General features: G+C 47.4%; 6 protein-coding genes across 12 annotated transcripts in view; 2 read left to right on the top strand and 4 right to left on the bottom strand.

Moving 5' to 3' along the window:
• The window catches only part of LOC117192389 (TGF-beta receptor type-1-like), a 14,593-nt gene extending 9,682 nt beyond the window's left edge, over nucleotides 1-4,911 (top strand). For 4 of the 5 annotated variants that reach the window (XM_033397061.1, XM_033397064.1, XM_033397060.1 and 1 more), the window contains exons 2-5: nucleotides 1,119-1,349; nucleotides 1,426-1,659; nucleotides 1,721-2,244; nucleotides 2,308-4,911. In XM_033397061.1, the coding sequence (XP_033252952.1) occupies nucleotides 1,119-1,349; nucleotides 1,426-1,659; nucleotides 1,721-2,244; nucleotides 2,308-2,490 (1,172 nt within the window). In that variant the 3' untranslated portion in view covers nucleotides 2,491-4,911. The remainder of the gene's footprint in view (nucleotides 1-1,118; nucleotides 1,350-1,425; nucleotides 1,660-1,720; nucleotides 2,245-2,307) is intronic. The other variant, XM_033397062.1, reaches the window with a different exon arrangement.
• Nucleotides 4,912-5,908: 997 nt separating this feature from the next.
• LOC117193034 lies at nucleotides 5,909-7,391 on the bottom strand. The gene is made up of 4 exons (XM_033397768.1): nucleotides 7,211-7,391; nucleotides 6,300-6,546; nucleotides 6,134-6,239; nucleotides 5,909-6,073 (listed from the first exon to the last, which is right to left on the bottom strand). The coding sequence occupies exons 1-4, from the start codon at nucleotides 7,389-7,391 to the stop codon at nucleotides 6,050-6,052; spliced, it is 558 nt and encodes a 185-aa protein (XP_033253659.1). The 3' UTR covers nucleotides 5,909-6,049.
• An 8,530-nt stretch (nucleotides 7,392-15,921) lies between these two features.
• Nucleotides 15,922-58,160, bottom strand: LOC108158229 (serine protease filzig). The gene is made up of 8 exons (XM_033398208.1): nucleotides 57,956-58,160; nucleotides 18,836-21,561; nucleotides 17,437-18,781; nucleotides 16,811-16,997; nucleotides 16,541-16,725; nucleotides 16,350-16,465; nucleotides 16,161-16,280; nucleotides 15,922-16,086 (listed from the first exon to the last, which is right to left on the bottom strand). The coding sequence occupies exons 1-8, from the start codon at nucleotides 58,158-58,160 to the stop codon at nucleotides 15,922-15,924; spliced, it is 5,049 nt and encodes a 1,682-aa protein (XP_033254099.1).
• LOC117193453 (inner centromere protein-like) lies at nucleotides 29,023-29,454 on the top strand. Its single transcript, XM_033398209.1, has 2 exons — nucleotides 29,023-29,183; nucleotides 29,247-29,454. Exons 1-2 carry the CDS (start codon nucleotides 29,105-29,107, stop codon nucleotides 29,438-29,440), a joined length of 273 nt encoding a protein of 90 aa, XP_033254100.1. The 5' UTR covers nucleotides 29,023-29,104; the 3' UTR covers nucleotides 29,441-29,454.
• A 19,678-nt stretch (nucleotides 58,161-77,838) lies between the features above and the next one.
• LOC108160804 (serine proteinase stubble) lies at nucleotides 77,839-96,645 on the bottom strand. 3 transcript variants are annotated; one of them, XM_017295027.2, is made up of 9 exons: nucleotides 96,528-96,645; nucleotides 88,370-88,619; nucleotides 82,339-82,496; nucleotides 80,711-82,280; nucleotides 80,196-80,633; nucleotides 79,303-79,480; nucleotides 79,076-79,228; nucleotides 78,736-79,007; nucleotides 77,839-78,670 (listed from the first exon to the last, which is right to left on the bottom strand). In XM_017295027.2, exons 2-9 carry the CDS (start codon nucleotides 88,617-88,619, stop codon nucleotides 78,507-78,509), a joined length of 3,183 nt encoding a protein of 1,060 aa, XP_017150516.2. In that variant the 5' UTR covers nucleotides 96,528-96,645; the 3' UTR covers nucleotides 77,839-78,506. The 3 variants fall into 3 exon arrangements, with proteins under 3 accessions (XP_017150516.2, XP_017150514.2, XP_017150517.2); XM_017295025.2 differs by lacking the exon at nucleotides 96,528-96,645 and adding an exon at nucleotides 95,203-95,402; XM_017295028.2 differs by lacking the exon at nucleotides 96,528-96,645 and adding an exon at nucleotides 95,203-95,402 and having other exon boundaries at nucleotides 80,196-80,630.
• A 7,044-nt stretch (nucleotides 96,646-103,689) lies between these two features.
• On the bottom strand, nucleotides 103,690-142,869 carry LOC117192671 (serine proteinase stubble-like). Its single transcript, XM_033397391.1, has 5 exons — nucleotides 142,691-142,869; nucleotides 142,381-142,560; nucleotides 104,724-104,915; nucleotides 104,300-104,667; nucleotides 103,690-104,241 (listed from the first exon to the last, which is right to left on the bottom strand). Exons 1-5 carry the CDS (start codon nucleotides 142,770-142,772, stop codon nucleotides 104,053-104,055), a joined length of 1,011 nt encoding a protein of 336 aa, XP_033253282.1. The 5' UTR covers nucleotides 142,773-142,869; the 3' UTR covers nucleotides 103,690-104,052.
• Between the last annotated feature and the right edge of the window lie 644 nt (nucleotides 142,870-143,513).

Genomic DNA, 143,513 nt, shown 5'->3' with positions numbered 1-143,513 from the left:
AGGAAGTCGTCGCAGTTGCGAGCTTTATCTACCCGTCTCTTTCTCGTCCACCCACCCACTGTCTGTGCCTGTGTCGATGTTCATATGTGTGTGTGTGTGTGAGTGTGTCGACTGTCTGTCTAGGTGTTCTCTTTTCGCAGTTTGCTCATTCATTCATTCATGTGCATTGCAGCTCCGACAAAGCTGCAGTTGCAGTCGGCGTCGTCGTTGCCGTCGCCGTCGCAGTCGAAGTCAAAGCTCGCTCATTTAATTCATTAATGACCGCATTTTTGTCTCGTCTGCAGTTTTTTGTCTGTCTTTATATTTATACCCTTAAATAAGTTGTTCCTTAGTTGTGACTTTTGTAATTATACAAATCTTAATTAATGTAAAAAAATGATAAATCCAACAAAATTGGCTCAACACAAATGTATTAATATTAGTTTTCTTAATATTTTAATGTACATACATATGTATATAGTACCATCTTGATCAACGAATATGTACTTCCATTGCGTTATTTTTCTCGTTCATCATATCGTTCCGTTCTTCGTTGTTTATTTTTATCATTTACATCGCACTTTTGTGAATGTTCGGTGGGGCTTGTGTGCTCGTTTTTGTCTGTAGAGTACACATCTCGATTTGGGTTCAGCTTCGGGTTCGGCTTTAGACTGATTCTCTTTTGTATTCATTTCTGTGGAAAGCCGGAAAATACGAAGCGTTATCTTCGCTATTTTACTTGTGTAATTTTTGTGTGTTGGAGTAGACATTAAAACTGCGCCGAAAAGAGTACGGTGTTTGTACATAACTCGTGAAATTCATGTGCAGGTATTTATGTATGTATGTATATCGTATGACTAATATTAGTTCTACTACTAATCACTAACAAAGTTACGCTAATCAATGCCCGCACTTCGACTTGCCGCTTGGTTTCTTTCGTTCTGTTTCGTTTCGTTTTGCACCCCGTTTTACTGTTACGTTTATCATGCACATCTAACGGTCAATGGCTTTTTGCATGCCCTCCCTTTAATCTGCATTCTATTCGTATCCGTATTTAATTTTTCATTGATTTCATACACCTATCGCTATGTACGTTCGTCTGATTCCCCTAACACTCAACTGCATTTGATTCCGATTAGACTTTATGCCGGAACGCACTCTCAACAGCTGGGAACTGGTCGGGATCATTGTGTGTGCGACCCTCATCATTTGTGTGACGGGAACGACCTTCTGGTACTGCTGCCAGCGACGCAAGCGCTTGGCCAGCGGCAGACCCTTCGCCAAGGAAGACTCCGTCTACGATCCCATACTGAATGGCAAGACCACCATACACGACATCATTGAGATGACCACATCTGGTTCCGGTTCGGGTGAGTTCCAATAGTATAGCACTCTACGCTCTATCGCGCTGCATACTAATTTCTTGAATCTTGAACCTTCCATCAGCTGGTCTGCCGCTTTTGGTACAACGCTCCATCGCACGCCAGGTGCAGCTCTGTCACGTGATTGGCAAGGGACGCTTCGGAGAGGTCTGGCGTGGGCGTTGGCGCGGTGAGAATGTGGCCGTAAAGATCTTTTCCAGTCGCGAGGAGTGCTCTTGGTTCCGCGAGGCCGAAATCTATCAGACGGTAATGCTCCGACACGAGAACATTCTGGGCTTCATTGCAGCGGACAACAAGGGTGAGCCTTCGAGCAAGAGTCATGGGAAATGATAATCCTCCTTCCACATTTCCCCTCGCAGACAACGGCACTTGGACCCAGCTATGGCTAGTCACGGACTACCATGAGAACGGATCGCTATTCGACTATCTGACTACGCACACGGTGGACACCAACACAATGCTGAACATGTCGCTGAGTATCGCCACTGGCTTGGCGCATCTGCACATGGACATTGTGGGCACCCGCGGCAAGCCCGCCATCGCCCATCGCGATCTCAAGTCCAAGAACATACTGGTCAAATCGAATCTAAGCTGCGCCATCGGTGACCTGGGACTTGCGGTGCGCCATGTGGAGAAGGACGATTCGGTGGATATACCATCTACACATCGGGTTGGAACTAAGCGCTACATGGCCCCGGAGGTGCTGGACGAGAGCATGAATGCCCAGCACTTTGACTCGTACAAGCGGGCGGACGTGTATGCCTTTGGCCTGATCCTCTGGGAGATTGCACGGCGCTGCAACATGGGTATGATCTACGATGAGTACCAGTTGCCGTACTATGATGCCGTGCAGCCGGATCCCAGCATTGAGGAGATGAAGAAGGTGACCATTTCGCTTTAACATATCTAAATTAAAAATTAATCGAATATATTTACCCCTATGCAGGTCGTTTGCATTGAGAAGAGTCGCCCCAATATACCGAATCGTTGGCACGCCTCCGATGTGCTCCACAACATGGCCAAGGTCATGAAGGAGTGCTGGTATCCGAATCCTGTGGCGCGTCTCACTGCACTGCGAATCAAGAAGACCCTCGCAAGTATCAGTGTGGAGGACAAGGTAAAGAAATGATTGTGGCTTTAGTTCCAGTAGCTTCAGTGCCCGCCCAGTGGAAAGAGAGTGTCTGTACATACGAGTGCGTGTGTGTGTGTGTGTGTGTATGTGTGTGTGTACGTGTGTCTACTCCATGCAGCAGTAACCTGTAACCTGTAACCTGGCCCCGCGTGACCTTAAATGTCGTGACAGCGCCTGCGAAGCAGATCCAGCAACCCGTTAAGAGAACAGAAATACAAAGAAAGCTGTAAATATTAAGTGCTAATTGATCCTGCGGGATTTCATTGCTTTGCTTTGCTTTGTTTTTTGCCGTTTTGAGTTTTCCCACCCACCATCCCCGACCGACCCGACAATTGTACATAGCTTTCGTTGACATTTCCGCTGAGATTTACTTATATTGGGGCTGCGTGAGCAAAGCGGCGCTCCAGAGGAAACTGCCGCACTGCCATTAGTGCCACCAATTAGGGCCTAGATATACATACATACCCACTATACCCACAAAAGATACCAACATCGTAAATATATTTTTTATAAACCTTGTTTCAAAAACGAGACGATACAACAAACGAACGAAAAAATACAGTAAAAGACTTTGCCAAGACTGAACAGCAGTGGAAATCAGTGAGAGATACATAATTGCGTATATTATCAAAGTAAATTGAATACAGAAAATACAGTAGATCCGAACTGCATGCACTTTTCGACTTCACATTATGAAATATATATGGAATCGACAAAGATAACAGGAACAGCGATGGGGGGGCGGGAATCAACCAATTTAGGCGTAGACCAACAGAATTGTTGACCAAACGCAGGAAATCTTCAAGTAAAAGTAAAATTTAAACATACAAATCGTAAAGGTGCGCCACCTGCTCACGCTAAGCCTGCCGCGCCCCAAAGCTATTGCTTTGCTGTGTGCGCCTCCCAAGCTAAATGTATCACACAAACATATGCATATATCGCTTGGTGTATCCAAAATCCTGGATCAGAGCTTCAATGGTTTGCTTCTTCATTCACGCCTCATGGTCATTAGTTTTGTTACATCACCTCTACATCCCAGTTGCATCAGATCCATTAACGTAGCCGTTTAACTATAATCTATTTGATTTCTTTTTCTGTTATAACCAAAGCTTGTTTTCCTATTTTTTTGTAGTCATAAAAAGAGAAAGCAAAGTAAACGAAACTAATTGAACATTACAAAAGTATATAGTCATACGTATTTGTATATTAAATGTGAACTATTTTTGCTTCAATTGCAAATTGTAAGGAACTCGATGTTTCATGGAATCACCTAAGCCCATAGTCTAAGTCTGTAAACAGAGTTTTGCGTGTTCTAGAATATGTTTAACATAGCCGAGCGTTTTATTTCCCCCATAATGCCATAAAGCTGAAAGAGTCCATAACCAAATCTCTACGAGAATGCAATAGTAGTTTCTATATACGAAATGATTCCTGAAACCCCCGCATACAATCCACACAGACACCAACACAAGCTGAGAGATTAACGTAATCATTAATTTAAACATTAAATAATTTCGATGTAAGCTATGTACCACTAAGCATTTGTACGGATCTTGCATGCAAGATTGTAACTAGAATTATGATTCTATTTTAGAAACTACTCGTATATATTAAACTTTTGTTACATTTTTGGCCTGCTAAATTTTATTTCCTACATATATTAATTTCCTGTACGAACCATCCAGTCCGGTCTAAACAAAACCACATATTTCTAGCCTTTATACAAAACACGTGCATACATTATAAAATACGATGCATACATATATTTAGTTTTTAAAACTCTAATTCCTGTAATTGTAAAATCTGTAAATAGTCCGTGGAGTCTGTGCGTGCGAGTCAAACACATAAAACGAGAAACAATTTAATGGATCGTGTTAAATGCTAAATGTTTAACTGTGTTCTAGGCTAAGTTTAGGCCGAGAGTTTTTTTCAAGAGACAAATCCATAAGATAAACAACCTCCGATGGGTGTTCTTCCTACCGTTCCACCCCAACCTTTGATCCAAACCAAAAACAATTTCCATTGAAAACGAAAAGAAACCTACACAAAAAACTTGAACCATGCGCAAAAATGTGAAACGAAAAGGAGAAATAAAACTAACAAAAAAATCCTATTTTTCTTGCAAACAAACATTAATTTTTGGTAAAAACGGAGAACCTTGACGTTATACGACTTTATATTAGGCTCAAGTAATCGAAAATTGTCTCGGCCATAAGTGAATGAGCGGAAGCGTTTGTAATGTGTATTTATCGTAATTGAACTGGATCGTGAGAGATATAGAAAGAGAGAAGAGAGGAGGATGGATTTACTTGGGTGTAATGTTAAAAACAAAAGCGTTGAAAGTGTAAACAGAGTCTAACTTTTAGCTTTAAGCTGCGTTTTTACTGGCACTTTAAATAAAATACAAAAATAAAACAATCTGAAAATATTTGTAAAAGAACGCCAAACGTTTTTCACTCATTCGCAATTTTTCCCCAAAGTACTTTTACTTAATTAATTGTATTATTATTATTTGTGTTTTGCCATGTGCGCTCCCCAGTATGGTCTTTGGGCCCCTCGGTTTCTGTGAGTGATTTGCATATGAAAACATCTGAACGAAAAGGAGAGAATTTCGTGGAGGGCTGCCTGCATTATTCATACTTTGCCACTCGGGTGGAAACATTTTATTTAAATTTCAGCCTGGATTGTCGCTCTGAAGCGATCCCATGGAACCAGAATTAATGGTCGCTCCGCGTTGAGTCGAGTCGGGTCGATGAATGAAACAACCCCCGAACTCCAATAGCTAGTAAGCTTCCAAGTCAAGGGTATACCATAGTCTTAACTATTGGCAGGAGCCCTGTTTATAAGAATAAGAATAAGACATGCTTCATTTGACAGAATAAATGGACAATTTGTTCATAAATATTATTTAAAACAATTCCAATTCCATACGTATTCCACGTACATATGTATGTTTCTTACCTGTGGATATTAATTTGGTCTTCAGTTTAGTTCTGGAATCGTTAAATAACATGCCAGAATTGGAAACAGAATTATCACGTCTATGCTTATGGACTTTGCGTTATTAATTAAGTGTTCTATTTACATTTAGACTTGAAACGATTTAATAATTAATTGCTGGTTAAATAATGTAAACTTGTATTGCAATAATTTTGGGGCTAATAACATTGAATGCCTGTCAGTATATTTTAGGGAGTCTACGAAAAACACATTTAGATTTCTAAAACCATTTCGAGTAACTGGATTATGGTTCCCGAGTTTCAAAGTGACCGAAGGGAATAAGTATTCATTATTATATGTATATATATACGCAGAAATTTTGCTCTAAACTTCGCAAACTTACAGAATTATAGTATATGTATTTGTTTAAAAATTTGATATGTTTCAGTAATGTACATATATATATAGGTACTTCTTTGTGTATTGTATATCCATCATATACTCGTATCGGTAGTCGTGTTTTCCGTCATTTAGCTGGGTCTTCTTCGTCACTTGAATTAATATTTCTATGCCGTGCCTGTGCGCCTGCAGCTTCACTTCCAGCTGCCGGAGATCTTTAATAGCGACGATGCTGTGGGTGCTGTTGGTTGGCAAATATTTAAGGGGATTAATCTTAACGCGATCTCCGCCGACCCCTCACCTCTGCTCCAACCATGTCCACACAGTCGAAGGCGTCGCGGAAGTAGCCGCAGATCCGCTTGATGCTAGCCCGATGATTCAGTCGCTGCTGCTGGCAGCACATCCCGCTGAAAGATGGACAGAAGACAGATGATACCCAGCCCTGAGGCAAGTTCTCCTGGACTAACTTGACCATCTGGCAATCGCTGCTGCTATTGCAATCACTGCCTAGCGGCTGCTTCCGCCTCACCCCGAACATCTCCTCCAGCAGCGACGGAGCAGCGCTGGACTCCGACTCGATCTCGCACCGCCAGATGCCCTCTTCGCTGACCAGGCAGGGGCGGTCGCGCGACCCGTTGATTAATTTGAGTATCGGCCTGAACTTTGAACTTTCCCCTTTATTGCGGTCAACATAACAGAACACTTGCCACCAGTTTCAATTAGCCGGGAACACAGCTCCGACGCCCTGCGGCATGCTGCAGTTTTTCATTGTTAAATATGAGAGCACAGTACTGAATTATTTTTAAAGGTTCTCCAAACATATGAACTCTGATGCTGTGGACAACAAAATTCGCGAATAAGAAAAAAAGAATCTTTCTATGCTTCCATACAAAAATATCCCAGAAATTACTACTTAAATTTAATATACTTCATATTTAGTTCAATAAATTTCCTCCATATTGAATAGATTTTTATTTTTTTTAAATACACTCAGATTGAAATCAGAGAGAATTGTATATATTTTCGCCATGTTTGTATTTCAAAAACCGAATATTTATTCAAAATATGGGTGTGAATTTTTGCTCTGCCATTTTACTCTGAGTGTGTGGGGGTATATGTACATATGGAAATGTATATTCCAGACGACTTAACTCGAGAGATTCAAGGGAAGGTCAATACAAATAAGCTATTCAAACACAAATAACGAATTTTAGCAGGAAGTTTCGACTGAAAGTTTAGGGGAACGCAAAAAGTTGAACCACAAATTCGATGGTCAATTACACGTATAAAACTTTTAAATGTTTTTACAAACATTTTACAATCCATCCACAGTAAGCGCTTCAATTGTCTGCAATCTGCGGCATCCGCCCACACTCACCTGTTGGGGATGCGCCTCCCGCGGCTCCTGCTCGCATCAAATTGCGAGTCGAATCGCGACCGAAGAGGGTTCGCTGCCAGGCCGTGCCGCATGCGAACGCGGACGAGGCGATCGACGGGTGTAGCTGCATGCCCATGCCGAGGAGCAGCAGAAGGGCTGCCCTCAGCGGAATGTTTCTCATTTTGGCCATTTTGGCCACGTTAGTACATCATTGTCCAAGTCAGAATTGCTGTTGCTGCTGAGCTGTGGAGATATACAATTTGATTTAAATTTACGCTATGCACGCACATTTGCTACCGAAATTGGCTTCAATCTGGCTTGTCGCAAATAAGGCCACCATCGGGACCTGGATTCAACATGCGCCGCCTGCCACAGGCAATATCTGTGCCACCTCCTGTCATGCAGCTCATTAAAATTGTCGGCTCGCTTTTAGTGTTATTACCAGCTCTGACTTAATTTATGTGTAACGCATTCCCAGAGACCCATTCTCGCCCTGAGCTCCGTTTTTATTGCCGGATGAAAGGTGCATATAAATCGTAATATACCCGACTCTATATACTCGTATGTATACATTCGTTTGTGTGTATGCATGCGTAGGTGTGGCAAATCGCTTGTTGCTCGGTTAACACTGGTTCATTCATCAACTCCCGACAATGCCGCCCACTTCGAAATGCTGAGCGGCAATTGAAAGAGTTCCAATTAAGCCCCAAGCTCCCACAGGACATCTTGTTTATTTATTAATCATGCATAGGCTATGTGGCCTGCAAACTTAAATCTCAAAATAAACTTCAACTCGAATAACATTTTTGTGAAGAGTCCTTGAGAGCCTTTTCTCTCTGCCTGTTGTTCCATCTGCCAGCTTCTCAAGACCCTTCAGCGTAACATCAAAGTTCTTACTACCTTTGATTCAAATGACTGAAATCGAGACAGGTCCACCAAGCCGCGATAATTTGGCCATTTTCTCATTTCTCTGCTTGGAAATAAAGGCAAAGCCGAGGTGGGTGGAAACTCGCCAGAAAGCAACAAAATCTTTGGGATGGCCAGTGACAGCCCGAGGAAATTAAAAGCCTTGTGGAGATAATGTTTTTTATCCCCAATCGGCCGACTAATTATTTCGAATTAAATAAAACTCGGCGCAGAAATAAAATTACGATATGTTCTTTAATGCGTGACATCCAAATTGCAAGTGTGGCTTAGGACGTTCCAGATGCAAGGCAAGCCATGGACCGAGTTTCGGAAGGAGTTCTTGGAGTTCTTCCTACCCCCGCGATACTTTCAGCGCTTGGAAGATACGATCCGCTCCCGTCGCCAACGACCCCGAGAAGCCTTTCACACACGCCGGGCCTGCCGGAATTGCGGGGAGGGGAACCGATCGGAGACATACCTCCAGGGCCCCAGGAGTAACTCATCCCTTAAGTTTGGAAGGAGGCTGGATCGCCGCGCTAGTAACCATCGAAGGAGTACCGCTCACAGCTACCCTCGACACGGGAGCAACGCGGTCGTTCGTCAGTCAACGCATCGCTCATGAAGTAAGTACCGGAGGGAACGCACGGAATATAAGGACTACCGTCCGCCTGGCGGACGGTACAGCAAAGGAGGTGACGCAAGCAGTTTCGGTCAAGGGGCGTCTGGATCAACAGGAAACGCGGGTGATTCTATTAGTCCTACCCATGGTAGTGGACGACATCATACTGGGGCTCGATTTCCTTTGCGGCGTCCAGGCCATAATACAATGCGGACGAGCGTACTTGCAGTTGACCCAGCGGGCGATCCGGGAAACCATCAACGTAACCATGACAACGCACCAGAATCTCGACCACGCCAGACCCAGCAACGTACCAGTGACAACGCACCAGAACCCCGACCACGCCAGACCCATCAACGTAACCATGACAACGCACCAGAATCTCGACCACGCCAGACCCAGCAACGTAACCATGACAACGCTCCAAGATCTCGAACACGCCAGACCCAGCAACGCCACCCGAACCCGACCCGCAATTCGATACGACCACGCCAGAACCATCAACGAAGATTCGACGGAGACGACTGCGACACCGCTGGACACACCAAGGGCCAGTCCGTCCGCCTCGAAGAACACCCAGAGCAACGAAGATTCGACGGAGACGACTGCGACACCGCTGGACACACCCAGGGCCAGTCCGTCCGCCTCGAAGAACACCCAGAGCAACGAAGATTCGACGGAGACGACTACGACACCGCTGGACACACCCAGGGCCAGTCCGTCCGCCTCGAAGACCACCCAGAGCAACGAAGATTCGACGGAGACGACTGCGACACCGCTGGACACACCCAGGGCCAGTCCGTCTGCCTCGAAAACCACCCAGAGTATCCCTACCAAGACAACGGAGCTAAGCCACGACCACGCCAGAACCAGCAGTAACATCAGGACAACGTTTCTAAGTTTCGACCACGCCAGACTCAGCAGCAATACAAGGACAACGCATCGAAGCCTCGACCACGCCTGACCCAGCAGCAATACAAGGACCACGCATCTAAGCCCCGACCGAGATGGACCCGGCGGCGCTAAAAATATAACACGATCGACGCGAGCCAAATCAGAAATGCACAGCAGTGCGGCTCAATCAGAGCGAACGACCCCACGGGAAACCAGCATCGCTCTACACCACGACCCGCTACGCCTGGAAGACCACGGCCTCGAAGGACATGGGCGGGTCAAGGTAGACCAACTCGCACCTCACCCCCAACGAATTATCAACTCGCCCCGTTAGCCGATGCCGCGGCCGGTCGACAACGCAACCCTTTTCGAAGATCAGACTCGACTAACCCAGTTACCGTGAACCTCGACTACAGGTTCATCAAGGCAAACGAAGGAAAACTGCGAGTTTAGCCGACTTAAAGGCGTTCCACGGAGTGGACCACCCCGAGGAGAACCCAACGACGTTGCAGAGACCTGAATGACCTGCCGACTTCGCAAGGGCCACTTGCGGTAGCGCGCTACCGTCACGTCCTCGCCCCGTAAGGGCCGCGACCCACGAAACCGTAAACTACGTATACATCCCCTTATGGGATTAGATAAGTACTACACCCAATGTTAACATCTTCTTACTCGCACCACTCAAGCAGGATAGGGGGAGGGTATTAATACTTCTAGTTAAGACAGGCAGGTTCTAACCGACAGGCATTTTCTCCCTAGAATCGACTGAAGACATGAAGGACACCCTAGCGGAGACCAGCTGCCTGAAGTCCCGGCACCTGCCGACGAACCAACGACAAACCGGGCTCGCGGCTGGATCGTCGACCGCAATGAGCCATCCGCCTCCCGTCAAGCCCAGCTGAGGCGGGTCGGATAGGCGACACTTCGACAACAGGACAGGATGCCATGGGGCCAGCGCGCGGCAGCCATCCAAGGGTGGATCGACCAACAAACCCAGGACCCGGGGACCGACGCCGAAGAGGAAGTAGAGCCCGATGGCCGCTTCGCAGCCGCAGGTGTCCGCTCGGCGCCCAATCACGACGTCGCCGCCCTGAATCGCCGTTGGTTCGGGAGTTATGGGGCTGCCATCGACGACGACAACGCGACAACGGACACCGACGAGCACGAGACGATAATACGCGACGCTCAAAGCCTGGCGTCCACGCTGCAGGACGAAGGGAACAGACACCCACTGGCTCGCGGGAACGAATGGGACTCGCCCCTTTGGGCCGAGTGGAACCTGGAACCTGGCGCTGGACCACACTACTCCGACGTGTCCCACGCAAGCGATACAGGGGGGGAAGTAGGACCCCAACGCGACGACGGAGGGTCCGATTCCGGGTCCCTCATGAGCCTGGGCATCGCGCCCCAGGCGAACCAGCAGTGGGCACCAGCCAACCCGTCGGGGTCAGAAGACGTCCCGCCTCCCCTCGTAGCCGCCCACGCCGGACTACCCCCACAATGTCCCGATGAGGGAGTCGTTGACTTCGACTCCGAAGAGAGCCTCCCGCTGGAGTATGGCGAGATGGCCGACCTGCTGCGGATCCTCCGACTCCACCCTACGGTAGCCGCGGTGCAGGACGACCCGGAATGGGCAGAGGCTCCCCCGAATGGCGGACCAACGCGCCAGGTCGGCGGTTGCCCCGGGACCTCATATCCAACATCACCGTATTCTTACGCGATCGCGCCTACCGACTGGGAGTCCGGCGACTGGAAGTCCATGACGGCACTTGCTTTCGCATCAAAATTACCCGCAGCCGGGCCGTCACCGTCACTCTTCGGCATCCCCGAAGTATGGAGGGGGTGTGAGGGAGCGTTAGAATTAAGATTTTTGACTTTTCTTTATTGACTTTTCAGTTTTATGTTACGGGGGGGGGGGGGGGGGGGGGGGGGGGGGGGGGGGGGGGGGGGGGGGGGGGGGAAGGCCACGAAGGCTACATGACATTAATTTTATATATTATACGGCCCGAGGGGTCTCTAAGCCCCACGTAGCTTATTATCTTCTTTAAAGGGGGGAAAGTCGCGATCACGGCGGACGCCACTGGCTTTTCAGAACCAAAACCCAACAACAACGACGCAGCAGCAGCCAAAACGAGAGAGGAATACCCCGAGGACCGAAAACCAACGGCATCGACGCAGCAACGGCGTGAATACACCGAGAAAGCAGAAACCCAACGACAACGACGCAGCAGCAGCCAAAGAGGGAGAGGGATACACCAAGAATCGAAATCCAACGGCACCGACACAGCAACGGCAAGGAATACACCGAGAACCGAAACCTAACGGCACCAACGCCAAAACGGGGAGGAAAGAAAAGAAAGAAAAGAGAGACGAGGTATACGCCGAGAACCAAACGCAACAAAAACGACGCAGCAGCGGCCAAAGAGAGATGAGGAAAACACCGGGATCCAGCGAGCCGCCGGCATCGACGCGGCAGCGGCAGAAGAGAAACGCCGAGAACAGCGAGCCGCCCGCATCGACGCAGCAACGGCAGAGGAGAAGCGCTGAAAAGATAAGATAACAGCATCAACGCAGCAACGGCAGAAGAGGACCGCTGAGAACAGCAATCAAATCCAGCAACGAAGCGCCAGCAGCGGAAAAGAGAGGCGAAAGTCACCGGCGCAGCTACTGACGCCGAAAGAGATGGGAAACGACGGCGCCGGCCCTCTGCCGCCGCGGAAGATGACGACGCTAGCCGCCCACGCTGACGCTGGATCGGAGAGCCGGCAGAACGCCGGCTCTGAGCTGGGAAAACGTGGAAGGAGAAAAGAGTCGTAGGAGTCGGACGTGTTTGCGGATAAAATTCGAGTGGCTTGGAAAAAGTAAAAAAAAAACAGGTGGCGGCCCGGATCCACGCCAACGCTATCAGTGACACGGGGAAGATCCGGCATCGACGCTGCGCTTACGGGGAGAAGACCCTGCATCGATACTACACTTACGGAGAGGAGATCCTGCATCTACGCTGCACCCACGGGGAAGAGGAGGCTCTCGACGAATACAAGCGTGGGAGTTCAGGGGTAAGCGAGTCTCTGGACGTGCATACGGGCTAATGAGCCTGGAGCCTGGAGGCCCGAGGCTTCATCTTCCCTGCCCTTCCTCCCGCCTCTTGCCCGAGTCTGTGTGATTCCATCCAGTAGTCCGTAGACCGACCGGATCCTGAGGCCGCTGTCCGGCGATTACCTAGGCGTTCTCGGTGATACCTGTCCTTGTTCCCTCCGCATGATCCCATCCCGTAGTTTGTGACCCCGCAGGGTCCCGAGGCCGCTATCCGACGATCATCTAACTTTTGCGAAAGAATTAAGTTCGAATCGAATCGAATCATGGGGAATCATGGAAAGAAGAGATCCAGTGCCGAGAAAAAATTCTTTTCAGCTAAATAAAATACGAAGATTCCATTTCAATTTTCCGTTTCATGAATCGTGCTACGGGCTATCCTTCGTTTCTGACCACAGTCGTCGCGCTACCTATTTGGCTTCCTCTGTTCGTCAATAAAGAAAATATTCCTCTTTATGCTCAAGACATGTAATTAATTATTGTATTATTGGGCATACCGTTTAGAACAAGCGAATCGGGCAGAAATTTACTGTGTCATGTCTCAGCAACATGTTTTGTTTTTGCTTTCTTGGTACCGACTTCTGCGCGTCGCCAGACTGTGTCTACTGTTCTTGGATTTTGGGACCGACTCAGCTGCACGAGGCTTTGACAAACAGACGACGCATAGGTGAAAAGACCACGTCCGCTCTCAGTCTACGGGGGTCCCACGAAAAAGCCCGCGATGGAACAGCTTTTTGGTCCTTCATGCAACATCCTGGTATTGCATAGTCTTTGATAAATAGTTTCCAATCCCATAAAAAACATGCATATATGAATGCATACCAATAATTGGCAGTTGAAAAATTACAAACAACTTTGCTACTCTACTTATTCACATTTAAAAAGGTATGGTATAAGTTGTCTGATCAGGTTGCAGAATACGAGCCTTTCATGAATGATTATTTCAGCCACAATCTCACCCTGACTGTTCTCCGTTTACTGGTGAACTGTGATCCAATTGGGTCGTGTAATGGACATAATTTCAACAGCTCTGTAGCCCAATCTCCCGTCCCTAATTATAAATCCGAAACAGTTCAGCTATCTACTTTCACACTGTCAAAGGTCACTGTTAATTATAACACCCAACACACACACACACATACCCTGAAACACTGGGAAGAGGGTATTTTGAATTTAAATGCATTTCCATTTCGATTATTTTCATCAACAGCCGCACCTTTCACCTATTGAAATATTAAATTTGTAGAACACCGACCTTACACACGTGTCGAGGAGGCGCTTCACTTGGAACACTCGCAGCCGGGATTTAAGGAAAATGCACAATACCTGCTGGCTGCTCGTCCTTTCAGCGACTAATGCCTGCGAACGGCAACGGCGGAGGCAACACCTGTCGGCTGGCTGCCGCGGAAAAGCTTTCCATCCGACAAGCTTTCCTTGGAATTTATGAATTAAGTGTGTTTGTTTTTTGTGGCAGATCCAAGTGTGTGCGTGTGGATAAGTCCTAGGAATCAATATCAATGGAGACGATGAATGCATCTTTTGTGGGGAATACAGGCTGGATGTATCTGTGAATGGGTGTATTTTTGGAAACTGATTTACCAGCAATCCCTGACCGGCGTCACTGAACAAATTTTGACAACTGCTATCCTTGCATCATTGTAAATTTAACGCGCATGTAAATGTTGCCACACAAGGACCTGCCCCTCCTTTCCTGCAGCAAAAATTGTTCAACGAAGAAAACCCACAATTTTTCGGTTAAATAAGATGAAAAGTGCCATCCGGGGCCGTAAGACCTTCCGCACATTGTGTGCATTAGAATAATGATTATGTTCACCCTCTCCACCATCCTCCTGTTGGTGGTGCCCTTCGAAGAAAAACATTTTTTAAATGAGAAGTAACAGCCCAATCACTTAGCGCATTTCTGACCATCCGCAAAGATGCGACAGGGGAACGATAATTTATTCAGAGACAGAATAAATATTTTTTCATACTAAAAGCTTCAAGATATTACTGGATAGTTTTATTTCAGATCTGCCTGGTTGGACTTTGATTTGACTGATTTTTTTCTACTTATATTTCGAGCTTTTCTTTTTGAGGGCACACGTGCCGCGACGCTATGATATCTGGTACTCAGTCTCTATATATCTAAAATTTTCGGTTAATTCTGGTTATAATTATGCTCCAATCGCGGATTTGCGAGGGGGATTTGTTAACAAAATCCATTTAAATATTTAGTTTTCCGAAGTATGCTTGTGACAGTTAGTGAGTTCCTTTTTAGCTGGCTTTTGACAACAAACGGCACAGCTACAAATGGATGCTGTGCTGCCTTGGACGGTATTAAAATAAGTTTCCAGGGGCTTCGGACTGACATAAATTGCAGCACACTCAGGCATCCGGTCATCCACCCCCTGCCCCCATTTCTATTGACTGTGGATGCTTTTGGATTTGCTGCTGGATTTTTATTGGAACCGAGGGGAGTGCAAAGTAGAAAAGAAGATTACTTGGGGATTTCGAGGACACGTAACTTCAACTGCAGAAATATTTCTACTAATAATTATTTGTTGTTTTTTGGGTTTTGTGGGTGTTCTTTTCGCATCGCTTTGTTCGTTCGCTTAACAATTAACATAAAACGTAAAAAAATAAAATGTTAATCGTATAATTAGATAAATTAGTAAATTCAATTGAACTAAAAACATTTGCTCTTTTGCTCTCTCTTCGCTTTCGCTGGAACATAACAACAATTTGCCTATGAAAATTAACAATTTTTTTTAGTTGAATCAAACTGCAGCGATAATAGGTTTACAAATAAATAAATAAATAGGCTTAGAACTAGAATAAATATTTCTTAGCGTACTTCTTAGCGTGCAACTACTAAAATATACGAGTAATTCTCATTCAGACTCTACAAGTGTTAGGCACGCGAATTCGAACAGGCACAGAACCGGCAACACGCTCCTCAAAGTATCTGAATCTTTGAATCTACATATCTGTCGAGTATTTCGCTTTCGCTTTCGCTTTCGTTAAACTAATGGAATGAGGATAGATGCTTGGGCGGGGGGGCTTGGAGGGACACGGAGAAGGAGGAGAGAATGGGAAATGCGACGTGGATGCTTAACAGTCTGGGTCACGCCTTTATCCGCAACTCTTTAAACTATGCTTTCTATTTACACTTGCTGATGCTGCCCCTTAATGTTGCTTATTATTTGACTCCTGTTATGCTGCGCAACCAGGGCTTGTAGAAGGTGGTGCGCATGTAGACACCGGGCAGGTATGGCGCCGCACACTTGATGCCATGCGAAACGGTTCCGACTAGCTCGTAGCGCCCGTCGGGACGCTGCAACACCAACGGACCGCCACTGTCACCCTGTCAGCAAAAGTAGAAAAAGGTTTTAGCACACGCTCTTGATGGTCCCCCTATCAAATCTCCTGATATCTCACCTCGCACGAGTCCTTCTGGCCATTGGCATAGCCAGCGCACAGGAACGAGTTGAGAATCTTCTTGTTGTGGCCAGCGGTGTGGAACATCTCCTGGCACACGCTGTTCTCGATAACCGGCACCTGTTGTCGTGTCATTAAAAGATGCATTCAAGGGACGGTTTATTGGTTGGTTTGGTAAAAGGCACTCACCTGCACTGCCTGCAAGACGGAGGGCACACCGCCGCCATACTTGAGACGCCCCCAGCCGGTCACTGTAGCCATGCGTCCAGTGAAGTCCGCCGCATCATTGGGCATGCAAATGGGAACTGGAAAGTTATACATAGATGTTGAAAACGTTCAAACGGCTGGGGATGGAAATTTGTGTGCTGTGATCCACTCACCTATATGGGTATCGAACTGCACAGGACTGTCCATCTCCAGGAGAGCCAAATCGTTCTCGAACGTGGCCGGATCGTATTGACGGTGGACGATGACGCGCTTCACGTTCTTGGTAACAGAACGTTTGCTCTCCAAATCGCCGGAGATATCGAACTCGCCCATGACGGCCACCAAAGAGGCCAGAAAGCTGCAGAGATCAAGTGAGGCAATGAGATCGTGGTGGATGGATGGTGGATGGATGAGGAGCCTGGAGATTTTGGGAGGAAACTTACCCAGGCTGACAATGGGCAGCGGTGACGACATAGCGACTGTTGATCAGGACACCGCCGCACTTGTTCTTTGTGAACAGGCCCAGCCAGGTGGACTCGCGGACCAGCACCTGCCAGGGAAAGGCGCCAAAGGATGAGCCCTTGCCGCCCACAATGCGGCCGGACTTGACGTGGGGTCGGACGCCGCATTCTGTAGATGGGGAGTGAAATGCGAGGTTAGGAGTGGGGATAGTTCAGAGCAAGACAGACAGCGAGAGAGAGAGCGATCGATCGAGAGATGGATTGTGATTCAGATTGAGAGATGGAGTGTTAAAGAGAAAGCATAGAACAACGTGTATTGCTATATAGGAAGAATACATGGATCGGGAACGGATGGGGGCATAGAACTGGGTGGGGTTTGTTTGGGTTTGGGTTCTTGGGATCTAAGCGGGTTTTGGGTTTCTTCTTTTGTTCTTGCGACGCGCTAAAATTGGGAACAATTGTAAATGCCATGGGGGAGAAGGATCGGGAGTATCGGGTATGGGTTCGGATTGGAAGCGATGGTTATAGGCATGAGCGAGAGAAAACAAGAAAGAGAGAGAGAAAGAGACAGTTGTTTCGGGTCCATGCTTCATTCACTCAACACTTACGGATCTTGCGGCCATTCGTTCCGCCGTAGGAGCTGAGCGTCGATCCCTGATCGATTTCGTTGTCGCTGGGATTCGGATTGACATCCTCCTCGTCCTCCTCGTCCACGATCTCATCGTCGGCGGGCCGGGCCGAGCTCACGGTCGTCGTCTTCACGGTGCTGCTCACGCGTTTTGTGGGCTTCTTCGGGGCGCCCGGTTTTCTGGTGCTGACGGTCGTCTTGGGGGCCAGGGTGGTGCGCCGAGTTCCGCCTGGCTTGCGGGTGGTGCTGCTAGCCGATGCCTTCTTGTTGGGGGCTTTGGTGGAGACTCGAGTCACGGGTTTCTTGGTGGTGGCCTTAGGCTTGGCAGTGGAGGCCACTCTCACGGGCTTTCGCGTGGGCTTGCGGGTGGCAGTGGTTGCTCCTCCAGCCCCAGCTCCCGCCTGATACGTGGCGGCGGAGTTGTTGCCCGTAGGCTCGTCAATCATGTCGGCCAGAGCCTCGGAGTTGCCCTGGAGCGAGGCCACCAGCTTGTGGACCAGCGTGTGCATCTTGTCCTTCAGCACCACATCCTCGACGAAGGCGGGCGTGGAGAGATCCAGGTCACTGGTCACGGCGCTGGAGGCGGCGGACATGTTCAGATTCGGGTTGCGCACCGGCGGGAAGTTGACAAAATCGTTCGGCGAGGTGTAGGTCTCCTCCATCACATTCTGGCCCACCTTCTCTCCGGGCACCGAGAAGGCCGGATACGAAGGCGTTGGCCCGAAGTATCCTGGGAAAGCGGGCTTGTCGTCTGAGGGCACGGCGTAAGACGATTCCGTTGAGGACTGCGTGAAGGACACGTGCGCGGGGCTGCCGCCAAAGTAGCCCGGATCCTCGAAGTCGTTGGAGCTAACCGGTGCACCTCCTGGTCGTCGGGTCACTATCTGGTTGTACACAAACGAGCCCCCTGTGGTGGAGGCCAGGTTGTTGATAGCCATGGGCTTGGGCGTGATCAGCACCGTCGGACGCGGCGGTCTCGGTGAGCCATTGATCTGGACGAAACCAGGCTTCTTGTGGCCTCCGTAGGTGCCACTGCTGCTTGTGGGTCGCTGTGCGTAGGCTGGCGTCGATGCAGTTGCCACCAGCGGCGGCCGATAGTTGCCCGGTGTGGAGCCCACAATATTCTCCACCGTGCTCTGGATGAACGCGTCCAACTTGTCGTCGGCCATGAACAGGGGCGGAACGTTGTCGTAGTGGTAGTCCACGGTGGCAGGCGGACGGGGAGTGCTGGGTCCGGTCACATAGCTGGTGGCAATCGGCTTCGATGTGGAGGGCTGGCGACCCGGAGAACTGGCCACCGACAGCTCATTGTAGCTCAGGGATGGCTGAAGCTCCGGATGGGGCTGTGGCGCTGGTTGATCATATTGTGCGAGTGGAGCCGCTGGTTGGCCTTGCCCGTAGCTGGAGGTTGGAGCCTCTGGCTGATCGTAGCCGGAGCCGGAGGCTGGAGCCGAGGGTGGATCTGGCTGATCATAGTTGATGCCCGGACGTGCTGGCTCATCGTAGCTGGTCACTGTCGTCGATGCTGTGGTCTGATCGTAGCCCGCTCCGACTGCTGGCCTGGGATAGCCAGACTGTTGCGTCTCCTGGTCCTTGTTGTAGCTGGACGAGGGTTTCTTGATCTGGATGTGCGTGATGGGTGATTCTCCGGAATCGTAGCTGCTGCTGGCCTGGGGATGTGGCTTCTTTTTGGGGTTCTCCTGGCTGATGGGTCGCTTCACGCCCGGCCGCTTTGTGCTAGGCTTGGGCCGGGGTCTGGGACTGGCCGTGATCAGCACGGGACGCTCCGAGGATGCAGTATCTTCCAGGACACTGTCGCACTGCGGACGCTGCGGCAGGGAGGCCAACTGGGCTGCCAGTTGGGTGGAGGAGGCATAACCAGGCGTGGTCGTCTGCGGCTGATAGCCGTGCGAGGTCTCGTCGTACTGCTCCTGCACTTTTGTGGTGTGCGAGGACACAGACACCTCCGCGGGCAGCTGGGATTGGTATTGGTCGCCTCCCGATGGCTGTTGGTGCTGCTGCTGCTGGTTGTAGTTCTGCATCGTGACCATGCCGATGTACGAGGCAACGGGACGATTGGGCTTGTTGGCATTGGTCGTGGGGCGCACGTAGGTGGGGACGGGCTGGGGCTGCTCCGTTTGGACAGTGGACAGCTTCTGATAGTTGGACTCGGTGTTCGCCTCGTAGGAGCCGCTGCTCAGCTGGCCGTAGCCGCCTGCTGCCGCTGCCTCGTTCTCTTCCTCCTCCATGTAGGACATGTCCACGGGATAGGCAACGCCCATGACCGGCACGGGCATCTTGTTGAACTCTGAGGTCTGGGGAGCAGCATCAGCCAAGGCATCGTGGTAGCTATTGGCGGGCATGGTGTGATCCTCGAACACTGCGGAGGTGTTCTCCCCGTAGCCGGGACGCTCTGTTTGCGACTCAGCCGACTGGCTGGCTGCTGCGAATGCATCCAGCTCCTCGGACACCTTGTCGTAGATGGCATCGTAGTTGATTGTAGTCGTGTAGCCGTAGTCCTGGACCTTTTCTGCCTCACTGGCTGCGCTCTCCTGGTAGTAGCTGGGAGGCGGTGGTTGGGCAGTGATCGCCTCTGCTGGAGCCTCGCTATGAGCCGCAGTCTGGCCTCCATAGCCATACGTGGACGTCTGCTGGCTGACGACATTGTAGCTGAGTCCATGGCTGGTGTTGTTCAGCTGCAGGATGATCGACTCGATGGAGTCCACGTAGGTGGTGATCGAGGAAACTGTGGTGCCTGCTGCTGGCCGCTTGGAAATGTAGCTCTGTTCTGCCGGCTGCTGCTGTTTCACCTGTTGTGGCGGATCCGCGTATAGAGGCTGAGGTCCGTAGCCGGTGGAGAACTGCAGATCCTCGACGAGATCGGCATCGGCTCCCGGATGGGTGATGTCGCTGTGGGTGAACTCTCCTCCGTCCAGTATGAGATGATTGTGATGGTGCACATTCGTAGGCTTCGGCTGAGGATGAGGTTTCGCTGTCTGCTGCTGCTGTTGTTGCTGCTGTTGCTGCTGCTGTTGCTGCTGCTGTTGCTGCTGCTGGTGGATGGGTCGCTTCATGGTCTCCGCCAACTGAGGCACGGGCTTCGGCTTGGGCTTTGGCTTTGGCTTCACTGTGGGTTTTTTTGTGGCTGGCGTCGTGGCCGGGGCCTCCTCGAAGGAGCTGGACTCGGAGCTGGTCTGCTCCTGCAAGCCGCTGGCTATCTTCATGGGCACTTCCGTGGTGAAGAAGATGCGATGATCGTCGGCATGCTCCGGGGGCAAGGTGCTGAGTACCTGCATCACAAAGTCATCGTTTTGCGGCGGCGACGAGGGCGAGTTAATGGTCACCGAGTGCTTGTGCACATGGACAGTGGGTGGCAGAATGGTCTGCTGCTGCTGCTGCTGCTGTTGCTGAACCTTCTGCACATTGAGATCAGTTTGAATGATCACCTCGTTGGCCGACTGCTGAGCAGGTGGCTCCTGCTCGAACTCAATGCTAGAGGACGATGACTGCGACTGTGTGGATACCTCTGTGGAGGTGCTGCTGCCATACACAAGCTCGTTCTTGGGGTGCTCGGGCTTTGGCTCTGGCTGGGGCTCCGGTTCCGGTTCCGGCTCCTGCTCCTGCTCCACGCTGTAGTTGTTGCTGGGAGGGCTGCTGCTGCTGCTGCTGGGACTGGCGCTGATGCTGCTCAACTGCTGGTAGACCTTGTTCAGGTTCTGTTGATCGTAGATATTCTGAGGGGGCTGCGGCGCCGTCTGCTCAGCTCTGTTCAGCGTCTGCTGGTGCTGCTCGTAGGAGGACTCCGCCGCCTGCTGCAACTTCTGGTGCTGGTGCTGCTGCTGCTGTTGGTGCTGCTGGAGGTAGGCGTTCTGTGCCTCATTGATCAGAGTGCTGGCCAGCTCGTGAGTGGGTGGGATCTGGCAGCAGGCCCCGAACAGGAAGCCATCCATGCAGGCACCCACCACCTCGCCGCCCCGTTGGGCGCACTCGTGATTGAACATGCAGATTGTGTGGCCATTCGCGCGGGGATCGGAGCTGGGCAGCGTCTTCGTGGCCCGGCAGTGCTTGGGGGTGATGCGGTAGCCGCCAAACAGTTTGCGTCCAGCTGCAAAGAGCCACCAAATGGTTAGGTTAGGATTAGTTAAGGAATCCAGAAATACAGAGAAATGTTTTCAGTTTCATGTAATGAAATCAAGATTTCGTGTATTGCCAATAATCTTCAAGCCGAATTTCATTCGCCCCTGGCCAAAGCTTAATTAAGATGTCACTCAGCTCAGGTCTGGCCAGTCAACTGTAGTTGATTGGATTATAACTGGCGTCCATAGTCGAAATGCTGCGAATGTGCAGTTGCCTCAATAAAAGTGACAATCTTAATTATTTTCTATTGGTTTATAGCATGCATATTTCTAGGTATCTAACTGCTTCTTTCGGTGCTAATTAAGACGAAGCGGCAACAGCCGCCTCGGGTAGCAAAAACTAATAAACTCAATTTACAGCGGGGCAGCGTTTTCCCTGTTCTGTGGGCTGCTGAAGCTACCCGAAATCCAGCAATCACCACAGAAAGCTCCACTCGGAACGGGCCGCAGCCAAGTGAAAGTGGCTGGAACTCCGGTGGCTGGCAGAAAGTTGCGAGTACGAGTGCCAACTGGTAGTTCATTCCAGGCCCAGGTGCTAGGTGTGGGCCGGTGCAATGCACTTCACAGTTTTTCCAACTCATTTGGCAAATGACGAGAGGTCCGCCAGTGCTGGAGAGTGCAGGAGAATGCAGGTCGAAGCTTCGAATACCCTTTAAGCACTACTTTGGGTTGTTCGATAATCATCCTTTCCATAATCCACATGGTGTAGCAGTTCCCTGACAAAGTAAAGGGTATTTGCCGTAGTTGGCCATTCTCTTGGCTCTTGACATTTGGGCCGAAATTCATTTTGACAGCAATTAAACGCAGATGTGGGAAAGCAGCCGAGCCGTGCTCCACTTGTGACGGGTTTATGCTGACAAATTAACACCTCGCGGACGGATTGTGGACAATCGCAATGCGCGCCGCGGACTGTGTCAATGTTTGGTCGTTAAACTGGAGCAAAGTCCTCAATGGCGGGATAGGTTCTGGGGCTTTAGCATCAATTAGTTCTGTGCTAATTAAAAGAAAATCACCAGGTAACGGAAACGAAATCGCAGGAAGCAGCACTACTCGTACACTATGAGGCATTTGAAGGTTTTTAAGCCATGAAGTCCGACTCATGGATGCCGAATATGCGGGGCACGTAACGCCATCGTAGCATCGTGTCGTGTTGTACCGAACTCGAATGAAAGTAAAGACAAGTGGAGGTACTATCTGGCAAAAAGTAGTGCAAAAACGTCCATTAGAATAACAGTCAAAATATGTACATGCATAATTGAGAAAAAGTGATAGTGTTTCTGCTTCTGTTCCGTTTCTTTCTTTTTTGGCTTTTTCTTTTCTTTTCCTCTGCTTTTCATTCATATCTCAAAATGATTTCGTTTTTGTGCGTTTTTTTTTTTTGCTCCAAGGCGCGCGCCGCGTCTACTAATAAAATAATAATCATCTTTCTTGCAGCTTTATTATTTGCAGACATTTAGCATTTTTATGATTAGACACTCAAGTGCTCTTAAGTATTCTTCCGCAAATCGTTAAGGCCGAGCGGGAGGGCCTGGCAGAAGAGAAGAGACGTGGGAAACAGCCACGGGCGGGGACGGAGTCCGCAAACAAAAGCTCTACGAGCTAGACCCATTAACAGAGGGATCTGTAACTAACAGAGCTAACAGAGCCACCGTTAGAGCTGACTGAGCCGCAGCCGCAGAGCAGACTTAATTATAGCTCTGATTTAATGAAGGATGGGATGGATAGATGTGAACACAGGCACGATAAAAGAGCGATAATTATGCAATTTAGCATAGTTTATTTGATCTACTCGCAAGTGAAACAAATTGAAAAGTACACTCAGAGAAAAAAGCAATGAAATTTAAATAGATTTTAGCCGAGAGTGGAAATTGTAAAAAGCAAAGGTGATATGAAAATATTCCACTTAAAATATATACATATATTTTAAATATTTATATTCAATATATTTCCTACCAATTTAAGGTAGTTAATTTTTAAGTATTTAATATTTATATAAAGTATTAAGTGGCAACAAAAGACTTTTTAAGGCATTTATCTTGAAATGAAAGTGAATTTTATTTAATTTCACTATTTTTCTATTTATTCTCTGAGTGTATAAATAAGAAAGAACATCACTTACTGGGAATATAGGAGGGAAACACTCAGCTCTACTCAAATATGCAAAGAATGCTAATGGGTATCCAGGCACGATGCCCGAAAACCAGAGAGGGCGGGGCCCACGCACCTGGCTACCCTGTGGATACGGAATGTACGTGCCAGCCGGGACCCACAGACTACTTAACGCCTTCTTATGCTGAGCGATCGATCCCTGGGATGCTGCCTCTGACCCTAATTGGTGCGTCATGAAAAGCAATAATGTAATAACCGCGAACGATGCATGCAAAATAGGTTACAGCATCGATGGCATGCCTCGTTTGCCACACCTGAGAGCCGGTCCCACACACACACACACACACACACATTGCTATTGGCCGGGAGAACGAAAGTGTGTCAAACGCCTGAATAATTTTGCGCCGCTTAGAGACATTTTTCGGTGCTTAAAAGCGAATGAAGGAAGCAGCTGCAAAATGAGATAACAAGTTTGTCTTCCCATCACCAACGCCGGGAAACAAGAGAAGAGAGGAGAGTGGAGAGTGGAGCGACCCGACTTGGTGGCAATGTCATTAATCATGCAAGGAAATTGGCCCAATAGCCGAAATTTGTTGCATGCATCAGGCGAGCAAGAGACACTTGCTGAGTGTGTCACAACCGATGGTGCCCTGGGGCATGACCAACGGAGCAGTCCGCCGTCCGTTCCCTGTTTGGATGCACTAAAAATTTATGCACAGAGCCGAATGGAAATTAATTAAATCATGAATATGTTGCTGCACACACTGTAACGCACCTGCTTCTTGGTTCGCTTGAGTTTGCTGGGCTCGCTCAGCGGTCGGCCGATTCGTCGCAACGTATTTTTATACCCGATACTCAAAATGAGTATTGGGGTATATTAGATTTGTAGTAAAAGTGGATGTGTGTAACGTTCAGAAGGAATCGTTTCCGACCCCATAAAGTATATATATTCTGGATCAGCATCAATAGCCGAGTCGATTAAGCCCTGTCTGTCTGTCTGTCGGTCCGTCTGTCCGTCTGTCCGTCCGTCCGTCTGTCCGTCCCCTTCAGCGCCTAGTGCTCAAAGACTATAAGAGCTAGAGCAACGATGTTTTGGATCCAGACTTCTGTAATATGTCACTGCTACAAAAATATTTCAAAACTTCGCCCCGCCCACTTCCGCCCCAGAAAGGACGAAAATCTGTGGCATCCACAATTTTAACGTAGAATTGTAGAGAATGATCTTGTCTTCAAGACTGCGGAATCTGAATTGGATCGTATTATTATTATAGCCAGCATCTAGAAAAAAATTTCATTTTTTCTCGCCCTGTCTCTCTGTAACACACACGTAGCATAGCCGGCTTTGCTTAGAGTAAAACATTAGCGCCTAGATCTCAGAGACTACTAAAGCTAGAGCAACAAAATTTGGTATCCACACTCCTAATATATCGGACCGAGACGAGTTTGTTTCAAAATTTCGCCACACCCCCTTCCGCCACCGCAAAGGACGAAAATCTGGGGATATTCAAAAATCTCAGAGACTATTAAGGCTAGAGTAACTAAATTTGTTATCCGCACTCCTGTTAGATCTCACTATAAAACGTGTATCTCAAAATTTCGCCCCACCCCTTTCCGCCCACACAAAGGACGTAAATCTGTTCCATCCACAATATTGCACATTCAAGAAAACTAAAGACGTAGAATCATAGGTAACGACCATATCCATCAGATTGCTGAATGTGGATCAGATCGGATAATTTTTATAGCCAAAAGGAACAAATCAAATTGCAGTGGCTACGCAGCGCCCGACGTCACGCTCAGACTGATTTTCTATCTCTCTCGCACGCAGTCTTTGTCGTGTCGTTTAATATTCGCGGCGTCTGCCGGAGGAGAGCCATACTGACTAAGTATCGGGTATAAATGTAGAGTTGCGGTCTCCGCAGCAACTCACAACGTTCCCTCTCGTTATACCCGATACTCAAAATGAGTATTGGGGTATATTAGATTTGTGGTAAAAGTGGATGTGTGTAACGTCCAGAAGGAATCGTTTCCGACCCCATAAAGTATATATATTCTGGATCAGCATCAATAGCCGAGTCGATTGAGCCCTGTCTGTCTGTCTGTCTGTGCGTCTGTCCGTCTGTCCGTCTGTCCGTCCGTCCGTCTGTCCATCCCCTTCAGCGCCTAGTGCTCAAAGACTATAAGAGCTAGAGCAACGATGTTTTGGATCTAGACTTCTGTGATATGTCACTGCTACAAAAATATTTCAAAACTTCCGCCCACTTCCGCCCCCATAAAGAACGAAAATCTGTGGCATCCACAATTTTAAAGATATGAGAGAACCAAAAACGAAGAATCGTAGAGAATGACCATATCTTTTAGACTGCAGAATCTGAATTAGAACGTATTATTATTATAGCCAGCATCAAGAAAACAATTTCATTTTTTCTCGCCCTGTCTCTCTGTAACACACACGTAGCATAGGCGGCTTTGCTTAGAGTAAAACATTAGCGCCTAGATCTCAGAGACTACAAAAGCTAGAGCAACAAAATTTGTTATCCACACTCCTAATATATCGGACCGAGACGAGTTTGTTTCAAAATTTCGCCACACCCCCTTCCGCCCCCGCAAAGGACGAAAATCTGGGGATATTCACAAATTTCAGAGACTATTAAGGCTAGAGTAACCAAATTTGGTATCCGCACTTCTGTTAGATCTCACTATAAAACGTTTATCTCAAAATTTCGCCCCACCCCCTTCCGCACCACAAAAGACGAAAATCTGTTGCATCCACAATATTGCACATTCGAGAAAACTAAAAACGCGGAATCATAGATAACGACCATATCTATCAGATTGCTGAATCTGGATCAGATCGGATTATTTTTGTAGCCAAAAGCAAGAAATCAATTTGCAGTGGCCGCGCAGCGCCCGACGTCACGCTCAGACTGATTTTTTGTCTCTCTCGCACGCACTCTTTGTCGTGTCGTTTAATATTAGCGGCGTTTGCCGGAGGGGAGCCATACTGACTTAGTATCGGGTATAACTGTAGAGTTACGGTGTCCGCAGCAACTCACAACGTTCCCCTCGTTCGTCTTCTCTTTATTCATTTTCTTCCCGCGTGTTTCGACCTTGTTTTTTCCTTTTTATACCCGATACTCAAAATGAGTATTGGGGTATATTAGATTTGTGGTAAAAGTGGATGTGTGTAAAGTCCAGAAGGAATCGTTTCCGACCCCATAAAGTATATATATTCTTGATCAGCATCAATAGCCGAGTCGATTGAGCCATGTCTGTCTGTCCGTCTGTCTGTCTGTCCGTCTGTCCGTCCGTCCGTCTGTCCGTCTGTCCGTCCCTATAAGTGCCTAGTGCTCAAAGACTATAAGAGCTAGAGCAACGATGTTTTGGATCCAGACTTCTGTGATATGTCACTGCTACAAAAATATTTCAAAACTTCGCCCCGCCCACTTCCGCCCCCACAAAAAACGAAAATCTGTGGCATCCACAATTTTAAAGAAACGAGAAAACCAAAAACGCAGAATCGTAGAGAATGACCATATCTTTTAGACTGCAGAATTTGAATATGATCGTATTATTATTATAGCCAGCATCAAGAAAATTTAATTTTTTCTCGCCCTGTCTCTCTCTAACACACACGTAGCATAGGCGGCTTTGCTTAGAGTAAAACATTAGCGGCCTAGATCTCAGAGACTACAAAAGCTAGAGCAACCAAATTTGGTACCCACACTCCTAAGATATCGGACCGAGACGAGTTTGTTTCAAAATTTCGCCACACCCCCTTCCGCCCCCGCAAAGGACGAAAATCTGGGGATATTCACAAATCTCAGAGACTATTAACGCTAGAGTAACCAAATTTGGTATCCGCACTCCTGTTAGATCTTACTATAAAACGTATATCTCAAAATATCGCCCCACCCCCTTCCGCCCACACAAAGAACGAAAATCTGTTGCATCCACAATATTGCACATTCGAGAAAACTAAAAACGCAGAATCATAGATAATGACCATATCTATCAGATTGCTGAATCTGGATCAGATCAGATCATTTTTATAGCCAATAGGAACAAATCAATTTGCAGTGGCTACGCAGCGCCCGACGTCACGCTCAGACTGATTTTCTGTCTCTCTCGCACGCACTCTTTGTCGTGTCGTTTAATATTAGCGGCGTCTGCCGGAGTGGCTCTCTCTCCTACTGACTTAGTATCGGGTATAACTGTAGAGTTGCGGTGTCCGCTGCAACTCACAACGTTCCCCCTTCTTTTTTTTTGCCTCTTTTGCTCTTTTTTTCCTTTCCCCTTTTTATAACCGATACACAAAATGAGTATTGGGGTATATTAGATTTGTGGTAAAAGTTGATGTGTGTAAAGTCCAGAAGGAATCGTTTCCGACCCCATAAAGTATATATATTCTTGATCAGCATCAATAGCCGAGTCGATTGAGCCCTGTCTGTCTGTTTGTCTGTCCGTCTGTCCGTCCGTCCGTCTGTCCGTCCCTATCAGCGCCTAGTGCTCAAAGACTATAAAAGCTAGAGCAACGACGTTTTATATCCGGTCTTCTGTGATATGTCACTGCTACAAGTATATTTCAAAACTTTGCCCCGCCCCCTTGTTGCATCCACAAATTCAAAGATACGAGAAAACAGAAAACGCAGAATCGTAGGAGATGTCCATATCTTCTAGAGAGCAAAATCTGAACCAGATCGTATTATTATTATAGCCATAATCAAGAAAACAATTTCATTCTTTCTCGCTCTGTCTCTCTCTAACACACAGGTTTCATGGTCGGTTTTGCCAATTGCAAAATATGAGTTCAGGGATCTCAGAACCTATAAAAGCCAGAGCAACCAAATTTGGTATCCACACTCCTGTGATATCGGACCTTGACCGTTTTGTTTCAAAATTTCGCCACACCCCCTTCCGCCACCGCAAAGGACGAAAATCTTTGGCATCCACAAATCTCAGAGACTATTAAGGCTAGAGTAACCAAATTTGGTACACACACTCCTTTAAGATGTCACTATAAAACGTATATCTCAAAATTTCGCCCCACCCCTTTCCGCCCACACAAAGGACGTAAATCTGTTGCATCCACAATATTGCAGATTCGAGAAAACTAAAAACGCAGAATCATAGATAATCATAGATCATAGATCTATCAGATTGCTGAATCTGGATCAGATCAGATCATTATTATAGCCAAAAGGAACAAATCAATTTGCAGTGGCTAAGCAGCGCCCGACGTCACGCTAAGACTGATTTTCTGTCTCTCTCGCACGCACTCTTTGTCGTGTCGTTCAATATTAGCGGCGTCTGCCAGAGGAGAGCCATACTGACTAAGAAGCTGGTACAGTTGACCGGGGCCAAGAAGAAGATTCTGCCACCGCCGCCGAAGACAAAATACACATGGGACATGCTGCACGAGCCACCGATGACGAGGGCAAGGTCACCCACAAGCGTCCGCCAGCACCCAGCTGGAGTCGCAGTAAGTTAGCGTTTTCTTTAGCCAGTGTCTGATCTAATCTGAAATTTTGTGACCCATTTTCAGGCCATGTACGCGGCGAAGCGATTGCCATGCAGAGCCACTGTCCCACCGATGTCATCGACAGCTTCTTCTCGGTGGCCCCCGCCACTCCGGACCTGAAACTGATTTTCCCCAACATCGATCCCAGCCAGCTGAAGCGCAACTCCAGCGTGCTCTGGTCCACGCCCCCACGCTACTCGGAGCTCCCAAAATACTAGTTATAAACAAACACGTATGTATATAAAACGACGGGGAACGTTGTGAGTTGCTGCGTACACCGCAACTCTAAAGTTATACCCGATACTAAGTCAGTATGGCTCTCCTGCGGCAGAAGCCGCTAATATTGAACCACACGACAAAGAGTGCGTGCGAGAGAGACAGAAAATCAGTCTGAGCGTGACGTCGGGCGCTGCGTGGCCACTGCAAATTGATTTGCAGAAATTTGGACACGAAGCGGTCAAGGTCAGATATCACAGGAGTGTGGATACCAAATTTGGTTGCTCTGGCTCTTATAGGTTCTGAGATCCTTGAACTCATATTTTGCAATTGGCAAAGCCGACCATGAAACCTGTGTGTTAGAGAGAGACAGAGCGAGAAAGAATGAAATTGTTTTCTTGATTCTGGCTATAATAATTATACAATCTGGTTGAGATTTTACACTCTAGAACATATAGTCATCCTCTACGATTCTGCATTTTTGGTTTTATCGTATCTTAAAAAATGTGGATGCCACAGATTTTCGTCCTTTGTGGGGCGGAAGTGGGCGGGGCAAAGTTTTGAAATATTTTTGTAGCAGTGACATATCACAGATGTCTGGATCCAAAACATCGTTGCTCTAGCTCTTATAGTCTTTGAGCACAAGGCGCTGAAGGGGACGGACGGACGGACGGACGGACGGACAGACAGACAGGGCTCAATCGACTCGGCTATTGATGCTGATCAAGAATATATATACTTTATGGGGTCGGAAACGATTCCTTCTGGACGTTACACACATCCACTTTTACCACAAATCTAATATACCCCAATACTCATTTTGAGTATCGGGTATAATAATCCCCTGTTTTTATACCCGATACTCAAAATGAGTATCCGCCCCCACAAAGGGCGAAAATCTGTGGCATCCACAATTTCGACGACACGAGAAAACTAAAAACGCAGAATCGTAGAAGATGACTATATCTTCTAGAGTGCAAAATCTGAACCAGATCGTATAATAATTATAGCCAGAATCAAGAAAATAATTTCATTTTTTCTCGCCCTGTCTCTCTCTAACACACACGTAGCATAGGCGGCTTTGCTTAGAGTAAAACATTAGCGCCTAGATCTCAGAGACTATAAAAGCTAGAGCAACCAAATTTGGTATCCACACTCCTAATATATCGGACCGAGACGAGTTTGTTTCAAAATTTCGCCACATCCTCTTCCGCCCCCGCAAAGGATGAAAATCTGGGGATATTCACAAATCTCAGAGACTATTAAGGCTAGAGTAACCAAATTTGGTATCCGCACTCCTGTTAGATCTCACTATAAAACGTATATCTCAAAATTTCGCCCCACCCCCTTCCGCCCCCACAAAGAACGAAAATCTGTTGCATCCACAATATTGAGGATACGAGAAAACTAAAAACGCAGAATCATAGATAATGATCATATATATCAGATTGCTGAATCTGGATCAGATCAGATCATTTTTATAGCCAAAAGGAACAAATCAATTTGCACTGGCTACGCAGCACCCGACGTCACGCTCAGACTGATTTTCTGTCTCTCTCGCACGCACTCCTTGTCGTGTCGTTTAATATTAGCGGCGTCTGCCGGAGGAGAGCCATACTGACTTAGTATCGGGTATAACTGTAGAGTTGCGGTCTCCGCAGCAACTCACAACGTTCCCCCTCGTTTTCCCTTACTTTTGTTCGCGGAACACCTCCGTGCGTGTGGCCGACATCGCAATGCGGTACCGGGTACCCCGCTCGCTCACCAGCTTCTTCACCCTCCTACCCACGAGGCGAATCTGGGTCTGCGCGCGGACCACCGCCGCCGGCCACTCCTCCCGCGGGATCGCCGTCCAGTGGACCGTGGCTGCCGGTGCCGAGCTCTGCCGTTGCAGGGCCGGTCGCTTCGGTCCTGCACAGGGCTCCGGGCAGGAGGCCTGCCGCTTCAGAGCCGGGCGCTCGGCCGCCGTCGACCTCTCCGGTGCGGGCCCTCCGGCCCTTCCACCTCCGTCGGTGCTGTCGCCGCCGTCGCTGCTGCCTCGGCCGTTGCTGTCTGGGCCGCCGTCGCCGTTTCCGCGGCCCGCGTCTCTGCTTCTCCCGCTGCCTCGGCCGTCGCCGTCTGGGCCGCCGTCGCCGTTTCCGCGGTCTGCGTCCCTGCTGCCGCCGTCGCCGCCTCTGCCGCTGCCTCGGCCGTCGCTGTCTGGACCGCCGTCGTCGTTTCCGCGGTCTGCGTCCCGGCTGCCGTCGTCGCCGCCTCAGCCGTTCGCGTCGCCGCCTCCGCCGTCGCCGTGTCTGCCGCTGCTTCGGCCGTCGCCGTCTGGACCGCCGTCGCCGTCTGGGCCGCCGTCGCCATTTCCACGGCCTGCGTCTCTGCTGTCACCTTCGCCGCTTCTGCAGTCCGCGTCGCTGCCTCCGCCGTCGCCGTGTCTGCCGCTGCTTCGGCCGTCGCCGTCTGGACCGCCGTCGCCGTCTGGGCCGCCGCCGCCATTTCCGCGGCCTGCGTCTCTGCTGTCACCTTCGCCGCTTCTGCAGTCCGCGTCGCTGCCTCCGCCGTCGCCATTGCTGCCGCTGAGGTCGTGGGGCGGGTCCGGGGTCCCTCCTCCGCGGGTCCTCTCCTCCCACACCCGGGCGCCGGCCTCTGGCTGGGCTTCGCTCGGGGCGGGCCCCGAGGCCCACGTGATGTGCAGGGTCTGGTGGTGCCACACCATCCCCTGGCGCACGGCGGTCCGCACCTCCTGCGATACGTACGGTCCCATTACGGCCGCCTCCGGTCCCATCCACTGTGGTTGCTGCTGCCACTGCTCCTGCCCCTGCTGCTGGTGACGCGGCTGCTGGTGCTGCTGGTGCTGCTGGTGCTGCTGCTGCTGGTGCTGCTGTTGCTGCTGCTGCTGGTGCTGCTGCTGCTGGTGCTGCTGGTGCTGCTGCTGCTGGTGCTGCTGGTGCTGCTCCTCCTCGGCCTGCTGCAGCCGCCGCTGAAACTCGGCCTCGGGGTTCGTAGCCTGCTTGCCCGTGGCCTGGGGCTGCGTTCCCTCGGTCTCCGCCTCGTCGGTCCGGGGCTGCATCGGCGGCAGCACCACCCGGAATGGTGGGGGTGGCGGCGCCTCGTCGCTCTCTTGGCCGTGCTCCTCCGTACTGGCGGCTCTTTCCGCCTGTCGCCGCCGCGCCTCCATCCGCTCGTCCCCCCGCGCCCTCTCCAGCACTTGGTGCATCCGGCGCTTCTCCTCCGGCGTCGCCTCCTGAAACCTCCGCCTCACCACCTCGATTTTGTCGCGCAGGGTCAGCGGCCTTCCATTCCTCGTCTCCGGCTCCGCCCCTTGCTGCCGTCTCCACCTGGCCTTCTCTTGAGCGGTTGGCGCGCGCGGGCCGTCGGTGCATAGGACCTCGTTGTCGCCCTCCTCGGCGCCCTCATCCGATGACGCGATAGCCCCCTTCTCCCACGATCGCCTGTTGCTCCTCCAGGAAGGCCCTAATATCCTCCATCTTCTTCCTGCCATCCTCGTGGTTGATCCCGCGTTTCATCTCAATTTTTTTATTCTTGCTACTTTTGCGTTCTTGCGTTCTTTCTGGTGATAATTACCTTCAAGTGTTCGCTGTTCCGTTTTCCACCCGCCAATATACACGCGTTGCATTGCCATACGTTCCCTCTACCGGTGCCGGTGCTCCGTGTTTCGGCCTCTCCTGCCTGGTTCTAACGGTTGTTGCGTTTGTACTCATGGCCCTCAGCCTCGTCTCTCTGCCGGCCGCGCTCTCTAACGGCATCTTTCCCCTGGTTGTGTGAGTGGCGTCGCGCTCTCCGCTCTCTATCCGATTTCGCCTTATCCCTTTTTATACCCGATACTCAAAATGAGTATTGGGGTATATTAGATTTGTTGTAAAAGTGGATGTGTGTAACGTCCAGAAGGAATCGTTTCCGACCCCATAAAGTATATATATTCTTGATCAGCATCAATAGCCGAGTCGATTGAGCCCTGTCTGTCTGTCCGTCCGTCCGTCTGTCCGTCTGTCCGTCCCCTTCAGCGCCTAGTGCTCAAAGACTATAAGAGCTAGAGCAACGATGTTTTGGATCCAGACTTCCGTGATATGTCACTGCTACAAAAATATTTCAAAACTTCGCCCCGCCCACTTCCGCCCCCACAAAGGACGAAAATCTGTGGCATCCACAATTTTAAAGATATGAGAAAACCAAAAACAAAGAATCGTAGAGGATGACTATATGTTTTAGAATGTAAGATCTCAACCAGATCGTATAATGATTATAGCCAGAATCAAGAAAACAATTTCATTCTTTCTCGCTCTGTCTCTCTCTAACACACAGGTTTCATGGTCGGTTTTGCCAATTGCAAAATATGAGTTCAAGGATCTCAGAACCTATAAGAGCCAGAGCAACCAAATTTGGTATCCACACTCCTGTGGTATCGGACCTTGACCGTTTCGTGTCCAAATTTCGCCACACCCCCTTCCGCCCCCGCAAAGGAAGCAAATCTGGGGCATCCACAAATCTCAGAGACTTTTAAGGCTAGAGTAACCAAATTTGGTATCCGCACTTCTGTTAGATCTCACTATAAAACGTATATCTCAGAATTTCGCCCCACCCCTTTCCGCCCCCACAAAGAACGAAAATCTGTTGCATCCACAATATTGCACATTCGAGAAAACTAAAAACGCAGAATCATAGATAACGACCATATCTATCAGATTGCTGAATCTGGACCAGATCAGATAATTTTTATAGCCAAAAGGAACAAATCAATTTGCACTGGCTACGCAGCGCCCGACGTCACGCTCAGACTGATTTTCTGTCTCTCTCGCACGCACTCACCATTTTTATTTAGCCCTTTATTCTTGTTTATTTTAATTGCTATTTAATGGATTAATGGATTGCTAATTATTTACTTTTAATCGTTATAAAAATTGCTATTTATTCTTACATGCAACCGCCGCCCTGTCTTCTTCATCCCGTGCTGCTCGGACCCTCCTTGGCCTGGGTGAGTTATCCCGACCCGGATGACTTTTACTCAATCCTTTCTCCCTTTCCAGCTCGCCCTCTGCCCTCAATGCGGGCCGCTTGCCGCGATTCCGCTCGTGAACAATGGGTCCTCCGACCCTCCGCCCGGGCTGGAATCTTGGGCTCACATCCCAGGGCAACTCCTATGCGCCACCGGCCGGACTCTTTTGACAGGTGTCTCCCTCACACAGTGCACAAGTCTATCACCCTGCGTGCTGACGAGTCTCGTGCGTGTCCTGCGCGGCACCCTTCACCAGTGTCCTGCGTGGCACTCTACCGTTCCTGGTCCTGCGTGACCCTTTAGGGCGACCTATTACAGCCATTCTCCTTCACCCCTGTGTCTCTCGCTCCTCGGGTTGGGGTTTCAGATCTCGTATGTGTGCCGTTCTCTTCTTCCTGTCGCCCTCCTTTCTTAGGTTGCAGATAACCGGGGATATAAAGTCCTCAGTCTGGTATGGCCCATCGTACCTTGGTGCCAGCTTCGCGGCGAATCCCTCCGCTGCATTGGAAAGGTGGTGCTGTTTGGCCCACACGACCTCTCCCACTTTGGGTCTCCACGGTCTTCTTCTCAGGTTGTAATGCCTGGCCTGATCCTGGGCTGCCCTTTCCAAGTTGCGTCGAACCAACTGAAACAGCTCCTTTAATTTCTTCGCATTTTCATCCGGCGTCTCTGTGCCTTGTCCCGTGCCTACCGTCTCCTTCCCTTCCTTGCACCACGTACGCCGGTGAATATCCCGTTGTATCCGACACTCCCGAATTCATGGCCAGCATCAGCTCCGGCCCTTTTTCATCCCAACACCTTTGATCACCCTCGGTGAACTGAGCTATCATGGTCTTTACCGTTCTGTTCGTTCGCTCTGTCGGATTCTCTTGCGGCGTGTATGGCGCCGTAAACTGGTGGCGAACTCCTAGCTGCTCCAGGAATCTTGTAAATGCCCTGCTTGCAAACTGCACCCCATTGTCCGTAATGAAGACTTTGGGCGTGCCAAAACGGGCTATTATGCGCTCTCGACAGGCCTTTATTAGTGCCTCTGCTGTGGCCTTCCTCAGCGGCACCAACTCGGTCCACTTGGAGAATCGATCCACCAGCACCAACAGCATCGAGTTCCCATGTTTCGACCTCGGCAGAGGACCCACAAAGTCCGCGCATACCGTTGCCCATGGTTCTTCCGGCACCTGTGTCAACATTTCTCCTGCCGCTTGTAGCTGACTTGGCTTAAAGCGAAGACATAGTTCGCACTTCCGCACGTAGGCCCTCACGTCCCTGTACATCCCTGGCCAGTAATATCTTGCCGCCACCCGTGCCGCGGTTCTCCTTCCGCCGGCGTGGCCTGCTTCCGGGCTATCGTGGCTTTCCTTTAAAACCCTTTCTCGGGCATATTTCGGCACACATAACTTCCACGAGGCGACTTCTTCGCTCCCTGCCCGGTGAGGAATGTGCCGGTACAAGTTTCCCCCCTTCTCCACATAGTCGGGGTACTTCGGGGATTCTTTTCTGATCTTTTCTACCATGCCCTCTAACCACTTGCAGGGCGGCTCGCCTACTGGTTGTGTTCCCTCCTCATTTCTTATTCGACGGCCTCGCTCCTCCACCGGTTGTCGGGAGAGGGCGGCGGCTACCACGTTGAGCTGTCCTTTCCTGTACGCGACTTCAAAGTCGTACTGCTGTAGCTCTAATGCCCATCTCGCCACTCTTCCCGACGGACTTTCTATGCTATTTAGCCATTTCAGAGCCATGTGGTCCGTGACCACCTTGAAGCGATATCCTTCCAAGTATGGCCTCAACCGGCGGATGGCCCATACAATGGCCAGACATTCTTTCTCGGTCGCCGAATAGTTCCTTTCGGGTCCATTTAGCGTCCTGCTAGCATATGATATTACCCGTTCGCCCCTTTCCGTCTCCTGCGTGAGAATCGCACCCAGCCCGTAATCACTGGCGTCTGTCTGCAGAATGAACTTCTTCGAGAAGTCGGGGCACGCCAGCACGGGGTCCGCCACTAGTCGTCTTTTCACCTCCTCGAACGCTTCTTGCCGTTCTTGTGTCCAGACCCATTCCGTCTTCTTCTTGAGGAGCCCGGACAGGGGCTGCACGAGGGTGGCGAAGTCGGGCACGAACCTCCGGTACCATGAGGCCACTCCCAAGTACTGTCTCAGCTCCTTGACATTTGTCGGCGGTTTCAATTCGGCTATGGCTGCGACTTTCTCGGGGTCTGTACATATCCCCTCGCCGGTCACCTTGTGGCCTAGATACCGCAGCTCTTTCCTAAAGAACTCGCATTGTCTGCGTTCAGCCGCAGGTTAGCCAAGCGCAGCCGTCGAAACACCTCTTTCAGGTTTCTTCGGTGTTCTTCCTCTGTTCGCCCGATGACCACTATGTCATCCTGGTACGCGAACGCGTGCGGCATCATTTCTGGCCCAATCACTGGGTCTAACGCCCGTTGAAAGGTGGCCGACGCGGAGTGTAACCCAAACGGCATCACCTTCCATTGGTATAGCCCCTTTCCGGGCACCGTGAACGCCGTGATCGGCCGGCTGATCTTGGCCAGGGGGATCTGCCAATATCCATCCTTCAGATCTAGGCTACTTATGAATTTCGCTTCCCGCAGTTGATCGAGGATGTAATCGATCCTGGGCATTGGGTACGCGTCCTTTACTGATCTCGCGTTAACTTGACGAAAGTCCACGCACAATCTCCATTTGCCATTTTTCTTCCTTACCATCACTATAGGCGAACTGTAGGGGCTCTTTGACGGCTCTATGCATCCCATTTCTAATAGTTCGTCCACTTTCTGGTTAATCTCGGCCTGCATTTTGGGGTTCTTCGGGTAATATCTTTGCTTAATCGGTTGCGGGTCACTCATGGTGATTGTGTGCACCGCCACATTAGACACCCCCTCGATCTTGGAAAATGCCTCTAACTCTCGGGCTAAGAATTCCTCCACTGGCTCTTCCCTCGCCCCCTCATTCTGCCTCATGCCCGCTGACACCCCTCTGGCGGCCACTCTTAGGGTCGTGTCCGTTTCGTTGTCGGACTCCGGAGCCGTGTCTCCAGCTTCGGCCTTCGCCACGGACAGTCTTTCCTCCTGGTCTCCTCGTTCCCGATCTTGGGCAGGGATCACCACCCTGTGCCCTGCACAGGTCACCACTGCTTCGACCGCGCGGAGAAAATCCCATCCCAACACTAACTCATCAATCACACCCGGCAATACGAGTAGCACCATTGGGATCTCCTTATTCCCAAAGCATACCTTCGTTTCAATCTGGCACGTGACCTCCTGGCTATGGCCATCCGCCAACCTCACCCTTTCCCTTGCCGCCGCCTCCCGGCCTTCACCCTTTAGTCGGTCCGCCAGCTCGCGGCTCACGAAACTGCTGGTAGCTCCTGTATCCACCGTGGCTTGCAGCTCCATGCCCGCGACCTCCACTACTGCGGATAACTGTTCCTCCTCGCTGGTCAGCCTGCCGACTAGGCATGAGGGACCGTTTCTTGCGACCCTGGCACGGCCCTCCGCGGCGTGGGTCGCGGGGCGTTTCCCGTCTTCCTGCAGCATTGCCATGCCGAGATGCCCACTTTTCCGCATCTCCAGCAGTAGGTGAGAGGTCGGCCGTTGCACTCCCGGCTGGGCCGGATGCTTGACATATCCGTTCTCGATATTGCCGTTGGTCGGTGTCGGCATAAGGACACGCGCTCCCCTTTCCTCCCGTGCTGCTCCGTCCAGCGGGCCGTCTTTGCATCGCCGACATGCCGTCGTCTCGGCTGGCTTGTGGAAGGGATTCGCTGCCCGGGCTTTCACGGTTGGATTCTCCCGTTGGAACTCTAGGCGGTCCCTCTCCAACGCCTCGAACTCGTCTGCCAGTTCCATCATGGTGTCGAGGTCCTTGCACCGGTGCGGCCTCATATACGCTCTCAGATCGGGCATGCTATTCTCACGAATCAGCTCCGTTTGCTCCTCTTGGGGACATTTCAGGGGTCGCATAAGTGTCTGCATCTCTACCATATACTCTTTGAATGGCTCGCCCCATTTCTGTTTCCGCATCCTCACTTCCTGCAGCAACTTCTCAAAATATCCCCGCGGCAGAAAGTAAGCCTGGAAGCTGGACGAGAACTCTTTCCACGTTCTCCACTGTCGATTGTTCGCCACGAACCACATCAGAGCCCGCCCTTTTAGCAGCTCCGGCATCGCCCTTGGGATCTGATCCGGATCCAGACCGTACGTCTCGGCGTACCACTCGACCTGCTCCAAGAACTCGAGAGGCTTCGTCGTCCCGTCGAACCGGAACGACCACTCTCTCACCTGTTTCGCCACTCTAGCGTAGTCCAGGTGTGCTGGCCGTATGGTGGCTGGTTCGGTTCTCCCTCTTTCGGTCTCTCGGCTTCGATCCCTTCCTTGGTGGCGGGGCCTGCTAGGCGTCCCTGTGTGCGAGCGTTCCGGTATTGGCACTGAGAGACTCGCGATCAATTCTCTCTGTATGTCCTCCACAGGACCTCCACAGCGCCGCCGCTGCTGCGCCGGGTGGGGGTGCCAGGTGCTCGTACGCGGCTTGTTTGTCGTCCGCCCGGGGTGTCGGCGAGGACCTGTCCGCCCGACACTCCCATACCTCAATCAGATCGGCCCACTCCGACTCATCTTCGTGTTCCCTCATCCACTCCTTAAATGTTCTTCTCATTTCGTCCACTGTGCCCTCCAGCCGCACGCCGAAGGCGTGGCCGCATTGGAAAAGCTCCTCCTTTCTCAACCGGTGGATGCATTGTCCCTTCCCCATTCTCTCGTCTATATTTCTCCTCCCTTTGTCCTACTGTTTGTCGTTGTAGGCGACGCCCACGTTGGGCGCCAGTTGTAACGCACCTGCTTCTTGGTTCGCTTGAGTTTGCTGGGCTCGCTCAGCGGTCGGCCGATTCGTCGCAACGTATTTTTATTGTTGCCCCAACGACAAATGATAAGACCTTCCTTTTCTTTAATCGAATTTCTCTTTATTCGTAATTATACTAGGACTTAGGGCTAGATGCTACAATTCAACTTATCTATGGATCTCCACCACGCGTGGGCTCTCGTCGGGTGTGGCAGCGTTGAGGCTTATGATTGGGGCAGTTCGACCTCCGCTATTGCTTTGGCCCGCCACGCAAATCCGCACTCTACGTCTCGCACTCCCCTCTTAGCTTCCACCGGCAACTGTGGATCACCTCTTAACTTAGACTCACTCTGGGGGCAGGCGGGGCCTGTCTTCCTGTTGCTATTCACTTCACTGCACTTCTTCGAACCGTACCGGGTATCACTCCTACGTTTCGGCGGGGTTTCAACGTGCGCGCGCGATCACTTCTCCACGGAAAAAGAGCCCCGCTTCGTTGCCGCATACTCCTTTTATAGCCCCTTGACGGGCCCCGGCTCGGCGTTGGTAGTTTTCCATCGCCGTCTCCTGGTTTCCACGGCCTTCGTAACGGGGCCTGGCCGGTGGCGTGATTCCATGCCCATATTTGGTCATGCGTCGGATCGCTGCCGGCCCGATCCCGCCGTCTCCTCTGCCTCTCGCGTTTCTCTCGCTCCGAGAGCGGGACACTTCTCCTCTCGGGGCCCTTGGCGTCTTCGACGCATCCGGATATCCGTGGGTATCTGGGCGGACCTTCGACTTATCCAGCCAGCCATCAGCCTTTATCCGACCGTCCCACCGCCTTTATCCGGCTATGCTTTGGTCGAATTCGGCCTGTGGGAACCGCGGTTCCTCACAACACACACACACACACACACACACACACACACACACACACACACACACGAAACCAGGAAAGAGGAATTTCGCACGGCAAAACACGGGCTGAAGGTGGCCATCAAGAAGAGTAAGAGCGACTGCTTCCGCCACATATGCGACGAAGCGGAGGTAGACCCCTGGGGTACTGCTTATAAAGTAGTCACCAAAAGGATCAGAGGAATAAGCACCCCTACCCCGACGTGCCCGCAACTGCTGCATAGGATTGTGACAGCGCTGTTCCCCAGGCACCCGCAGAAGGAAGAAGCTAACCTGGACCAGGAGGAACCACCATACGAGCCAGTATCTACACTGGAGGTCATAGAAGCAACCAGGACAGTTGGCGACCGGAAGGCACCAGGGCCGGATGGAATACCCAACAAGGCCCTAAAGCTCGCGGTGGCCACCCGACCGGAACCCTTTGCGGAGACTTTCAACAGTTGCCTCAGGGAGGGAACATTCCCAAAACGATGGAAGCGGCAGCGTCTAATTCTGCTGCCCAAAGGCAACAAGCCAGCAGACGATCCATCGGCGTACAGACCAATCTGCCTGTTGGACACGGTGGGCAAGCTGTTTGAAAGAGTGCTGTACAACAGGCTTCTAGAGTTCGTGGAGGAAACAGAAGCACTCTCAGAGGCGCAATATGGATTCCGGAAATCCCGCTCGACCGTGGACGCCATCATGGCGGTAGTTAGCATCGCAGCGAAGGCCATAGAAGGAACAAGATGGAGGTGGGGCACCAAGGAGTACTGTGCCATCGTGACGCTGGACATTCGAAACGCTTTCAACTCGGCCAACTGGTCAAGGATCGAGACGGCGTTGTACCGAATCGGGGGACCGGTATACCTTCTGAGGATGATCTCCAGTTACTTCTCGGACAGGGTGCTGGGCTACGAGACGGACCAAGGAGAGATAGCGTACGAGGTTACGGCATGAGTCCCGCAAGGATCAGTCTTGGGGCCGCTCCTGTGGAACCTCATGTACGACAGCGTGCTTAGACTGCAGCTACCCCCAGGTTGCCAGCTAATCGGTTTCGCTGACGACCTGGCCCTAGTCGTTGTAGCTAAGGAGGTCCAGAAAGTCGAATTGGTACCCAATACAGCTATTGATCTAATTTCTGGATGGATGCGGGAAGCCGGTCTGGATCTGGCTGGCCACAAGACGGAAGCAGTCATCACTCATCACGAGCAGGAAGAAGACGGAGTACGCCACAGTGCGAGTAGGAGCAGACCTGATAAGATCGCAAGACTCCATCTAGTATTTGGGAGTGATGTTGGACAACCGCCTAACCTTCCGCTCGCATGTGGAGTATGCTAGCCAGAAGGCAGCGAGGATGCAAGGAGCTCTCTCCCGCATGCTTCCAAATGTTGGTGAACCAAAGACTGGATGCCGAAGACTGATGGCAAGCGTAGTGTCCTCCATCCTTCTCTACGCAGCGCCAATCTGGGCGGCAGCGGTCATAAACAACCAAGGCCTGCGAAGGAAGTTAGCTGCTCCATACAGGCTAGACGCGCTGAGGGTCATCTCGGCTTACAGGACTGTGTCCGAGGACGCAGCACTAGTCCTAGCGGGTATGATACCCGTGGACCTACTGGCCAGGGAGATGAAAATAGTGTACGAAAAGAGTACGGCGCAGGGAACCATAGGCGGCACGGCGGCCATCCGCAATACAGCGCGACAGGCCTCCATCGAAACATGGCAGGAACGGGGGAATCAGAGCGTCAAAGGGAGGTGGACGCATAAACTGATCAGTAGCGCGAAGGAGTGGATCGGAAGGAGCAGAGGCAACGCGGACTACCACATAATTCCTAATTCCTAATTCCTAGACGTGTACCGTCTCATCAAGCGCATCCAGGATGACCTGAGACGATGCGAGAAAGAGCGGCATGTAGCGGCCTAGAATAGGCCCCCCCTCCCCGCGAAGCAATACCTAACGGTGATCCCGCGGGGGAAGAGGTGTGTATGTGTGTGGGGTGGTTTTAGTACGTATGACTTGACTAGAGCAAGGAATCGTGCATGCCAATGGCACGGGTCATTGGTATCTCATGAAGATTTACACTCCTCATGGCGCATCCATTGAAAAAATAATAATAAAAACACACACACACACACACCGGAGATCCGCAGGTCCAGATGGAGTCCATAATGCAGCACTAAAATGCATAATTAGAGCCCATCCGGAAGCATTCGCCACAATGTACACCCAGGGCCTAGCGGAGCGGACAGTCCCACGAGCATGGAAACGGCAAAGGCTGTTTCTGATACCCAAGCCAGGCAAAGAGCTCAACGACCCATCGTCATACCGGCCGCTGTGCATGCTGGATACCATGGGCAAGATTTTCGAGAGGATGGTATGTAACCGACTGGAGGCGGAACTGGCTGAGCGTCGCGGACTTTCCGACCTCCAATTCGGGTTCCGCAAGCAGAGGAGCACCACTGACGCCATCGAGATGGTGACAAACCTTGCCAGGGAAGCCATGGCAGGAACGCGATGGGCTGGAGGCGACAAAAAGTACTGCCTAGTATGTACACTAGAATTTGGTTACTTTGGTTACTCTAGCCTTAATAGTCTCTGAGATTTTTGAATATCCCCAGATTTTCGTCCTTTGCGCTGGGCGGAAGGGGGCGAAATTTTGAAACAAACTCGTCTCGGTCCGATATATTAGGAGTGTGGATACCAAATTTGGTTGCTCTAGCTTTTGTAGTCTCTGAGATTTAGGCGCTAATGTTTTACTCTAAGCAAAGCCGCCTATGCTACGTGTGTGTTAGAGAGACACAGGGCGAAAAAAAATGAAATTGTTTTCTTGATGCTGGCTATAATAATAATACGATCCAATTCAGATTCCGCAGTCTTAAAGATATGGTCATTCTCTACGATTCTGCGTTTTTGGTTTTCTCAATTGTGGATACCACAGATTTTCGTCCTTTGTGGGGGCGGAAGTGGGCGGGGCGCGGTTTTGAAATATTTTTGTAGCAGTGACATATCACAGAAGTCTGGATCCAAAACATCGTTGCTCTAGCTCTTATAGTCTTTGAGCACTAGGCGCTGAAGGGGACGGACAGACGGACAGACGGACGGACGGACAGACAGACAGGGCTCAATCGACTCGGCTATTGATGCTGATCAAGAATATATATACTTTATGGGGTCGGAAACGATTCCTTCTGGACGTTACACACATCCACTTTTACCACAAATCTAATATACCCCAATACTCATTTTGAGTATCGGGTATAATGAAATTGTTTTCTTGATGCTGGCTATAATAATAATACGATCCAATTCAGATTCTGCAGTCTAAAAGATATGGTCATTCTCTACGATTCTGCGTACGAAACGCCTTCAACTCTGCCAGCTGGAAGAGCATCCTAGAGGCCCTGACCAGGAGGGGTATATCTGAGCAAATCATACGGACTCTGCGAAGCTATTTTACGGACCGCGTCCTGATCTACGACACGGAAGAAGGAGCAGAACATCACCAAATCACCGGAGGCGTCCCACAGGGCTCGGTCCTAGGGCCGATACTGTGGAACGTGATGTATGACGATATCCTGCGGCTTACATTACCGGAAGGGTGCACCATGGTGGGCTTCGCCGACGACATAGCACTGGTGACAGTGTCGAAACACGTAAGAGACGCAGAGGAGAAAACCAACGTAGCAGTCGGGATGATAGTGGCCTGGCTTGCAGCCAACGGGCTAGCATTGGCGGAGAAGAAGACGAAGGCTGTGCTAATGAGCAGCAGAAAAAAGGTCGAGCAGGCATGCGTGAGAGTCGGTAGCAAGATCATAATGATGGACCAGAGGCTGAACTTCAAGGCCCACCTGGAATACGCCAGCGCAAAAGCGACTGCAGCAACGGCGGCCATAAGCAGGATGATGGCCAATACAGGGGGACCACGGCAGCGTAGCAGGCAGCTCATCGCTGGGGTGGTCACCTCCATAATCTTATATGGATCAGCAGTGTGGGCACCAGCAATGATGGTTTCCACATACAGCAGAGACTGCAGAAGCGCATACCGACGCTGTGCCCTGAGGGTTACATGCTGCTTCCGGACGGTGTCTGAAGACGCCGCACTTATTGTGGCAGGCATGGTCCCGCTGGATCTCCTGGCAGCTGAGCGGCAGAGCGGAGTGGAGGTAGCCAGCGAGCGGCGAGAGCGCACTATAGCCCAGTGGCAACGGCGCTGGGACCAAGCGGCAAAAGGGAGGTGGACCAGACGTCTCCTTCCCCAGCTTAGCCCATGGCTGCGAAGAAGGCCATGGACCATTATTTGGGCCAACTGCTGACGGGGCATGGCTGCTTCAAGCAGTACCTGCACCGCTTTAGGCATGCTGACGACCCGCAGCTGCTGCGGTCCTGGAGTCGACGAGGATGCAGAGCACGTCTTCTTTGTATGCCCCCGCTTCTCGCAAGAACGAACGAGGCTAGGGGAGACGCTTGCAGAAGTGAGTGTGGACACCCTCACCGACCAGATGCTAGCCGGTGAGCGATCTTGGAACGCGGTCGCCTACATGGCAGCAAGCGTGATCAAGGAGCTGCGCAGGCTGGAGCGAAGCCGGACAAACTAAGCCAGAAAGATGACCCTACAGCCCGCACCGCGAAGTAATGCCTAGCGGCAGTCCCGCGGGAGCGGACCCACACATGGTTCGAGTGGTATAAAGTGATTTCCCATCCAATAATTCATCAGAGAAACTTACTGTCTTACTGTCTGATGGGAAAAAACAACCTTAACGACTTATTGACCATAGAAATATGCCACTTAATGGCCAAAGAAAAACGAGGGGGAACGTTGTTATACTTATACCCGATACTAAGTCAGTATGGCTCTCCTCCGGCAGACGCCGCTAATATTAAACGACACGACAAAGAGTGCGTGCGAGAGAGACAGAAAATCAGTCTGAGCGTGACGTCGGGCGCTGCGTAGCCACTGCAAATTGATTTGTTCCTATTGGCTATAAAAATTATCTGATCTGATCCAGATTCAGCAACCGGATAGATATGGTTGCTATCTATGATTCTGCGTTTTTAGTTTTCTCGAATGTGCAATATTGTGGATGCAACAGATTTTCGTCCTTTGTGTGGGCGGAAGGGGGTGGGGCGAAATTTTGAGATACACGTTTTATAGTAAGCTCTAACAGGAGTGCGGATATCAAATTTGGTTACTCTAGCCTTAATAGTCTCTGAGATTTTTGAATATCCCCAGATTTTCGTCCTTTGCGCTGGTCGGAAGGGGGTGTGGCGAAATTTTGAAACAAACTCGTCTCGGTCCGATATATTAGGAGTGTGGATACCAAATTTGGTTGCTCTAGCTTTTGTAGTCTCTGAGATCTAGGCGCTAATGTTTTACTCTAAGCAAAGCCGCCTATGCTACGTGTGTGTTAGAGAGACACAGGGCGAGAAAAAATGAAATTGTTTTCTTGATGCTGGCTATAATAATAATACGATCCAATTCAGATTCCGCAGTCTTAAAGATATGGTCATTCTCTACGATTCTGCGTTTTTGGTTTTCTCATATCTTTAAAATTGTGGATACCACAGATTTTCGTCCTTTGTGGGGGCGGAAGTGGGCGGGGCGAAGTTTTGAAATATTTTTGTAGCAGTGACATATCACAGAAGTCTGGATCCAAAACATCGTTGCTCTAGCTCTTATAGTCTTTGAGCACTAGGCGCTGAAGGGGACGGACAGACGGACAGACGGACAGACGGACGGACGGACAGACAGATAGGGCTCAATCGACTCGGCTATTGATGCTGATCAAGAATATATATACTTTATGGGGTCGGAAACGATTCCTTCTGGACGTTACACACATCCACTTTTACCACAAATCTAATATACCCCAATACTCATTTTGAGTATCGGGTATAAAAAACTAACCAAATTTCACTTTTCAATAGAATTAACATAAAACATCTCTCTGCATTCAGCCCGGGCTAATTTCACTTTTCCTAGACAAAAGCCATGAAAAACTGTTTACTTTTCATGAATCGCTTGATTTGGGCTACTAATTATCGTCGGATCGGATGGCGAGAGTGCAGTTTCTCGGACAAAACAGATTTGTTTTTATACCCGATACTCAAGATGAGTATTGGGGTATATTAGATTTGTGGTGAAAATGGATGTGTGTAACGTCCAGAAGGAATCGTTTCCGACCCCATAAAGTATATATATTCTTGATCAGCATCAATAGCCGAGTCGATTGAGCCATGTCTGTCTGTCCGTCCGTCCGTCCGTCCGTCCGTCTGTCCGTCTGTCCGTCCCCTTCATCGCCTAGTGCTCAAAGACTATAAGAGCTAGAGCAACGATGTTTTGGATCCAGACTTCTGTGATATGTCACTGCTACAAAAATATTTCAAAACTTCGCCCCGCCCACTTCCGCCCCCACAAAGGACGAAAATCTGTGGCATCCACAATTTTAAAGATATGAGAAAACCAAAAACGCAGAATCGTAGAGAATGACCATATCTTTTAGACTGCAGAACCTGAATTGGATCGTATTATTATTATAGCCAGCATCAAGAAAACAATTTCATTATACCCGATACTCAAAATGAGTATTGGGGTATATTAGATTTGTGGTAAAAGTGGATGTGTGTAACGTCCAAAAGGAATCGTTTCCGACCCCATAAAGTATATATATTCTTGATCAGCATCATTAGCCGAGTCGATTGAGCCATGTCTGTCTGTCCGTCTGTCCGTCTGTCCGTCCGTCCGTCTGTCCGTCCCCTTCAGCGCCTAGTGCTCAAAGACTATAAAAGCGAGAGCAACGATGTTTTGGATACAGACATCTGTGATATGTCACTGCTACAAGAATTTTTCAAAACTTTGCCCCGCCCACTTCCGCCCCCACAAAGGGCAAAAATCTGTGGCATCCACAATTTCGACGATACAAGAAAACTAAAAACGCAGAATCGTAGAAGATGACTATATCTTCTACAGTCCAAAATCTGAACCAGATCGTATAATTAATATAGCCAGAATTAAGAAAACAATTTCATTTTTTCTCGCCCTGTCTCTCTCTAGCATAGCCGGCTTTGCTTAGAGTAAAACATTAGCGCCTAGATCTCAGAGACTATAAAAGATAGTGCAACCAAATTTGTTGTCCACACTCCTAATATATCGGACCGAGACGAGTTTGTTTCAAAATTTCGCCCCACCCCCTTCCTCCCACACAAAGGACGAAAATCTGTTGCATCCACAATATTGAGGATACGAGAAAACTAAAAACGCAGAATCATAGATAATGATCATATATATCAGATTGATGAATCTGGATCAGATCAGATCATTTTTATAGCCAAAAGGAACAAATCAATTTGCACTGGCTACGCAGCACCCGATGTCACGCTCAGACTGATTTTCTGTCTCTCTCCCACGCACTCCTTGTCGTGTCGTTTAATATTAGCGGCGTCTGCCGGAGGAGAGCCATACTGACTTAGTATCGGGTATAGCTGTAGAGTTGCGGTCTCCGCAGCAACTCACAACGTTCCCCCTCGTTTTTTCTCGCCCTGTCTCTCTCTAACACACACGTAGCATAGGCGGCTTTGCTTTGAGTAAAACATTAGCGCCTAGATCTCAGGTACTACAACAGCTAGAGCAACCAAATTTGGTATCCACACTCCTAATATATCGGACCGAGACGAGTTTGTTTCAAAATTTCGCCACACCCCCTTCCGCCCCCGCAAAGGACGAAAATCTGGGGATATTCACAAATCTCAAAGACTATTAACGCTAGAGTAACCAAATTTAGTATCCGCACTCCTGTTAGATCTCACTATAAAACGTATATCTCAAAATTTGTAATTACAATTACATAAAATTGCAACGTCTATGGTTGCCATTGATTTGCTCTGCTCCGACTTGTGGGTCGTCGGCATCGGGTGTCGCTCTCGAATTTGGCACAGCCTCCCAGCGTGAGCGTCTTCCAACTGGTCATCGCATCTACACCACACCTGGCTTCCCCTCTCCGTCCCCGACCATCGGTGTAAATTGTAACAGTGACCCAAATAAAATGCGGCAACGACGACAACGACAACAACGACTGGTGCGACCGAAAAGACCGGTAAGCTAACAGTGAATGGTGCAAGTGCCCCCAGCGTACAGACTTTATACAGACATACAAACTCGTATTTACCTGAATTTAGAGGTGGTAAACCGTATACGTAAGTATGTATTCCACGCATCCATTTCTAATAGCAACTACAATTTACCTGCCGCCCGTGGCTGAACCAGAACTCAACACGAGCAGACGGATATCAGCTTTTGGGAACCATTTTGAGTAGTGTGTAAATCATAATTAGAGAAATTATAAACTGGAGAAGTGTAGGCCAAAATAAATCAATTGATCAAGAGTCTATTCGTTTGGCTCGGGGTTTCGCCGGGGGTTGGCTTGCAGGAGGCCTGCCCCGTGGAAGACTTCCTTTCTTTCAATGTTTCGTAGGTAGCCGTACGTAAACATATGTTTAATCAGCACATGATTAAGTTCCACTTTGTTGAATCTTGAGTCCGACTGCGGTTTGGCTCAAGTTACAAGTTGCTCACTTTGTTTGTTAAACCAAGTGGTCAATTGTGGTCGAGACGGACATGGACTCGTGCAAAAGCATAAGAAGAATACAGTTTTAGGCTAAGTGAAGCAATGATCGACCATTTCTCACGTGGGCATCTCTACGGCTCTGTGGCTGTAATCACACGGTGTCGGCCACCAACAGGTTGTCTGTGGCGGGCCGTCCTCTGGCATTAGGAAACAGAACGGAGACCGCGCTCTACGGCGGGGTATGGGATACTTAAAACTTGTAAAATGTTGGATGTCGCTCCGAGGCCGGTTTCATTTGTTGGCCGTCTCCGTCTCTGTGGTCCCCACTGTCTAGTGTTATGCACAAAACGATTTCGTTTTGTTTTCATTACCATTACCATTATTATTCTTCCGTGGTCACTTTTTGCCAGGTCATGCTCCGGGCATCCGTTTCCATAGACACACACACACACACACACACACACACACACACACACACACAGGACAGTCACCCCCCCCCCCCCCCCCCACCAAGCGAAGCAGGAACTGCTTACAGGACATAGACGAGATTGGCGCAATCCTGGACGACCTACTCTACCAGATGAACGAGAAGGGCCAGAGGTCGATCAACATGGCCATCAAGAAGATCGTAGCACGCATGAAGGAGTTGCAAGTGGAAGTCAAATCCCATCTGCAGGCGCCAGAGGATAAAAGGGCAGCGCCAGGAGGATGCCAGTGCCATGATCACACTGCAGGCCCAACTGGCCCCCTACCCAGTATGACCAAGCCTAGTGCGACTAAGGCGACGCAAACGGCATCAGGAGCCTACAAGAGCGAGGCAACACCCCGAACTGAGGAGAAGAGCGCGCGCGGAAGGCCCAGGCAAGGACACCAAGCTGACGCCACTCGACAAGAGGAAACCAAGATGCAGTGCGGCAAGGCGGAAGACACCAACCCTACACAGAAGTGGAGTGAGGTGAGAGGCAGGCGTGCGAAACGCAAGCAGACAGGCCGACCAGACGCAGTGCTGGTCAACTGCACCGAGGAGGCATCATACGCCGACATCCTCAAACTGGTGAAGGCAGCACCAACGCTCCAGAGCCTCAAAAACAAGGTTCAGGGCATCAGGAAGACAGCCTCGGGCGAGCTGCTTCTAAGGATGCAACAATCCTCAGACCCCGCCACCCAGGAGCTGCAGATGGCCATCCAGGCAGCGCTTGGGGACAAGGCAGCCGTGAAGGCCATGCAGGAGACAGTCGCGGTTGAGGTACTCAACATAGACGAGCTCACGACAGGCGACGAGGTATGTGAGGCCATAGCTGCAGCGATCGACGGCGACTTAACACAAGGAGCAGTGCCGTACATGCGGAAAGCATATGGCGCAACGCAGGTAGCTACGCTGAACCTTCAGCCCGCACTCGCAAAGAAGCTCCTGGAGCTCGGAAAAGTTCGAATCGGCTGGGTTGTCTGCCGCGTGCGGCAACGGATTGCGCCAACCCGCTGCTTCAAGTGCATGGCCTATGGACACACTGCAGCCAGGTGCAGATCCAAGCGGCCTGTGTCAAGCAATGCATGCTACAAATGTGGTGGGGAGGGGCACAAGCACAACCAGTGCAACAACCCGCCAATGTGCATTCTATGCGCTGGCAAGCCAGGAGACGTCCGCTCAGCAGCCCACTCGGCCCTCAGCCGCAGCTGCCCTGAGTATAAGAAGGCACTAGCAAAACTGGTTGATGGTTAAGCTCCTGCAGCTCAACCTAAACCACTGCCGAGCTGCTCAGGATCTGTTGGCGCAAACAGTCCTGGAGCAGAAGATCGACATAGCGCTACTCAGCGAGCCGTACGGCAAAAAACACGAAGGAGTCTGGCAGCAAAGCTCAGACGGAGGAGCAGCAATCTGGAGCTGTGGCCCACAACCAGGCCAGCTTACCCACAGAGCATCCAGAGTGAGATATGTGAGAGCTAAGCACAGCGGCACTTTTGTCTACAGCTGCTACATAGCACCAAGGTTCACGCAGCAGGAGTATGAGGCGATCATCAGCAACATCGCTAACGACGCACGAGGCAAATCGCCGGTCCTGATAGCGGGCGACTTTAACGCCTGGGCCACGACTTGGGGCAGCGCCAAGAACACACCCCGTGGGACATCGCTCCTGGACGAGTTTGCAAGCCTGAACGTCTGTCTCCTCAACACAGGAACCACACCAACGTTCAGCAAAGCAGGGCGGGAGTCTATTATAGACCTCACCTTTGCAAGCCCAGAGCTCGCACGCCACGCGAAGTGGCAAGTGCTGAGTGCTTACACCCATAGCGACCACTTAGCCGTAATGACGGAAACCTTTGCACCCAGGAACACAACAAGGATACAGCGGGCGCTCCAGGCCGGGTACAAGGAGGAAAGCCTGAGCAGAGCCGCACTCCTCTCGGCAGCAGAAAACCTAAGCGCCGCCGGGGATGCTGAAGCATCCGCGCTTGCCGTTTACAGGACCGTCAAAGCGGCCTGTGATGCAGCCATGAAAAAAAGAAAGATCGGAGGAAGCAGGCACCGGCCAGTACCGTGGTGAAATGAGCACATTGCCAAGGCCAGGAGGGAGTGCTGCGCAGCTCGGCGTACCTACCAGCGAGCAAGAGGCTCCGCCCAATTTGGCAGAAATGGCGCGGCATTCAAGGCCAAAAGAAAAGAGCTGAAGGAGGCCATCAGAAGCAGCAAACTCAAATGCTTCAAGGAGCTCTGCGATGCGGCCGATGCGGAACCTTTTGGTGGAGCATACAAACTAGTCATGGGGAGATTAAACAGACAGCCTATGCCCAACGATCCGGTGCATATGAGAGAGATAGTCGGCACCCTATTCCCTAGACAACCACCCTTACAAGATGAAGCTAGGGTAGAAGGAGCTAGCCTGAGGGACACCACCACCATCATCACTGCCAGAGAAGTACGGGAGGCCACGGGTAAGCTGAAGATCGGGAAAGCGGCAGGTCCAGATGGAGTCCAGATGCAGCACTAAAATGCATAATTAGAGCCCATCCGGAAGCATTCGCCACAATGTACACCCAGTGCCTAGCGGAGCGGACAGTCCCACGAGCATGGAAACGGCAAAGGCTGGTTCTGATACCCAAGCCAGGCAAAGAGCTCAACGACCCATCGTCATACCGGCCGCTGTGCATGCTGGATACCATGGGCAAGATTTTCGAGAGGATGGTATGTAACCGACTGGAGGCGGAACTGGCTGAGCGTCGCGGACTTTCCGACCTCCAATTCGGGTTCCGCAAGCAGAGGAGCACCACCGACGCCATCGAGATGGTGACAAACCTTGCCAGGGAAGCCATGGCAGGAACGCGATGGGCTGGAGGCGACAAAAAGTACTGCCTAGTATGTACACTAGACGTACGAAACGCCTTCAACTCTGCCAGCTGGAAGAGCATCCTAGAGGCCCTGACCAGGAGGGGTATATCTGAGCAAATCATACGGACTCTGCGAAGCTATTTTACGGACCGCGTCCTGATCTACGACACGGAAGAAGGAGGGCTCGGTCCTAGGGCCGATACTGTGGAACGTGATGTATGACGATATCCTGCGGCTTACATTACCGGAAGGGTGCACCATGGTGGGCTTCGCCGACGACATAGCACTGGTGACAGTGTCGAAACACGTAAGAGACGCAGAGGAGAAAACCAACGTAGCAGTCGGGATGATAGTGGCCTGGCTCGCAGCCAACGGGCTAGCATTGGCGGAGAAGAAGACGGAGGCTGTGCTAATGAGCAGCAGAAAAAAGGTCGAGCAGGCATGCGTGAGAGTCGGTAGCACGATCATCAGGACGAAGCCTGCGCTAAAGTACCTAGGGGTAATGATGGACCAGAGGCTGAACTTCAAGGCCCACCTGGAATACGCCAGCGCAAAAGCGACTGCAGCAACGGCGGCCATAAGCAGGATGATGGCCAATACAGGGGGACCAGGGCAGCGTAGCAGGCAGCTCATCGCTGGGGTGGTCACCTCCATAATCTTATATGGATCAGCAGTGTGGGCACCAGCAATGATGGTTTCCACATACAGCAGAGACTGCAGAAGCGCATACCGACGCTGTGCCCTGAGGGTTACATGCTGCTTCCGGACGGTGTCTGAAGACGCCGCACTTATTGTGGCAGGCATGGTCCCACTGGATCTCCTGGCAGCTGAGCGGCAGAGCGGAGTGGAGGTAGCCAGCGAGCGGCGAGAGCGCACTATAGCCCAGTGGCAACGGCGCTGGGACCAAGCGGCAAAAGGGAGGTGGACCAGACGTCTCCTTCCCCAGCTTAGCCCATGGCTGCGAAGAAGGCACGGCCAAATGGACCATTATTTGGGCCAACTGCTGACGGGGCATGGCTGCTTCAAGCAGTACCTGCATCGCTGTAGGCATGCTGACGTATTGCAGCTGCTGCGGGCCTGGAGTCGACGAGGATGCAGAGGACGTCTTCTTTGTATGCCCCCGCTTCTCGCAAGAACGAACGAGGCTAGGGGAGACGCTTGCAGAAGTGAGTGTGGACACCCTCACCGACCAGATGCTAGCCGATGAGCAATCTTGGAACGCGGTCGCCTACATGGCAGCAAGCGTGATCAAGGAGCTGCGCAGGCTGGAGCGAAGCCGGACAAACTAAGCCAGAAGGATGACCCCACAGCCCGCACCGCGAAGTAATGCCTAGCGGCAGTCCCGCGGGAGCGGACCCACCCCCCCCCCTCCCCCCCCCCACCCCCTTCCAAGCCATAATTGCTATTTTATAAATATAAATTGTTTTCTCAATAAAAACAAAAAAAAAAACAAAAAAAAAAAAACACACACGCAGAGACAACAATGCAATGCAACAATGTGGGAAGGGAAGTAAAATTCAATTTGTGGAAAATTCGGCACAATATGAAATCTATCTATCTCCCCAATTCCCCACAATCGATTGTGATGATAAATCAAATTGGGTTCCCATAAAATGGAAATGTTTTGGCAATCAATTTGTTGAATATAATATCAAATGCGATGAAAGGGCCATATAAAACGGTGTGAATGAACAGTGAAAGTTGCGCTTGGCCGCAATAAGTGACATCATTTGTTTTTTTTTTTTTTTTTTTTTTTTTGGCAAAAGCATTTAAATCGATACCCAAGCAGGGTCTGGGAAAATCCCTGCAGAAACTGCAATGACAGTAAAGAATGTATGGACCAGCAGTACAGTAATGCCTTTTCTTGATTTCCATCCAAGGAATGTGTGCTGTCATGCGGCGGAAGCACACACAGAGGCAATCGTCTGTGGAACTCAGAGAGAGAGAATTTCACTTTCACCGCCAAACATGTCAAAACAAATTTGAAGTCTGCTCTGCCCGAGTATTTCCTGTTAGACAACGCATCCATAACACGGCACTCGAAGTCTGTCCGACTGTCCGACTGTCTGTCCTCTGCCGACGGACCCGATAATTTGTAACTGCTCTGTGTCGATAGCCAAACGGTGGCCAAAGCATCAGCCATGGGCATGGGCCCCCCTCCGCAATAATACGACTACGAGTACGAGTACGAGTAGTAGCACTTGAAACAATGCTGATGAGCTTAAAAGATAAACCAGAACACAGCAAATGAGTGAGTGTGTGAGTATAAAGAGTGCCCCTCTGCCTCTGCCTTTGCCTCTACCTCTATTTCCACTTATGTTTCTGTTTTTTTCACATGCACTAATAGTTTCGTTGGGGGCCGGGACTGGGGCTGCGGCTGGGGGTGTAGGAAGCGCAATCCATACATCCGTACATATGTAAGGTGAAATGCTCTTTTGGCACTCGATGCTCATGATTTGTGATCTGTCCCAGTTTTAATGCGATTGTCCTAAGTTTTATGATGTGTAAAATGGCTGTGGAAAAAACATTTCCACGACGGGGGGGACAGAGCCCTCTCGAAAGCACGGAAGAAAGTCCAAATGTCGCTTTCACATTAATTGCATGTGGGAGAGAGAGAGAGAGAAATAGAGAGATGTGGAAAATGTGAAATTATGGAATCCGTAATTTTCATAAACACAGAATTCCAGTGTGTGTGTTGGGTTCCACAATTAAATATGAATTGATTTTTAAGCAGAGATCGTCTATGTGGAACAACAATTGGCCAACTCGATGATCGGACAGCGGTAAAAACGTGCTCCTGAAATTATCTGAACACTGTCCAACCATCGCACTGATCTCTGAGCACTGACTGCCACTGCAACATCAACTCTTCCATTCACAGCAGCTTCCTTCCCCCAGGCCTGATCGCTTTGGCTTGGTTTGGGCCGATCCGGTCCGGGCCAGGCCAAGTCTCAAACTACCGCAAAGTCAACTCCAGGCAGTGCCGACAAGTGCAGCAGAAACCGCAGCACCAGCCACAAACTGGCACACGCTTCAATCAGAATCTGTGACTGTTGCTGCGGCTTTGGCTGTCGGCTGCCGGCTGCTGGCCAAGACATTTTCATTTCGCACGCGTTTTCTTTTATCGATCCAACTGCTTTCCAGCCAGGCTTCAAATAGAAATTGAAAATTGTTTTGCGATTGTTTTGCACCGTGCGATCTACGCGATGTATCTGTACATCTTTTTATACCCGATACTCAAAATGAGTATTGGGGTATATTAGATTTGTGGTGAAAATGGCTGTGTGTAACGTCCAGAAGGAATCGTTTCCGACCCCATAAAGTATATATATTCTTGATCAGCATCAAAAGCCGAGTCGATTGAGCCATGTCTGTCTGTCTGTCCGTCCGTCCGTCCGTCTGTCCGTCTGTCCGTCCCCTTCATCGCCTAGTGCTCAAAGACTATAAGAGCTAGAGCAACGATGTTTTGTATCCATACTTCTGTGATATGTCACTGCTACAAAAATATTTCAAAACTTCGCCCCGCCCACTTCCGCCCCCACAAAGGACGAAAATCTGTGGCATCCACATTTTTAAAGATACGATAAAGCCAAAAACGCAGAATCGTAGAGGATGACTATATCTTCTAGAGTGCAAAATCTGAACCAGATCGTATAATTATTATAGCCAGAATCCAGAAAACAATTTCATTCTTTCTCGCTCTGTCTCTCTCTAACACACAGGTTTCATGGTCGGCTTTGCCAATTGCAAAATATGAGTTCAAGGATCTCAGAACCTATAAGAGCCAGAGCAACCAAATTTGGTATCCACACTCCTGTGATATCGGACCTTGACCGTTTCGTGTCCAAATTTCGCCACACCCCCTTCCGCCCCCACAAAGGACGAAAATCTGGGGCATCCACAAATCTCAGAGACTATTAACGCTAGAGTAACCAAATTTAGTATCCGCACTCCTGTTAGATCTCACTATAAAACGTATGTCTCAAAATTTCGCTCCACCCTTTTCCGCCCCCACAAAGGACGAAAATCTGTTGCATCCACAATATTGCAGATTCGAGAAAACTAAAAACGCAGAATCATAGATAGCAACCATATCTATCCGGTTGCTGAATCTGGATCAGATCAGATAATTTTTGTAGCCAAAAAGAACAAATCAATTTGCAGTGGCTACGCAGCGCCCGACGTCACGCTCAGACTGATTTTCTGTCTCTCTCGCACGCACTCTTTGTCGTGTCGTTTAATATTAGCGGCGTCTGCCGGAGGAGAGCCATACTGACTAAGAATCGGGTATAACTGTAGAGTTGCGGTGTCCGCAGCAACTCACAACGTTCCCCCTCGTTTTATATTCATATATGTACTTATTTATTTGCTCTATAATATATACTATACAATTTATATTTAACTTAATTTAACGGACAAGAGTATGTTGGGACTAGGGGCCCCGCGGACTGCGGTACTGCCGCAAAGCTTTGCTTCGCAGTGGCGTGGACACCTACTCCGTCTGCTCCTTCCGCCTTCTCTCCAAGGACCTAAGCGTTCGCATCACGCTAGAGGCGAACTCCGCGGCCGCTTCCCACACCTTCGGGTCTGCCAGCATCAGCGGCACCAGAGTCTCGGTGCTGACCCTAGACCCTGCTGCTGTCTCAAATGTCTGACGCTCGAGGTCAAACCTGTGGCAGTCGAAGAGGACGTGGCGAGCGTCCTCCTCTATGCCTGTGCCACACTCCGGGCACCAGTCCTCTGTCTCGTGGCCGAAGCGCTTGAGGTAGCCGCGGAAGCAGCCATGTCCGCTCAGTGCCTGGGTAAGGTAGAAATCCACCTGGCCGTGCTTCCTTTCAACCCAGCATGCTATGCTTGGGATGAGGGTGTGGGTCCATCGGCCTTTGGGTGAGTGGTCCCATCGAGTCTGCTGTATCTGTACATCTGTATATCTCTGTGTGTGCCTCTCTGATGATTACCATTCGCCTCACTTCCTCACCAAACTGACGCAGCAGAGTTCTGGGATGCTGATGTGGCAAACGGAAGCATTGATTTTCTTTTCTTGACTTTTTTTTTGCGTAGAGATAATGAGTTCCCATGTCCATAGAAGGAACAGAACTACGAGTAGAGTCTGGTCAAAGAATCGGGATTGGAGTGCAGCTATTTCATATGAATAATTGTTTATAGATTCTATTCTGCCTTACTTTAACCACTTTTGGAAAGAGGAATTCAGCGAAAGGAAAGTCCAAACTGGGAGACACTCTCCTCAACTGATTTCAGTCCGCTAAATATTTCCATTCCTATTTGCCACACTGGATGGCATAATGGTTGCAGGCATACTGCTTTGATTTCACTTCATAAAGATTCTCATATGGGCCATCATTTCTTGATCTTACAAAACATTATATGATGTACAAAAAATGGTAATGCTGTGTGAAATTTGACGTACAAGAGAGCCAGAGTGCTCAAAGATTTCATTTGTTTCTGGTTGAGTGTAAGGGAATTTTGTGGCCGTAATGTAGCATAAAACGAACCAAATCATTGTGGAACCAAGTGCGTGGAGTGTGGAAAGCGCACTTCGAATGAGCAAAAGAGTTTTCTGTACCAAAGTTTTTCTGATTCATTTATTGGCACAAAGGCATACTATAGTTTATGTTGTTGGGCGCATTGTCAACTCGACCAGACCGGGGCCAAGACCGGGGCCAGGCTTTCACTCAATGGAGTGATGTGGAAGCCACTGACACGATTCGATTTGTCAGTGGCAGCCAGTGGCGCAGCCGCGATATGAGCTTGCAATTTGGCAAATTGATTTTCTTTTGCCATAATTTTACATTTTTTTTGTGTGCTTAACTTTCTTTCTTTCGATGACAGTCGATTCGATTCGATTCGATTCCATTCCATTCAATAAACTAAATTGTCTGTCACTTACCGCCGCCATTCGTTTCAATTGATCTAAATCCACTTGTTGTCGGCACAGACGATGCGACTATTATTATTAAACTTGTTAAAGCGATGGAAAGTAGTTGTGGTCTTGTTGTTCTTGTAGTTGCGGTTGACGCTGTTCTGGTTGACGCTGCTGCTGTTGTTGTGCGGGACAATGTCGCCGCTGAGGCCGGCGTAACCCACTTAAACATGTTTGTTGGTGGCTCACTGGCTCGCTGGCTGGACACTGGCGGGGAGTTCTGGCCTAGACCGTTTCTGGCTTATTCTTATTATAGTATTCGCTCGGATTCTGATTTCGTAATGGGAGTGCGAAAAACACACACACGCACACACACAAGGGTGTCGTGTCGTAACAGCGCGCCCTCAATGAACCGCTAAGCCAAGCAAACGACTTAGGCAACGAACGCGTTTTCCGAACCGATCCGCGATTCGAGAATCGAGAACTTTACGAATATGTGATTTGACCGCACTTTGCTTGAACAAATTAAGCTTTCGTTGGCGAATTTACACCATGGCCAGTCGTGTGCGTTCGGTCAACTGAACGCTCCGCGTGTGTCTGATTGGGAGTTAGTGCGACCGTCACCGTGCAGCGGCCAAGATAACGGACCTTCGCCACTTTTGTGTAGAAAACTTTCACTTTAATTCAGCCGCAGAGCAGCGAGAAAGAGCGAACGATCGCGAGAGACTGGGAAAGACTGAGACAGCGGCTCGTACGTGAGAGTATTTCTATTAAGCGACGCTTAAATGGTAAACATTTCTAATTCGGCGTCTGCTTCTTTAACGGCTGGTGCTGGTGCTACCGATTCCTGTTTTCATCGCTTGCTTGCTTTCTTTCTTTCTTTGCCCAAGTCTCGCTCTCTCGTCTGCACGCGTGCGCGTTTCGAACTCAACTGAAACGGTTTACAGCGCGGCCTTGCGGTTAAGAGCGCTCCGCTTACAGAGCGCTAACAGTGTCGCTCGCTGTTATCGCACCTCGGAAGAGATGGCCAGAGCTTTAGCCTGACCGATATGTGATTCTGCAGCAGGGTTATCGGCCCCCTAGCCTGAGCGGGAACCTGAGCTGAGCCTGAGAATGCCAATTATCGCTTCGCAAAATTACCGGCAAAACTTAACTGCTAATAACGGTGATCTGCCCATGTGGCAGGAGGCCCAACCTGTCGTTTGCCATTTCCTTGACCCAAATTTCACTCGGCGCGCCCTTTGTCAACACATGTACTCGTACGTGCAACACAGCTGGAAAATCCGGCGCTGGTCGTGGCTGGTCGTGGCTGGGCCTGGCTATAGGCAGGGCTATTATAATGGTCGGTCCACCACTCGAGCAAAGGCTGGCACTTGGCTGAACAAGCGTGGACACGGCTCCACCATCACGATCTTTTTTTTTCTGTCTGTAGAATTTCACTTTCGTTATTGTTGTCGCTCTTAGCAGTTTTTTTATACCCGATACTCAAAATGAGTATTGGGGTATATTAGATTTGTGGTGAAGACTAGTGCTCAAAGACTATAAGAGCTAGAGCAACGATGTTTTGGATCCAGACCTCTGTGATATGTCACTGCTAAAAAAATATTTCAAAACTTCGCCCCGCCCACTTCCGCCCCCACAAAGGACGAGAATCTGTGGCATCCACAATTTCAAAGATATGAGAAAACCAAAACAAAAACGCAGAATCGTAGAGAATGACCATATCTTTTAGACTGCAGAATCTGAAATGGATCGTATTATTATTATAGCCAGCATCAAGAAAACAATTTCATTTTTTCTCGCCCTGTCTCTCTCTAACACACACGTAGCATAGGCGGCTTTGCTTAGAGTAAAACATTAGCGCCTAGATCTCAGAGACTATAAAAGCTAGAGCAACCAAATTTGGTATCCACACTCCTAAGATATCGGACCGAGACGAGTTTGTTTCAAAATTTCGCCACACCCCCTTCCGCCCCCGCAAAGGACGAAAATCTGGGGATATTCACAAATCTCAGAGACTATTAACGCTAGAGTAACCAAATTTGGTATCCGCACTCCTGTTAGATCTCACTATTAAACGTATATCTCAAAATTTCGCCTCACCCCCATCCATCCCCCAAAGGACGAAAATTTGTGGCATCCACAACTTTGAAGATAATGATCATATCTATCAGGTTGCTGATTCTGGATCAGATCAGATCATTTTTATTGCCAAAGGGAACAAATCAATTTGCACTGGCTACGCAGCGCCCGACGTCACGCTCAGACTGATTTTCTGTCTCTCTCGCACGCACTCTTTGTCGTGTCGTTTAATATTCGCGGCGTCTGCCGGAGGAGAGCCATACTGACTAAGTATCGGGTATAAATGTAGAGTTGCGGTGTACGCAGCAACTCACAACGTTCCCGCTCGTTATACCCGATACTCAAAATGAGTATTGGGGTATATTAGATTTGTGGTAAAAGTGGATGTGTGTAACGTCCAGAAGGAATCGTTTCCGACCCCATAAAGTATATATATTCTTGATCAGCATCAATAGCCGAGTCGATTGAGCCATGTCTGTCTGTCCGTCTGTCCGTCTGTCCGTCCGTCCTGCTGTCCGTCTGTCCGTCCCTATTAGCGCCTAGTGCTCAAAGACTATAAGAGCGAGAGCAACGATGTTTTGGATCCAGACTTCTGTGATATGTCACTGCTACAAGAATATTTCAAAACTTTGCCCCGCCCACTTCCGCCCCCACAAAGAGCGAAAATCTGTGGCATCCACAATTTCGACGCTACGAGAAAACTAAAAACGCAGAATCGTAGAAGATGACTATATCTTCTAGAGTGCAACATCTGAACCAGATCGTATAATTATTATAGCCAGAATCAAGAAAACAATTTCATTCTTTCTCGCTCTGTCTCTCTCTAACACACAGGTTTCATGGTCGGTTTTGCCAATTGCAAAATATGAGTTCAAGGATCTCAGAACCTATAAGAGCCAGAGCAACCAAATTTTGTATCCACACTCCTGTGATATCGGACCTTGACCGTTTCGTGTCTAAATTTCGCCACACCCCCTTCCGCCCCCGCAAAGGACGAAAATCTGGGGCATCCACAAATCTCAGAGACTATTAAGGCTAGAGTAACCAAATTTGGTATCCGCACTTCTGTTAGATCTCACTATAAAACGTATATCTCAGAATTTCGCTCCACCCTTTTCCGCCCCCACAAAGGACGAAAATCTGTTGCATCCACAATATTGCACATTCGAGAAAACTAAAAACGCAGAATCATAGATAATGACATATCTATCAGATTGCTGCCAAAAAGAACAAATCAATTTGCAGTGGCTACGCAGCGCCAGACGTCACGCTCAGACTGATTTTCTGTCTCTCTCGCACGCACTCTTTGTCGTGTCGTTTAATATTAGCGGCGTCTGCCGGAGGAGAGCCATACTGACTTAGTATCGGGTATAACTGTAGAGTTGCGGTGTCCGCAGCAACTCACAACGTTCCCCCTCGTGTCTGTTTTGTTTTTAATGTTTTTTCTGTACACTTTTCTGTATTTTTTTTTCGGTTTTTTGTATGCTAACTTTTTATACCCGATACTCAAAATGAGTATTGGGGTATATTAGATTTGTGGTAAAAGTGGATGTGTGTAACGTCCAGAAGGAATCGTTTCCGACCCCATAAAGTATATATATTCTTGATCAGCAATAATAGCCGAGTCGATTGAGCCATTTCTGTCTGTCCGTCCGTCCGTCTGTCCGTCTGTCCGTCCCTATTAGCACCTAGTGCTCAAAGACTATAAGAGCTAGAGCAACGATGTTTTGGATCCAGACTTCTGTGATATGTCACTGCTAAAAAAATATTTCAAAACTTCGCCCCGCCCACTTCCGCCCCCACAAAGGACGAAAATCTGTGGCATCCACAATACTGAGGATACGAGAAAACTAAAAACGCAGAATCATAGATAATGACCATATCTATCCGGTTGCTAAATCTGGATTAGATCAGATAATTTTTATAGCCAACAGCAACAAATCAATTTGCAGTGGCTACGCAGCGCCCGATGACACGCTCAGACTGATTTTCTGTCTCTCTCGCACGCACTCTTTATCGTGTCGTTCAATATTAGCGGCGTCTGCCGGAGGAGAGCCATACTGACTAAGTTTCGGGTATAAACGTAGAGTTGCGGTGTCCGCAGCAACTCTCAACGTTCCCCCTCGTTTGTTTCTTTTCTTGTGGTCAAGCCATTGAAATGGAAAACGTTTCGAGAGCTACGATCGGGCATGCCGGGCACGTGGGCGTGGGTGGCGGCGTCTTGTCGAGAACCAGTTGGGGTTGAATGCGATGGCTTTCTCATGGGGAAGAAGAAAATGTCTTGGCCATGATTAAATCAAATGGATATTACGACACTCTCTGGAATATCGGACTCACGAATGCCGTGTATTATGAACGATTTTAAATGATTTTAGCATAATCAACGGTAAGATATCTAAAACAAAGACCCTCCTAGGCGACGATGACGACCATCGTCCAACACTTTCACTCCATTCTACGGGGCACAGCAGACCCCAGTCCAAGTCCTAGCCCCAGCTCCAAACAATAAATATCGCAGAAGAAGGTGCCAAAACAAAGAATAACAAAGACTCGAGTCGAACTTTAAACAATCGGCAAGAGCTCTGCAAACGATCCGCGCAAATGATGAAATATTCAAAACCATTCATTCTCCGCCGATATCTGTTTACGATGCCGCCGCCGCCAATCTGGTTAACTGCAAGGGACCATGCGAAAAATATCCAATCAACAAAAACTTCCCCATCTAATTGCCTTGGCACTTGATTTTGGTTTTTGCATATCTTCCGATGATTACCCATTAAAATATCTACCAGCCGGGGGGCGGCTGGCGCTGAACCAATCGATTATCGGATTGATCGGACAAGTGTGAGAAATCGAATTCCCAAGAGCTGCCAAGAAACGATGAAAAAGTGAAGGCTCCTCCAGCGTACGTATGGATCTGGGTGGCGGCCTAGGGCCTAGGGCCTAGGGCGTAGACGCTTGTAAACGCCTACCGTATTGCCAATTTGCTTTTGGTTTACTGATTATTAACTGCCATTAATTTGTTTTCATCGCCGGCGATTGAAAGCGAAAGCCATTAGGTCTATAAAGGCGGCCTGTTGTGAGGTGCTCAGTGGTCAATGGTCTTCGGTCTTCGGTCTTCAGTCTTCAGCCTCCGGTCTGTCTGTGATCGTTGGGCATCGCTGTTGGATTAAGACCTAATTAATCAAAATGAGGCGTCGACCCGAATCGATGATTTATTGTCCCGCAAATTGAGCCCAGCACAAGCACAGGCCGCCTTGACAGGGTCCAATCATCGGTTGGGCCTGGGTTGAAGGTACTTTCCTTTTTCGGGCCTCCCAGCGGCGGATGTTGCACTGATCGTTGGCTATTTCGGGATCTGTGACTAATTGAAAAGGCAATAATTTCACTTTTAGCAAGTCGCCGGCCATGTTTGCCCACTAACAGCCACAAGACCCCGGCGAACACAGCAAAGAAAAGAAATTTCAGCATAACAAATGAAAGTGAGCAGCGGCGAACAGCAGCAACTACAAATGACACTCACACACTCCCAGGCAATCAGTGTGTTGGGCAAATGTAAGACACGTTAGCGATCAGCAGGAGCGGCTCCCCCATTGGACCCCAAAAACGGTCAACAAATCGCTGGATGACAACTTGCGCTTTCAATTAGCGTGTGTCAACGGCCCCTAAAGAAGGGTCGTCGTCGTCGTCGTAGTCGGCTCCTCCACTCACCGCTCGAAGGCAAGCCCAGGGTACACCTATGATTTCATTTCGGTTTCTTTTCGCACACATTTAATTACGCAAATGTTATTCAATAAAGTCGCAGACAAGTCCGCGATTAGAGAAATGGGCGAAACTTTTTGGCACGCTGTTGTTTGCAGGTCAGGCGAATTGCATTCGCTATGATAGGGGGCTTGCTAGATACGATAGTTGCAAAAGAGGAGGAGAAACCCGAACATCTAACACCCTAGTCTCTGTGGTCGATGCTATCTGGTTTGCTATGATGTGGTTTGATGGAGAGGCCTTTTATCTGCGATTCTGCAAGGAATTGAATCAAAATCCATCCAAATGAGAGTTACCTCCCCCGGAACTCTCGGAAGCCTCTAAAAGGCATTGGAATATTCTGCCACTCGCCTGCCGTATCCACTTCAGTTCACATCGAAAGAGCATTCGTAGAGCGGCCAATGAAATACGTCTCCCTTTTGGCATTTCTTTGGCGATGGCTTTGTTGGTGGTCGATGGTCTTTGGCCAGCCTGTTCTTCGGGCTAATTGCACTATTATTTCATTTTGATGCCATTTTAATTTAATTCCATTTGCGCAACGACTTTCGCCTTCATTAGGTGGGCTTTTTTCCCATTTTTACTGTTTGCTGGGCCCCGCTCTCCATCAAAGTTTTGCACCTTTCACAGAATTTTTACCCCGTGGTATTACCGCTTGAGTTCCGTCATCATTGTTATACCCGATATTCAAAAGGAGTATTGGGGTATATTAGATTTGTGGTAAAAGTGGATGTGTGTAACGTCCAGAAGGAATCGTTTCCGACCCCATAAAGTATATATGTTCTTGATCAGCATCAATAGCCGAGTCGATTGAGCCATGTCTGTCTGTCCGTCTGTCCGTCCGTCCGTCTGTCCGTCCCCTTCAGCGCCTAGTGCTCAAAGACTATAAGAGCTAGAGCAACGATGTTTTGGATCCAGACTTCTGTGATATGTCACTGCTACAAAAATATTTCAAAACTTCGCCCCGCCCACTTCCGCCTCCACAAAAGACGAAAATCTGTGGTATCCACAATTTTAAAGATATGAGAAAACCAAAAACGTAGAATTGTAGAGAATGACCATATCTTTAAGACTGCGGAATCTGAATTGGATCGTATTATTATTATAGCCAGCATCAAGAAAACAATTTAATTTTTTCTCGCCCTGTCTCTCTCTAACACACACGTAGCATAGGCGGCTTTGCTTAGAGTAAAACATTAGCGCCTAGATCTCAGAGACTACAAAAGCTAGAGCAACCAAATTTGGTATCCACACTCCTAATATATCGGACCGAGACGAGTTTGTTTCAAAATTTTGCCACACCCCCTTCCGCCCCCGCAAAGGACGAAAATCTGGGGATATTCAAAAATCTCAGAGACTATTAAGGCTAGAGTAACCAAATTTGTTATCCGCACTCCTGTTAGATCTTACTATAAAACGTGTATCTCAAAATTTCACCCCACCCCCTTCCGCCCACACAAAGGACGAAAATCTGTTGCATCCACAATATTGCACATTCGAGAAAACTAAAAACGCAGAATCATAGATAATGACCATATCTATTAGATTGCTGAATCTGGATCAGATCGGATCATTTTTATAGCCAATAGGAACAAATCAATTTGCAGTGGCTACGCAGCGCCCGACGTCACGCTCAGACTGATTTTCTGTCTCTCTCGCACGCACTCTTTGTCGTGTCGTTTAATATTAGCGGCGTCTGCCGGAGGAGAGCCATACTGACTTAGTATCGTGTATAACTGTAGAGTTGCGGTGTCCGCAGCAACTCACAACGTTCCCCCTCGTGTCTGTTTTGTTTTTAATGTTTTTTCTGTACACTTTTCTGTATTTTTTTTTCGGTTTTTTGTATGCTAACTTTTTATACCCGATACTCAAAATGAGTATTGGGGTATATTAGATTTGTGGTAAAAGTGGATGTGTGTAACGTCCAGAAGGAATCGTTTCCGACCCCATAAAGTATATATATTCTTGATCAGCATCAATAGCCGAGTCGATTGAGCCATGTCTGTCTGTCCGTCTGTCCGTCTGTCCGTCCGTCCGTCCGTCCGTCTGTCCGTCTGTCCGTCCCCTTTAGCGCCTAGTGCTCAAAGACTATAAGAGCTAGAGCAACGATGTTTTGGATCCAGACTTCTGTGATATGTCACTGCTAAAAAAATATTTCAAAACTTCGCCCCGCCCACTTCCGCCCCCACAAAGGACGAGAATCTGTGGCATCCACAATTTCAAAGATATCAGAAAACCAAAACAAAAACGCAGAATCGTAGAGAATGACCATATCTTTTAGACTGCAGAATCTGAAATGGATAGTATTATTATTATAGCCAGCATCAAGAAAACAATTTCATTTTTTCTCGCCCTGTCTCTCTCTTACACACACGTAGCATAGGCGGCTTTGCTTAGAGTAAACCCTTAGCGCCTAGATCTCAGAGACTATAAAAGCTAGAGCAACCAAATTTGGTACCCACACTCCTAAGATATCGGACCGAGACGAGTTTGTTTCAAAATTTCACCACACCCCCTTCCGCCCCCGCCAAGGACGAAAATCTGGGGATATTCACAAATCTCAGAGACTATTAACGCTAGAGTAACCAAATTTGGTATCCGCACTCCTGTTAGATCTCACTATAAAACGTATATCTCAAAATTTCGCCTCACCCCCATCCATCCCCCAAAGGACGAAAATTTGTGGCATCCACAATTTTGAAGATAATGATCATATCTATCAGGTTGCTGATTCTGGATCAGATCAGATCATTTTTATTGCCAAAGGGAACAAATCAATTTGCACTGGCTACGCAGCGCCCGACGTCACGCTCAGACTGATTTTCTGTCTCTCTCGCACGCACTCTTTGTCGTGCCGTTTAATATTCGCGGCGTCTGCCGGAGGAGAGCCATACTGACTAAGTATCGGGTATAAATGTAGAGTTGCGGTGTACGCAGCAACTCACAACGTTCCCGCTCGTTATACCCGATACTCAAAATGAGTATTGGGGTATATTAGATTTGTGGTTAAAGTGGATGTGTGTAACGTCCAGAAGGAATCGTTTCCGACCCCATAAAGTATATATATTCTTGATCAGCATCAATAGCCGAGTCGATTGAGCCATGTCTGTCTGTCCGTCTGTCCGTCCGTCCTGCTGTCCGTCTGTCCGTCCCTATTAGCGCCTAGTGCTCAAAGACTATAAGAGCGAGAGCAACGATGTTTTGGATCCAGACTTCTGTGATATGTCACTGCTACAAGAATATTTCAAAACTTTGCCCCGCCCACTTCCGCCCCCACAAAGGGCGAAAATCTGTGGCATCCACAATTTTGAAGATAATGATCATATCTATCAGGTTGCTGATTCTGGATCAGATCAGATCATTTTTATTGCCAAAGGGAACAAATCAATTTGCACTGGCTACGCAGCGCCCGACGTCACGCTCAGACTGATTTTCTGTCTCTCTCGCACGCACTCTTTGTCGTGTCGTTTAATATTAGCGGCGTCTGCCGGAGGAGAGCCATACTGACTTAGTATCGTGTATAACTGTAGAGTTGCGGTGTCCGCAGCAACTCACAACGTTCCCCCTCGTGTCTGTTTTGTTTTTAATGTTTTTTCTGTACACTTTTCTGTATTTTTTTTTCGGTTTTTTGTATGCTAACTTTTTATACCCGATACTCAAAATGAGTATTGGGGTATATTAGATTTGTGGTAAAAGTGGATGTGTGTAACGTCCAGAAGGAATCGTTTCCGACCCCATAAAGTATATATATTCTTGATCAGCATCAATAGCCGAGTCGATTGAGCCATGTCTGTCTGTCCGTCTGTCCGTCTGTCCGTCCGTCCGTCCGTCCGTCTGTCCGTCTGTCCGTCCCCTTTAGCGCCTAGTGCTCAAAGACTATAAGAGCTAGAGCAACGATGTTTTGGATCCAGACTTCTGTGATATGTCACTGCTAAAAAAATATTTCAAAACTTCGCCCCGCCCACTTCCGCCCCCACAAAGGACGAGAATCTGTGGCATCCACAATTTCAAAGATATCAGAAAACCAAAACAAAAACGCAGAATCGTAGAGAATGACCATATCTTTTAGACTGCAGAATCTGAAATGGATCGTATTATTATTATAGCCAGCATCAAGAAAACAATTTCATTTTTTCTCGCCCTGTCTCTCTCTAACACACACGTAGCATAGGCGGCTTTGCTTAGAGTAAAACATTAGCGCCTAGATCTCAGAGACTATAAAAGCTAGAGCAAACAAATTTGGTAACCACACTCCTAAGATATCGGACCGAGACGAGTTTGTTTCAAAATTTCACCACACCCCCTTCCGCCCCCGCAAAGGACAAAAATCTGGGGATATTCACAAATCTCAGAGACTATTAACGCTAGAGTAACCAAATTTGGTATCCGCACTCCTGTTAGATCTCACTATAAAACGTATATCTCAAAATTTCGCCTCACCCCCATCCATCCCCAAAGGACGAAAATTTGTGGCATCCACAATTTTGAAGATAATGATCATATCTATCAGGTTGCTGATTCTGGATCAGATCAGATCATTTTTATTGCCAAAGGGAACAAATCAATTTGCACTGGCTACGCAGCGCCCGACGTCACGCTCAGACTGATTTTCTGTCTCTCTCGCACGCACTCTTTGTCGTGTCGTTTAATATTCGCGGCGTCTGCCGGAGGAGAGCCATACTGACTAAGTATCGGGTATAAATGTAGAGTTGCGGTGTACGCAGCAACTCACAACGTTCCCGCTCGTTATACCCGATACTCAAAATGAGTATTGGGGTATATTAGATTTGTGGTTAAAGTGGATGTGTGTAACGTCCAGAAGGAATCGTTTCCGACCCCATAAAGTATATATATTCTTGATCAGCATCAATAGCCGAGTCGATTGAGCCATGTCTGTCTGTCCGTCTGTCCGTCCGTCCTGCTGTCCGTCTGTCCGTCCCTATTAGCGCCTAGTGCTCAAAGACTATAAGAGCGAGAGCAACGATGTTTTGGATCCAGACTTCTGTGATATGTCACTGCTACAAGAATATTTCAAACCTTTGCCCCGCCCACTTCCGCCCCCACAAAGGGCGAAATTCTGTGGCATCCACAATTTCGACGCTACGAGAAAACGCAGAATCGTAGAAGATGACTATATCTTCTAGAGTGCAAAATCTGAACCAGATCGTATAATTATTATAGCCAGAATCAAGAAAACAATTTCATTCTTTCTCGCTCTGTCTCTCTCTCTAACACACAGGTTTCATGGTCGGTTTTGCCAATTGCAAAATATGAGTTCAAGGATCTCAGAACCTATAAGAGCCAGAGCAACCAAATTTTGTATCCACACTCCTGTGATATCGGACCTTGACCGTTTCGTGTCTAAATTTCGCCACACCCCCTTCCGCCCCCGCAAAGGACGAAAATCTGGGGCATCCACAAATCTCAGAGACTATTAAGGCTAGAGTAACCAAATTTGGTATCCGCACTTCTGTTAGATCTCACTATAAAACGTATATCTCAGAATTTCGCTCCACCCTTTTCCGCCCCCACAAAGGACGAAAATCTGTTGCATCCACAATATTGCACATTCGAGAAAACTAAAAACGCAGAATCATAGATAATGACCATATCTATCAGATTGCTGCCAAAAAGAACAAATCAATTTGCAGTGGCTACGCAGCGCCAGACGTCACGCTCAGACTGATTTTCTGTCTCTCTCGCACGAACTCTTTGTCGTGTCGTTTAATATTAGCGGCGTCTGCCGGAGGAGAGCCATACTGACTTAGTATCGGGTATAACTGTAGAGTTGCGGTGTCCGCAGCAACTCACAACGTTCCCCCTCGTGTCTTTTTTGTTTTTAATGTTTTTTCTGTACACTTTTCTGTATTTTTTTTTCGGTTTTTTGTATGCTAACTTTTTATACCCGATACTCAAAATGAGTATTGGGGTATATTAGATTTGTGGTAAAAGTGGATGTGTGTAACGTCCAGAAGGAATCGTTTCCGACCCCATAAAGTATATATATTCTTGATCAGCAATAATAGCCGAGTCGATTGAGCCATTTCTGTCTGTCCGTCCGTCCGTCTGTCCGTCCCTATTAGCACCTAGTGCTAACGATGTTTGCTAGAGCAACGATGTTTTGGATCCAGACTTCTGTGATATGTCACTGCTAAAAAAATATTTCAAAACTTCGCCCCGCCCACTTCCGCCCCCACAAAGGACGAGAATCTGTGGCATCCACAATTTCAAAGATATCAGAAAACCAAAACAAAAACGCAGAATCGTAGAGAATGACCATATCTTTTAGACTGCAGAATCTGAAATGGATCGTATTATTATTATAGCCAGCATCAAGAAAACAATTTCATTTTTTCTCGCCCTGTCTCTCTCTTACACACACGTAGCATAGGCGGCTTTGCTTAGAGTAAAACATTAGCGCCTAGATCTCAGAGACTATAAAAGCTAGAGCAACAAAATTTGGTACCCACACTCCTAAGATATCGGACCGAGACGAGTTTGTTTCAAAATTTCGCCACACCCCCTTCCGCCCCCGCAAAGGACGAAAATCTGGGGATATTCACAAATCTCAGAGACTATTAACGCTAGAGTAACCAAATTTGGTATCCGCACTCCTGTTAGATCTCACTATAAAACGTATATCTCAAAATTTCGCCTCACCCCCATCCATCCCCCAAAGGACGAAAATTTGTGGCATCCACAATTTTGAAGATAATGATCATATCTATCAGGTTGCTGATTCTGGATCAGATCAGATCATTTTTATTGCCAAAGGGAACAAATCAATTTGCACTGGCTACGCAGCGCCCGACGTCACGCTCAGACTGATTTTCTGTCTCTCTCGCACGCACTCTTTGTCGTGTCGTTTAATATTCGCGGCGTCTGCCGGAGGAGAGCCATACTGACTAAGTATCGGGTATAAATGTAGAGTTGCGGTGTACGCAGCAACTCACAACGTTCCCGCTCGTTATACCCGATACTCAAAATGAGTATTGGGGTATATTAGATTTGTGGTTAAAGTGGATGTGTGTAACGTCCAGAAGGAATCGTTTCCGACCCCATAAAGTATATATATTCTTGATCAGCATCAATAGCCGAGTCGATTGAGCCATGTCTGTCTGTCCGTCTGTCCGTCCGTCCTGCTGTCCGTCTGTCCGTCCCTATTAGCGCCTAGTGCTCAAAGACTATAAGAGCGAGAGCAACGATGTTTTGGATACAGACTTCTGTGATATGTCACTGCTACAAGAATATTTCAAAACTTTGCCCCGCCCACTTCCGCCCCCACAAAGGGCGAAAATCTGTGGCATCCACAATTTCGACGCTACGAGAAAACGCAGAATCGTAGAAGATGACTATATCTTCTAGAGTGCAAAATCTGAACCAGATCGTATAATTATTATAGCCAGAATCAAGAAAACAATTTCATTCTTTCTCGCTCTGTCTCTCTCTAACACACAGGTTTCATGGTCGGTTTTGCCAATTGCAAAATATGAGTTCAAGGATCTCAGAACCTATAAGAGCCAGAGCAACCAAATTTTGTATCCACACTCCTGTGATATCGGACCTTGACCGTTTCGTGTCTAAATTTCGCCACACCCCCTTCCGCCCCGCAAAGGACGAAAATCTGGGGCATCCACAAATCTCAGAGACTATTAAGGCTAGAGTAACCAAATTTGGTATCCGCACTTCTGTTAGATCTCACTATAAAACGTATATCTCAGAATTTCGCTCCACCCTTTTCCGCCCCCACAAAGGACGAAAATCTGTTGCATCCACAATATTGCACATTCGAGAAAACTAAAAACGCAGAATCATAGATAATGACCATATCTATCAGATTGCTGCCAAAAAGAACAAATCAATTTGCAGTGGCTACGCAGCGCCAGACGTCACGCTCAGACTGATTTTCTGTCTCTCTCGCACGCACTCTTTATCGTGTCGTTCAATATTAGCGGCGTCTGCCGGAGGAAAGCCATACTGACTAAGTTTCGGGTATAAACGTAGAGTTGCGGTGTCCGCAGCAACTCTCAACGTTCCCCCTCGTTTGTTTCTTTTCTTGTGGTCAAGCCATTGAAATGGAAAATGTTTCGAGAGCTACGATCGGGCATGCCGGGCACGTGGGCGTGGGTGGCGGCGTCTTGTCGAGAACCAGTTGGGGTCGAATGCGATGGCTTTCTCATGGGGAAGAAGAAAATGTCTTGGCCATGATTAAATCAAATGGATATTACGACACTCTCTGGAATATCGGACTCACGAATGCCGTGTATTATGAACGATTTTAAATGATTTTAGCATAATCAACGGTAAGATATCTAAAACAAAGACCCTCCTAGGCGACGATGACGACCATCGTCCAACACTTTCACTCCATTCTACGGGGCACAGCAGACCCCAGTCCAAGTCCTAGCCCCAGCTCCAAACAATAAATATCGCAGAAGAAGGTGCCAAAACAAAGAATAACAAAGACTCGAGTCGAACTTTAAACAATCGGCAAGAGCTCTGCAAACGATCCGCGCAAATGATGAAATATTCAAAACCATTCATTCTCCGCCGATATCTGTTTACGATGCCGCCGCCGCCAATCTGGTTAACTGCAAGGGACCATGCGAAAAATATCCAATCAACAAAAACTTCCCCATCTAATTGCCTTGGCACTTGATTTTGGTTTTTGCATATCTTCCGATGATTACCCATTAAAATATCTACCAGCAGGGGGGCGGCTGGCGCTGAACCAATCGATTATCGGATTGATCGGACAAGTGTGAGAAATCGAATTCCCAAGAGCTGCCAAGAAACGATGAAAAAGTGAAGGCTCCTCCAGCGTACGTATGGATCTGGGTGGCGGCCTAGGGCCTAGGGCCTAGGGCGTAGACGCTTGTCAACGCCTACCGTATTGCCAATTTGCTTTTGGTTTACTGATTATTAACTGCCATTAATTTGTTTTCATCGCCGGCGATTGAAAGCGAAAGCCATCAGGTCTATAAAGGCGGCCTGTTGTGAGGTGCTCAGTGGTCAATGGTCTTCGGTCTTCAGTCTTCAGCCTCCGGTCTGTCTGTGATCGTTGGGCATCGCTGTTGGATTAAGACCTAATTAATCAAAATGAGGCGTCGACCCGAATCGATGATTTATTGTCCCGCAAATTGAGCCCAGCACAAGCACAGGCCGCCTTGACAGGGTCGGAGCGATCGGAGCGGCAATGTAAAGGGCAGGCAAGCCACACTTGCAATTTGGATGTCACGCATTAAAGAACATATCGTAATTTTATTTCTGCGTCGAGTTTTATTTAATTCGAAATAATTAGTCTGCCGATTGGGGATAAAAAACATTATCTCCACATAAAATTTGGTGACCCCGACGTGATCTCTGAGTTGCAGAGTCAATTAATAATCATTCGCGATCGACATTCGTTAGCCCTAGCAAATTTTCGGCGGTTAAGCACAATTCGGTGCTAAAACACACTTACATACACCTACATACACGCATTGCTGGCTATTAATTTCTCCGTCGCGACAATTCGGTCAGTGCAGTGCGGTAGGCAGTGCAGCGAACTCACTAATACACACAAGCGGAGTACAAAGCGGAATCGGACAGCTCGCACAGCTAAAGTCATTAGCTGTAATCCCTTTGCTTTCGGTTCCCACGTTTATACGTTTACAGGCTGTGAGTGCTGAGTGACTCTTTTAAAACCTCAACATGGCAGCACCTGAGCCTACCAATGTCGCGAACGCAGCAATGCCGAGTGATGTAGATTTCTACAAGCACAAGGCCGAGTCCATCGCGCGCCAACTAAAGGCCATGGGTCGCTTTCTCACCAAGGAAGAGCTTGCCGAGTTAGATGAGGCAGAACTTCAAGCTCGCTTAGAGCAGATCGAGCGAATGAATGCGGATTTCGATGCCGCTCAAACGAGCCTTGAAAGGCTGGATTTCCTGCAGTTAGCCCATGATGCCCGGCTGGACTTTTCGAATGTTTATGTCAAGGTTTATGTCAACGGCCCCTAAAGAAGGGTCGTCGTCGTCGTCGTAGTCGGCTCCTCCACTCACCGCTCGAAGGCAAGCCCAGGGTACACCTATGATTTCATTTCGGTTTCTTTTCGCACACATTTAATTACGCAAATGTTATTCAATAAAGTCGCAGACAAGTCCGCGATTAGAGAAATGGGCGAAACTTTTTGGCACGCTGTTGTTTGCGGGTCAGGCGAATTGCATTCGCTATGATAGGGGGCTTGCTAGATACGATAGTTGCAAAAGAGGAGGAGAAACCCGAACATCTAACACCCTAGTCTCTGTGGTCGATGCTATCTGGTTTGCTATGATGTGGTTTGATGGAGAGGCCTTTTATCTGCGATTCTGCAAGGAATTGAATCAAAATCCATCCAAATGAGAGTTACCTCCCCCGGAATTCTCGGAAGCCTCTAAAAGGCATTGGAATATTCTGCCACTCGCCTGCCGTATCCACTTCAGTTCACATCGAAAGAGCATTCGTAGAGAGGCCAATGAAATACGTCTCCCTTTTGGCATTTCTTTGGCGATGGCTTTGTTGGTGGTCGATGGTCTTTGGCCAGCCTGTTCTTCGGGCTAATTGCACTATTATTTCATTTTGATGCCATTTTAATTTAATTCCATTTGCGCAACGACTTTCGCCTTCATTAGGTGGGCTTTTTTCCCATTTTTACTGTTTGCTGGGCCCCGCTCTCCATCAAAGTTTTGCACCTTTCACAGAATTTTTACCCCGTGGTATTACCTCTTGAGTTCCGTCATCATTGTTATACCCGATACTCAAAATGAGTATTGGGGTATATTAGATTTGTGGTAAAAGTGGATGTGTGTAACGTCCAGAAGGAATCGTTTCCGACCCCATAAAGTATATATATGCTTGATCAGCATCAATAGCCGAGTCGATTGAGCCCTGTCTGTCTGTCCGTCCGTCCGTCCGTCCGTCCGTCTGTCCGTCTGTCCGTCCCCTTCAGCGCCTAGTGCTCAAAGACTATAAGAGCTAGAGCAACGATGTTTTGGACCCAGACTTCTGTGATATGTCACTGCTAAAAAAATATTTCAAAACTTCGCCCCGCCCACTTCCGCCTCCACAAAGGACGAAAATCTGTGGCATCCACAATTTTAAAGATATGAGAAAACCAAAAACGTAGAATTGTAGAGAATGACCATATCTTTAAGACTGCGGAATCTGAATTGGATCGTATTATTATTATAGCCAGAATCAAGAAAACAATTTCATTTTTTCTCGCCCTGTCTCTCTCTAACACACACGTATCATAGGCGGCTTTGCTTAGAGTAAAACATTAGCGCCTAGATCTCAGAGACTATAAAAGCTAGAGCAACCAAATTTGGTATCCACACTCCTAATATATCGGACCGAGACGAGTTTGTTTCAAAATTTTGCCACACCCCCTTCCGCCCCCGCAAAGGATGAAAATCTGGGGATATTCACAAATCTCAGAGACTATTAAGGCTAGAGTAACCAAATTTGGTATCCGCACTCCTGTTAGATCTCACTATAAAACGTGTATCTCAAAATTTCGCCCCACCCCCTTTCGCCCCCACAAAGGACGAAAATCTGTTGCATCCACAATATTGAGGATACGAGAAAACTAAAAACGCAGAATCATAGATAATGATCATATATATCAGATTGCTGAATCTGAATCAGATCAGATCATTTTTATAGCCAAAAGGAACAAATCAATTTGCACTGGCTACGCAGCACCCGACGTCACGCTCAGACTGATTTTCTGTCTCTCTCGCACGCACTCCTTGTCGTGTCGTTTAATATTAGCGGCGTGTGCCGGAGGAGAGCCATACTGACTTAGTATCGGGTATAACTGTAGAGTTGCGGTCTCCGCAGCAACTCACAACGTTCCCCCTCGTTCTATTTAGTCTTTATCGTTGCTGGCTGGCCAGCAAAGAAAGTTTTCAGTTTGGCCTCAGTGGCAGTGGCACCTGCCCAAATAATGTGTGAATCGTCTCATGCATTCGGAATTCCAATAGCGGCTAAGTGTGTAACGAGGGGCTTCTACGCGGATGTATCCCCAAAAGTAAGACTTTTGGAGTTTTAGCAGAGTTTTGGATTAGGACAGAAAGGGGAGAGCACACGAGAATCAGCTTAAGATATAACGGCTGTTGCTGTTGTGAGAAGAGCGAGAGAGAGAGAGACAGATGTAGCTGTATAATGTAATGAATCGGACAGAAAGGCGTTTTGCTGAAGAAGTTTTGTACATGACATCTACAGCTTAACTACATGTCTTTGAGCGACACCTAGCGTTAATTTCACGTATAGTAATTATACGTATACGTATACTGAATAGAGTTGCCAGATATTTAATTTGGCCCGCATGTAAATAAAATACAAAAATTTCGAATGTGTGGTAAAATAAAATTAAAATTTTCTTCATTGCGTATGTGTGTGTACGTCGTGGCTGCAGACTCCTCTGCTATGGCTGACTTCCGTTATTTAGTTAGTTCATACAATTTCGTGCAAGGAGCAGACAGTTTGAGCGATACGTATACATTCATATGTACATGCTTTTGGTCGGTTTAAAGGTGACAGCCTTGCGGCAGAGCACAGTCGGGATTGTACTATTTGGCTAAGCTGGAAAATATGTACATACATATGTACATACGTATAACCTTTAAGTTCATATCTATACACATCTTTCTGGTGTCGCTTTATCGCTTATCTGCTGGCAGGGCTACATATGTACATATGTACACACTTCGATTTGAATCGACATAATTCCGCAAGGATATATCATTTGTAAGACGTCGAAACTATTATGATCATTCTACTTTATGTATATAGCGATTTGGTATTCATATATGTATTCCTGATCTTCTTCGAAATTCCGATCGTCTGAAACAATAATTCTTTAGTTCGAATTCGTAATAAATATTGCTGTCATATGTTTGTTTTAAACAGTTTAATTGAATTAATTTTGTCGAGCATGATCTGCTATAAATAAATAATTACAGTACGTTATATTTTATCTTATAACGAGGGGGAACGTTGTGAGTTGCTGCGGACACCGCAACTCTACAGTTATACCCGATACTAAGTCAGTATGGCTCTCCTCCGGCAGACGCCGCTAATATTAAACGACACGACAAAGAGTGCGTGCGAGAGAGACAGAAAATCAGTCTGAGCGTGACGTCGGGGGCTGCGTAGCCACTGCAAATTGATTTGTTCCTATTGGCTATAAAAATGATCTGATCTGATCCAGATTCAGCAATCTGATAGATATGGTCATTATCTATGATTCTGCGTTTTTAGTTTTCTCGTATCTTCAATATTGTGGATGCAACAGATTTTCGTCCTTTGTGTGGGCGGAAGGGGGTGGGGTGAAATTTTGAGATACACGTTTTATAGTAAGATCTAACAGGAGTGCGGATACCAAATTTGGTTACTCTAGCCTTAATAGTCTCTGAGATTTTTGAATATCCCCAGATTTTCGTCCTTTGCGGGGGCGGAAGGGGGTGTGGCGAAATTTTGAAACAAACTCGTCTCGGTCCGATATATTAGGAGTGTGGATACCAAATTTGGTTGCTCTAGCTTTTGTAGTCTCTGAGATCTAGGCGCTAATGTTTTACTCTAAGCAAAGCCGCCTATGCTACGTGTGTGTTAGAGAGAGAGACAGGGCGAGAAAAAATGAAATTGTTTTCTTGATGCTGGCTATAATAATAATACGATCCAATTCAGATTCCGCAGTCTTAAAGATATGGTCATTCTCTACAATTCTACGGTTTTGGTTTTCTCATATCTTTAAAATTGTGGATGCCACAGATTTTCGTTCTTTGTGGGGGCGGAAGTGGGCGGGGCGAGGTTTTGAAATATTTTTGAAGCAATGACATATCACAGAAGTCTGGGTCCAAAACATCGTTGCTCTAGCTCTTATAGTCTTTGAGCACTAGGCGCTGAAGGGGACGGACAGACGGACGGACGGACAGACGGACAGACGGACAGACCGACAGGGCTCAATCGACTCGGCTATTGATGCTGATCAAGAATATATATACTTTATGGGGTCGGAAACGATTCCTTCTGGACGTTACACACATCCACTTTTACCAGAAACTAATATACCCCAATACTCATTTTGAGTATCGGGTATAATTACAATAGCTTCTTCCGCATGGTTCGATTCGAGGAGAAGCGACTTATGTGATAATGCCCTACCGAAGGATCGAAAAGGTTTCGAGTTTCTATATAATAATGCATTACGCGTACGGGACTAAAGCTAAGTGTAAATGTTATGCAATAATTTAGAAAATTATTTACAGCAAATGGGAATAAATTAGGGTCAAATCGATTAATACGTTACATGAGCTGTGACTGTGACTGCGACTGCGACAGCAACAGCGACACTGATAGTCGTCGCTCTCTGGTTTAGTGTGCTTGTTAATCACATTCACTAACTAGTTTAGGGTTAGGCTAGGCAACGCTAAGATTATGATTATGACAATGGAAGTGGTCTCGGCAGAGTGGTAGTGGTGTCGCTTGAGCTGCGGGCAGGTGGAGGTAAATGGTGGCAACTGAAATCGTTGCTCGGGTTATGGGCTATGGGCCATCTCCGAGCGAGTGCCATAACCGGAGCACGAGTCCGAGTTTGAGTTGGGTTCCAGGGCCGAGAGTCCGATCTCGCTGGGGAGTCGGTGCGGAGTCGTGGGTGGAAGACGTGCTAGGCATTCACTAAGTATTAAGCATAATACACAGGCGAGGTCGATTGAACTAGAACTGCAGAATCTGGTTGATCCAGTCCCGGAACTCGGAGATGCGGGTGTAGACGCCCGGCTGGTTGGCCTCCGCGCACCCGATGCCCCACGAGATGACGCCGCCGAGCTGGAAACGCTCGTCCGCCTCCCGCTGCAGCACCATGGGGCCACCGGAATCGCCTGAGAGGTGCGAAATGGGGATTATCGAGTGGATCCTGCAGTGCCATAATCGTGCCATTACTCACCTTCACAGGAGTCGTAGCCGCCCTTCTTCCAGCCGGCACAGATGAATATGTGTGGTATGTGCTCAATGTAGCCCGCGGTGCGGTACATGGACTCGCAGATGGTGTTGTTGATGACCGGCACGGCCACCTCCTGCAGGACGCTGGGCAGTGGTCCGTCCTCGTAGAGGCGTCCCCAGCCGGTGACAAAGGCCGTTTGGCCAATGAAGTTCTCGTCGTTTTCGGGCACGCAAACGGGAATAATGTTGGGTTGAAAGACCACCGGCTCATAGAACCTAATCGGATAGAAGAACAGGAAGCGGAAATCGACATAAATTACCAAGCCAAGAGAAACACCACTCACCTGAGCAGGGCCAGATCGTACTCAAAGGTCCGCGGATCGAACTGCGGATGAGAGGCGACGATCTGCACACGTCGCTCCTGGTAGCCGTAGGGCTCCTCTTCCTCGGCCAGATCGTACTCGCCGAGGCGCAGCAGAAGATCGGAGGGCGGCACACTGAAAGCACCCAAGCAAATCACTCGTGAATTTCTCCCGCTGGGAGGAGGGCATCGGAAATCGCATCTACTCACTTGTCCACACAATGGGCGGCGGTGATTGCCCAGTTCTCGTTGAGTAGAGCTGCTCCGCACTTGTGCAGGTAGGTGGAGGTGCGCCACTGGCGCAGCGATATCTGCCAGGGCCAGCGTCCGAAGGTGGCATTGGCTCCACCAACAATGCGCGGTTCGGGGAACATGCGACGTCCACACACTGAAAGGGGGGCGAGTGGGAGAGAGAGGAGGCCCAGGATGAGTAAGGAGATCTCTGCTAATAGGCACTGTGCCAGGTCACAATTAAAATAATGGGCCCCAAAAGGCCCTAAACATTTTAATCACTTCGCCAGGCACTCAGTCATTCCAGCCCCAGTCCGGCCCGGGCCAATGTAACATGCTTTGGACAAGAAGAGGCGAGGCGGCCTGCAGTCCTTGACTTTGGCCGGCCACAAGGCAAGCAGTCAACCAACAGGAGTTGGTTTGGATTCTGTTTGGTTTGTTGTGGCTCCGCAGACGGAAGAACGCAACGTGACCCAAGCGGCACAATGACCGTTGAAGCAAGACCGAGGGGCAGGGGGAGGATCATTATTGTAAATGATTGCTGTAAAAATTGTTGCGGACATCGGGTATGGATTCGGTGTGTCTAGCAGCAGCGGCCAGGCTTAGGAGCTTTCTTGGTCATTTATGAGCTGGCGGTCAGCTCTGCCAAGACAGCATCCAACTCCATCTCTTCGTGGTCTTCCTCTGGGCTCAAGGTCAACGTTTAGCCTTCAAATTGAATTTAATGGCCACGCATGCTTTGTCTTATGACCAAAGTCTGGTATATTAATAGATTTCTCCTCGAAGGAAACAAGTTTTTCTGACTGACGCGTACCTCGAAGATACAGATACAACGACACCATGGACCCATGTGCTCGCTCTTGTGGACTCACCTTCTTTGTAATCGACGCCCTCCAAAGCATTTGCAGGCGATAGCGTTGTGCTCCCAGCTGCTGGCTCCATGGTCGTCCCCAGGCTCACTTCCTCGCCGCTGTAATCAGTGGTAGCCGCTGCGACTTCTGTCGTTGCTGGCTCTGCGGTGGTGCTGCTGCCTGACCCCATCTCCGAGCTGAGCTCAATGGAAGATGATGTAGATGAGGAGGCCAAAGGAACGCTACCGCTGCTGCTGCTGCTGCTGCTGGTGCTGCTCTCTGGTCCCTCTGTGGTTTTGACAGTCGTCGTGGTTGCTGGTCTGGCGGTGCTTGTGGCTTTCGGTGGTTTCGTGGTCCTGTGAGGCTTTTCTGTGGGACTGTGGGTCTCTCCCGAACCAGGCTTCGACTCGCTGGTGCTGACAGAGATGACCACTTTGTCGGTGGCCGTGGGTGGTGCTGCTGCCGATTGGCGGTTGGAAAGCGAAAACCTGCATTAGAAAAGAACAAAACTTGTCGCAAGAAAAAGACACACTCACCTGTGCTGGCCGATGTTTTGTTCAGCGCCTGCACCTCGGGCTGCTGGTTGGTTGGGGGTGGTGCCGGCTGCCAGTCGTTGGAAATGCTTGCATTGGTCTGTGGCTCAGCCTCCACGTCCGTCCAGGTGATCAGGCCGGGCTTTTTGGTGGTTGTTGTTTCTGTTTTGGGAGTGCTGGTGCTCAACAATGGTCTCTCTGTGCCTGCCGTCGTTGTGGGAGGTTTAGTGGCAGCTGTTGTTGTTGTTGTCCTTGTCGTTGTTTTGGCGGTGGTTGTTGTTGTCGCTGTTGCTGTTGCTTTAGTGGTGATTGGGGTTGTGATTGGGGCTTTGGTTGTATGACGACGTGTCGGCTTCGGCGTAGTTGTTGTTGTTGTTGTTGTAGTGGAGCTGCTAGGCTTCGTTTTAGGTGGGGCAGTGGTTGTGACTGTGGTTGTTGTTGAAGGTGCTTTCGAGGCGGTACTGCTGGTGCTTGCTGTTGCCATGGGGGTGGCTGGCTCCGCCAGCATGACGGGCACCTTTACGTACTCCCCAGTGGGTTTCGGCCTTGGCCTGGGCGCCTGAGTGGTGCGCTCTGGCAGCTTTGTGGCTGTTGTCCGATTGCCGTGCAACTCGTCCTTGAAAGATGTGCTCGTGGTTGTTGTCGTAGAGGTAATGTAGCTGATGGTTTGAATCACAGGCCTGCGGCCTGTTGCAGTCGTTACTGCGGTTCCATTCGCGCTGCTGGTGGTGCTGCTCAGGCTCTCCACTGGTTTCCTTGTGGCTTGCGTGCCACTAGCGGTGGTTGTTGTCGACCCAATCGGCTTCTTTGGGGGCGTTGGCCGCCTACTCGAATGTGTTTTGTGTGGCTTGGGGGTGGTGGTGCGTAGAGACGGTGTCGGACGCTGAGTGCTGGACTGTGCCGTTGTTTCTGGTGCATTTGTCGTCCTGCTTGTGATGGGTGCAGTTGTGGTTGTTGTTTTGAAAGATGCCGAGCTGCTGCTGCCACTGCTGCTGCTCGTGGTGGGCCTTGTGTGCCGCCTTGTTGTTGTCGTTGTCGTCTCCACCCTGTGGCCGGGCTCTGTGGACGGCGGCGTTGTCGTCTCCACAATTTGGAAGGTAACAAACTTGATGGGGACCGTGGTGGTTTCAATGCGCTGCTCAACCGCCACGGGGCCAGTGGTCAGCACTGGCCTGGCGCTGGTGGTGCGCCGACGCGGCGGCTTAGACGTGGTGGATGGCAGTGGACCTGCTGGTGGCTTGGCCGTTGTCCGCACCACAAAGTGAGAGTTCTTGTGAGTGGTGTGGTCCTGCACTGGACGCCGCGAGGTGGTGGTCGAGAGTGTGGTGCGCACGGGCTTGGCGGTGCTCAGATACGATTGGGTGACGTTCTTGAGCAGCTCGTTGCTCGTGTGCTGCGTTGACTGTTGGTGGTTCTTGTGGGTGGTGCCCCCGCTGCTGCTGATGCCACTTTCCGTGGTAAGCTTGAAGAGGGAGCTCGTGGGCAGCGTGGTGGACTCATGGGCAAAGTGCGAGATGGTATTCTGGTCGATGCTGTTGTCGTTGAGCTCCGGGGCGAACAGCGATGCCTCCTCCTGAAGGAAAAAAGAGTTGGGTTGGTTGGGTGGGCAGGAGCTAGGGGCCGAGACTAACCTTCATCGCACAGCAGGATCCAAAGTAGAAGCGATCGATGCAGGTGCCCAGGTGCGTGCCGTTCTGCTTGATGCAGTCGATGGCGAACATGCAGACTCCGGAGCGACCGGACTTCCGCACGATGCAGGGCAGATGTCGAATATTGCGGCCTGATTGGACTGTCCAGAACCCAGATAATGATAATCACAATCAGTATAGTAATGAGTACTAATAATAGCTATAATAATGATGATAATGATGATGATTTTCGGAAAAATTGCTAAACGAACGCGGCCAGGGACGAGCACGAGCTGAAGAAAGCCCCAGTTCGCGATCCTGCTCTGTCTTTGACCATAAATAAACTTAACAAGCCTGGCCAAGACAAGCTTGTACAAATACTCGCAAATAAATAACGTACTTTGTTAGCCGCCTTTACTCTTGTCTTATATTCAGGTTAAATCAAAGGAAAATAAAACGGGGGAACATTCTGCATTAAATGCTCTTCTAAACGAGGGGGAACGTTGTGAGTTGCTGCGGAGACCGCAACTCTACAGTTATACCCGAAACTAAGTCAGTATGGCTCTCCTCCGGCAGACGCCGCTAATATTAAACGACACGACAAGGAGTGCGTGCGAGAGAGACAGAAAATCAGTCTGAGCGTGACGTCGGGTGCTGCGTAGCCAGTGCAAATTGATTTCTTCCTTTTGGCTATAAAAATGATCTGATCTTATCCAGATTCATCAATCTGATATATATGATCATTATCTATGATTCTGCGTTTTTAGTTTTCTCGTATCTTCAATATTGTGGATGCAACAGATTTTCGTCCTTTGTGGGGGCGGAAGGGGGTGGGGCGAAATTTTGAGATACACGTTTTATAGTGAGATCTAACAGGAGTGCGGATACCAAATTTGGTTACTCTAGCCTTAATAGTCTCTGAGATTTGTGAATATCCCCAGATTTTCATCCTTTGCGGGGGCGGAAGGGGGTGTGGCGAAATTTTGAAACAAACTCGTCTCGGTCCGATATATTAGGAGTGTGGATACCAAATTTGGTTGCTCTAGCTTTTATAGTCTCTGAGATCTAGGCGCTAATGTTTTACTCTAAGCAAAGCCGGCTATGCTACGTGTGTGTTAGAGAGAGACAGGGCGAGAAAAAATGAAATTGTTTTCTTGATTCTGGCTATAATAATTATACGATCTGGTTCAGATTTTGCACTTTAGAAGATATAGCCATCTTCTACGATTCTGCGTTTTTAGTTTTCTCGTATCGTCGAAATTGTGGATGCCACAGATTTTCGCCCTTTGTGGGGGCGGAAGTGGGCGGGGCAAAGTTTTGAAATATTCTTGTAGCAGTGACATATCCCAGAAGTCTGGATCCAAAACATCGTTGCTCTCGCTCTTATAGTCTTTGAGCACTAGGCGCTGAAGGGGACGGACAGACGGACGGACGGACAGACGGACAGACAGACATGGCTCAATAGACTAGGCTATTGATGCTGATCAAGAATATATATACTTTATGGGGTCGGAAACGATTCCTTTTGGACGTTACACACATCCACTTTTACCACAAATCTAATATACCCCAATACTCATTTTGAGTATCGGGTATAAAAAGAAACTTCTTCTAAGAAATCCGCTGCAAAATAGCTTCAACTTCACGACCAATAAAAACCACTAGATTTAGATTTAGATGTAGATAGATTTATCAGATACAGCCACTTAACCACTTTCAAACCCCCTAAGTATTCCTTTTATAAATGCCACAAAATACGCCGCAAGTCGGTGTGGCCTCAGCAATGCCGTTTCAAAGGGTATCAAAGGCTGTGAAATATTGCCAGCTGTCTTTTTGGTGTTTTGCGTTTATTGAACTTAAGCCGTAAAGTGTCGCGCATTTCTTATGCAATTAGCACGAAATTCTGACATCAGTGGTCTTTCGCGAACGTTTGCAAGCGGCAGAGGCCCAAGCGAATGACTCAAGACACGAGCATGCGGCCTGCATATGGGAATATCAGTCCACAAAAATTTGTACCCAAGGCGATGGTCAGGGCGATGGCGAGGGCGATGGTCACGTTTCCTAGACGGCGTCTGAGCAGTCGTCGTCGACGCTGGCTGAGACGCCAGCAGTGGCAGCGTGTTATTCTGCTTGCCGCGAGTTCTCTGTTCGAGTATCTCTGTGTTTCTCGATTTCTGTTTGCATTTCGTTTTGTGGCTTTTTGGGTCAACGGCTTAGCATATGTTTCGCCAGCCACTCGGCCAGCCTACCAAGCAGCCCGCCTCACAGTCAGAGACGGCAGACAACAGACGACAGAGTCTCGGCCACGGCTTGGCAGCAGACGTGGCCCGCATTGCAATGTAGGAAATTCGTTTTTGGCATGCGAATGCGGCAACATTTTCGTGGCACGATTGTGGGTGAGTGGCGCAGTGGCTAAGTGGGTCAGCTACCAAGAGAACCCAACAGCCGAAGAACCAAACGAGGGGGAACGTTGTGAGTTGCTGCGGACACCGCAACTCTACGGTTATACCCGATACTAAGTCAGTATGGCTCTCCTCCGGCAGACGCCGCTAATATTAAACGACACGACAAAGAGTGCGTGCGAGAGAGACAGAAAATCAGTCTGAGCGTGACGTCTGGCGCTGCGTAGCCACTGCAAATTGATTTCTTGCTTTTGGCTATAAAAATGATCTGATCTGATCCAGATTCAGCAATCTGATAGATATGGTCATTATCTATGATTCTGCGTTTTTAGTTTTCTCGAATGTGCAATATTGTGGATGCAACAGATTTTCGTCCTTTGTGTGGGCGGAAGGGGGTGGGGCGAAATTTTGAGATACACTTTTTATAGTAAGATCTAACAGGAGTGCGGACACCAAATTTGGTTACTCTAGCCTTAATAGTCTCTGAGATTTTTGAATATCCCCAGATTTTCGTCCTTTGCGGGGGCGGAAGGGGGTGTGGCGAAATTTTGAAACAAACTCGTCTCGGTCCGATATATTAGGAGTGTGGATACCAAATTTGGTTGCTCTAGCTTTTGTAGTCTCTGAGATCTAGGCGCTAATGTTTTACTCCAAGCAAAGCCGCCTATGCTACGTGTGTGTTAGAGAGAGAGACAGGGCGAGAAAAAATGAAATTGTTTTCTTGATGCTGGCTATAATAATAATACGATCCAATTCAGATTCCGCAGTCTTAAAGATATGGATATTCTCTACAATTCAACGTTTTTGGTTTTCTCATATCTTTAAAATTGTGGATGCCACAGATTTTCGTCCTTTGTGGGGGCGGAAGTGGGCGGGGCGAAGTTTTGAAATATTTTTGTAGCAGTGACATATCACAGAAGTCTGGGTCCAAAACATCGTTGCTCTAGCTCTTATAGTCTTTGAGCACTAGGCGCTGAAGGGGACGGACAGACGGACAGACGGACGGACGGACGGACGGACAGACAGACAGGGCTCAATCGACTCGGCTATTGATGCTGATCAAGAATATATATACTTTATGGTGTCGGAAACGATTCCTTCTGGACGTTACACACATCCACTTTTACCACAAATCTAATATACCCCAATACTCATTTTGAGTACCCCATAAAGTATATATACTGACTGATTTTCTGTCTCTCTCGCACGCACTCTTTGTCGTGTCGTTTAATATTAGCGGCGTCTGCCGGAGGAGCGCCATACTGACTTAGTATCGGGTATATCCGTAGAGTTGCGGTGTCCGCAGCAACACAACGTTCCCCCTCGTTTTCTTTGTTGCTGCTGGACCAGTCATAAACATGAAATGCGCGCCGGCTTTCTTACGGAGAGGAGAGTCAGAGTCAGAGCCAGAGTGTGCCACACTTCAGTCACCGAGAGCTCCAATCCGAGTCCGATTCCGATTGAGACTCAGATTCAGATTCCCGGCTTGCGTCCGAGTCGGACTTGCTGCCTAACTGGCGACGGCCATGGTAGTCGTAGTGGTGGAAGCGGTGGCTCTTTTTATGGCAACATTCTTTGATGGTTGACCTCAATTGCTTTTGCTAGCTTGTGTAGTTTTATTTTCATCTCTCACCTGCTCTCACACTGAATGAATGGCTGCTCTTTGTTGTCTCTCGCAGTCAAATTGGCAGCCGTGTGGGGCCCCGAGAGGAAGTGCTAATAGCGTATAAATTTGGCTCTTAATGGCTATGACCCAATTAATCTCCTTGCCCGGGCAACGCCTGTCTCTATCGTCATTACATTTGATTACTTTCATTAGAAATGCTCTCTGCCTCTGGCTCTACCTCTACCTCTGTTCTCAATCCGAACTACTTTGTCGCTTCAGTCTTTTGTATTGTATTATTTTTGGCATTAAATATTTTTAGTGGCTGCTACCGTCGCCAGTTGCTTGTAGTGCCAAAGGAACCTGATCTCTCAGAGCTTTAGAGAGCCATCAAATCCCCAAGAAATGACCCAGAACTATGGCAAACTTCTATCCGTACTTTAGTTTTTACATGAAAAGAAAACTGATTGATAGTTTCTCATAGATTGGGATTCTAATCTAGAGCTATCCTAATCGGATACCTAATCTGATCTTTTATCAAAAATAAACTAGTTTATTTCTTTTTCTGTTAAAAGTTTCCTTTTTTTCGAGTCTCTATTTCCTCGGCTCTTTGTAAATATTGAAATTTCTGTGTTAATGGCAGCCCAAAGATATCGAGAATCGAATTCTCTTCTAAATTATTTACTTTTATTCACTGAACGGATGTGTTTGTTTTCTTCATTATTGAAAAAAAAACGCTAACACCTGACAAAAAACACTTCACCTTTCACTGTCATGTGTTTACAAAACTCTTATTTAAAAATTGTTAGGTATTGGGGAAAAACAGAAATCCGTTATTATATCCGATACTCAAAATGAGTATTGGGGTATATTAGATTTGTGGTAAAAGTGGATGTGTGTAACGTCCATGAGGAATCGTTTCCGACCCCATAAAGTATATATATTCTTGATCAGCATCAATAGCCGAGTCGATTGAGCCCTGTCTGTCTGTCCGTCCGTCCGTCCGTCCGTCTGTCCGTCTGTCCGTCTGTCCGTCCCCTTCAGCGCCTAGTGCTCAAAGACTATAAGAGCTAGAGCAACGATGTTTTGGATCCAGACTTCTGTGATATGTCACTGCTACAAAAATATTTCAAAACTTCGCCCCGCCCACTTCCGCCCCCACAAAGGACGAAAATCTGTGGTATCCATAATTTTAAAGATATGAGAAAACCAAAAAAGGCAGAATCGTAGAGAATGACTATATCTTTTAGACTGCAGAATCTGAATTGGATCGTATTATTATTATAGCCAGCATCAAGAAAACAATTTCATTTTTTCTCGCCCTGTCTCTCTCTAACACACACGTAGCATAGGCGGCTTTGCTTAGAGTAAAACATTAGCGCCTAGATCTCAGAGACTATAAAAGCTAGAGCAACCAAATTTGGTATCCAGACTCATAATATATCGGACCGAGACGAGTTTGTTTCAAAATTTCGCCACACCCCCTTCCGCCCCCGCAAAGGACGAAAATCTGGGGATATTCACAAATCTCAAAGACTATTAACGCTAGAGTAACCAAATTTAGTATCCGCACTCCTGTTAGATCTCTGTTAGACGAAAATCTGTTGCATGCACAATATTGCAGATTCGAGAAAACTAAAAACGCAAAATCATAGATAACGACCATATCTGTCTGATTGCTGAATCTGGATCAGATCAGATCATTTTTATAGCCTTCAGAAACAAATCAATTTGCAGTGGCTACGCAGCGCCCGACGTCACGCTCAGACTGATTTTCTGTCTCATTACGGATTTCCCCCATTATTACGCGGGATTGTTTCTCTGGACCCCTATACAAAAGAAACTTTTCGCGTAGCCCCACGTGAGAGAAAGTGCTGGAGTTCTTGGGAAACAATGTACACATGTAGACCAGTCATAAGCTGTAGCTGTATCTGTATCTGCTGAGTAATTCCAGCTAAATAAGATCGTCAATGATGGCTGGGATGATTCCATATCAGGTGGCCAAGGGCTGGATGGGGGGGATACTTACACTGAGCTAAGCTGGGATTATCCACAAAGACGGGACTGGCGTTCGTTGTCGGCAGCACCAGACTCAGGCTGACCAGTGACACGAGGAGGAGGCTGAGAACGAGGCCTGGCAGTGGCAGTGGCAGTGGCATCTTCTGTTTGGTTGACGTTGCTCTACTTTTGGGAGCTAGATCTGTGGCTCTCCTTGTGGCTCTGTATGTGTAGGCGTCTTTATCTGTATCTGTATCTGTGGACGTGTATTGTGCACCCATCTGCAAAATGAAACATAAATTGGTTATTGTGTGAGTTATGCGGAAATGTGAAACGTTTTAACGGCATTATTCAAATTAATCGCTGTGGCATTTCTACAGCAAGTTATGGGCACGGCACCACGACGAGGCGGCACAGTCGAGCAAGTGCGTAGAAGCAATATGCCGCTGACTCAAGTAGGTGAAAGTCTCTCTCCAGTGACTTGCATATGCAAAAACGAAAAAAAAACAGATAGAAAGGCAATGCTCGCAGGCCGAAGCTCTGGATACCCTCGCCGATCCGCTGATCCCATGACAGCTGTAGTACTTTTGACTGTTGGTTGGACTATCCCATGGAAATATGGCTATTCCACTCCACTGGGTTGTACATTCTTCATTCTCAAACCCACAATACCCCGCTCTAAGGGTAGCAGAAAACGAATGGAGCAAAATGTTTGATGTTCGGCACGCAGGGAGTATGTGTAATATGACGATGTGTACGAGTGTGGGTTTAGTCATGCCCAAAATGGCCCAAATGGAAAGCAAAAGTGAGCGAGTGTGTGTGAGTGCGATAACAAAAAAAGCGTTCCAAACGGTAACTGACTTAGAGATTGTATAATCAATGGATTAGTCTTAAGCTTCGTTTATATAACTGTTCGGAAATGCATTTTCCCATTCCCATGCCCATCTTCAAGTCCATTCCCATGCGCATAACGAGTTCTCAGCCCATCGCTCGGAACAGAGTTCAACAGACGGCTAATTGATCCAGAGTTCGATCGAGCAAAGAAAGTTCAGTTACAGAAACGATGACATAAACTGTGGCAATCAAAGAAAGCACAACCGAGCAAACGAGCAGCAACCGGCGATGATGATGAGTTGGCTAATGTTAACTGGACCTGCTCCGGGAACGGAAGACAATGCGTGTCTACATATAACTATCCCATACCCATACCCATACAGAAACAACCCAGAGGCATCTTGCGGTGACAACATACTACACTCGCACATGCCACTATTCATTGATCGAGCCTTCTTCTCGGATCGTTTCTGTTCTGTTTGGTTTGTTCTTTCTTTGAGTCACGATTCTGCAGCATTGAGAAATTAGCTGCGTTTAGAGCGGGGCTCAGGCCGGGCTAACGGTTAGCGGGGAGAGTAACTCTCATTGTTGGCTGCTACTGCTGTTCTACGAGTGTGTGTTGCGTAATACGGTCATTGAACCCCTCACCGGAAGGCAGCATCAGCGGCTGCGGCTCCGTTTGTCTTGGAGGTATCTATAGCCATTAACTAATCAGATCTGTACCAGCATCTCAGGAAAAGACTCTGGGGAATGGAGAGAACGGAAGCCATAAAACATATGTACGGATGTACTCGTGTATAAGCCCATGACAGATTATCGAACTAATTGCTGGCACACCTCTACAGCCACTCGCCTCGATGATTGTTTTGCTTTTTTTCACAGCCGCCTCGAATGCCTCAAAAATGCTGGCCAGCTATTTATGTATTTGGGTCACGTTCACAGCACCAGAAATATCTGTAGCTGTATCTGTATAATTGTGTGTTGGCGTTGCCCGGTGTGTTGTGTGCAAATTAACATGAATTTCGGATCGGCTACTGCGAGAGAGAGAAGCGATAACCAGAATCGGCGCACGTGAATGCCTGGGAAGATGGCGATGGAGATTTGGCCGGATCTGGGTCAGAGCCAGAAAATTATTAGCATGATTCTCGTCTGAAGAAATCATCACACCTGCCCCGCCACGCACTGCCCTTATGGGCAATTAAGTAATTTCCACTCGGACCCGATACAAGTGACAGTTTCGTTGGCTCGTTAAAAGTGAAATTACAATTGTTGCCGCCGCTGTTTGTTATTAAAAATACATTTTGCCAGCTGTGGTGTGTGCCCTCGGTAAAAAGCGAAAGCCAGCAAATTTCTTTACTTAAAAAAAAAGTGAAATGGCGGCTTGTGGCTTGTAACTTGCAGCTTCAAATGGCGAACAAAAGAATGATGCCATTTACTGCGGAACGGGGCAGTCCATAAAAAGGCATGTGTATCATCTACATATATATACGGGTATGTGTACATATCTGGTATAATCAAATAAGAAGTAAGTCTCGCTTCCCGCTTTCCGCTGCTTCTGCTTTCATTTCTGCTTACCAAAAACGGAAAAGAGCTGGGAGAAATTTGTGTTTGTTTTATTTTTATACCCGATACTCAAAATTAGTATTGGGGTATATTAGATTTGTGGTAACAGTGGATGTGTGTAACGTCCAGAAGGAATCGTTTCCGACCCCATAAAGTATATATATTCCTGCTCAGCATCAATAGCCGAGTCGGTTGAGCCCTGTCTGTCTGTCTGTCTGTCTGTCTGTCTGTCTGTCCGTCTGTCCGTCCGTCCGTCTGTCCGTCCCTATCAGCGCCTAGTGCTCAAAGACTATAAGAGCTAGAGCAACGACGTTTTATATCCGGATTTCTGTGATACGTCACTGCTACAAGTATATTTCAAAACTTTGCCCCGCCCACTTCCGCCCCCACAAAGAGCGAAAATCTGTGGCATCCACAAATTCAAAGATACGAGAAAACTGAAAACGCAGAATCGTAAAGGATGACTATATGTTTTAGAGTGTAAAATCTGAACCAGATCGTATAATTATTATAGCCAAAATCAAGAAAACAATTTCATTCTTTCTCGCTTGGTCTCTCTCTAACACACAGGTTTCATGGTCGGTTTTGCCAATTGCAAAATATGAGTTCAAGGATCTCAGAACCCATAAGAGCTAGAGCAACCAAATTTGGTATCCACACTCCTGTGATATCGGACCTTGACCATTTTGTGTCAAAATTTCGCCACACCACCTTCCGCCCCCGCAAAGGACGAAAATCTGTGGATATTCAAAAATCTCAGAGACTATTAAGGCTAGAGTAACCAAATTTGGTATCCGCACTCCTGTTAGATCTTACTATAAAACGTGTATCTCAAAATTTCACCCCACCCCCTTCCGCCCACACAAAAGACGAAAATCTGTTGCATATACAATATTGCACATTCGAGAAAACTAAAAACGCAGAATCATAGATAATGACCATATCTATCAGATTGCTGAATCTGGATCAGATCAGATCAGATCATTTTTATAGCCAATAGGCTATAGGACGTCCCTGAAGGGGATGGACAGACGGACAGACGGACGGACGGACAGACAGACAGGGCTCAATCGACTCGGCTATTGATGCTGATCAAGCATATATATTTTATGGGGTCGGAAACGATTCCTTCTGGACGTTACACACATCCACTTTTACCACAAATCTAATATAGCCCAATACTCATTTTGAGTATCGGGTATAAAAACGCAGAATCATAGATAATGACCATATCTATCAGATTGCTGATCAGATCGGATCATTTTTGTAGCCAAAAGCAAGAAATCAATTTGAAGTGGCCACGCAGCGCCCGCCGTCACGCTCAGACTGATTTTCTGTCTCTCTCGCACGCACTCTTAGTATCGGGTATAAATGTAGAGTTGCGGTCTCCGCAGCAACTCACAACGTTCCCCCTCGTTGTGTTTCTGTTACTGGTTTGTACTGCTGCGGGTTGCCATGGATCAGGTACTTCGACCTGCTGCCGTCATTAGTTCACAAAAACCAAAGACTGCAAGGCACGAACTCGATGTGGATCCCCCTGAGGGCAAACTAATTGCAATGGGAATTGAAATCGGACCAGTGGCAATCTCTCAATTGCAAATGCCAAATGCAAATTACAATAATTATTGTGAAGCATTCTGTGCTACCGCCCGGGCCGCAGCATCTCGGGAGTGGCTCCTTTGCCTCTGCGCCAAAACCTGTATAAACCAGAGCGCGACCCAGGAACATGAAATGCAAATAACACCGAGGTACGGGTGTAGGTATGGGTATGGGTATGGGTATGGGACACGGCTCCAGCTCATCTGTGCCGCAAGCCAAACGTGCTGCGGCTCCATCTCCTGCCCGCTCCTCCGCTGCTGCTGACTGCAGTTTACACCAAAGCCAGTTGGAGGGGCGGCAGCCCTCCAACAATAAGGAAGAACCGTGTGTGGACGGAGAATGGAGTCGATCGATGGATACCCAGCGAATCGAATCAAATCGTTTTGGGGAAGTGTTTCTTTGGAAAACAGGAAATTGATTATGGATCAATAAAAATTGAGGCAACAAAAGGCCTATTATAATTCCATTCACGGCAGCACTATCATGATCATGATAGGACATTCTGCTTGACTTGGTAGTAAGGAATCTTTTACGTTTCCTTTCTGTTGGACCTTTCATTGATTGAATGCACTGCACCATACTTTCGTTAGTATTCCCTCTAACCCTTCATACCCGAGTCCATAGGCATACCCAGTCTTATGCATCGTCTCCCTGAAACGACTATCAGACCAGTTCTTTAAACCGAAAAGCAAAAATCTTTTGGTGCAGCCAGCAGCACAGCTCTGATCTGCTCTGCTGTTGTCTCTGGTCTTGGCTTCCGTAAGAGCCGTGCCACAGCAGCAAAAGCAGGCGCAATTGAAACACTTGTACTAAGCTGCTGCCACTCTTGTGGCTCGGCTCTGTACTTTGCAATAATTTTTCAATAATTTTGCAGCAGGAGCAGATAAGTTGCAGAGCAGAACAGAACAGAACAGATCAGATTGGAGCGAGCCAACTGCAACTTTTGCGGGGCGCTTGAACTTGCTGCTCTTGTTTTGCGGTTGCTGCTGCTGTTGCTGCCCCTGTTCCCCCTGCCACCGATGGTGCAGTTAGTTGCAGTTATGCGCATCTATCGTGTGCGCTTGTATCTGTTGCTGCTGCTGCTGCTGCATCTGTGTGGGCTGCTGGTCTGGTCTGTATATGTATCCGAAGAGTGCTCCGAGTTGGCGCTTAATTGACTTGTACGCGGTAGAAAGTGCACTCACACACACGCACACAGAGATGGAGAGATTTCTAGAGCCGGCGTATCTGACAGATACGTATCTCGTATCTCAGACTCGCATCGTTTGCATTTACTTGCGTTGGGCTTTCAACTTTTTGGTGGCTGGTGGCTGGCGGCTGGCGGCTCTCGTGTCGTGGCGTGGCGTTTCGGTCTAACTTCTTCCCCACTGCTGCCGACTATTTTTGGGTCATTTCTTTTAATTTGCTTTTACTGTATTATTGTTATTATATTCTCTGGTTTTTTTTCTTCCATTTTTATACCCGATACTCAAAATGAGTATTGGGGTATATTAGATTTGTGGTAAAAGTGGATGTGTGTAACGTCCAGAAGGAATCGTTTCCGACCCCATAAAGTATATATATTCTTGATCAGCATCAATAGCCGAGTCGATTGAGCCATGTCTGTCTGTCCGTCTGTCCGTCCGTCCGTCTGTCCGTCTGTCCGTCCGTCCGTCTGTCCGTCCCCTTCAGCGCCTAGTGCTCAAAGACTATAAGAGCTAGAGCAACGATGTTTTGGATCCAGACTTCTGTGATATATCACTGCTACAAAAAAATTTCAAAACTTCGCCCCGCCCACTTCCGCCCCCACAAAGGACGAAAATCTGTGGCATCCACATTTTTAAAGATACGATAAAACCAATCGTAGAGGATGACTATATGTTCTAGAGTGTAAAATCTCAACCAGATCGTATAAATATTATAGCCAGAATCAAGAAAAGAATTTCATTCTTTCTCGCTCTGTCTCTCTCTAACACACAGGTTTCATGGTCGGCTTTGCCAATTGCAAAATATGAGTTCAAGGATCTCAGAACCTATAAGAGCCAGAGCAACCAAATTTGGTATCCACACTCCTGTGATATCGGACCTTGACCGTTTCGTGTCCAAATTTCGCCACACCCCCTTCCGCCCCCGCAAAGGACGAAAATCTGGGGCATCCACAAATCTCAGAGACTATTAAGGCTAGAGTAACCAAATTTGGTATCCGCACTTCTGTTAGATCTCACTATAAAACGTATATCTCAGAATTTCGCCCCACCCCCTTCCGCCCCCACAAAGAACGAAAATCTGTTGCATCCACAATATTGCAGATTCGAGAAAACTAAAAACGCAGAATCATAGATAGTGACCATATCTATCAGACTGCTGAATCTGGATCAGATCGGATCATTTTTATACCCAAAAGGAACAAATCAATTTGCACTGGCTACGCAGCGCCCGACGTCACGCTCAGACTGATTTTCTGTCTCTCTCGCACGCACTCTTTGTCGTGTCGTTTAATATTAGCGGCGTCGGCCGGAGGAGAGCCATCCTGACTAAGTATCGGGTATAACTGTAGAGTTGCGGTGTCCGCAGCAACTCACAACGTTCCCCCTCGTTTTTGGTGTTTTTTGTTACTTTGATGTTTGCTTAACTTCTTGGTCTGTCCGTTTTATGAGTTTCTTCACATTTGGCTTTTGTTTGACACTCGCTTTTTCTCTCTCTTTCGTTGCCTTTCTTTTATTCCCAGCGACTGCCCTTTGTTTCAGGCCAGAGCCGAAAGAAAAAATCACACAAAACACTGTTAGTCGCGGGATAATTGCTGGTTATTGTTGGCCAGCGGAGGAAGCTTTTTTGCCGAAATTCTCGCAGATCCTCCTGCCGCTCGGGTGTATCTGCACTTGAACTTGCCTCGGACTTGGGTCAGGCCAATTATTTAACTGCACAAACACGCACGAAACACGCAGCACTCTCGTCGGAGAGCGGAGTGGAGCACTTAAGTGTGGAGTGCTCTGTGGTTTTGCTGTGTTGCGGTGTGGTGTGAAAGAAGATCCCGCGACAAAGACCAGACCAAAGCGAAACGAAACGCGGACGTGGACGTGGTCAGACCGCGACAAGTTGCGCACGTCTGAGGAGGAGCGCGCTCACAAAAGATCCACACACCAGCAGGCCAGGCCAAGAGGCGCTGCTGCAGCAGACGCTGGCGTTGATTGAGATTTGTGGCTGAGACGTTGGCAGAGCTGAAGAACGATAAAGCGAAATTGGTAGAAGTTCGCTCTCTCTCTATCGCTCACTCGCTCGCTCGTTGGCTGGGGCTCGGATCCAACATGTGCGCGCATGCGTGCCGCTGCTAGAGCTTGGCAGCGACGCCGACTGCTACGCGCATAACGGTTTCCATTAAGGCCAGCAGCGAGAACAGCCAAATTCTAGGCGCTATTTCTTATTCAAATGAACTTCACACACACACACACACGCACATGGGCTCTCTTATGCTGACTCTCTCGCTCTCTCTCGGCACAGCTGATTGGCGGCTAATGCTGTTCGGCAGGGGCGGGGTAGGGGCAAGTCATGGGCAGGGGTACTATGGCGCTTCTTCTCCAGTTTTGGGGCTAACAGCGCTTTCACATTAAAATAGCAAGAAGTAGCACACAACAGAGAAGCAAACAAACAAACACACACACACACAGAGACACTTTTAGAGATCTGGATGCTTTCTACACTCTATGAGTACCCTTTTTTAAGGTATTATCCATGAAAGATATGTAATTCCATATGCAGAAACGATCGATCCCCATACGCGAGGGTATGCGATGCTTCGGCCCCCCGAAAGCTGGCCTTTCTTTCTGGTTCTATTCATATTTTGTGGTGCTACTGGCCATTCTTTTTGTCAGCATCCATCCAGGTGTGAGTGTGTTATAATTTATGCACGTCCTCAGGTTAAGAAAGTCCATCTTTGCGAACGTTTGAGTGTGGTTGAACGTATCTACATATGTACGAGCTATTTGCTGATAAGAATTGCATTTGATCAAGCACTTCATTAGGCAGAGACCATTAGATCATTAGGCTTCAAGCAACAAAAAAAAAACAGCAACCATTTGTGGTCGAAAGCAAGCAAGTTATCAAACAAGATTTAGGCACAGGTCCGTCCAAAGAAATGGAATAATGGGGGAAGGCGAAGACGCGGATCATAATATCATTTATTTGCCATGGTTCTTTCTTTAATGAAGAAAACGCACAATTAACTCAACTTGGCCAAAGTAAGGGCGATGGCGATGGCGATGGAGGCAGACGCAAACGACGGCGGAGAGGATTCCGATTCGGACTCTGATTCGGCCGTTTCTTGAACTTGTGAGACCTTGACAGCTGCTCCACAGCAACTGAAAGGCAAATCGACAAGCAGTGCTTGTTGGTGGCCAGTTCTTTGGCCAAAAGAAGTGGATGCCAATGTGGATCCTAAGAGCGAGTCCGTCCCAGAGAGAGATAGAAAGAGAGAGAGAGTTTAGAGAGAGAGTGTGTGTTGGCTGATAAGCTCCATCATTAGCTACTGTGCTCTCCCCGCTCCCCTTGGTCTCCACTTGGTCTGCGTTTCTCCTACAGATATTTGATCAACTCGGAATCCACACGATACCCGCTGATAAGAAGCCATAAGAAGCTTTCAAAGTGGCAGAGTCTGGATCCCCTCTGAATGTCTTGGCGGAAGTTGAACTCATTAGGAATTCAGACCACGCGCTGTCTGTGGCACCTGTTGCACTGTCGCAACTCCGCTCCGGGTCGGGAATATATGTGTTTGGGACATCGACTTAATCTCAACACTTCTTTCCCTTTATGACTTTTTAGTGTTTACTTTTCATTCTTTAATGTTTTTCTACTTGTTGTTTGTCTTTTGTTTTCTTAAGCCAGAAAATTCGCTTTGGGCCTGGCTGTACCCAAAGGTTCGGAGCTTGGCTATCAGTTGCGGACAACTCCACATTTTGTTGGGGCTAATGTGTAAAGTAAATGTAAACCAAGCCAGTCAAGTGCGTGTAGAGTTGGCATTGGGCGGAGCAACAAGCCCCAAAACTATACAGTGTATCCCACAAGTCTCTTCCTTCCGACCGAAGCGGAAAAAGTTCTTCTGACAATAACTTTATTTTATTGTTAATTAATATTACAATATAAAAATATAATATTAGTAATATTATAAATTATTTTCCATTGTAGGTGTAGAAACTCTGTAGTAAATCGAGCGGGAACGTTGGGAGCGCGGCACGAGCCGCGGCTCTACTTTCTACATAGATGAACTTATGATGTATGCCACTTATACAATATATTTAATAAGATATTATACGTAAGCGTCGGCATTGTTATCCCTCTCTCTTTATAATGTGTGCACCCATCATGAGAGATGGAAAAAACATATAGAGGAGCCCGAACGCTAGTCATATTATGATGTTAATAATAAGTGTGTACACTTCGTTTCCCACCTTCTAGCCACTGCAAATAGGGGCTGTAATCACTCTTATCAGCCAGAAACCAACCCAAAAGTATTCAACTAATTTTTTGAAAATTATAGAGCTGATACTGAAGAAGTCAAAGATTCTTTTACAATTGAAATTTAATTTTAAAGAATATAAAGAGATAAATATTCTTTAGGACAAGGCTCTGTTTTATATGAAATATAAATAAACTTAGGAAATGGATATTAAAGTCTGCAAAAAACCAGATCCCTAGACATTCTTAAGTTCCAAGAGATAGGAACTCTAGGGATTCCAAATGATCGATAAAAATGGGTCTTGAGTCAGGCAAATGAAAGCCAATTTCACATACACTTTGTACACATTTTAATACTTGTTATACCCGATACTCAAAATGAGTATTGGGGTATATTAGATTTGTGGTAAAAGTGGATGTGTGTAACGTCCAAAAGGAATCGTTTCCGACCCCATAAAGTATATATATTCTTGATCACCATCAATAGCCGAGTCGATTGAGCCATGTCTGTCTGTCCGTCTGTCCGTCCGTCCGTCTGTCCGTCTGTCCGTCCCCTTCAGCGCCAAGTGCTCAAAGACTATAAGAGCTAGAGCAACGATGTTTTGGATCCAGACTTCTGTGATATGTCACTGCTACAAGAATATTTCAAAACTTTGCCCCGCCCACTTCCGCTCCCACAAAAAGCGAAAATCTGTGGCATCCACAATTTCCACGATACGAGAAAACTAAAAAGGCAGAGTCGTAGAAGATGACTATATCTTCTAGAGTGCAAAATCTGAACCAGATCGTATAATTTTAATAGCCAGAATCAAGAAAACAATTTCATTTTTTCTCGCCCTGTCTCTCTCTAACACACACGTAGCATAGCCGGCTTTGCTTAGAGTAAAACATTAGCGCCTAGATCTCAGAGACTATAAAAGATAGTGCAACCAAATTTGGTGTCCACACTCCTAATATATCGGACCGAGACGAGTTTGTTTCAAAATTTCGCCACACCCCCTTCCGCCGCGGCAATGGACGAAAATCTGGGAATATTCACAAATCTCAGAGACTATTAAGGCTAGAGTAACCAAATTTGGTATCCGCACTCCTGTTAGATCTCACTATAAAACGGATATCTCAAAATTTCGCCTCACCCCCTTCCGCCCCCACAAAGGACGAAAATCTGTTGCATCCACAATATTGAAGATACGAAAAAACTAGAAACACAGAATCATAGATAATGACTATATCTATCAGATTGCTGAATCTGGATCAGATCAGATCGTTGTTATAGCCAAAAGGAACAAATCAATTTGCACTGGGTACGCAGCCCCCGACGTCACGCTCAGACTGATTTTCTGTCTCTCTCGCACGCACTCTTTGTCGTGTCGTTCAATATTAGCGGCGTCTGCCGGAGGAGAGCCATACTGACTTAGTATCGGGTATAACTGTAGAGTTGCGGTGTCCGTAGCAACTCACAACGTTCCCCCTCGTATTTTATTTTGGAACGTGCTCATTACGGCTTTCCCCCATTATTACGCGGGATTGTTTCTCTGGACCCCTATACAAAAGAAACTTTTCACGTAGCCCCACGTGAGAGAAAGTGCTGGAGTTCTTGGGAAACAATGTACACATGTAGACCAGTCATAAGCTGTAGCTGTATCTGTATCTGCTGAGTAATTCCAGCTAAATAATAGCTAAATTCCAGCTGGGATGATTCCATATCAGGTGGCCAAGGGCTGGATGGGGGGATACTTACACTGAGCTAAGCTGGGATTATCCACAAAGACGGGACTGGCGTTCGTTGTCGGCAGCACCAGACTCAGGCTGACCAGTGACACGAGGAGGAGGCTGAGAACGAGGCCTGGCAGTGGCAGTGGCAGTGGCATCTTCTGTTTGGTTGACGTTGCTCTACTTTTGGGAGCTAGATCTGTGGCTCTCCTTGTGGCTCTGTATGTGTAGGCGTCTTTATCTGTATCTGTATCTGTGGACGTGTATTGTGCACCCATCTGCAAAATGAAACATAAATTGGTTATTGTGTGAGTCATGCGGAAATGTGAAACGTTTTAACGGCATTATTCAAATTAATCGCTGTGGCATTTCTACAGCAAGTTATGGGCACGGCACCACGACGAGGCGGCACAGTCGAGCAAGTGCAAAGAAGCAATATGCCGCTGACTCAAGTAGGTGAAAGTCTCTCTCCAGTGACTTGCATATGCAAAAACGAAAAAAAAAACAGATAGAAAGGCAATGCTCGCAGGCCGAAGCTCTGGATACCCTCGCCGATCCGCTGATCCCATGACAGCTGTAGTACTTTTGACTGTTGGTTGGACTATCCCATGGAAATATGGCTATTCCACTCCACTGGGTTGTAGATTCTTCATTCTCAAACCCACAATACCCCGCTCTAAGGGTAGCAGAAAACGAATGGAGCAAAATGTTTGATGTTCGGCACCCAGGGCGTATGTGTAATATGACGATGTGTACGAGTGTGGGTTTAGTCATGCCCAAAATGGCCCAAATGGAAAGCAAAAGTGAGCGAGTGTGTGTGAGTGCGAAAACAAAAAAAGCGTTCCAAACGGTAACCGACTTAGAGATTGTATAATCAATGGATTAGTCTTAAGCTTCGTTTATATAACTGCTCGGAAATGCATTTTCCCATTCCCATGCCCATCTTCAAGTCCATTCCCATGCGCATTACTAGTTCTCAGCCCATCGCTCGGAACAGAGTTCAACAGACGGCTAATTGATTCAGAGTTCGATCGAGCAAAGAAAGTTCAGTTACAGAAACGATGACATAAGCTGTGGCAATCAAAGAAAGCACAACCGAGCAAACGAGCAGCAACCGGCGATGATGATGAGTTGGCTAATGTTAACTGGACCTGCTCCGGGAACGGAAGACAATGCGTGTCTACATATAACTATCCCATACCCATACCCATACAGAAACAACCCAGAGGCATCTTGCGGTGACAACATACTACACTCGCACATGCCACTATTCATTGATCGAGCCTTCTTCTCGAATCGTTTCTGTTCTGTTTGGTTTGTTCTTTCTTTGAGTCACGATTCTGCAGCATTGAGAAATTAGCTGCGTTTAGAGCGGGGCTCAGGCCGGGCTAACGTTTAGCGGGGAGAGTAACTCTCATTGTTGGCTGCTACTGCTGTTCTACGAGTGTGTGTTGCGTAATACGGTCATTGAACCCCCCACCGGAAGGCAGCATCAGCGGCTGCGGCTCCGTTTGTCTTAGAGGTATCTATAGCCATTAACTAATCAGATCTGTACCAGCATCTCAGGGAAAGACTCTGGGGAATAGAGAGAACGGAAGCCATAAAACATATGTACGGATGTACTCGTGTATAAGCCCATGGCAGATTATCGAACTAATTGCTGGCACACCTCTACAGCCACTCGCCTCGATGATTGTTTTGCTTTTTTTCACAGCCGCCTCGAATGCCTCAAAAATGCTGGCCAGCTATTTATGTATTTGGGTCACGTTCACAGCACCAGAAATATCTGTAGCTGTATCTGTATAATTGTGTGTTGGCGTTGCCCGGTGTGTTGGCACGGGGCACGTGAATGCCTGGGAAGATGGCGATGGAGATTTGGCCGGATCTGGGTCAGAGCCAGAAAATTATTAGCATGATTCTCGTCAGAAGAAATCATCACACCTGCCCCGCCACGCACTGCCCTTATGGGCAATTAAGTAATTTCCACTCGGACCCGATACAAGTGACAGTTTCGTTGGCTCGATAAAAGTGAAATTACAATTGTTGCCGCCGCTGTTTGTTATTAAAAATACATTTTGCCAGCTGTGGTGTGTGCCCTCGGTAAAAAGCAAAAGCCAGCAAATTTCTTTACTTAAAAAAAAAGTGAAATGGCGGCTTGGGGCTTGTAACTTGCAGCTTCAAATGGCGAACAAAAGAATGATGCCATTTACTGCGGAACGGGGCAGTCCATCAAAAGGCATGTGTATCATCTACATATATATACGGGTATGTGTACATATCTGGTATAATCAAATAAGAAGTAAGTCTCGCTTCCCGCTTTCCGCTGCTTCTGCTTTCATTTCTGCTTACCAAAATCGGAAAAGAGCTGGGAGAAATTTGTGTTTGTTTTATTTTTATACCCGATACTCAAAATGAGTATTGGGGTATATTAGATTTGTGGTAACAGTGGATGTGTGTAACGTCCAGATGGAATCGTTTCCGACCCCATAAAGTATATATATATTCCTGATCAGCATCAATAGCCGAGTCGGTTGAGCTCTGTCTGTCTGTCTGTCTGTCCGTCTGTCCGTCCGTCCGTCTGTCCGTCCCCTTCAGCGCCTAGTGCTTAAAGACTATAAGAGCTAGAGCAACGACGTTTTATATCCGGATTTCTGTGATACGTCACTGCTACAAGTATATTTCAAAACTTTGCCCAGCCCACTTCCGCCCCCACAAAGAGCGAAAATCTGTGGCACCCACAAATTCAAAGATACGAGAAAACTGAAAACGCAGAATCGTAAAGGATGACTATATGTTTTAGAGTGTAAAATCTGAACCAGATCGTATAATTATTATAGCCAGAATCAAGAAAACAATTTCATTCTTTCTCGCTCTGTCTCTCTCTAACACACAGGTTTCATGGTCGGTTTTGCCAATTGCAAAATATGAGTTCAAGGATCTCAGAACCCATAAGAGCTAGAGCAACCAAATTTGGTATCCACACTCCTGTGATATCGGACCTTGACCGTTTCGTGTCCACACGTGTCCATTTCGCCACACCCCCTTCCGCCACCACAAAGGACGAAAATCTGGGGCATCCACAAATCTCAGAGACTATTAAGGCTAGAGTAACCAAATTTGGTATCCGCACTTCTGTTAGATCTCACTATAAAACGTATATCTCAGAATTTCGCCCCACTCCCTTCCGCCCCCACAAAGGACGAAAATCTGTTGCAAATCTAGCCTTAATAGTCTCTGAGATTTTTGAATATCCCCAGATTTTCGTCCTTTGCGGGGGCGGAAGGGGGTGTGGCGAAATTTTGAAACAAACTCGTCTCGGTCCGATATATTAGGAGTGTGGATACCAAATTTGGTTGCTCTAGCTTTTGTAGTCTCTGAGATCTAGGCGCTAATGTTTTACTCTAAGCAAAGCCGCCTATGCTACGTGTGTGTTAGAGAGAGACAGGGCGAGAAAAAATGAAATTGTTTTCTTGATGCTAACTATAATAATAATACGATCCAATTCAGATTACGCAGTCTTAAAGATATGGTCATTCTCTACAATTCTACAATTTTTGGTTTTCTCATATCTTTAAAATTGTGGATGCCACAGATTTTCGTCCTTTGTGGGGCGGAAGTGGGCGGGGCGAAGTTATTAAATATTTTTGTAGCAGTGACATATCACAGAAGTCTGGATCCAAAACATCGTTGCTCTAGCTCTTATAGTCTTTGAGCACTAGGCGCTGAAGGGGACGGACAGACGGACAGACGGACGGACGGACAGACAGACAGGGCTCAATCGACTCGGCTATTGAGGCTGATCAAGCATATATATACTTTATGGGGTCGGAAACGATTCCTTCTGGACGTTACACACATCCACTTTTACCACAAATCTAATATAGCCCAATACTCATTTTGAGTATCGGGTATAAAAACGCAGAATCATAGATAATGACCATATCTATCAGATTGCTGATCAGATCGGATCATTTTTGTAGCCCGCCGTCACGCTCAGACTGATTTTCTGTCTCTCTCGCACGCACTCTATGTCGTGTCGTTTAATCTTAGCGGCATCTGCCGGAGGAGAGCCGTACTGACTTAGTATTGGGTATAAATGTAGAGTTGCGGTCTCCGCAGCAACTCACAACGTTCCCCCTCGTTTTTATTTTATAATTGTTTAAATAACTAACACTATAAATATGATGGTTTTGTAAGTGAATGTCTATCGTAGGAATCGTTCGTCGAACAGTATAATAAATATGGAAAGTTTAAGCCGAACAACAAATGAATGCAGGGGTGAATAGGGGGCAGGGTTCGGATTGGGATAGGGGGTCCCTGGAAACTGGAATTAGATTAAAATAAATACAAGGCCCGCGATGGCGACGACCTTCGTCTTACACACTAGCAACCCCGAGTCGTAGAGGAATCACATGGCCTGGCTACCGAGATGCGGACGCTGGGGGCGCTCCATCACCATCACCATCCCCGCAACGCGACGGACACACGCAACCGCACAACCGCACAACTTCTCCGCGGACAGGTGCAGTCTTCCAATTCAGTTTGCTCCCCTGGTCCAGGGGCGGGCCGCGTCACGCATTACGCATTGTCGTTGGCCATCACCTTGTTGATCCAGGGCACGAAGCGCTGGATATTCGTGTAGACGCCCGGCAGGTGCTCCCGGCCGCAACCGATTCCCCAGGAGACCAGGCCGATCAGCGTCTTGCGGCCGTCCATGGTGAGGCAGGAGTCCCGGCCACCCTCCTTGTAGCCGGCGCAGAGAAACACCTGCAAGTGGGGCTAAAATTAGAATAGTTCCTATTAGAATGGCGGAATCAATACTCACATCGTGGATGGCCTCCCATCGTCCCGCAGCGCGGAACCATCGCTGGCAGCGATCGTTGGAAATGACCTCCACATCCACCTCCTGCAGCACCGAGGGCACCGTACTCTGGCCGTGCCGCGTCCGCCCCCACCCCGCCACGGTGGCCATTTTGCCCGTCAACTTGGTCGACGACGGCGGCAGGCAGACGGGTATGATGTGCTGCTTGTAGACCACGTTGTGGTCCAGGCGTATCAGAGCCACGTCGTTCTTGAAGTCCGCCGGATTATAGTGGGGATGCACCTCCTTACGCTCAATGCCGTACTCCTCGTGGTTCAGGCGCTCCTCCTGCGCACGCACATCCCACTCGCCCAGGCGCTGTATCGGAATCGCTGTATATCGGAAGAGGAGAGGGATTGGACGTCAATTAAATGTAGGTGTAGGGTGCAAACTGTACTTACGTAGCCACACAGTGAGGGGGCCGTGACCACCCAACGGTTTGAGATCAGGGCACCGCCGCAGCTCAGCTTCCGAGTGAGGAAACCACTCTTGATCAAGGCCACCTGCCAGGGATGCGAGCCGAATCCTGTGGAGTGGCCGCCCACAATGCGATTGGAGCGGGTGTACACCTCTCCACAGCCTGCGAGAGAGAGAGAAAAAGAGACGAGTTGATGGAGATCCAAAAGAAAGTACTTCAAAGTGAGAGAAAGATTCAAATAGAACACAACAGAATCTACAACAGTGCGTGGTGCGAAAGTGTAGAGTGGTAGGTGTGTTTTGTGATGTGGTGGTGCTACTTAAAGGAAAATCGTTTGCAATTGTGCTACGTGTGTGTGTGAGAGAGAGAGAGAGACAGAGAGAGGTACGTGATGGATTGGTGCCCGGCACTGGTCGATAACTGGACTCGTGATATCCTCCACCACTCTGATACTCGTCGGCCGCCTCGCCCGCATTCAGGTCCAGGACATTGCCCACCGCAAAGGCCTGGGCATTGGGCAGCAGCTCGTGGGGTGGCGGCGGCTGCTGCGGTCCTCCCGCTGGATCCAAGGCCGCTGGGCCATCTGCATCGAAGAAACTGTCCAGATGGTTGGTGATGCCACTGACGGACCCCGTCTCGTGCTCCCAGTTATTCAGAGTGGACGAGGGACGTCCCGGCTTGTACGGATTGGAGCCGCCGTACAGCGTGGGACGCTTGGTGCTGTAGTAATTGTTGTTGTTGTTGCTGCTGATGCCGCTGTAGGATGGCCGGCCCGCTGATGCGGAGGTGGATGAGGATGAGGTGGATGATGTGGATGAGGCCGCCGACAGGCCGTTGCCACTGCTGCTGTGGTGGTGCTGGTGATGTTGGTGGTGGTGCTGCTGCTGCTGGTGCTGTGGCTTGTTTGCGTTCGGCGACAGATCGGGGTAAATGTCATGCAAGTGTATTATGTCACCTGTGTGAAAATCATGATTCAGGACGATGATGAGGCTGTCTTTTTCTCGGGTTGTGCAAGTGTCGTGTGGGTCAGACTTTCCCCCAATTGTCAGACGAGGCCAGGCCCATCATCATAAAGCCCCGACACCGATAATGTCACCGACAAGTAGATGGCCAATAGGCGATTCTGACCAACAGCTGACACAAAGACAAAGTCGGACACTTAGTGACTGTGGCTTCGCACGTAATTCAAACAAATCCAAAAGTCATTTCGGCCCAGAGACAGAACGTCGTCATGACTTGATTAACACTTTCTTGGGGCTGGGGCTGGTTTTGGACTTTGCCCCACTATGCCGTAACTTTTGCGCTGTGATTTTTCCCACATTTGAAAGCAAACAAATAATAAAACTGAACTCCTAAAACTGCTGCTGCTGCTGGGAGGGGGGGGCGTTTTGGGGGATGCCTGAGCCAAATTGAAACAAAGAAAGAAAACACACAAAATTTCACTTTTAAATGCGAAAACGTTCACCTTCGTTTATTTCCGCAAGTGACTTTTGCCTATTTCGGGTTTGGCTTTTTACCTTTTTATTTTGTTTTTCTGTTTTTGGCTTTATTTTTGTCGCCTTGCGTCTTGGGAAAACTTTACCCTTGGCCAACGACCAACCACAAAGCCGCCCAGACGTTAAAGAAAGTCAATGAGAACCCGCTTCTTTATGGGCTTCAAGGGAGGGGAAAAAAACACTAAAAAATTAGGTTTGAATTGCGGTAAAAGGAAAAGGTGGAAAAAGAGATTGATGTGGTCCCCAAAAAGGGAGGAAAACATAACAAAAATGTTCCACGAAGAATTATTTATAACCATGTTGTAATGTTGTGTTGCTGGAAAATTAGTGAAAGCCTGCCTATGGAAGATGAATTTTGAATACCCTTGGACCATCGATGAGCAGCCCTTTGGATGGACTCTCTTTAAATTGGAGAGACTGAGTGAGTTCTTAAGTGATCTGCCTAAAAAAGGAAATAGTAGATGGATAAGGAAAGGCTAAAGTGCCGACTGTTTAGGCTCGATTCTGCACCATTTGTTACAAAAATCACCCCAAAATAATAGAAACCTCTCAAAGAGTATGAACACCAAAAAAAACACCAAAAAGAAGAAGTTACTACTCTAGAAAATTAAACAGAGCACAACAAAATGGCAGCGGAACAGTGCACTATGGTCCGAACGACCACTTTTGTTGGCCAAAATTAATAACTCCCGAACGGAACAAGATTTTTTCATTTAGTTTTTTGTATTGGATATATATAATCAATAAGAAGTGGAGTTAAGAAAAAAGATGGGTGTGGCACCGCCCCTTTTTTTAATAATGCATATTTAAATTAAAAAGTATTAAGCATATTTTATTTAAGAAAACGGCGTTGCACGCCTAAAGAAAATTTTGATTTAAATAAAAATAAAATCGTTTAAAGGTTTCCGTAAATTATTGCTGAGATCCTTGTCTAGAAGCAAGGTTAACGCCTCGTTAGGTGAGATATGTGCCGGCTTTCCGACTGGGTCCTGTACAGCCTTACGAACTTAGTTAGCATTCTCTGGGCATAAAGATAATAGTAGTGAAATAAAGGCTTGTGGCCAATCCACATATTTTCGTTCAAACATCTTTCAATTTTACTTGCATTTGTTCCGGTATGTTGCCAAGCGATAACAAATTTTCTTGCTAGTATCTTCAAAAGCTTTATTAATTTCATATGATATGTCGCCTTAAGATCCGTTTTCAATTAATTGATAATTTTACCCTTCTCTGGATTCCATACGGCAAACAACTCTGCATTTTCGAATTTGAGGTTATGCTCTATTAATGCAAATTCTAAGAATTGTGGTGAAAAGTGACATTTCTTACTATATACATTTCAAAAAGAATTTATTAATCTACGAGACACAAAAGGTTTCAGGGTGGGACTAGGTAGGACTCACTCTGTACACCTTTTCAAAAATTAGTTTTCATTACAAGTTGGCACATGTTGAAGGCCTCACTTTAACCTTCAATTACGAAGACATCACAACTACTAGAGACAGTTAAAAACTCAAAACACGTAGTAAGAACCCGACAGATTAAGATTCATCAAAAAAATTTCATCACTTCTTGGCGTTTTTCAATTTTTGAGAGATCTAAAATGTGTTACGAACCTTTGTTTTTCTTTGGGGCAAGGCCGGCTAGCCAGTCATCCCAGGGCTGGATACTTCCCAAGCCCTCAGGTCGCACAACAACCAACTGATTGGACATCTCGAACAAAATGAAACAACAAAAATAACCGACAAAAAAAAACTGAAAAAAACGGACTCTACTCGACAAACAACATTACAGTCTTCCCTCAACACAGACTTGGACCAGGTCGAGGTGTCGATGTTTTACCCCCCGACGCACCCACCCTACCTGAGATCTGAATCACCCGTTCCGGATCTCCCTGCCATTGGCAAAAGCCTTACCCTCTCGTTGCTGTGGCTCCTCTTCCCCCCATACGAAACGCTTAACAATTCATTTCTTCGTTATAATCTTCACTTCATTTCCTATTTTCACACGATATCATTTCTAAACTAGGCCTGCCTATTCATCCCCCCCTCATCTTAGTACTACTGGCGGTTAATAAATAATTAGATTAATAGGAATAAATAATATAATAAATATAAATAAATAGGTTACATATATATAATAAATATGGACGGACTTAAATTACATATACTTATAACTAGAGACGTCTAACAAAAATAATTAATGGGAGTAAATAAGTTGATGTGCTTTTTTTTCTTCTCCTTAAGTGGGCGAGGGTCCCGCACTACGTGGCCAGGTCTGATCCTTCGAGACCAGCAGGAACAACAGGCCAGGGTGGCGGAGCTGTGACCTATTCCCTACGGCCAACAAAAAAATAAATTTGGGGTTTCTTTACTCCCCCTTTGGAGCGGACTCACTCTTATGCTTCCTGGTCCTGGTTCCTGGTCTTTCCCTGATCTGGATCCCCTGGAATTACATTTATTTATCTTTTATTCATTTTTTTGCAGGGTGATGGCCACTACTCCATCCTCATCCCACTCACTTTTTCTTTCAGAACAAAAAAAATCGCTAAGTCACTAGGTCCGGCGCGCATGCTCCTTCGTTGCGGGAACTTTTTTTTCTGAACCCCCTCTTGGCTGTTCTGTTTAATGCTCCCGGCTGCCGATCCCCATCGCTCTTTGTTCTATCGCCCTTGAACTAGGTTCAAGGGCATGGCCTGATTCGGGCTGCTGTCGGCTCTCTTTTCTTTTGGGTGTGGGTGAGTTGGCTTCGGGACTCCGTTATGGGATGAGATCGGAAATCCTCTCACAACGGCTCCGGAGAGCGCGCGGAACTCTAACTCTCCAGGACCAGGTGGCCACTCTTCGCTAACCTTTCCCCTTAAATTTTGGCCCTGCCACCCTGTTCAAAAAAATACCTTCCTCTCAGCGCTTCTAGGGTCTCGCCTATCGATATCTTCGCATGCAACACCTAGCGAAAATTCGAGCGACCATGGCCGCGGAGAATTATTCGCAAACATCGAAGAGCTTCACCAAAAATGCTGGCATTCTCGGACATTACAGTGCCTAGGAGGATCTTGCAGCGCCCAACGTAGGCTTACACCCACGTATCTGATAATCCTTAAGTGAGTGTTTTTAACTCTGAAGTCCCCAGTCTGCAATTTTCGCTACAATTTTAGGTCTTTGGCGTGAAAAATCCCCACCGGCCTCCCCGACAGATCCTCCAGCTCGTAGGCGTTATTCCCTACTGGACGTACGACTCTGCATTTTAGAAATTTCCGGGCGAACTTGGCGTTGTAGCTTTTGCCAAAGTCGCTGAGGGTGAAGTTGCGCCTGTAGACTTCTTGGCCAGGTCTGGCGAAAAAGACTCGGGCCCGTTTGTTATAACGCTGGCTGCTCCGCTCATACGCTTGGTGTAGGCTGCGTTTAATTTGCTCGCGAATGAGGTGTCGCTTATCCGCGGGATCTAATGCGTGCACTTCGTGTTCCGTCAAAGACTGCAGCTTCCTCGCCAGCTTATAGCAGTTCCCATTCAGGAACATCTGCTGTCCAAATACAGCGAAGAACGGCGTGACGCCTGTGGCTTCGTGCACGGAGTCACGGATTGACACTTCGATCTCCGGTAGGTAGATGTCCCAGTCCCTGTGATCCTTCTCCAGATACGTCCTTATTGCAGCGAGTATCGTCCGATTTACTCTCTCGGCTGCATTGCTTTGCGGCGAGTATACTGCTGTGCGCATGTGTCGGATCCCGAAGCCGCTGACCATGTCCATGAAAGTCTTCGACAGGAACTGCTTTCCGTTGTCGGAGTGGATCACCTCTGGCACCCCGAATTTGTAAAAGACCTCTTGCACCAGGAATTGAATGACGTTCGCCGCGGTCGCCTCTCTCATCGCCTTCAAGAAGGTGAATTTCGAAAAGTGGTCTACGACGACGAAAATCCAAGCCTGTCCCCTTTTCGACCTGGGATACTTTCCAAGGAAGTCTATGTAGAGCTTTTGGAATGGCCTCTCCGTGGTTACTTCCTGACCGATCCCGACTTGGCTCCGGTAATTGGGTGCTTTGGATTCCTTGCATTCGGTGCAGCTTCGGACGTATTACCGCACTTGTGCCGTCATCGCCGGCCAGTAGTAGTGCCTTTTTAATCTATGCAAGGTCTTCTTCATTCCACCGTGTCCAGCTGTGTGGTCTTCGTGGGCCTTTGCGATGAGGGTTTTCGTCAATGCCGCGGGAATCCATAATTTCCACATGGAACCTTCCACTTGGTCGTCGATTTGCGCGAAGGCCATTCGCTTGAATACTAGGTCCCCGTCTATTCGCAGGTCAGGCAATACTTCTTTGTTCCTGCAGATTTCTTCTTTCAGCTCCTGGTATTCCGTTGACTTGAATTCCGTCGTCTGGAATCCGAGGATTTCCGTTGGGTCTAGAACCACCTCCTCGATGCAGCGTGATAGTGTATCCGCCACTATATTTTCGACTCCCTTGCGGTGTTCGATCTCAAAGTCGAACCTCTGCAGCCGCAATGACCATCTCGCTAGACGCCCATTCAGGTCCTTGAGTGACATTAGCCACTTGAGGCTGGCGTGATCAGTAATTACCGTGAACGGCATCAATTCCACATATGGCCTGAATCTCTCTATCGCCAATACCGCAGCTAAACATTCTTTCTCCGTTACAGAATAATTTATTTGGTGTTTGTTCAGCTTGGAAGAAAAGAATGCCACTGGACGCTCTGCTTTGTCGTCATCCAGCTGGAAAAGCACTGCTCCCACTCCAAAATTTGAGGCGTCGCACTGGATGTAAAAATGGCGTTTGAAGTCGGCATGGACTAATACAGGAGCCGTGGTGAGGGCCTTTTTCAGGGATTCTATGGCCGCCCTCGCTTCCGTTGGCAAGGAAAACTTCCCGCGCGCATGCTTCTTCAGAGCATCTGTTAACGGTACAGCGACGGTTGCGAAGTCCTTGATGAAGCGCCTATACCATCCTGCGGTTCCTATGAAGCTCCGTAGCTCCTTCACTGAACTTGGGTTCGGGATCTTTTGTATAGCCACAACCCTATCGGGATCCATTTGCAGCGTGCCACCTCCGATGATAAACCCTAGGTATTTTAGCGACTTAAAACAGAATTTGGATTTTTTTAAGCCTATCGTCAAATTCGCTCTTTTCAGGCACTGGGCCACCAATCGCAGATACCGCAGATGCGTCTGGAAGTCCGGGGCTATCACCAAAAGATCGTCCAAATAAACGAAAACGTTTGATCGGAGCTGAGTTGGAATTACCTTATCCATCACTCTGCATAACCTCTGGGCAGCGTTACACAGACCGAAGGGCATCATCACGAATTGATACAGCGGACGGCCTGCGACGGTAAATGCGGTGCACTTCCGGCTTTCTGGGTCCAGTTTAATCTGCCAGAATGCGAATTTGAGGTCGACGCTAGAAATGTAGTATGTCTGGTCAATCCTGGATAGTATACCCTCGATACTAGGAAGAGGGTAAGCATCTTTTACGGTGAGTTGGTTCAGTTTCCGCGCGTCCAAACAGAATCTATTTTTGTTTGGCTTTCGCACCACCGTCGTCCGATTGCTCCATGGACTATCGCTAACTTCGATCACTCCTAGCTCCAGCATTTTATCCACCTCGGTCCAGATCACCTCCTGCATCGCTGGGGATTGAGGGTAATGCCGATCTTTAAATGGTTCTGCGCCCTCGATCAACTGGATCCGATGCTGCTCTACCGTCGTTGTTCCCAATCCTGCATCCTCATAGGTCAGAAACTCCTTCTTTACCTTCTCCAGCTCTTCGGTTTCCGTGTCTTCCAGGGCCCAAGCTTCCACTTCCACGTCCTCCGGGCGATGTTCGGCGTACTGGCTGATTTGTGACATTTGGATCTCGCCTACTTGGACCTCGCTGGATCTACTGGACTCTTCTCCGAGGACTGTGGGAGCCAGCGCGAAGGATCTCCAGAAATCTATGCCCAAGTACATGGCTTGCTCTAGGTACGGGCATACGTAAAACAAGATCTCTTTGTTCATTCCGTTATATCTTACGCAGAGTTTGGTTTTGCCGATTATGGACCTGTCTTCTCCAGAGGCTGTCTTGATGATCGAGACATAATTGTCCATTTCCACCTCAAGGTCGGCAAGGAGTTCACGGCTGCCCTTTCCTAAGACACTAACGGATGCCCCAGTATCTAGGAGTCCAGCAATCCGATGTCCTCTTATCTGCACTTCGGCAAACACTCTGGGATCGCGTCCTGCTCCTCGTCTGACTGCCTCGGCCACCTCTTTGCGAGTCTGTCGCCTTTCCTTAAATCTGGAACGGGCCTTTTGGAGTCTACGACTGACACCGCGCATCCCCTCCAGCTGCCTGTCATCAAAGATTTGGTTTCGAATTTGTATGTATCTCCTCATCCTTTCTTCGGCCGGTACAAACTTCAAACTATTTTTATTTAATTTATTCGGGCTATTATTCTTAAATTCTATATTAATTAGTGGACCATCGTTCATTTCTTCGCGGGCTTCTGTCCCGAGCGCTGATCTCCCGCTTTCATCATGCCCGCTCGTGCGTTTCCCGAGCAATTGGGACACGTTGGAGTAAACATTTCTGGTTTCCCGCAGCGGTAACAGAATATTTTGCGTTCCTTCGCCACGCAGTCTCGGAATCCGTGGTCGAACTGGCCGCAATTCCAGCAACACAGCCTGGGTTTGTTCGCCAGGTGAGTTTCTTCCACCATCCTTGCTTCGTCTTCATCCAGAAACTCCGTTTCCGGCTCTAGCTCCTCCACTCGCTTCCCGGCTGATTGGAATTTCGGCACAGGACGGAACGTCGACTTCTGCTCGCGTCCGCGAAAGTGGTACTCCACTTCCAGGCACTCTTCCCTCAGCTGCTCCACGTTCCGGACTCGGATCGCGTAAACGTAGCGGGCGATCTCATCATCGAGCCCCTTCTTCAAGACTCGCACCATTTCGGACTCAACCAAAGGTGTGGTGAGTCTAGCTGCCAGTCTGCGCATCGCTCTAAAATACTCTTCCACAGATTCGCCAGATTGTTGCCTTCGCTCATGCAAGGTGCGTAGCCGCTCAAACTCGCCACCCACTGCTCGGAACCGGGACACCAACTCGTCCTTCAAATCCTCCCATCCTTCCGGAGGCCGTTCTCGGACAAATTGCCAATACCACTCCGCCGCTTGTCCTTTGACGAGATGGTGAAAGTTGTCAAGGACCTCGTCCCACGACCGTCGGTTCTGCCTACGGAGGAACTCGACCCTGAACACGAAGTCCTGCACCGTCATCTTATTTGGATCTCCATCTCCGTCGAAGTGGATTTCCCATTTGTCGACGCGCCCCCATCTCGCTCCTCTCCAATCATCTCTCCTTTCATATGGTGGCAGATCTGTTGGACCTCCGCCGTCTCCTGATGTCTCCCGTCTCTGCCTTCCAGCACCTGGATCCAGGTCCGCATCGGCTATTCCTCGGCGCCAGTTCTGGCTCAACCTCGCCGGCTTCCTTGGAGGCGACTGTGAATTCCATGCGTCATCGTCCTTGGGTCTTTTGGGCATGGTCCCTGTGTTCGGCTTCTGCCTGAGGTGAGCTAGAGGCTGCTGATCGCCATTATTATTATCGTTGTTTTCACCCTGGTCTCTTTCCAATCTCAGATCTTGGATCAATTCCACGTTCTGGCGAATAGGCGCCATCACCTCTGTTATGGCCCCCATCAGCTCCATAAAGCCGCGACGGATCTCCTCCTGCAACGTCCTACTCAGAGTATCTGCCATGCTGCCTCTCCACGTCTCCTGTGCTTGCGCTATGGCGACATTTACTCCTGAGAGAATCTCGGAGGGCAGTGCGTTCGATTGGCCTGGCAAATTCCAGCTGTCGTCTTCACGCCCCTCAGCGCCCTGTGTGTCCCCGCCTTGCATCTGTCCTTGGAGGTTACCTGGTGGAGGAGTCCTGCGAGTCATTTTCTGCTTAGACCGCAAGTTGTACGCGCTCATCAACCTAGCCCTGTATTTCCCTACCTCGAACTATCCTACTTATCTTTCTATTCAATACAATTAATTATCTACTCTTCTTTCAGAACAATCGCATAAACACTACCTATAACGCCAACTCACTGATCTTCAGCACAAAAACGTTTAATACGGCAAAAACACTAATAAGGGGGAAAGGAACCACAACTACTACTAGGGCCAACTCTGCACATGGTGTTCTACGTCTTTTCCTGTCCAACGTCTAAAATTTGGCGAGCGCTGTTGACTGATCTTATCTTCCTTGAAAGATTAAGAGTCAAGGGCGCTCACTTCCCTACAGTCGCTGTTTCCGCCTACTTCCCTACTGAATGTTCGTTGCGGGATGTTGTAGCTGCTCCGAGTGCAACGCGTGGCCGACATCTGTCCCCACGGGCCACTCAGAACAAAAAATCTCCTTGAGAATCTACTCTCCCGACTCCATCCAGCGGTAAGCAGGGGAAGCGAAAAACAGAAATCTTTCTGACCATTCCTAACTTCGGGTATTTCTTTTTCTTCAGGTTCTCCTTTTGCACACCAGGCACCGGGCCGGTTGCTAACTGGCTTTTGGATTCTCCTCTGCCAGTGCCAAACCAAATCCCCTCTTGAGATTGCCTGCTTCCCGTTGTCAGATAAGTGCCGAAACATCAAACATCAAAAAAAAACTATTTACTTTGTGGATTTTTTTCTTGCATCCTCAGGTCCCTCCGCGCCGTGCTTCTGTGAGCCAACTCGTCGAGTCCCTCACAGGCCACCGGAACACCGATGGACCCCAGATTGCAGAATACCACTCGAGATCTATCTTCTCTGCTGGATATTTATAATTTCTTCGACGTCCGTATGATTCGCATCCGTACTCTCCCTCTTTGATGGTCGAGCCAGGACTGCGAGTCCACTTCCCTGTCTCAGATTGGGCGCCATTATTGTTACGAACCTTTGTTTTTCTTTGGGGCAAGGCCGGCTAGCCAGTCATCCCAGGGCTGGATACTTCCCGAACCCTCAGGTCGCACAACAACCAACTGATTGGACATCTCGAACAAAATGAAACAACAAAAATAACCGACAAAAAAAAACTGAAAAAAACGGACTCTACTCGACAAACAACATTACAGTCTTCCCTCAACACAGACTTGGACCAGGTCGAGGTGTCGATGTTTTACCCCCCGACGCACCCACCCTACCTGAGATCTGAATCACACGTTCCGGATCTCCCTGCCATTGGCAAAAGCCTTACCCTCTCGTTGCTGTGGCTCCTCTTCCCCCCATACGAAACGCTTAACAATTCATTTCTTCGTTATAATCTTCACTTCATTTCCTATTTTCACACGATATCATTTCTAAACTAGGCCTGCCTATTCATCCCCCCCTCATCTTAGTACTACTGGCGGTTAATAAATAATTAGATTAATAGGAATAAATAATATAATAAATATAAATAAATAGGTTACATATATATAATAAATATGGACGGACTTAAATTACATATACTTATAACTAGAGACGTCTAACAAAAATAATTAATGGGAGTAAATAAGTTGATGTGCTTTTTTTTCTTCTCCCTAAGTGGGCGAGGGGCCCGCACTACGTGGCCAGGTCTGATCCTTCGAGACCAGCAGGAACAACAGGCCAGGGTGGCGGAGCTGTGACCTATTCCTCTTATGCTTCCTGGTCCTGGTTCCTGGTCTTTCCCTGATCTGGATCCCTTTTTCTTTCAGAACAAAAAAAATCGCTAAGTCACTAGGTCCGGCGCGCATGCTCCTTCGTTGCGGGAACTTTTTTTTCTGAACCCCCTCTTGGCTGTTCTGTTTAATGCTCCCGGCTGCCGATCCCCATCGCTCTTTGTTCTATCGCCCTTGAACTAGGTTCAGGGGCATGGCCTGATTCGGGCTGCTGTCGGCTCTCTTTTCTTTTGGGTGTGGGTGAGTTGGCTTCGGGACTCCGTTATGGGATGAGATCGGAAAGCCTCTCACAACGGCTCCGGAGAGCGCGCGGAACTCTAACTCTCCAGGACCAGGTGGCCACTCTTCGCTAACCTTTCCCCTAAAATTTTGGCCCTGCCACCCTGTTCAAAAAAATACCTTCCTCTCAGCTCTTCTAGGGTCTCGCCTATCGATATCTTCGCATGCAACACCTAGCGAAAATTCGAGCGACCATGGCCGCGGAGAATTATTCGCAAACATCGAAGAGCTTCACCAAAAATGCTGGCATTCTCGGACATTACAGTGCCTAGGAGGATCTTGCAGCGCCCGACGTAGGCTTACACCCACGTATCTGATAATCCTTAAGTGAGTGTTTTTAACTCTGAAGTCCCCAGTCTGCAATTTTCGCTACAATTTTAGGTCTTTGGCGTGAAAAATCCCCACCGGCCTCCCCGACAGATCCTCCAGCTCGTAGGCGTTATTCCCTACTGGACGTACGACTCTGCATTTTAGAAATTTCCGGGCGAACTTGGCGTTGTAGCTTTTGCCAAAGTCGCTGAGGGTGAAGTTGCGCCTGTAGACTTCTTGGCCAGGTCTGGCGAAAAAGACTCGGGCCCGTTTGTTATAACGCTGGCTGCTCCGCTCATACGCTTGGTGTAGGCTGCGTTTAATTTGCTCGCGAATGAGGTGTCGCTTATCCGCGGGATCTAATGCGTGCACTTCGTGTTCCGTCAAAGACTGCAGCTTCCTCGCCAGCTTATAGCAGTTCCCATTCAGGAACATCTGCTGTCCAAATACAGCGAAGAACGGCGTGACGCCTGTGGCTTCGTGCACGGAGTCACGGATTGACACTTCGATCTCCGGTAGGTAGATGTCCCAGTCCCTGTGATCCTTCTCCAGATACGTCCTTATTGCAGCGAGTATCGTCCGATTTACTCTCTCGGCTGCATTGCTTTGCGGCGAGTATACTGCTGTGCGCATGTGTCGGATCCCGAAGCCGCTGACCATGTCCATGAAAGTCTTCGACAGGAACTGCTTTCCGTTGTCGGAGTGGATCACCTCTGGCACCCCGAATTTGTAAAAGACCTCTTGCACCAGGAATTGAATGACGTTCGCCGCGGTCGCCTCTCTCATCGCCTTCAAGAAGGTGAATTTCGAAAAGTGGTCTACGACGACGAAAATCCAAGCCTGTCCCCTTTTCGACCTGGGATACTTTCCAAGGAAGTCTATGTAGAGCTTTTGGAATGGCCTCTCCGTGGTTACTTCCTGACCGATCCCGACTTGGCTCCGGTAATTGGGTGCTTTGGATTCCTTGCATTCGGTGCAGCTTCGGACGTATTCCCGCACTTGTGCCGTCATCGCCGGCCAGTAGTAGTGCCTTTTTAATCTATGCAAGGTCTTCTTCATTCCACCGTGTCCAGCTGTGTGGTCTTCGTGGGCCTTTGCGATGAGGGTTTTCGTCAATGCCGCGGGAATCCATAATTTCCACATGGAACCTTCCACTTGGTCGTCGATTTGCGCGAAGGCCATTCGCTTGAATACTAGGTCCCCGTCTATTCGCAGGTCAGGCAATACTTCTTTGTTCCTGCAGATTTCTTCTTTCAGCTCCTGGTATTCCGTTGACTTGAATTCCGTCGTCTGGCATCCGAGGATTTCCGTTGGGTCTAGAACCACCTCCTCGATGCAGCGTGATAGTGTATCCGCCACTATATTTTCGACTCCCTTGCGGTGTTCGATCTCAAAGTCGAACCTCTGCAGCCGCAATGACCATCTCGCTAGACGCCCATTCAGGTCCTTGAGTGACATTAGCCACTTGAGGCTGGCGTGATCAGTAATTACCGTGAACGGCATCAATTCCACATATGGCCTGAATCTCTCTATCGCCAATACCGCAGCTAAACATTCTTTCTCCGTTACAGAATAATTTATTTGGTGTTTGTTCAGCTTGGAAGAAAAGAATGCCACTGGACGCTCTGCTTTGTCGTCATCCAGCTGGAAAAGCACTGCTCCCACTCCAAAATTTGAGGCGTCGCACTGGATGTAAAAATGGCGTTTGAAGTCGGCATGGACTAATACAGGAGCCGTGGTGAGGGCCTTTTTCAGGGATTCTATGGCCGCCCTCGCTTCCGTTGGCAAGGAAAACTTCCCGCGCGCATGCTTCTTCAGAGCATCTGTTAACGGTACAGCGACGGTTGCGAAGTCCTTGATGAAGCGCCTATACCATCCTGCGGTTCCTATGAAGCTCCGTAGCTCCTTCACTGAACTTGGGTTCGGGATCTTTTGTATAGCCACAACCCTATCGGGATCCATTTGCAGCGTGCCACCTCCGATGATAAACCCTAGGTATTTTAGCGACTTAAAACAGAATTTGGATTTTTTTAAGCCTATCGTCAAATTCGCTCTTTTCAGGCACTGGGCCACCAATCGCAGATACCGCAGATGCGTCTGGAAGTCCGGGGCTATCACCAAAAGATCGTCCAAATAAACGAAAACGTTTGATCGGAGCTGAGTTGGAATTACCTTATCCATCACTCTGCATAACCTCTGGGCAGCGTTACACAGACCGAAGGGCATCATCACGAATTGATACAGCGGACGGCCTGCGACGGTAAATGCGGTGCACTTCCGGCTTTCTGGGTCCAGTTTAATCTGCCAGAATGCGAATTTGAGGTCGACGCTAGAAATGTAGTATGTCTGGTCAATCCTGGATAGTATACCCTCGATACTAGGAAGAGGGTAAGCATCTTTTACGGTGAGTTGGTTCAGTTTCCGCGCGTCCAAACAGAATCTATTTTTGTTTGGCTTTCGCACCACCGTCGTCCGATTGCTCCATGGACTATCGCTAACTTCGATCACTCCTAGCTCCAGCATTTTATCCACCTCGGTCCAGATCACCTCCTGCATCGCTGGGGATTGAGGGTAATGCCGATCTTTAAATGGTTCTGCGCCCTCGATCAACTGGATCCGATGCTGCTCTACCGTCGTTGTTCCCAATCCTGCATCCTCATAGGTCAGAAACTCCTTCTTTACCTTCTCCAGCTCTTCGGTTTCCGTGTCTTCCAGGGCCCAAGCTTCCACTTCCACGTCCTCCGGGCGATGTTCGGCGTACTGGCTGATTTGTGACATTTGGATCTCGCCTACTTGGACCTCGCTGGATCTACTGGACTCTTCTCCGAGGACTGTGGGAGCCAGCGCGAAGGATCTCCAGAAATCTATGCCCAAGTACATGGCTTGCTCTAGGTACGGGCATACGTAAAACAAGATCTCTTTGTTCATTCCGTTATATCTTACGCAGAGTTTGGTTTTGCCGATTATGGACCTGTCTTCTCCAGAGGCTGTCTTGATGATCGAGACATAATTGTCCATTTCCACCTCAAGGTCGGCAAGGAGTTCACGGCTGCCCTTTCCTAAGACACTAACGGATGCCCCAGTATCTAGGAGTCCAGCAATCCGATGTCCTCTTATCTGCACTTCGGCAAACACTCTGGGATCGCGTCCTGCTCCTCGTCTGACTGCCTCGGCCACCTCTTTGCGAGTCTGTCGCCTTTCCTTAAATCTGGAACGGGCCTTTTGGAGTCTACGACTGACACCGCGCATCCCCTCCAGCTGCCTGTCATCAAAGATTTGGTTTCGAATTTGTATGTATCTCCTCATCCTTTCTTCGGCCGGTACAAACTTCAAACTATTTTTATTTAATTTATTCGGGCTATTATTCTTAAATTCTATATTAATTAGTGGACCATCGTTCATTTCTTCGCGGGCTTCTGTCCCGAGCGCTGATCTCCCGCTTTCATCATGCCCGCTCGTGCGTTTCCCGAGCAATTGGGACACGTTGGAGTAAACATTTCTGGTTTCCCGCAGCGGTAACAGAATATTTTGCGTTCCTTCGCCACGCAGTCTCGGAATCCGTGGTCGAACTGGCCGCAATTCCAGCAACACAGCCTGGGTTTGTTCGCCAGGTGAGTTTCTTCCACCATCCTTGCTTCGTCTTCATCCAGAAACTCCGTTTCCGGCTCTAGCTCCTCCACTCGCTTCCCGGCTGATTGGAATTTCGGCACAGGACGGAACGTCGACTTCTGCTCGCGTCCGCGAAAGTGGTACTCCACTTCCAGGCACTCTTCCCTCAGCTGCTCCACGTTCCGGACTCGGATCGCGTAAACGTAGCGGGCGATCTCATCATCGAGCCCCTTCTTCAAGACTCGCACCATTTCGGACTCAACCAAAGGTGTGGTGAGTCTAGCTGCCAGTCTGCGCATCGCTCTAAAATACTCTTCCACAGATTCGCCAGATTGTTGCCTTCGCTCATGCAAGGTGCGTAGCCGCTCAAACTCGCCACCCACTGCTCGGAACCGGGACACCAACTCGTCCTTCAAATCCTCCCATCCTTCCGGAGGCCGTTCTCGGACAAATTGCCAATACCACTCCGCCGCTTGTCCTTTGACGAGATGGTGAAAGTTGTCAAGGACCTCGTCCCACGACCGTCGGTTCTGCCTACGGAGGAACTCGACCCTGAACACGAAGTCCTGCACCGTCATCTTATTTGGATCTCCATCTCCGTCGAAGTGGATTTCCCATTTGTCGACGCGCCCCCATCTCGCTCCTCTCCAATCATCTCTCCTTTCATATGGTGGCAGATCTGTTGGACCTCCGCCGTCTCCTGATGTCTCCCGTCTCTGCCTTCCAGCACCTGGATCCAGGTCCGCATCGGCTATTCCTCGGCGCCAGTTCTGGCTCAACCTCGCCGGCTTCCTTGGAGGCGACTGTGAATTCCATGCGTCATCGTCCTTGGGTCTTTTGGGCATGGTCCCTGTGTTCGGCTTCTGCCTGAGGTGAGCTAGAGGCTGCTGATCGCCATTATTATTATCGTTGTTTTCACCCTGGTCTCTTTCCAATCTCAGATCTTGGATCAATTCCACGTTCTGGCGAATAGGCGCCATCACCTCTGTTATGGCCCCCATCAGCTCCATAAAGCCGCGACGGATCTCCTCCTGCAACGTCCTACTCAGAGTATCTGCCATGCTGCCTCTCCACGTCTCCTGTGCTTGCGCTATGGCGACATTTACTCCTGAGAGAATCTCGGAGGGCAGTGCGTTCGATTGGCCTGGCAAATTCCAGCTGTCGTCTTCACGCCCCTCAGCGCCCTGTGTGTCCCCGCCTTGCATCTGTCCTTGGAGGTTACCTGGTGGAGGAGTCCTGCGAGTCATTTTCTGCTTAGACCGCAAGTTGTACGCGCTCATCAACCTAGCCCTGTATTTCCCTACCTCGAACTATCCTACTTATCTTTCTATTCAATACAATTAATTATCTACTCTTCTTTCAGAACAATCGCATAAACACTACCTATAACGCCAACTCACTGATCTTCAGCACAAAAACGTTTAATACGGCAAAAACACTAATAAGGGGGAAAGGAACCACAACTACTACTAGGGCCAACTCTGCACATGGTGTTCTACGTCTTTTCCTGTCCAACGTCTAAAATTTGGCGAGCGCTGTTGACTGATCTTATCTTCCTTGAAAGATTAAGAGTCAAGGGCGCTCACTTCCCTACAGTCGCTGTTTCCGCCTACTTCCCTACTGAATGTTCGTTGCGGGATGTTGTAGCTGCTCCGAGTGCAACGCGTGGCCGACATCTGTCCCCACGGGCCACTCAGAACAAAAAATCTCCTTGAGAATCTACTCTCCCGACTCCATCCAGCGGTAAGCAGGGGAAGCGAAAAACAGAAATCTTTCTGACCATTCCTAACTTCGGGTATTTCTTTTTCTTCAGGTTCTCCTTTTGCACACCAGGCACCGGGCCGGTTGCTAACTGGCTTTTGGATTCTCCTCTGCCAGTGCCAAACCAAATCCCCTCTTGAGATTGCCTGCTTCCCGTTGTCAGATAAGTGCCGAAACATCAAACATCAAAAAAAACTATTTACTTTGTGGATTTTTTTCTTGCATCCTCAGGTCCCTCCGCGCCGTGCTTCTGTGAGCCAACTCGTCGAGTCCCTCACAGGCCACCGGAACACCGATGGACCCCAGATTGCAGAATACCACTCGAGATCTATCTTCTCTGCTGGATATTTATAATTTCTTCGACGTCCGTATGATTCGCATCCGTACTCTCCCTCTTTGATGGTCGAGCCAGGACTGCGAGTCCACTTCCCTGTCTCAGATTGGGCGCCATTATTGTTACGAACCTTTGTTTTTCTTTGGGGCAAGGCCGGCTAGCCAGTCATCCCAGGGCTGGATACTTCCCAAGCCCTCAGGTCGCACAACAACCAACTGATTGGACATCTCGAACAAAATGAAACAACAAAAATAACCGACAAAAAAAAACTGAAAAAAACGGACTCTACTCGACAAACAACATTACAGTCTTCCCTCAACACAGACTTGGACCAGGTCGAGGTGTCGATGTTTTACCCCCCGACGCACCCACCCTACCTGAGATCTGAATCACACGTTCCGGATCTCCCTGCCATTGGCAAAAGCCTTACCCTCTCGTTGCTGTGGCTCCTCTTCCCCCCATACGAAACGCTTAACAATTCATTTCTTCGTTATAATCTTCACTTCATTTCCTATTTTCACACGATATCATTTCTAAACTAGGCCTGCCTATTCATCCCCCCCTCATCTTAGTACTACTGGCGGTTAATAAATAATTAGATTAATAGGAATAAATAATATAATAAATATAAATAAATAGGTTACATATATATAATAAATATGGACGGACTTAAATTACATATACTTATAACTAGAGACGTCTAACAAAAATAATTAATGGGAGTAAATAAGTTGATGTGCTTTTTTTTCTTCTCCCTAAGTGGGCGAGGGTCCCGCACTACGTGGCCAGGTCTGATCCTTCGAGACCAGCAAGAACAACAGGCCAGGGTGGCGGAGCTGTGACCTATTCCCTACGGCCAACAAAAAAATAAATTTGGGGTTTCTTTACTCCCCCTTTGGAGCGGACTCACTCTTATGCTTCCTGGTCCTGGTTCCTGGTCTTTCCCTGATCTGGATCCCCTGGAATCACATTTATTTATCTTTTATTCATTTTTTTGCAGGGTGATGGCCACTACTCCATCCTCATCCCACTCACTTTTTCTTTCAGAACAAAAAAAATCGCTAAGTCACTAGGTCCGGCGCGCATGCTCCTTCGTTGCGGGAACTTTTTTTTCTGAACCCCCTCTTGGCTGTTCTGTTAATGCTCCCGGCTGCCGATCCCCATCGCTCTTTGTTCTATCGCCCTTGAACTAGGTTCAAGGGCATGGCCTGATTCGGGCTGCTGTCGGCTCTCTTTTCTTTTGGGTGTGGGTGAGTTGGCTTCGGGACTCCGTTATGGGATGAGATCGGAAATCCTCTCACAACGGCTCCGGAGAGCGCGCGGAACTCTAACTCTCCAGGACCAGGTGGCCACTCTTCGCTAACCTTTCCCCTTAAATTTTGGCCCTGCCACCCTGTTCAAAAAAATACCTTCCTCTCAGCGCTTCTAGGGTCTCGCCTATCGATATCTTCGCATGCAACAAATGGTTATTAATTTTGCACTTTTTCCCTTCACGTGCTTTACTATAAAAACAGTTGGGCTGCACAGCTGATTTTGCGAATGTGGCGCCATCTATGGAAATTTCTGGTACGCAGCTATAATGGTCCATCTTTTTCTAATGCAGAGTGATCAAAACCAAGTTTTAGTTGTGACTTTTAAAAATTAGGTTTTGGCCAACAAAAGTGGTCGTTCGGACCATAGTGCATCGTCAAGTGCATTGGTTACTTGTATCGTAATCGTATAGAAACCAATTACCAATGCAGCAACAGCCACAACCACAACAGTAAAAAGAACGAGGGGGAACGTTGTGAGTTGCTGCGGACACCGCAACTCTAGATTTATACCCGATACTTAGAAAGTATTGCTCTCCTCCGGCAGACGCCGCTAATATTGAACGACACTACAAAGAGTGCGTGCGAGAGAGACAGAAAATCAGTCTGAGCGTGACGTCGGGCGCTGCGTAGCCACTGCAAATTGATTTCTTGCTTTTGGCTATAAAAATGATCTGATCTGATCCAGATTTAGCAATCTGATAGATATGGTCATTATCTATGATTCTGCGTTTTTAGTTTTCTCGAATCTGCAATATTGTGGATGCAACAGATTTTCGTCCTTTGTGGCGGAAGGGCGGAAGGGCGGAAGGGGGTGGGGCGAAATTTTGAGATATACGTTTTATAGTGACATCTTAAAGGAGTGTGTGTACTAAATTTGGTTACTCTAGCCTTAATAGTCTCTGAGATTTGTGGATGCCTCAGATTTTCGTCCTTTGCGGGGGCGGAAGGGGGTGTGGCGAAATTTTGACACAAAATGGTCAAGGTCCGATATCACAGGAGTGTGGATACCAAATTTGGTTGCTCTGGCTCTTATAGGTTCTGAGATCCTTGAACTCATATTTTGCAACTGGCAAAACCGACCATGAAACCTGTGTGTTAGAGAGAGACAGAGCGAAAAAGAATGAAATTGTTTTCTTGATTCTGGCTATAATAATTATACGATCTAATTCACATTTTACACTCTAGAACATATAGTCATCCTCTACGATTCTGCGTTTTTGGTTTTATCGTATCTTTAAAAATGTGGATGCCACAGATTTTCGTCCTTTGTGGGGGCGGAAGTGGGCGGGGCAAAGTTTTGAAATATTTTTGTAGCAGTGACATATCACAGAAGTCTGGATCCAAAACATCGTTGCTCTAGCTCTTATAGTCTTTGAGCACTAGGCGCTGAAGGGGACGGACAGACGGACGGACGGACAGACGGACAGACAGACAGGGCTCAATCGACTCGGCTATTGATGCTGATCAAGAATATATATAGTGACATATCCATAATTCCCCACATCCCATACACATTATGTTTATGTACAATTCATCCACCCCATCCACACAAGTAACAGGACCCCACTTAAGAATCAATAACTGTTTCTTCCCATACTCCAAGCTAGGGCCCCCCATAATATAAGCAATGGACCACATTGTTTCATCAACATTAGAATCACGCCACTCTCGAGAAATCGATTCTTTAGAATCACGCCACTCATGAGGACCAATCAAAGCTAGACATAAAACCAAGGAGTATCACATTCCTAGCTCCGTCATGTAATGCAACACCGATCGCCAGCAGTGGATGCCTTTCATCAAAGCCGACGCATCCCCAAATATCGATCCAGGCACGTACGCCACCGACACGAAGATGCAGCCGAGGAAAGCAACGCCCGAAGCCAGAGTCGGGAGTTCCACGAGAAGGGCTCATGGAAACTAGCCAGCAGCAGAGAGATCAGTTCCGTTTGAGACAAGCAGACCCAAAGTCAAGTCGGGGAATTCATTTAAATCTTGTGACAAAGATATTTAAGTTGTAAAATAAGTCTTTTTTAAAAACTTAAAATCGAGTTGCGGATATTTAACTGGCGCAGTCGGTAGGATTTCGTTTAAAATTAACTCCTATATTTCGGTAATGGTCAGCTTGTGTAATTTCTAATTACTGTGATCACGTAATCCCGGAATCGTTAATAAAATTGTGAAATCCGCCAAAGAACCTATGTGTTACGAGCACATACGATTTGCAAAACTAAAATTAAGTGAACTGAAGTAAGCGGAGATAGTGATCCACCAAGAACAGTGAAACACTAAATACAAAATCAAAAAACTTACAAGTGAACCAAAATAATGTTAAAAACTACTGAAAACAAAAAAAAACCCAATCAACACCAACAACATGGCGTTACCACCACTATCAATGAGCGAAATCCACTTGAACCAGGCACTGCTGTCGATCAGACAAATACCTGCCTATGACGGTTCATCTGGACAGCTAAGCTCATTTATCAAACGAATCGAATATGTATGCGGATTATATCCAACTGAAGATCTTCGCCAACAAAGGATCCTATTTGGAGCGACCGAGATCCAACTGTCAGGAGAGGCACAACGCATATCGCAAATGATACAACCCAACACGTGGCTCGAACTGAAGACGGCGCTGATCAACGAGTTCAAAAATCACACACCATATGAAGAACTCTTACGACAACTATACACCACCAGATTCAACGGCAGTCTTCGTAAGTTTATAGAAGAATTAGAGATAAAAGCATTATTAATAAACAATAAGCTAAATTTAGAAAACATACCAGAAAATAAGGTCATTTATAAAAACGCTTTGAACAACACAATTAAAGATGTCATTACTCGAAAACTTCCTGACAGAATGTTCATGACCTTAGCAAGAAAAGATATTACCACATTGTCTAATCTTAAGAAGGCAGCACAAGAAGAAGGATTGTACGAAGCTAGTACAACAGATTCAGGTACAAATAAATATCAATCGAAATCGTCTCAATCAAATCAAAAGAATGTTGGAAACTATTATCCAAATTATAATACTACTAACTATCACAATCAAACTCAGAGTTCATCTGGAACAGGTCAGACTAATCGAACAAATCAAAATCAAAATTCCCAAAATCCTGGATTATACAATGAGTTCAAAAATTCCTTGAATCAAGGTAGGGCTCAGAATCCATTCAATCAGCAAATATCTCAAAACCAAGCTAGTGGGAGTGGACCCAACCAACCTACTAAAAGAGGGAGGGAGAGCCAGAGTGGCCAAACGAAGATGGACGTAAATTTTCATCAAGCCGCCTCGGAAGAAACCGAGGAGGACCCTATATAAACATTACCATTAATAAAAGAATATTAAGGTGTATCGCTGACTCGGGATCATCGATCAACATCATGAAAGAAAATTATACAGATTCCGAGATAAAAGACGATAACCTTACGGTCTATACCATCAATGGACCTGTCCGTTTAACTAAGAGTAAAATGAGGAATACGAACAAAACATGTCCGTCCGAACAAAAGTTCTACATACATAACTTTTCCGAAAATTATGATATTTTATTAGGAAGAGAATACTTGATGGCAAGTAAAGCCGTCATCGATTACAGAAATGACACTGTAAATAAACTAGGAGCTAGGTCGTACCCAATCATTCAGAGTGGAGAAGCTATTGAAGCCGGCAAGACCGCACAGAAGTGCACTGATCCCTCTACAAAAGAAGAGAAGATCGCACCTAAGTGCCTTGACCCATCTCCAGAGGGAGATCAATACTTCGCTTCAGCTCTAGACAGTGAATTAAGGGAATGTAATCAATTAAGATTGGAACACTTAAACGACGAAGAGAGGGAAAAGTTAAAGAAGGTCTTATATGAGTTTAAGGATGTGCAGTACAGAGAAGGTGACAATTTGACTTTCACAAGTACAATCAAGCACGAGATCAAAACTCAACATGAATACCCGGTCTACAGACGACCATACAAATATGCCCAGATACATGATCAGGAGGTAAACCAGCAAATCAAAGATATGATCAGGGAATAACTCGAAAGTCGAATTCTCCTTATTGCTCGCCCATATCTATGATTCCGAAGAAGATAGATGCTTCAGGAAAGCAAAAATATCGAATGGTAGTAGACTATAGAAGTCTAAATGAAATAACAGTTAAGGACAAATTCCCAACTTCACGAATGGATGAAATCCTAGACAAACTAGGTAAATGTCAGTATATTACGACAATCGATTTAGCAAAAGGTTTCCATCAAATACCCATGGAACCTAGCTCAATCCCCAAAACTGCGTTCTCCTTTAAGCATGGACATTATGAAATAAACTATTCAGCCATCGAAAAGGAATTATTAGCGATCGTATGGGCAACCAAGTATTTCCGTTCATACCTGTTCGGTAGAACATTCGAGATACAAAGCGATCATAAACCCTTGATTTGGTTGAACAACCTCAAGGAGCCAAATATGAAATTACAAAGGTGGAAAATAAAACTGAATGAGTTTGATTTTAAAATGAAATATCTATCATCATGTAGCTGATGCCTTATCAAGGGTAAAGATTAATGAAAATCTCCTTGGAGAAGCTTCCAATAGCGTTGGTGCAACTGTACATAGCGCACAGGAAGACAATCTAAATCACATTGCTATCACGGAAAGACCAATTAACTATTACAATCGGCAAATTGTGCTAATAAAAGGCAATGAAGATCACGTATAAGGAAATGACTAACACCTTAGCGAAGGATATAATAAAGGAATATGTATGCACCAAAAAGAGCGCATTATATTTCCATAACGAAATAGATTTTCCTCCATTCCAAAAAGCCTATTTAGAAATTATTAATTCTAACAATATAACCAAAGCTATTAAATCAAGCACGAAACTCCTAGATATTCAGAATTACGCTGAATTTAAAGAAACCATATTAAAGAATCATAAAGGCTTACTCCATCCAGGGATAGAGAAAACCGTCAATTGGTTTAGCGGAAAATACTATTACCCGGATTATCAAAAACTAATCCAAAACATCATAAGCGAATGTCCTACTTGTAATATTGCCAAAACAGAGCATAGAAATACGAAGTTGGCATTCGAAACTACACCGGAAATACTGAACATCAGAGAGAAATACGTCATAGATTTCTATATGGTTGGTAACCAACAGTTCCTATCATGTATTGACGTATACTCGAAGTTTGCCACTCTTGTAGAAGTAAAAAGTCGTGACTGGTTCATGAAAGTTTTTAACGAGATGGGCAAACCAATTGAAATCAAAGCCGATAAAGATTCAGCTTTTATGTGCACATCATTGCAAGCATGGCTGAATGCGGAAAACGTCAAAATAGAGATCACTTCCAGCAAAAATGGAATATCTGAAGTAGAAAGATTTCATAAAACAGTAAATGAAAAATTAAGAATAATATCTAGCGAGGATAACCCAGAAGATAGATTCACGAAGTTTGAATTAATTCTTTATACTTATAATCATAAAACCAAACATAATACCACAAATAGGACACCAGCTGATATATTCATTTATGCAGGCTCACCTGATTATGACACCCAACTAAATAAAGTGAATAAAATCACTCAATTAAATAAAAACCGCATAGAGTATGAAGTAGATACCCGCTATAAACTATCACCTCTAGTTAAGTCTAAGGTAACAAATCCTTTCAAAAGGACGGGCGAAATTAGACAGGTAGACGAAAAACATTATGAAGAAAAGAATAGGGGTAGGAAAATAACTCATTATAAATCAAAATTCAAGAAAAAGAAGAAATCTAATAGAAGCAAATATAATAATTCCAGGACATAATCCAAATAAAATATCTAGTAGACAAATTGCAAAGAGAAATGAACGGGCTAAAAATAACCAAAAGAAATAAAAGAGGCCTAATCAATATAGTAGGAACAGCCTTTAGCCAGCCATAGCATTCAAATGAATGAACTAAATTTGGTAATAGATGCAGTTAATAGCGGAATAAACGTTATAAACAAACTAAATGAAGAAAAAGACAGGAATCAACAAATAGAAATTTTGATATTCAATCTACAACATTTCACAGAATATATCGAAGATATAGAACTAGGTATGCAATTAACTAGGCTCGGTATATTTAATCCAAAATTATTAAAACAAGACTACCTGGAACAAATAAATTCTGAGAAAATACTAAATATAAAAACCTCCACATGGCTAAAATCCGATACCAACGAAATTCTAATAATTTCCAACATTCCCAAAAACATTACAAAAGTACCAATCTATAAAATCGTTCCGTATCCAGACGAATTAAATAACATGTTAACAGATATGACATACGACAAGTACTACATAAAAAATGAAGAAGTATTTGTTAAAGAAACTAGATTGAAAACCAATGACAATTGTATAAAAGGAATTTTAATGCAAATTCCCACTAAATGTCCATTTTCCAAAACTTTTCAAAACTTTCACATAAACTTTATTGAACCCAATATACTAATTGTTGAAGAATGACCATCTCTAGCAATGCACGCATGTATTGACAGACATATGAGTATGTAGACGTATGTATGAGTGAGGGACGTAACGAAGCGACGTTCTCTTATCTCCCTTTTTGTTCTCCCTTTCGTTCGGTCTCTATCTGCCTGCGCGCAGAGCATTTATTAGTCACAAATAAACCTTACATATGAATGGTTGCGTTTTTACTTTTCGGTACAAGAACTTCAACGGCAGCGAAATTCTGTCCAACAGGTTATGGGCCCAGGTTCGGATTTTGTAAATTAAAAGTAAAGTGATTGTTTTAGTTACGAACTATTAACATCGGTGTGACTCAGAGACTAAACGATAATCAGCAATGAGCGGGATGTATCAAATAGAAAAACGAGGTGGAACGTTGTGAGTTGCTGCGGACACCGCAACTCTACAGTTATACCCGATACTCAGTATGGCTCTCCTGCGGCAGACGCCGCTAATATTGAACCACACGACAAAGAGTGCGTGCGAGAGACACAGAAAATCAGTCTGAGCGTGACGTCGGGTGCTGCGTAGCCAGTGCAAATTGATTTGTTCCTTTTGGCTATAAAAATGATCTGATCTGATCCAGATTCAGCAATCTGATATATATGATCATTATCTATGATTCTGCATTTTTAGTTTTCTCGAATGTGCAATATTGTGGATGCAACAGATTTTCGTCTTTTGTGGGGGCGGAAGGTGGTGGGGCGAAATTCTGATATATACGTTTTATAGTGAGATCTAACAGAAGTGCGGATACCAAATTTGGTTACTCTAGCCTTAATAGTCTCTGAGATTTGTGGATGCCCCAGATTTTCGTCCTTTGCGGGGGCGGAAGGGGGTGTGGCGAAATTTGGACACGAAACGGTCAAGGTCCGATATCACAGGAGTGTGGATACCAAATTTGGTTGCTCTGGCTCTTATAGGTTCTGAGATCCTTGAACTCATATTTTGCAATTGACAAAACCGACCATGAAACCTGTGTGTTAGAGAGAGACAGAGCGAGAAAGAATGAAATTGTTTTCTTGATTCTGGCTATAATCATTATACGATCTGGTTCAGATTTTGCACTGTAGAAGATATGATCATCCTCACCGATTCTGCGTTTTTGGTTTTATCGTATCTTTAAAAATGTGGATGCCACAGATTTTCGTCTTTTGTGGGGGCGGAAGTGGGCGGGGCGAAGTTTTGAAATATTTTTGTAGCAGTGACATATCACAGAAGTCTGTATCCGAAACATCGTTGCTCTAGCTCTTATAGTCTTTGAGCACTAGGCGCTGAAGGGGACGGACGGACAGACGGACAGACAGACAGGGCTCAATCGACTCGGCTATTGATGCTGATCAAGAATATATATACTTTATGGGGTCGGAAACGATTCCTTCTGGACGTTACACACATCCACTTTTACCACAAATCTAATATACCCCAATACTCATTTTGAGTATCGGGTATAATTAGAGGAGGGAAATTATGTTTCCTGGTGTATTCAAATGCGGTCTGTGTTGGTGCACGCTGAATTGTGGAGTGTGGCATCTGGTGACCTGCTACCAACGAATGTTCCCGAAGGTGTGAATTGGCAGGCCAAGGATGAAAAGGCGCTGGCCATGATCACATTGAGTGTGAAAACTTCACAGTTGGGATACATTAAAAATTGCAGTAAGTCGTCCGAAGCATGGAACAAATTAAAGAGTGTTCATCAACCAAGTGGACCTGTACGAAAGGTTTAACTGTACAAGAAGTTGCTAAGCAAGCGCATGGACCAAAGGCAAAGCATTTCAAGCTACATTAATGAGTTCGTGGATATTCTTGATGGCCTTGGGTCAGTAGGAATCGAGCTAAATGATGAACTGCGCTCAATTGTTTTGTTGTCAAGCCTTCCAGAACAATTCGAAAATTTCGTTGTCGCCATAGAGACGCGCGACAGTCTGCCGACTTTCGATGTTCTATGCGTAAAACTGAAGGAAGAAGGCGAACGAAATGGAAACACAGAAGATCAAAAGGAATACGCAAAGGCATATACCGCAGTACATAAGCCGGCCGCGCACAGAGCGCTAAAGAAGAGAAACAATACAATGATATGTTTCAAGTGTGGTGAGCGCGGGCATATGAAGGCTCAGTGTAAGAAGGAGAGCGCAAATGTGGAAAGGGCAGCAAGAGTGGAGAACAAGCAGTGCAGTCTATTAAATGCGTTGGACGCAGATAATTTGAAAAAGAGTATGTGGTGTTTGGATAGTGGTGCCACAAGCCACATGTGTTGTGAGAAACAGTTATTCACAAAGTTCGAGAAACACACAGAAATGATTGGTCTGGCTGACTCTGGTTTCCTAAAAGCTGAAGGAAAAGGGGAAGTAGAGCTGAAGACAGAGATATGCACGCTGCTGTTAAAGAATGTTCTCTATGTGCCCGAAATGAATGGAAATTATTTCTCGGTGAGCAGCGCTGTACAGAATAAATGTTTCGTCACTTTTGGACAAGAATATGCACGAGTTATCCAAAATGGCGAATGCATTGTAAAGGCGAACAGAGTTGGAAACTTGTATATGTTTCGAGGAAAACAAAACAACTGTTTTGCGGCGGTTAAGGCTGATGGTGCCCTGTGGCATAAACGGTACGGCCACTTGAACATCAGTAGTATGAAAGATTTGATCAGCAAAGGAATGGTGCGCGGCATTGAAAATATGGTTTTCCCGGCGAATATGAATTGCAAAACATGTATGGTCAGCAAGATTCATGCGCAACCATTTCCTGTTGCAACCACCAGTAAAGCTCAAGATATATTGGAACTAGTTCATGCAGATGTGTGCGGGCCCTTTGGCACACAGTCGCTTGCTGGATCAAAGTATTTTCTAACCTTCATCGATGACAAATCAAGGCGTATATTTGTGTATTTCCTGCGGACAAAGGATGAAGTCTTCCAGAAGTTCGTCGAGTTCAAAACCCTGGTTGAACGGCAAACGGGAAAAAAGTCTCAAATGTATCCGGAGCGACAATGGCGGTGAATTTGTCAACAAATCGTTTGATGAATTTCTGAAAACTAATGGGATTGAGAGGCAGCTGACAGTGGCGTACACTCCACAGCAAAACGGCGTTGCTGAGAGGGCAAACCGCACTCTGGTGGAAATGTCAAGATGTATGCTGGTCCAGTCAGGATTAGGCGAATCCTTGTGGGCTGAGGCAGTCAACGCAGCTGTGTATGTACGGAATCGATCACCGACCAAGGCGCTGACCAGTATGACGCCTATGGAAGCTCGGACTGGTAAGAAACCTTTTGTTGGTCATCTAAAGGTTTTTGGCTCCGTTGCAGTAGCTTTGGACAAGGGTCCAAGGAAGAGTAAACTTCAACCAAAAGGCAAAGAATATCGCATGATTGGATATTCAGTAGCGGCTAAGGGCTATCGACTGTATGACCCTGTGTCTCATCAGGTGATTGAGAGGCGAGATGTTCTCTTTGACGAGATCCAAGACGACAAGGATACAGTCACATTCGAACTTCCGAAGGCAGAAGTTAGCATGCAGTCAGGCGGCGATACTGATGACATTGACAGCAGCGGTGGAGACAGCAGCCATGGTGCAAGCGTTGACGGGGAGAATCCCAGTAGCAGCGGTACTGATGGGTACGAGAGCGCAACAGAAAAGGTTGAGTCAGATGAGCCAGCTCCTCGCGTTGGACCTGGCAGACCAAGGCTGATTCGGACCGGCAAACCTGGCCGTCCGAGAAAGGAGTACAACATTCTTGGTGCTCTGGTTGCCAGCGACGTAAAGATTCCAGTATCCTACGAGGAGGCGTTGATCAGTATTCATGCATCACATTGGTCCGAAGCGATGCAACGCGAATATGAGGCATTAATGGCAAACGAGACATGGCAGTTGGCAGACTTACCGGCAGGACAACGAGCAGTTGGATGCAAATGGGTATATAGCCTGAAACGCGACAAAGATGGTCAAATCGAACGATTCAAGTCGCGGCTGGTGGCAAAAGGTTGCTCCCAGCAGTACGGCATAAACTATGCGGAAACATTTTCTCCAGTCTGCAGACTGGAGAGCGTGCAATTTATTCTTGCGCTAGCAGCAGAATTGAAATTATATGTCAACCAAATGGATGTATGTACGGCATACCTCAAAAGTGACCTGAGCGATACGGTGTACATGGAGCAACGACAAGGGTACATTGATCGAGCTTATCCAGCGAAGGCTATGCTGCTTAAAAAGGCAATATATGGATTGAAGCAGTCAGGAAGGGAATGGAATTCGAAGCTGAATGGCGTCCTGACTAATCTGGGTTTTGTTTCCTGTGAAAACGAGCCGTGCCTCTACCAGCAGAGAGGGAAAGGTAACTTATCGTTAATCTTGATATATGTTGACGATTTACTTATAGCATGTCAGTCCAAAGAGGACATGCTCGGTATCAAATCGGCTATTTCAAATGCGTTCGAATGTATCGACAAAGGTGTTCCAGAGCTGTTTTTAAGCATGGAGGTGCACCGTGAAGGTGAGCTTGGGCCTATCACCATAGGCCACTCGCAATACATCAAGGAACTATTGCAAGCTCACGACATGGACAAATGTAGACCAGTGGCTACTCCGTTGGATGCGGGGTTCCAGGTGGATTGTACTAATGAGCAGTGTCAAAAGGTTGATCCTGTCATGTATCAATCCATGATTGGTGAGCTGATGTGGCTGGCACTCACAACCAGACCGGACATTTTGCATTCAGTTGCAAAGTTGGCCCAGAGGAACAAAGATCCGCACGCAGAGCATCTGGCTGGTGTGAAGCACGTTCTGAGGTACTTGGCAGCGACGATGAACTTCAAACTACACTACAAAGGGTGTCACCAGCCACTTACTGGATATGTGGATGCGGATTGGGGCGGCGATCGAACTAACCGGAAGTCGTATACGGGCTATGTTTATTTTTTGGCAGGTGGCCCAATTTCTTGGCGATCTGAGAAACAACGCAGCGTGGCACTTAGCAGCACGGAGGCAGAATACATGGCACTATCGGCTGCGTGTAAGGAGTCCATATTCTTACGTCGCTTAATCATCGAAATTGGCTGTGGAGATGAAGCTACCTCAACTACCTTATATGGCGATAATCTGAGCGCATTAGAGCTGGCTAGGAACCCAGTGCATCACTCAAGGACCAAGCATATTGATATTAGATATCACTTTGTACGACAGATTGTAGAAGAAGGTCAAGTTAAGTTAAAGTATGCTAGTCAACAGATATGATTACAGATATCTTGACCAAGAATCTCCCTAAGAGAAAGCATGTCGAATTTACAAAATTGTTAAGTTTAAATTGAGTTAAATGGAATTTGTAAGCATGCACGCATTGAGGAAGGGTGTTGAAGAATGACCATCTCTAGCAATGCACGAATGTATTGACAGACATATGAGTATGTAGACGTATGTATGAGTGAGAGACGTAACGAAGCGACGTTCTCTTATCTCCCTTTTTGTTCTCCCTTTCGTTCGGTCTCTATCTGCCTGCGAGCAGAGCATTTATTAGTCACAAATAAACCTTACATATGAATGGTTGCGTTTTTACTTTTCGGTACAAGAACTTCCCTTGCAACGGCAGCGAAATTCTGTCCAACACTAATCACATGGAATCTTCCAAAAACAACGCTAAACCAGAATTGTGTAAACCAAGAAATCATAGCGGAAGGAAATACCATTATAAAAATCTACAACTGTTCAATCCAATTAAATGAATTTACAATATCAAACACAATGTTAGATTTTTCCCAGAATGTTTATGTCAACAACAACGTAACTAAAATAAAACCACTGTCGTATGTCCAAACTAATGAAATAATTATGCAATACACCAAATATAGTAACCTATTACAAATAAGTCTACTAATTTCATTTGTCATAATTATATTAGTACTACTAAGTTATGTAGCTGTTAAATTTAAGAAAACTTCTAAAAGAGTCACGGTTAATTGTATTAACCCTATAATAGAAGCAGAAGAGGAACCAACCTCAGCCACCGCACTTGACACCCCGTCACTATACCCGAGGGTAATCGCCTAGGGACAGGCTAATAACAAACGTTGGGGGAGTGACATATCCATAATTCCCCACATCCCATACACATTATGTTTATGTACAATTCATCCACCCCATCCACACAAGTAACAGGACCCCACTCAAGAATCAATAACTGTTTCTTCCCATACTCCAAGCTAGGGCCCCCCATAATATAAACAATGTACCACATTGTTTCATCAACATTAGAATCACGCCACTCTCGAGAAATCGATTCTTTAGAATCACGCCACTCATGAGCACCAATCAAAGCTAGACATAAAACCAAGGAGTATCACATTCCTAGCTCCGTCATATAATGCAACACCGATCGCCAGCAGTGGATGCCTTTCATCAAAGCCGACGCATCCCCAAATATCGATCCAGGCACGTACGCCACCGACACGAAGATGCAGCCGAGGAAAGCAACGCCCGAAGCCAGAGTCGGGAGTTCCACGAGAAGGGCTCATGGAAACTAGCCAGCAGCAGAGAGATCAGTTCCGTTTGAGACAAGCAGACCCAAAGTCAAGTCGGGGAATTCATTTAAATCTTGTGACATAAAGATATTTAAGTTGTAAAATAAAAGTCTTTTTTAATAACTTAAAATCGAGTTGCGGATATTTAACTATATACTTTATGGGGTCGGAAACGATTCCTTCTGGACGTTACACACATCCACTTTTACCACAAATCTAATATATCCCAATACTCATTTTGACTATCGGGTATAAAAAGGGGCGGTGCCACACCCATTTTTTTTCTTAACTCCACTTCTTATTGATTATATATATCCAATACAAACCAGTTATATCCAGAAAATATATATCATATACAAAAACGAGGGGGAACGTTGTGAGTTGCTGCGGACACCGCAACTCTACAGTTATACCCGATACTAAGTCAGTATGGCTCTCCTCCGGCAGACGCCGCTAATATTAAACGCCACGACAAGGAGTGCGTGCGAGAGAGACAGAAAATCAGTCTGAGCGTGACGTCGGGCGCTGCGTAGCCACTGCAAATTGATTTGTTCCTATTGGCTATAAAAATGATCTGATCTGATCCAGATTCAGCAATCTGATAGATATGGTCATTATCTATGATTCTGCGTTTTTAGTTTTTTTGAATGCGCAATATTGTGGATGCAACAGATTTTCGTCCTTTGTGTGGGCGGAAGGGGGTGGGGCGAAATTTTGAGATATACGTTTTATAGTAAGATCTAACAGGAGTGCGGATACCAAATTTGGTTACTCTAGCCTTAATAGTCTCTGAGATTTGTGAATATCCCCAGATTTTCATTCTTTGCGGTGGCGGAAGGGGGTGTGGCGAAATTTTGAAACAAACTCGTCTCGGTCCGATATATTAGGAGTGTGGATACCAAATTTGGTTGCTCTAGATTTTATAGTCTCTGAGATCTAGGCGCTAATGTTTTACTCTAAGCAAAGCCGCCTATGCTACGTGTGTGTTAGAAAAAGACAGGGCGAGAAAAAATGAAATTGTTTTCTTGATGCTGGCTATAATAATAATACGATCCAATTCAGATTCCGCAGTCTTAAAGATATGGTCATTCTCTACAATTCTACGTTTTTGGTTTTCTCATATCTTTAAAATTGTGGATGCCACAGATTTTCGTCCTTTGTGGGGGCGGAAGTGGGCGGGGCGAAGTTTTGAAATATTTTTGTAGCAGTGACATATCACAGAAGTCTGGGTCCAAAATATCGTTGCTCTAGCTCTTATAGTCTTTGAGCACTAGGCGCTGAAGGGGACGGACAGACGGACGGACGGACAGACGGACAGATGGACAGACAGACATGGCTCAATCGACTCGGCTATTGATGCTGATCAAGAATATATATACTTTATGGGGTCGGAAACGATTCCTTCTGGACGTTACACACATCCACTTTTACCACAAATCTAATATACCCCAATACTCATTTTGAGTATCGGGTATACGAGGGGGAACGTTCTGAGTTGCTGCGGACACCGCAACTCTACGGTTATACCCGATACTAAGTCAGTATGGCTCTCCTCCGGCAGACGCCGCTAATATTAAACGACACGACAAAAGTGCGTGCGAGAGAGACAGAAAATCAGTCTGAGCGTGACGTCGGGCGCTGCGTAGCCACTGCAAATTGATTTGTTCCTATTGGCTATAAAAATGATCTGATCTGATCCAGATTCAGCAATCTGATAGATATGGTCATTATCTATGATTCTGCGTTTTTAGTTTTCTCGAATGTGCAATATTGTGGATGCAACAGATTTTCGTCCTTTGTGTGGGCGGAAGGGGGGGGGGCGAAATTTTGAGATACACGTTTTATAGTAAGATCTAACAGGAGTGCGGATACCAAATTTGGTTACTCTAGCCTTAATAGTCTCTGAGATTTGTGAATATCCCCAGATTTTCATCCTTTGCGGGGGCGGAAGGGGGTGTGGCGAAATTTTGAAACAAACTCGTCTCGGTCCGATATATTAGGAGTGTGGATACCAAATTTGGTTGCTCTAGCTTTTGTAGTCTCTGAGATCTAGGCGCTAATGTTTTACTCTAAGCAAAGCCGCCTATGCTACGTGTGTGTTAGAGAGAGACAGGGCGAGAAAAAATGAAATTGTTTTCTTGATGCTGGCTATAATAATAATACGATCCAATTCAAATTCTGCAGTCTAAAAGATATGGTCATTCTCTACGATTCTGCGTTTTTGGTTTTCTCATATCTTTAAAATTGTGGATGCCACAGATTTTCGTCCTTTGTGGGGGCGGAAGTGGGCGGGGCGAAGTTTTGAAATATTTTTGTAGCAGTGACATATTACAGAAGTCTGGGTCCAAAACATCGTTGCTCTAGCTCTTATAGTCTTTGAGCACTAGGCGCTGAAGGGGACGGACAGACGGACGGACGGACAGACGGACAGATGGACAGACAGACATGGCTCAATCGACTCGGCTATTGATGCTGATCAAGAATATATATACTTTATGGGGTCGGAAACGATTCCTTCTGGACGTTACACACATCCACTTTTACCACAAATCTAATATACTCCAATACTCATTTTGAGTATCGGGTATACGAGGGGGAACGTTCTGAGTTGCTGCGGACACCGCAACTCTACGGTTATACCCGATACTAAGTCAGTATGGCTCTCCTCCGGCAGACGCCGCTAATATTAAACGACACGACAAAGAGTGCGTGCGAGAGAGACAGAAAATCAGTCTGAGCGTGACGTCGGGCGCTGCGTAGCCACTGCAAATTGATTTGTTCCTATTGGCTATAAAAATTATCTGATCTGATCCAGATTCAGCAATCTGATAGATATGGTCATTATCTATGATTCTGCGTTTTTATACCCGATACTCAAAATGAGTATTGGGGTATATTAGATTTGTGGTAAAAGTAGATGTGTGTAACGTCCAAAAGGAATCGTTTCCGACCCCATAAAGTATATATATTCTTGATTTTCGTCCTTTGTGTGGGCGGAAGGGGGTGAGGTGAAATTTTGAGATACACGTTTTATAGTAAGATCTAACAGAAGTGCGAATACCAAATTTGGTTACTCTAGCCTTAATAGTCTCTGAGATTTTTGAATATCCCCAGATTTTCGTCCTTTGCGGGGCGGAAGGGGGTGTGGCGAAATTTTGAAACAAACTCGTCTCGGTCCGATATATTAGGAGTGTGGATACCAAATTTGGTTGCTCTAGCTTTTATAGTCTCTGAGATCTAGGCGCTAATGTTTTACTATAAGCAAAGCCGCCTATGCTACGTGTGTGTTAGAGAGAGACAGGGCGAGAAAAAATGAAATTGTTTTCTTGATGCTGGCTATAATAATAATACGATCCAATTCAGATTCCGCAGTCTTAAAGATATGGTCATTCTCTACAATTCTACGTTTTTGGTTTTCTCATATCTTTAAAATTGTGGACGCCACAGATTTTCGTCCTTTGTGGGGGCGGAAGTGGGCGGGGCGAAGTTTTGAAATATTTTTGTAGCGGTCACATAGCACAGAAGTCTGGATCCAAAACATCGTTGCTCTAGCTCTTATAGTCTTTGAGCACTAGGCGCTTAAGGGGACGGACAGACGGACGGACGGACAGAGGGACAGACGGACAGACGGACAGACAGACAGACAGACAGGGCTCAATCGACTCGGCTATTGATGCTGATCAAGAATATATATACTTTATGGGGTCGGAAACGATTTCTTCTGGACGTTACACACATCCACTTTTACCACAAGTCTAATATACCCCAATACTCATTTTGAGTATCGGGTATAACGAGGGGGAACGTTGTGAGTTGCTGCGGACACCGCAACTCTACGGTTATACCCGATACTAAGTCAGTATGGCTCTCCTCCGGCAGACGCCGCTAATATTAAACGACACGACAAAGAGTGCGTGCGAGCGAGACAGAAAATCAGTCTGAGCGTGACGTCGGGCGCTGCGTAGCCACTGCAAATTGATTTGTTCCTATTGGCTATAAAAATGATCTGATCTGGTCCAGATTCAGCAATCTGATAGATATGGTCATTATCTATGATTCTGCGTTTTTAGTTTTCTCGAATGTGCAATATTGTGAGTGCAACAGATTTTCGTCTTTTGTGTGGGCGGAAGGGGGTGGAACGAAATTTTGAGATACACGTTTTATAGTAAGATCTAACAGGAGTGCGGATACCAAATTTGGTTACGCTAGCCTTAATAGTCTCTGAGATTTTTGAATATCCCCAGATGTTCGTCCTTTGCGGGGGCGGAAGGGGGTGTGGCGAAATTTTGAAACAAACTCGTCTTGGTCCGATATATTAGGAGTGTGGATACCAAATTTGGTTGATCTACCTTTTGTGGTCTCTGAGATCTAGGCGCTAATGTTTTACTCTAAGCAAAGCCGCCTATGCTACGTGTGTGTTAGAGAGAGACAGGGCGAGAAAAAATGAAATTGTTTTCTTGATGCTGGCTATAATAATAATACGATCCATTTCAGATTCCGCAGTCTTAAAGATATGGTCATTCTCTAGACTTCTACGTTTTTGGTTTTCTCATATCTTTAAAATTGTGGATGCCACAGATTTTCGTCCTTTGTGGGGGCGGAAGTGGGCGGGGCGAAGTTTTGAAATATTTTTGTAGCAGTGACATATCACAGAAGTCTGGATCCAAAACATCGTTGCTCTAGCTCTTATAGTCTTTGAGCACTAGGCGCTGAAGGGGACGGACAGACGGACAGACGGACGGACGGACAGACAGACAGGGCTCAATCGACTCGGCTATTGATGCTGAGCAAGAATATATATACTTTATGGGGTCGGAAACGATTCCTTCTGGACGTTACACACACCCACTTTTACCACAAATCTAATATACCCCAATACTCATTTTGAGTATCGGGTATAAAAACGCAGAATCATAGATAATGACCATATCTATCAGATTGCTGAATCTGGATCAGATCAGATCATTTTTATAGCCAATAGGAACAAATTAATTTGCAGTGGCTACGCAGCGCCCGACGTCACGCTCAGACTGATTTTCTGTCTCTCTCGCACGCACTCTTTGTCGTGTCGTTTAATATTAGCGGCGTCTGCCGGAGGAGAGCCATACTGACTTAGTATCGGGTATAACTGTAGAGTTGCGGGGTCCGCAGCAACTCACAACGTTCCCCCTCGTTTTTGTATATGATATATATTTTCTGGATATAACTGGTTTAGTGGATTTATCTTGATTTTAATGTGTGATATGCGCTTCGTTTATATAATTATCGTTTCTTATATCAGTTAATTTTTGGCACTAATCTGTTACGATCCCATACGTAAGTGTTAATCGCAAAAATCGCTGCTCTTTGCATTAGTTTTGTTATAAAAATAATTTCCTTCTAGATTAATTGGTTTTCATAAGCATTTCCGTACCATATCTTAATATATCCCTAGCCCAAGAAATGCATATAATTTCCCGAAATTCCCATCTTTATGGAGATGATCTGAGATGATCTAACTCTAACACCTTCCATTTAGAGATCACTTCTTCGGCTTTTGTGTGTGTGCCTGCCCATGGGCGCATACTTGGAGTATCTGTGTGATCTGTTTGCCTTGCTTCTTGTGTCTGTCTGTGCGCGGAGAGCAATTTGTTGTCATTTTCGAAATGCAAGCTTATTTATAGCGCTATTATACGATTCCGAATTGCATAACTCGAAGCGCAGCAATTTGCAATCGGCCAATGGCAGCGCGGGTGGGGAAAGCAGGAGGCGGACTGTCTTCCAGAATAAACTGTTTGCCCTGCTTGGGAAGGAAGCCTGCGGGGAATGGGAAGGGGGAGTTGGTGTAGCAGTACTTACTCGTATTGTTTACTGGAGCGGCATGCGGACTCTCCTCGGCATCGAGATCTTTGTCGACGCAACATGACCAGATCATACCGCCAGAGCACAGATCCAGGGGCTTGCCGCCGCCCAAAACACATGAGATGGACAGGCCGCACTCGAACTTGTGGCCACGAAAGCGGCACGATTGCGGTATCACTACAGAGACGCTTGGAGGTGGGGGAAAGAGAGAAGAAAATTAGTCTCTGGACAGGAGGAGGTCTCAGGCGAGGGTCTACTCGAATGTCAATTCAAATCAAATCAAATCAAGTTGTCTTTGGCTAAGTACTTCGAGATAGCATCTCCATTACGCTGTTCTCGCCATAGTATCCGGTGCCGCTGCGGCGGGAGAGGGCGTCCAGGATGAGCATGTCGTGCTCCTGCTGGGCACTCGGATAGCCGAGGCCGGAGACGCCGGCCAGAGCACAGCCCGCGCAGACCACACCGACCACGAGGAGCCGCAGCCAGGTGTCCTTCCAGTGTCTGGGCAGTGACATGGCAGTGGAATGGAATGGATGGAGGATCGACGCGGACTTTCACTCTCGGTCAACGCTTGTACTCTTGCACTTTCGCTTTTATACCCGATACTCAAAATGAGTATTGGGGTATATTAGATTTGTGGTGAAAATGGATGTGTGTAACGTCCAGAAGGAATCGTTTCCGACCCCATAAAGTATATATATTCTTGATCAGCATCAATAGCCGAGTCGATTCAGCCATGTCTGTCTGTCCGTCCGTCCGTCCGTCCGTCTGTCCGTCTGTCCGTCCCCTTCATCGCCTAGTGCTCATAGACTATAAGAGCTAGAGCAACGATGTTTTGGATCCAGACTTCTGTGATATGTCACTGCTACAAAAATATTTCAAAACTTCGCCCCGCCCACTTCCGCCCCCACAAAGGACGAAAATCTGTGGCATCCACAATTTTAAAGATACGAGAAAACCAAAAACGCAGAATCGTAGAGGATGACTATATGTTCTAGAGTGCAAAATCTGAACCAGATCGTATAATTATTATAGCCAAAATCAAGAAAACAATTTCATTCTTTCTCGAGAAAACTAAAATCGCAGAATCATAGATAACGACCATATCTATCCGATTTCTGAATCTGGAT

Source organism: Drosophila miranda (assembly GCF_003369915.1).
Source record: "Drosophila miranda strain MSH22 chromosome Y unlocalized genomic scaffold, D.miranda_PacBio2.1 Contig_Y2_pilon, whole genome shotgun sequence".
In the NCBI taxonomy this organism is placed as follows: domain Eukaryota; kingdom Metazoa; phylum Arthropoda; class Insecta; order Diptera; family Drosophilidae; genus Drosophila; species Drosophila miranda.
This window is presented reverse-complemented; position numbering and strand designations above follow the sequence as displayed.

Excerpts from the sequence above, each read along its gene's own strand:
- LOC117193034 (XM_033397768.1), bottom strand. The coding sequence starts at position 7,391 with ATGAGAAACATTCCGCTGAGGGCAGCCCTTCTGCTGCTCCTCGGCATG. Across the intron at positions 6,547-7,210 it reads GGGAGGCGCATCCCCAACAG|ACTGGTGGCAAGTGTTCTGT; the intron begins GTGAGTGTGGGC and ends CGGCTAATTGAA. Across the intron at positions 6,074-6,133 it reads TGGACATGGTTGGAGCAGAG|CACCCACAGCATCGTCGCTA; the intron begins GTGAGGGGTCGG and ends GCCAACCAACAG.
- LOC117193453 (XM_033398209.1), top strand. The coding sequence starts at position 29,105 with ATGGGACATGCTGCACGAGCCACCGATGACGAGGGCAAGGTCACCCAC. Across the intron at positions 29,184-29,246 it reads AGCACCCAGCTGGAGTCGCA|GCCATGTACGCGGCGAAGCG; the intron begins GTAAGTTAGCGT and ends ACCCATTTTCAG.
- LOC108158229 (XM_033398208.1), bottom strand. The coding sequence starts at position 58,160 with ATGTTTAAGTGGGTTACGCCGGCCTCAGCGGCGACATTGTCCCGCACA. Across the intron at positions 16,998-17,436 it reads AACGAATGGCCGCAAGATCC|AATGCGGCGTCCGACCCCAC; the intron begins GTAAGTGTTGAG and ends CCCCATCTACAG. Across the intron at positions 16,087-16,160 it reads GCCAGAAGGACTCGTGCGAG|GGTGACAGTGGCGGTCCGTT; the intron begins GTGAGATATCAG and ends TTTTGCTGACAG.
- LOC108160804 (XM_017295027.2), bottom strand. The coding sequence starts at position 88,619 with ATGGGTGCACAATACACGTCCACAGATACAGATACAGATAAAGACGCC. Across the intron at positions 82,497-88,369 it reads TAATCCCAGCTTAGCTCAGT|TCCAATCAGGCCGCAATATT; the intron begins GTAAGTATCCCC and ends GGTTCTGGACAG. Across the intron at positions 79,481-80,195 it reads GGGCGTCGATTACAAAGAAG|TGTGTGGACGTCGCATGTTC; the intron begins GTGAGTCCACAA and ends CCCCCCTTTCAG.
- LOC117192671 (XM_033397391.1), bottom strand. The coding sequence starts at position 142,772 with ATGCTCATCCTGGACGCCCTCTCCCGCCGCAGCGGCACCGGATACTAT. Across the intron at positions 104,916-142,380 it reads CGCTCCAGTAAACAATACGA|GCTGTGGAGAGGTGTACACC; the intron begins GTAAGTACTGCT and ends TCTCTCTCGCAG. Across the intron at positions 104,242-104,299 it reads GATGGGAGGCCATCCACGAT|GTGTTTCTCTGCGCCGGCTA; the intron begins GTGAGTATTGAT and ends CCCCACTTGCAG.